Genomic DNA, 144,179 nt, shown 5'->3' on the forward strand with positions numbered 1-144,179 from the left:
CATAAAATATATGGATATATTAAATGGAAATATACAGAAAATGCATATTATATAATATATACTAATAGACTTGTATACTATACATAATAAATGTATGTATATAGACATATATATATATTCTTCTGTGGCTTATATCTAATGAAATGCTTTCAAGTTTCATCCATGTTGATATATGAAGCATATTTTGTTCCTTTTATTACTGAGTGATACTTCATTTTATGCATATGTCATGTTTGTTTATTCTGCTGATGGATGCTAGGTTGGTTTCTAACTTTTGGCTATTCTGAATAACTTCTCTATGAATATTTATGCATTAAGAAATGCTTGAGTCCTGTTCTCAGTTTCCTTGGGTACATATCTAGCAGTGGAATTGCTGGGTCAAATGGTAGTTATGTAATTGAAATTTTGTGCACTGTTAACCTATTTTTTATGGCCACTGTACCAACTTATATTTCTACCAGACATTTTTGAAGGACTGCCACTTATCCCCAGCAACAAGTATTATTTTCTTCATTGTAAAAATGAGAGCTATGCTAATTATTATAGACCTTTAACTCATATCTCTTTTGACTTCCATTTGTGGTGATTAATGGTGTTGGGAATCTTTTCCTAGGTGCCTGGGTATCTGTGTGTCTTTCTCTGGGAAATGTCATTCCTGTCTTTATGCTAATATTTTTTGGTATATTTTAGTGCACAAATCTATGTCCTTCATTAAATTTAAATTTATTCATATATATTTTGTTCTTTCTGATGATATGGTAAATGATTTTCCACAATTCCTTCTTTTCATTGATGCTCTATGGGATCATTAAATGACTTTTGTGTGTTTGTTTTGTGTCCTGCACATTTGTCTAATTATCTCATGAGGGGTGTGTGTGTGTGTGTGTGTGTGTGTGTGTGTGTGTGTGTGTGTGTGTGTGATTTTTTTTATTTTCTAAAAATAATATATCATCTGCTAATAGAGCTTATTTCCTGTCCATTTAGATTCTCTTTTCTTTTCTTTTCCTCCTCTTCCTCTCCCTCCTCCTCCTCCTCTCCTCTTTCTCCTCCTGTTTGCTCAAATGCTCTCTTAAAATTTCTCATAGTATGTTAAATAGAGAGAAAAGTGGTAGAATCCTATATTGTTCCTGCCGGGAAAAGCTCTCAGACTTTCACCTTTGCAAATGATGTTAACTACAGAAAACGACCCAGACATCTTACCAGCAGTGCTTTAGAACCCAGAAGAAGCCTTGTTCACAGCGGGCCTTACCTCTGTAGCCCCAGCACAGCTGCCTTGGCCTGGCTATGGCTATGTACCAGCAGAATGCCCTGTGGCTGGTATTGCAAGTACTGGCTTCCTGGTGACCACCAGGCTGTTGTAGAATGTGGGAATGTTTCTGATCTTTCTAGAACAGGCTTTCCAAGGCTCATCTCTTCCAAGAAAGAAAATAAGAGAGTAACTAAAGAGCTGCTCATGTCACATTACATACTGTGGTTAGCTACTCTATGCAATCTCAGGACTATCTGTTTCAAATATTTTATCTATGGACATTGTTGCATCTAAATCATTTGATGATCCATGGACAGCATTCCTCAAAATATTGATTCCATATTTAGCCCGGAGGGAATCTGGGGACAGTAGCTTTGCTTCTTCTGGATTTACTGGACCCATAATTTGTCTCCAATCTGAAACAGCATTCCACTTGGTCAGAACCATGATCCAAGATGGGCCCCTGAAAATGACAATGAGTCGTGGTCATTAAAAACAGCAGGTACAGATTGTATGCAAGGTGATATGCAAAATGCCTCTGCTCCATCTGGGGAACTCTGCTTCATTCTTTGCCTGATCAGTGTCATTGTGTGGGGGTTTGTTCATTTCCCCCTCTTCCCTCAGGTTTTTGTGCTGGATGAATGCTGGAGTTTAATTTCAGGGACTATTTGTCCATGGAGCGTTACTTTTGCTCTTTTGAAACTGCAGAAGCTTGATCATGGTCTCAGGATTTGTGGCTTTATGGTGACCTTTCAGCTTCTGGCCCCCCTGGGGGTGTTGTTGGCACTACCAGAAAGGCATCTTCATCAACCCCCTCCCCCGCAAGGTAATGACAACCAGTCACTGGCCAGGGTGAGGGGACTGAAGCCTGGCTATCTCAGCCTCACAGAATAGTGGGGCCATTGTCAGGCTCTCACTGAAGCCCGACTTCATGCTCTTCTTCAGACAGTGCCCATCATCGTTTGCCTCAACTCCGCTTCCCAGGGATTGGACCCACCATAAACATGAACGTGACGACAGCTTCTGAGCCATCATGCTGTGGCCACGCACAGCCTTCAGGGTTCTGCCCATTACTTGGGTAGAAATACTACTTCCATACCAGTGAACTTTGTTTTGAACTCTAAAAATATTGCATTTGCTGTTTTGTTTCATCAGTGTGTGAGTACTATGTCCAAAACTTCCAACTTCCAATTTCATAGATAGTCACATAACTCTTATGTAAATGGAGCCAGACATAGACTTCCTGGGGGGTTGTGAATCCAACCAAGGACTAGCTTTGTGCCTGTGGATGAATTCTCACTCTGTGCCTTTGTTCCTTCATAGTCAAAGTGGAAATTCGAATCTATTTCATATAGTTTTTGTGAAGCCAAATGAGAAAAAGTGTAAATAAGTAGATGGCAAACAGCATGGGATTAAGTTAACATGTCATCAAGCTAGCTTTCTGATGCAATGCCTGTAGAAGATGTGATTGCCTGGAGCTCAGCCAAAATGTGGAAGAAGGAAGCCCTAAAACAACTATTTGGTATTATCATATTTGTGTAACTACACACATCTATTATGTTTACATTCAGAGTAAGACAAGGTTTCTATACATGTCAAAGAAAAAGAGACATGAGGGAAGATGGCTAGAATTTACTGAGTCCTTTTTATATAGTATGCACTGTTCCAAGCACTCTCTGCTGTGACTTAGCACTTAGAACAACCTGTAGGAGAGGCTATTCTTCTTCCTAGTTTATAGAACAAGGAGCTCAAGCATTGACTCTGTAATGGCAATGCAGGCATTTAAACCCAGATAGCTCTACCTGGGTAGAAAAAAGGACAAGAAGAAAGGACAAGAGAGAGCAGAGTGAAGGAAGAGGCTAAAGGGAAAGATGAGAGGGGAGGAGAGAGAGAATCCGGGAGGGACAGAGGGAGCATGGGAGGGAAGGAGGAAGGAAAGGACAGAGGAACAAAACAGAAAAAGAAGGAAAGGATGATAAAGACAGAAAGGAAGTAGGGAAAATAAACCTCAGATGCTAATAGAATGTCTTCTCATGAATGAGATCAGATGGAAAGTTTTCAACTATTTTCCATATTTCTCAGTTTCCAAAGTGAATATTCACTAGTTTTACATTAGACAAGTACATATAAAAAACTTACTCAGCAAATATTGCCACCACGTCCTTATAAAAGTCTTTTCCTGTGATTGTGAAATAAATTTTGTCTGTGTCCTCTTTACTTAGGATCAGCTCTTTCATCATAGTCAGATCAAATCCCGAATCCTTAATGATTTTCAAGATCTCCTCTAGGAACACAAAGATTCAGTCATCTTCCAGATCTTTCTGCTTATTTTTCAGATTCAAGTCAATCAAAATAATGGGCAAATAATATTTACTTGTATAGTATAGCTTATGGCAAACTCAGTTGGACTTTACAATCACCAAATTGATACTTAGAGCTATAGGATGTTAATAAAGTGGGCTATCAAAGAGTAGACAATGAAGATCTTCTAGTACACTAAAAATGAAGCCACATTTTCACTTCTGTGTTCCAAATGCCCAAGAATTTCTTAAAAGATTTGTACTGGAGAGTCAGGGTGAAGATTCAAGGCCCTGCTGAGGGAAAGCAGATCTTATCAAAACATTTCCAGCAGGTTAGACTATGAAGACTACATTCTGGAGACAAAGGTAAATGAACTGGGACTGAGACCCTTCTAGTAAAAAGGAAAGAAGAGTGGGAAAGGAGGTGATGGGAAGGGAGGGAGAGAGGGAAGTGAGAGAGGGAAGGAGGGAGGGAGAAAAAGAGGGGGAAGTTTGATAAGACAAAAAAAATGTTAACACTGAACTCTAACATGAATGAAACAATTGGAACCTAAAAACACCATGAATCAAAATTTCAAACTCAAAAGTATAGCACTAAGTAGATGTACAGTAAAAGTTGACTCTACTCAAAGAAGAAATTAAAACAAAAGCAAATCATCTAAGCTCAATAAAAAGGTGTCTCATGGATGTTACAACTTAAAACACCATATAACAATGGAGAACAAGAATGAAATTAACAGCAATAAGGAAAGGGAATAAAGAGAAATCCTAATGTAGAAAGCAATAGCTATAAAGCTCAGGTAAATATAAGCATATATATTTTTCTGTGTGTGTATGTGAATGTATTTATCATTTAATTTTACCTATTTAAATTTTTACTTCATTGTGTCAAAAAGAATAGCATATATTGAAATATAAATTATTTTAGTACAGAGAATCTCTTACTTTTTCTGAAGTACTTATAGGAGAAAAGCAAAACAATGGATCAGAACTGACATTTAAAGTTATAAGCCTGTTATGGAAACGACTGTTATATCATTGTTGTAATTACTTTCAACATGCCATGTGAAACCGTAGCTTCTATTGTTGATGATCCTCTTGTATCCCCTTCCTGTGGTTGTACCCGCACTATCACTGCATCTTATCTGAGTACATTGGAAACTGCATATACTGGTATTAGAACTAGGGAAGTGAAAGGGAAGATCAAAATTGAGAGACAAAGGATAAAAAGACAAACGACTACAAAAGCAATACTTGCAAAACCATTTGGTGTAAACCAACTGAACAACTCATGGGGGGAGAGGGAAAAGGGGAGAGGAGAGGGGGGAGTAAGGGGGGAGGTAACAAACAGTACAAGAAATGTACCCAAGGCCTAACATATGAACTGTAACCTCTCTGTACATCACTTTGACAATAAATAAGAAAAAAATAAAGTTATAAGCCAAGAAATCCATACTGGAATAAAAAGAAAACAGCAATCTAGACACTGAAAGGATTACTATGTTCCTGAAAGCAAAAAAGAAGAAGGATCAGTTCTCACTTAGTAATTGCTAACTATTTAGAAATACTTTAGTAAAGCTACGAAACTCGGGAGATTGCAAAAATTTACCCACATCTTATGGAATTGAACTCATACGAAGCTCATGCTTTACTATTATGCTACAATCCAATATCAATTTTTGTTACAAGAGAGAGAAAAAAGAGAGGAGAGGCAGGAAGAGGGAGACAGAGATAGAACACAAGTAAATACTCAATGCAAATATACCAACATAAACTATCAGATCTAAATGATATATATTTTTCCAATTATTATTTTTGAAAAGTTACACTGAATTTTGGAGGATAGTGTAGGATTTGCTTTTACTGTAATGTGTTTACCTCTTTGTTCACGTGATACGTGAGGCTTAATGACTGCTAGTGTGCTCGTGAGAGGAAAGAAATGCTCTATTTCTTCTTCAGCAGTCTCGATGGAATTGCTTCCATATAACTGATTGATGGGCAATTCTTCTGTTGCAAACTGTGCACACAAACTTTAAAAAAGAAATCAATTTTTAAAAACCTATTATCACACAACAGGGTAACCCATTTGGGGTGGCCGCACATCTACTTATATCTTTGGATGTGCTTTTCTTCAGCATGTCCTGTTGTCTTTCTAGTTTCAGAGGCTCATTACATGCTCCCCTTTGCTTTATTTCACTTGCCCTCACTACTCAGCCATGGGCTGTTTCTACACTTTTAATGTGGACATGACTTCCTTCACACATCCCTGGGAGCTAGAGGTTCCTCTCTGGATGATGCCATAACCATCACAGTTCCTTTACAGTGAAGACTTCTCCAATATCCCCTCCATTGGGCATTGATTGTGATGATGCCTGGGGAAGGAGAGTATAGGAGTGGGAGGTAGGGGTGAGGGCTGAGGGGGAGGAGCAGCTGTATTTCTCTTTAGGCAAGAGACCATATTTTAAGTCAATCAGTGCAGAGTGAATATCTAGCTAAGTGCCAGAGAAAGAAGGCTCACATCTGCAATCCTAGCTGTTAAGGAGATTGGATCTGAGGATCTCAGTTTGAAGCCAGCCCAAGCATGGAAGTCTGTGAGGCTCTTATCTCCAGCTAGCCACCAAAAAACCAGAGGTGGAACTGTAGCTCAAGCAGTAGCGCATTAATTAGCCTTGAGCAAAAAAACCTAATAGAAAGTGCCTCGGCTATGAGTTGAAGGCCCAGACTGGCAGGAAAGAAAGGAAGGAAGGGAGGGAAAGGGAAGGACCGAGGGAGAGAGAAGGAATGGAAAGAAGGTAAGAAGGAATGAAGGAAGGAAGTTAGTTTTTTTTTCTAAAGTAAGCTGTTAGCACTGGGTAAGATTAAGTAAATGAAAAGGAGAAAGCAGATAAAAATAATTGTGAAGAACTTGTGGAAATTTTACTGCAATAGTGGGTTGGAGAGGAAGCGATCTCTGAGTGCCCTTGGCTAAAGCAGATGAACTTGCCCTGGGAAGCAACTCAACTCTTGGAACTAGATGCCTCAGTAGGCGTTGTACTGATAATAATTCTACTCTCTGGCACTTACACATTTTATTAAAAAATTTTGACTGTATTCTCCACCCCCCTCACCATCATTCATCTACTCCTCTCCCCTAACCCCTCATCCCCTTGCAAGTACCCATTTTCTGGTGCTGATTTTGTTGGGCTTTGATTTAGTCTTCTAAAGAATTACACTATTTTATCTCTCCATAGTCTAAGATACTTCAATTAATTCATTTGTAACCACTTACATACCATACAATGTGTTTACTTATAGATTTATAGGTACATTCTATCTACCACAAATGAGGGAAAACATACATCTCATTAAAAAAAAAAGTTCTATGGCACTCTGCTCATACATTTGAAGAACATCAACCCATGTTATCCTTTACAAGAGTTGTCTGGCACAGGAACAAAGAAGAAAGTGAATAGGGGTGAATAGGAGATAAATTGTTCCATGGAGAACAAGTGTAATTCAAGCATATCCTACTAACCAAAAGAAAGCGCTGCAGGTTTTAACGTAAGTGGTGCTGTGAATGCACTATTATTCATTGTGTTGATATGAAGATCAAGTTTGCTGTGGCTTGTGAAGGATCTTCATTCTTGTATTCTGCAAGAAGGGCCTTGTCCCCCACCTTGAATTGAGTCCTATTTTGAAGTCGGCATAAAATAGTTCAAGCAAACTGCAACTTTGCATGCTTCCTTTAGTGACATGTCAAGTATGGAGAGGTTAGAAAAAATTCCCATCCTTCAGATGTTGCAGAGCCCAAAAGTTAAGATAAATATATTGAGAGACTATGCTCTCTATACCACATACTATGCCTCCTATGAAATTCATGTCAAACTTTAGTTGACTTCTAAGATTAATCACTAAATCAACTCAGTAAATGTTATCATAGAATTCTAGAGTACATCTTCAGCTAGTCAGAATCTCAAACCTTTTATGATAAACTACAAGACCGGCAGCTGTGATTGAGGAAGAGTTGGGCCTTGATCTGACAGATAGGAATATAAAACTTGGTGGACCCATCACACGACAGATAACATGTATCTTACCATGGTCCTTCTTCCCATAATGCCCTGGATTCCCACTCAAACACATCTTCTATTCATAATGCCTTGGGTTACTGCTCAACCAGTAAAAAGAGTGGGGCTGGTACACACATAGCCACCACACCATCAGCACAAAATACACTGGTGGTGATATGGGAGCCCCTGGTAATAATGGCCCTCTGAGGGAACTCCATTGGGCTCTAAGCTCTAGGATTCCTCTTTACAGAGTCTATATTCTACTTCTGCTTTCATCTAAAGTTGCTCTGTCTGCTTAAACATTCCTACCTTTAAGTCTTTAAATGGCAGAAGAACAAACCGGAACCCCTAGATGTCATCACAATCAAAGAGCCTTTCTCAAAAGCACTTCTCCTAAATAGTGAGGAGGATGAATATTTTTCACAAGAGGAGGCCCGCTGGCTGGGCCTTCACTTTCTAGTATTCAGACAGACATTAAGCATCTTGCAACCTTTCTCTGCTAAACCATGGGCATTTCAAGCTACTGTCATAAGCATTTTACTTAGAAAAAGCAGGTTTCCCAAGAAGCTCCTTTGTAGTACAGATATGTTTCCTGTGCCTCACACCTACACACAAATTAAAAGTTCATCCCAGAACTAAAGCTAGGAACCCATGGTGTGGATCCTACCTCTCTAGCACATATTCACTGACTGTATCAAGAGATTTTGGTCCCAGTAGCTGTTTCCAGTATTCCAATCCATTTTCTCTCAATAAAACAAGGGCAAGAGAAGGACCACTGTTAGAAAAGGAAAACAAAAAGTTAACAAAAGTAAAACTCAATAGCTAATGACATATAGATAACACAAAGTCATATTGTTAAAGTGACTACAATCATTAAAAAAAATCCATGAGGGGGTCTGCAATTAATTTGCATCACTATCCTTTCAAGAATGTGTAAAAGGGGCTGGGGATATAGCCTAGTGGCAAGAGTGCCTGCCTCGGATACACGAGGCCCTAGGTTCGATTCCCCAGCACCACATATACAGAAAACGGCCAGAAGCGGCGCTGTGGCTCAAGTGGCAGAGTGCTAGCCTTGAGCGGGAAGAAGCCAGGGACAGTGCTCAGGCCCTGAGTCCAAGGCCCAGGACTGGCCAAAAAAAAAAAAAAAAAAGAATGTGTAAAAGGTTGGGAGCAGAGAAGGAATGGCTCAAAGTGTAGTCCCTATGTTCCCACTGCTTTATGTGCCCTTACTGGATTTCTTCCTCAGCTCCCATTTTAGTTACTTCTCCAGAACCTGAACAATTTCTAGATCCCATCTGTGTCCCAGGACTAACTAGGGAACTAGAAGAAAGCCAAACTGAATACTAAAAGTCAAGTCAGGCCAACCAAAGAGTAGTCAGTTCTCTGCTTGGACTTGGTGATGTCTTACATATACTCTGTATTTCTGGTGTTCATTTCAACTAGACAATTACAACATTTCCTGAGACTTCTGCATTACTTCAGTGATATTCCAGGAAGACTAAAGAAGACATGCTATATGCAAAGACTCAGGAGGAAGGCAGAACTGACAAAGAAGCAGACTTTAAGAACCAACTTCAGAGCCAGGCAACAATGGCTCATGCCTGTAATTCTAGCTACTCAAGATGCTGAGATCTGAGGATCAGGGTTTGAAAAGTCCCTGTGAGACATTTATCTCCACTCAAAAACCAGAAATGGCAGAAGTGGCTCTGTGGCTCAAAGTGGTAGAGCACTACCCTTGACCAAAAAAAGCTAAGGGACAGGCCCTGAGCTCAAGCCCCACAACTGACGATAAAAAAGAACCTACTTCACAGTCTGCTAACTTGAATAAAAATTAGATTTGGGCTAGGTGATGGTGTTTCATGTCTGTCCTAGCTGCTCCATAGGCTGAGATCTGAGGTTCCCAGTAAGAAATCAGCCTTGGTAGTAAAGACCATGATACTCTTATCTCCAATGAGCCACCAAAAATGCTGGAAGTAGAGCTGTGGCTCAAGTAGTAGAACAGTAGCCTTGAGCACAAAAGCTCAAGAACATTACCTAGGATCTGATTTCAAGCCCTGCACCAGCAAAAAGAAAAAAAAAAACAGTAGGTTTCAATGTGTTAAAAAAATAACAAAAATCAGCCAGGCACTGGTGGCCCATGCCTGTAATCCTAGCTACTTAGGGGGCTGAGAACTGAGGATCGTAGTTCAAGCCTTCCCATGCAGGAAAGTCTATGAGACTCTTTTCTCCAATTAACCACCAGAAAACCAGAAATGACACTGTGGCTCAAAGATGTAAAGTTGTAGCCTTGAGTAAAAGAGCTCAGGAACAGGGCTCAGGCCCTGAGTTCAAGCCCCAGACCAACAGAAACAAACAACCAAAAATCATAGAGCCTTCAAACCTGAATCCCATTTTACCTGGTCATATATGGTATAAGTTTTTCATAGTAGTCTTCACTTTCATATTCTTTGCACAGTGTTTTTGCTTCTTCTTCTGATAAGACTAGTTGTCTTTGCATCAATATTTTAAATCCTTCCTTCTTAATTATACTCAACACATCATCTACATAAAAACAGTTACCACATAGTTTCAGGTTACTGGCTATATAGACTATACATAGGCATCAAAAGGACATCAAGTAAGTTTAATTTTCATATGAAATTTGCAAAAATAGTTTTCTAGGTTTTCAGGTTAATGACAGTTCTACAGATATCAAATTGTAATGTAGCTTCCAATTTTTCATGACATAGAAATCATGTACCCACAGATACAGATGTATCTCAGGAAATGTTTTATTTTGAGGTACAGGCACATTGTGTATATGTGGGGGGGGATGGGGAGACAGTGTGCATGTGCTTATGCATGCACATGTGGATAGAAACCTACATATTTATCCAATTAAGGTACCAAAGCCTTTATAAATTATTTTAGTATTCAACAACCCTCATATTATTTGAGGAGAAACAAGTAGGCTGTATATTCAAAATTATTTCTCAGTCTCCTCTCTGTCCACTTTCTACTATGGAAGCCTAGAAAATAGCACACTTGAGCCAGGTGCTGGTGGCTCACACCTATGATCCTAGCTACTTTGGAGACTGAGATCTGAGGATCTCAGTTCAAAGCAGCCCAGGCGGGAAAGTCAGGGAGACTTTCATCTCCAATTAACCACCAGAAAAACTGGAAGTGGTGATGTGGCTCAAAGTGGTAGAGTGCTAGCCTTGAGCAAAAGAGTTCAGGGATAGCACCCAGCCCCTGAGTTCAAGATCCATGATTGACAAAAAAAAAAAAAGTAAAAATGAAAGGGAAGGGGTCTGTATGTCCTTATGGATAGTAGACCAATGTGATCCAGACAAGGTCAAGGTCAATAACATGTAAACAATCTGTTGGGATGCTTCTGAGAGAGACATCCAGGTGAACCTTCTGCTCTATACTACCTTCTGCCTGTGAATATGAAGGACAAGATGGTAGGGACTGTGAAGGTCACCTTACATCAAAGAAGGATGGATATTCACTCAGAGCCCAGACAGCATTCTGCCTGATTGACACTTCCTTTCTCATCATCTAATTCACAGGGTGCACGCTCAGGAATGAGCAATCTATCCATTCTGCCAGTAAGTCTAGTTTCATTAGCAACATGCAATTTACCTTCCTTGAATATTTCTCCTAAGTGTTGATTGCATGACACAGCTCCCCATCCCTTAACCAAGAATTTCTCATTCCCCAAATCTAAGTAGATCCAAGGTTACAAAAGCCTCATCTGTATAGCCATAGAACTCCTCAACACAGTTTGACAGGTCAGAGAATTTCACAGATAAATATCAACTGTGTTTCTGAATACCAGGGAAAACTGAAAAAAATTCCTCATATTTGCTTAAGGCATTCTCCCTGCTACATGAATGTGGATGAGGGTAAAAATAAGTAGCATTAAGTGCAGCTCAGTGGTGGGGCATTTGCCTAGCAGCTAGGAGGCATGGGGTTGCATTTCCAGCATTGACAATGAACAAACAACAAGGAGAAACCCAAAAACCAGTTTTTAAAGGGACAAACACTTTAATCTTGTGGAATTTACAAATTCATAAATAGTCAAATACCTTGTATAATTTACACTAATAATTACAGTTGCCCTAATTACAGCTTCTGACCTCTGTATATAATCATTCTGTAATGGTAAGGAAGAAATGTAACAAATTCACGAGTTAGAAAATGCTTGGTAAATCTATGTGACATATTTTTGCCTATAATGTCTTTTTGTTATAACTGATAAATTAGTAACTTGATATCAAAATTAGATCCTGTAAGCCTGATAGCCCCTTCTGCCATAGCTTTAGCATGCTCCCTTCCTAAGCAACAATAGGACCATGTAATAAGGGCGGCAAACATGTAGCCCCCCCACCCCCACTTCCCAGAGACGACATTCCTTTAGTACATTTTATGGCCATTTAAGACAACAAGATCCCCTTACAAGTGACCTCCAGGGTCAGGGAAGCGTCAGGACCCCCTTGACAGCAGCCATCAATCATAGCCCGACATGGTGAAGCCCCTGGTCTGCACGTCCACACCGAGGTCCCTCCAAAACCTCCTAGGTTATATAGGTCACCCCAGACAATAAATGATACATACATCTTATCTTCTCATTTCTCCTGGTGAGAAGTGGCCTTGCCAGCCCCCTTTGCTAGCAATAAACCTTTCCATTGTCCTTCTATATCTGATGTCTGCGTGGTTTCTGGCAATGGCTAATATATTTTAACAAATCCCCAAAGTATGTAATTTTATGGTTAATTTCCTACCTTTTCTATATTGGAGAAGATCAGGCCGCAGTAATGCCAATGTTCTTTGTAACTTGATGTTTTGCATTGCTTTAAAATTGGGGAAGAAGGTGTCCAAGAACTTAGTGACATTACTTGGAGTATCCTCAACCTCACAAAACTGAGATATACGCTGTCGTTCCAGATATTCTTGCAGACTGTTGAAATCCAAACACAGAACTTGAGGAAGGTGGTCATAATTTAAAGCTTCATATCCATGGCAATACAGTAACTGATTATGGTCAGAAATTGCATGGAGTTTAGTGTTTAGATGAATAAAAGGCCGCATCACAAAATGGTAAATAATATCAAATGCAAGAACAGAATGTTGAATCCACCTTCCTGTGGTTCACTGCACAAATGAACTACCTCACACCATCTGTGCCAGAGTCATGAGAGGGTAAGCAAAGCTAAAGATAAAATGTTATGTTTTAAAGAACCTTTTCCTTTTTTCTGTGAGGAGATTTCAGATACTTTTTTATTCCTTTCTATGTTGTCTTCAAAGCAAAGATTATTTAGAAGTATCATATTTTCAAATGGCCATTTAGAATATAAAGTTTTATTGGATTACTAGCAGCAAAAATATACCTGAATTCAAAATATTTTGTTAAGTTTTCTTTATAAACTGAGAACATTTTTTTGAGATAAATAAGGTTGTTACATATTTACTTTGCATATTTTACAGATGACCTGTTAAACATGGAATATGAACTTTTCTGTTATTGGTCTACTAACAGATATTTTCATTGAATTATACTACGTTTTCTAAGAATTTTTTTCTAATGAACTTGGCTGTGAGGTTAGTTGAGTCATTGCGTGCGTGTGTGCGTGTGTGTGTGTGTGTGTGTGTGTGTGTGTGTGTTGATCCTGGGGGCTTGAATTTAGGGCCTGAGCTCTGTCTCTGAGCTTTTTTTTCCTCAAGGCTAGTACTCTATTACCTGAGCTCCACTTCTGGCTTGTTGGTGGTTAATTGTAGTTAAGAATCTCATATAGACTTTCCTACCCTCATGATTTCGATCTGAGACCCTCAGATCTCAGCCTCCTGAGTAGTTAGGATTATAAGAATGGGCCATCAGTACCTCTGCATGGTGTCAGTTTTGATCACTGCTGGTGAAACACCACACCAGTAATATACCCCCTACTCTTCTTTGAGGCAAATGTATCATAACCCCTCCAGTTTGGGTTGGATCATTATCCTCTTAACCTATACTCATCTATGGATGAGTATATCCATGAGTATATCTATGAGTATAGACTCATAGATGCATGCTACCAAAGCAAGCTTTTTTTTTGAGATGGGGGCATACTAACAATTTTTTTTCAGCCTGGCTCTGAGCTGTGATCCTCCCAATTTCTGCCTCCCATGTAGCTGGGATTGCAAGCATGAGGCACGTGTGCAACCTCTTGTAATGTTTTTCAGGTATAAAGGATGTGGAAGGAGGATGTAAGGAGGTAGATAGGAGGCTCGGTTGGGAGGGATAATGCACAGTTCCAACCTATGCCTTAAGACCAAAGCCATGAGACTGAATGGCTGTGTCTCATGTTCAGAAGGGCAAGCAGAAAAATCTCTTCCTTTCTAATGTTCTTGTAGGCAACCACAGCTTTTCTGAATCCACAACTTTAGATGGAACTGGAAGAAACACTTGGGATGTCAACAGGGATATTTGTGCTTAGGTTGTGAGATGTGTATAGGCCTTGCACTTCATTACCTCCTTCCACATTGTAAATGATACAGGAATTCCTGGTTGTAGCTACCTGTCTCGTTTCTTCTTTATCATTCTAGATGTGGGCTGAGATTCACTCTCATTCTGAGAATCAGATGATTCTTTAGCCTCCATCATAGTTTGAGATGAAATCTCCCCAAAGGAATCCTGATCTTCTGTTCCCATAGAAATAACTAGCATATAGCTGAGGCCAGTGGTCATAAGGGACAAAAACTCTTCAAAGTCAGGCTGCAAAATAAAAGAACGAACTGCTCACATCAGGCTATAAGTGAACTGCAATTTCAGCTACAGTGACAGACGTGTGAGATCTCTGTCTGCCTATAACTGGGCCAAGGGGTGTTATCCTTATTCACTGTCCTGATTTACACAGAGCTTGGGGGTCACAGCTCGAAGGCACTGGGCCTCCAAGCAGGCTATCATTTCTTTTCCTCACATTAGGAGGTATACCTCTGCAAGGAATGTTAGCAAACAACTTTCTGAGCTCCAGCCAGCATCTATGAATATCTAGAAGCGAAATGTACTTCAAAGCCCAGTTCAGTGCTCAGTTCAGATGTTTTGTCAGTCACAGAAAGTTGACAAAGGTAATACTTTGGGCTGGAGACTGTCACCTGTTTTTTCTCAGTTCACAGCTGGTGCTCTGCAATGGGTCCAAGTGTTTGTCTGCTACATGTGGAAGCTGGAGTCAGAAAGTATAGCTTGAGGAAGCTAGCCAGTTCTATCTGTAAATTGCTGTCCAGTAGGACTTTCTGTTGTGAGAAACATCTCCCAAGGCTCTGCAACCCCATCCTCACAGGTGGCTACTGAACACTTGGAATGTCACCAGAGTGGTGGAGAGTCTGAATATTTAACATTATTGGATGTCAGCTTTCATAAACCAACCTGGGAGCAAAGACTTCAGTAAAGAATGGGTTGAAGCATTCCTGGGGCATTGAGCAGAGAGCCAGGGCACAAAAGGATACGAAATGACTGACTCTTCACTTGGCAGATCACAAGAGATCACCAAAACACAGTCCCAAACATTCTGTTTTGTCTGTGTGTCCCTATTTCTAATGGAGATCTCCCCAGAGCTGCCATCTTCTCAACACTACAATATGGACAGGTTCTGGAGCACCCGAGACTTGTTTGCCTGGCCGTACTCCTTTGCTTTGCTGTCCTATAGATTGCAGGCTCCTAAGAATCCCTGGGTATATTTCCATACACAGTAGCTCATTTCAAAGTCCTCTCACCTCCTCTGCCATTTGACCAAAGAAAGTCTTTACTTCTTCTTCAGTGAATATCTTTTTCTCCTCTGCTTCTATGTCATATCCTGCATTGGCAATCTTCAATTATAGAGTCAAGGTGGATATAGATGTGATGTGAGATCGCATGGAACATAAGCAAAGTATGATTATGGACAGGCATTAATAAGTCACCCAGGTTTACATGCACATCATGAAAAGATCCCATCAAATCCATGGGGAACCTAGGCATAATGGTACACACCTATAATCCAGGCTATTTGGGAGGCAGAGGTAGGAGTACTGTTGTGTATATATTCATCATTCTTAGAATAATTCCTTTGAATAGAATTTCATCCAATTTGACATCATGACAATCAGTTGCTGTGAAATTATTAACTTTTGTAGGAGTCATGTTGTCTTGCTCTTTCCTAATGGTGTGCATATGTGCACATGTGTATGTGTGTGTGTTTGTGTGTGTGTTTGCACTGCCATTTGCACATCCTGGACCAAGTCTTTGGGTGAAAATCTTAATCTCCTATATTCTTTCTGTTGAAGAATTTGCCAAGGTTTTGGGAAGAACTAGGTTGCAGCAAGGTTGAAGGGCAGTTTCTCCAGTCCAGACTGAGGTTGAAGATGAGAACACTCAACTCACATGCTCAAGACACTGGGCCTGATCTCCAGCACTGAGAAAGAGGAAAAGGAACTAGAGTAGCAGTTCCACAACTGAAAGACAAAGCAGCCATGGAAATAATAATAGCAGACCCCCAGTAAAAGCAATTACTACCACAATTCCAATAAGAGTAGATGAAAAAGGAAGTAAGATAATATTCCATGAACTAAGAAGATATTAGTTGTTATGAATAGAAATGAAATTAATTAGAAAATAATACTAAAGAATAATACTAAGCAAAGGAAGGAAAATAGGAGAAGGGGGGATAAGTAGGTATAAAGCAGGGTGAGAAAAAGGTAATAGAGATGCTCCAGCTAAAGCTAAAATAAGAAAGTAATCTGATATCCAATAACAAAACCAAGATAAAGAATTTTAAAAGGATGAAAGATGATAAATAAGAAGTGAAAACACAAGGCTCTCAGTTCAATTGCCAGTACTGCCAAGAAAATAGGAAGGAAGGAAGGAAGGAAGGAAGGAAGGAAGGAAGGAAGGAAGGAAGGAAGGAAGGGGCAGGCAGGCAAAAGATAATCATTTGTAGTCACATACATATAGGTACAGGAAGTAAAACAAGTTGATATGAGCTTATAATAAGAACACATTTCTAATTATTAAACAGAAAGAACATATGTTACAATCCAATGTACAGAATAAAATTTTTAGAACTTAAATAGGATGATGGTTGAGCAGAGTTATTTAATAAGAGTGGATAGAGAGGTCAGTAGGTTGGGGATTTGTAACAACACAGAATGCTCAGAGCCTTTAGAGGTACCTAGTGTATCACTGCATTTGTTTTATTTTTTCTAAACAATAAACTTGACTCCCAAATACAGTAGTTATTGTTATTTCTCAACTAACTTAAACTATTGTAAGTAAATGTGACTTACTTTTGTCTTAATTTGTAGACCTTTTCTGCTATTCACAGCATCAGGTTTGATCACAGCAATATTATACTTTTCCCCTAGGGCAAAAAAAAAATAGAATTTCACTGTCTTGGCTTAAAATCATGATAATTAGAGGTGTGGCATTTAGAAATGTCCATTTTCTAATGTCTGGTAATATTTGATCACTGACAGCTTTGGGTCTTCTATGGTATTTCTGCTCCCAATACTTCTACTTAAAAACAAAGCATACTTCTTATATATACCAGAGGGGAAGCAGTCACCAAATTTTTAAGAAGGAAGTAAAGTAGTATATAGATCAGTGTGTGTGATTTGGACACAATTCACATGTATTCCAAGTGACATTCACAGTTCATGTAGATCAGAATGACCAGGGGGAGAAACTTCAACCACATACTCGACAAGATTCAACAAAGTTACCATCTGTGAATTCATCTCCATCCTTAAGACACACTTCATGCCAGTTAGCTCTCTGAGTGTGGTGATTTGTCTCTGATGTCTTTGAGAATGAACACACATCCACAGACACACAAACAGAGACACAAGAATAGGCAAAGAGAATCAAGTGAGGGCATAACATTGTGAACTGTCATAAGAGGGGAAATGAATTTCCTATGGATTTGGAAGTGAATGATGGATGAACTGGAAATCTACTGCTCAGGTTAGTTCTAAGAGTCATTAGTTCATAGTTTTTCATAACCTTGGAAAACTCTAGAACCAGAGACCACAGTTATAAGAGGAGGGGAACAAAAAAGTATGACTTTTCAGAGCTGTGACATGCAAGGAATTAAATGATTTATCTGAGTAGTCACTTACAAGGTCACCATAAGGGGTGACCAGCTTTTTGTTGCTACAAGTCATGTAGTAATGAACATCACTCTACAGGAAACCCTAGCCATTGGTATAAAGATACTTACCAATACTGTCATAGTTTAATCCCTCACTATCCTCTTCTAATGTGTCTGACAGTGGAATTTCATTGTACTGTGAAAGAGAAATGCAAATAAAATCTAAATGTGCACGAATATATTAATGAACGATACTGAGAAATTTTGTTTCTAGTAAATAGTCATAGCTCAAAAAATACTAGGCAAAGTAGAAAAGTGTCTTTGATCTATGAAGCCAAAGTATTTCTGGGAAGTAGATATTATTGAAATACCCACTAAGTAATCAAGGGGTGTGCTTTGAATGTATGTTCCCAAAGGACTGTGTAAAATCAAGGTTTTTGCCCAGCCCTGGTGCTACAAAGAGGCCATGATCTTTGGGGAGGTGAAACCAGTTGGGAGGAAGTTAGGTCATTAGGTTGGGAGGGGAGGAGGAGAGGGGCATGCAGAGGGAAGGAGGCTGGAACAGTGATCTCCTCTTCCCCACTCTTTTGTACTTCCTAGTGCACATGAGGTGATGAACTTAGAAGACATTCGCCACTGTATTCTGCTCACCACAGGCCTGAAGCAACATGGCCAACAGCCCGTGGACTGAAACATCTGAAGACAGAACCCCAAATACACCTTTCCTCCAGGTATTTTCTCACAGAGATAAAGAGCTGACTAACAGGAGTAGGAAATATGCTTCAGGAAAGCAACATCCATGCAATTAAGAAAAAAATTAAAAGAGGCGACTATAGATAGCATTGCATTACCTGAGGGCGAACCATTTCACCATCCAATATTTTCCTCTCTTCGTTGATCAAGCTAATGACTTTTCTATTAACGAGTGGTGCATTTGCACCCTGTACTTTTGCAACGATTTTGCCATTCTATAGGAGAGGGAGAGTATGAAAGACTTTGTTTTCAGAATAAATCAAGAATGAACACTTAACCTGGACCATTCACCCTCCTTGTTCCTTACTTTCCACACATCCTTTTTGGCTACTGAAATCAGGATATTAAAGTAAGATGATAATGGTGTGAAAGTCTGTAAACTCAAGACCTTGTTTTTTATTTTAAATATGTCTGTCTTCCTTCAAGTGAAGGTGTGGTGGCATCCCCTGGCACTGTGAGGAGAGTTGTCACCCTACAGGAGAAGTTGTGTGTAATTCCTTATTCATCCCACTTTCAACCTGAGGCCAGTCACCACTGAACTATTTCAGAAGCACAAAATGATAAACAATTGAAAAATGGTCATTTTCTTTATCACACTATCAATGTCAATTTCGGGGGAGTAAGCAGACATAAATAAGATATTGAGTGAGTTGAGGGATTATGGGATGGAAAAAAATAGAATATAAACGTTGAAACTCCTGTAGCAATTTAGTTGTGAGGTTGTAGAAAATGGGGGCACCTGTACACAGCATATTATCATGATATGCAGAAGGAATGGTCATTTTTAAAACTGAAGATCTAATCATATCCAAAAGTCAATGTGAAGGATCCAGTTAAGAAATAATTAAGTGAAACTGAAATTTCTAAATTCTATTTCTCAGGGAAACGACTCTTTCACAAATTGCTGTGAAAGAAAAATGTTAAAAACCTCTTCCTGCTGAAACTTCCTAGAATGAATTTTTTGTCTACTAAGAACCATGACCAATAACAAGGAGCCATTGTGGGGTATTCAAATAAACAATGAACTGTTTGGATACAAGGAAGATAGCACATGTGCTGTAGGTAGGGCAAGGGGAGGGGGTCCAGATGAATGGAGAGAGGAAAGATGGAAAAATGCAGTTCCAATATTAGAGGTATATTGGTGAAAATGGACATAGGTAACTGTAGGGGACAGGTAGGGTTGGGGGAGATAGGGGAGAATGATGAAAGGGGTGACATTGATCAAGGTGCATTGTATCCATAAATTGACCATATACAACTACTTAAAGATGTTTTTTTTTAAAAGAGAGAACATAGTCCTTATTACATTTCTCTTAATACTGAAAGTTGTATTTTCATCTCAGAATATGGCAGAAACTACAGGAAAGTATAAAGAAGAAAAATGATGACAATTCTTTCTCCCAAATATCTAAAATTTCTGGAGCATCTTGAATATACTTGTGGTATCACTTCTGTGTATTTGTAAATACCTAGAGAAAACTGATGTGTTACAAAATAGTGATCACACAGATACTTTCTTATATAGGTATACATGAATGTTTATTACCAATTCTCTCCTGCAAGGCATCTGAGAAATGTCCATAAATATTAATCATACAGATCTCTAGTGAGTTCTTTAAGTGTAAACATAAGCACAATCTTATTTTTCCTTTCTCTTATCATTTCAGGATATGAGAGTCTATGTTCTGCTATCCATTATATTTTCCCATAGCTCAAATTACAAAATAGATTCTTAGAAAACCAGAGATAAGGAAAACAATATTCAGTTGCCATCGTCAGCAAATAGTTCCACAGTACATTCACAATGCCTTCTGCTATTTTACTACAATCCACAATTGACTGGTAACATAAAACAGTGAAGACTTACCAGACTAAAGAGAAAGAGAGGCTCACATTTATCTCTGAATGACTGCAGAGTCACAATGCTGTCCGCTTCTGCCTGCAGGAATTAACATGTCAATCATATGTACAATATGATTAAAAAAAAAGCTATCTTCAAGTACCTTGTTACACTAAGTCAAACAACACAGAGATAGAGGCAATATTCACATTTATGATGTTATTTTCATAATAAGGATCTAATAGCATGTACTGGAAACTCAAGTCTTCCCTTCATTTCTCTTACCTTCCATTACTTACACTGTCCACACCTCTTATGGTACCCAGCCTCCAGCCACACTCACCTATTTTTCTGTTTCTCATTGCCTGGCTCTGCTAGCCCAAGTTTCTTCCTCCCAGAAGCCTATCATTCCTCCTAGGGTAAATGTTCATTTGCTACACACTGCACCTGTCCACGGCTCCCAGGACACTTGCTGTTTCTTTCCATGCAGTGCTAGGGGCATGTCAGCCTGTCTTGTCTGGTGTGTTAGCAGGAGAGCACAGGGTGCAGATGGAGTGTGTTCCACTCCCACCCGCATGTCTTGGTCCTTCCTGGACCTCAGACTCAGCATAAATACCAATGGAGCTCACAAATGCTTCTTGAAAGAATTAGTACCCCAATCTTGAAGCTTTAGATTTTTTTAGTGTTTGGAATTTTCTTAAAATATTTGGACAGCCGGGTGCCAGTGGATCACGCTTGTAATCCTACTCAGGAGGCTGAGTGATCATGGTTTGAAGCCAGCCTGGGCAGAAAAGTCCATGAGACTCATATCTGCAGATAATCACAGAAAAGCCAGAAGTGGCACTGTGGCTAAAGGGGCAGGATGCTAGCCATAAGCCAAAGGAGCTCAAGGCCAGCACCCAGGCCCAGAGTTCAAGCCCCAGGCAGTGGAAAAAAATCTGATGGACTACTTTGATGACAAATAACCACTTATTAAATAGCAGTGCATTCATTTCCATTAACAGCATTGCTGGTGCAGACAGGAGAGCAGGTTAAGGTGCTATGTAAGCATGGGTATAGTTCCAGCTGCTATAACAAACACTCATAGAAACACACATTTCTTTCTCACAGTTTCAGAGGTGGTCAGCGTAAAGGCATGGACAGCTTCTCAGTCAACACCTTCCTGGGTAGGCCCTTGCTTGGTAGAAATATCAAAACTTCCCCTTTGTTTGCTTTTCGTTTTAGTTTTTTGGGGCCAATCTGTAACTTAAAGTCAGGGCCTGAGTGCTCAAATCTAGCACTCTATCACTTGTGTCACAGCACTACTTCTGGGTTTTCCATGGCTAGAGATAAAGGTCTCAGGGACCTTGCTGCCAGGGGTGGCTTTGAACCTCGATTCTCAGATATCAGCTTGCTAAGTAGCTAGGAATACAGGCTTAGGCACTGGTGCCTGGCTAAGCTCCATATTTTATAAGGTATGTAGCTCTTTTCTGATTACCTTCTAGAGGCTCCAGACACCATGTCAGTGAGGATCAGGGTTTTGACCTGTGAAAGTGCAGTTCAACTCTGTCACCTAAGCTCACCATTTCCAAGCAGGGTTTCTCAAGGTTCTGCAGCCCAGGATGGTGAAGGAAAGCCACGCCAGGCTCCCCCATGCCCTGGTCAGCAAGAGGGGTGTGTGCAATCCTTTCTAAGCTAAGCTCTAGAAAATATTCTTTCAAACTAGATTTCCTCATGCTTTCAAAGGAAAAGGAAGAGTGAAAGTAACTAGTCTACAATATCAAAGTGCAAGAGGTAAACACTGCATTGACAAGTGGTGTGAACATTGTCATCATCATGTTTGTACTATAACAAATGAAGCAATAGGGGTTGAATAATGTAGTAAGTGTGATAAGCAATAGATATTTATTTTTTGCACATAGGGTTCATGCTTTTCAATGTTTATATACCCAGTTAATATATTTATGTTGATATATACAGATCATATACACAAGGAGCCTTCCCAATTCATGGGGTCTGGATCCACATATTCAGCCCAATGAAGAGTAGAAAATACTACAGAAAAGTTTACTCCTGTTCTGAACATGTACAGTTTTCTTTGCCATTATTCTTCTAAAAATGCAATGTACCAACTGCTCCCATTGCATCGTTAGGCATTACCAGGAATGTAAAGATGACTCAAATACACAGGCTATTTGAAAACCTTACCCCATTTTGCACTATGAAATGCAGGCTTCAATCCACCCATGACTGCAAGGGACCACTGTAGCTGTTTAATGCTATTCTTTCCAAACATAGAATCTCAGAAAATTTTATGATGATTGTTTTCATCTCAGAGTGGTTTTTATTAGATAATCAACAGTGCAATCAATCTCCTTTTCAGAAAAGATCCCAATTCTTTGACTAACTGCAGAAAAATTAAGACCCAGCAGAGGGCGCTTGCTCGACTGTTGCGCATATTAGGCATCTAGGGGTTTGAAGGGAATTGGTTGGTTGTGAACACACTATCGTTGAAATGTAAACATAACAGAAGACAAACTATTCAGGAAACTGCAAATGTTGTGAGAGTCAACACGTAGTCAGGACTTTGCATAGGACATGTTTACAGATAGCTACAGTGCTAACACTTCCCCACTGAGTGTGCTGTACATACAAACAGAACTAATTCCCATGGAGCTAGCTGAGCAGTGCGACCTGGTCCAGCCTGAGTCAGAGAGAAGCAGGGTTCAAAGACCTGTGTGATCTCATAGCATCTCCATCAGAGGTGCTGGACTGGGCAAACCAGAGCCCAGCAAGCTGTAGCATTTGAGAGAAAGGAATTAAGAGGCAAGGAATGGCATTTGATGCTGTGCTTGCAAAGACCCAGCCACTAAACCCCTGCTGGAACAAATCAAGACACATGTGCATTGCACACAGTTTCATCAGATTAATAATATTAACTGATTTTAGTTAAAGAAGCATACAGCAAACTCTTATTTCTGAAGGTACTTCACTAAGGATAAACAACTTTACTGTGAGTAGCCAACTCTTAAACAGAAAAATAATAAAAGGGAGTTTCTAGGCATCATTAAAACTTGTGATCTTATTTATAACTTTTTATAAATTATATTTAATCAATTGTATAAAGGTGTTTCAATTCAACATGACAATCTGAGCACCCAGAATCTTGTCAGTGTCACTCTTTCATTAGTCTCCCCATTTCTTATGCCGTGATCTATCCCCTCGTTACTTAGCTCCATTTTTACATATGCACATTGAATACTATTCACTCACTCTTCATCTACTTGTTTGCTGCCACCCCCTTGACTTCACCCCATCCCTCAACAGTGCATGCTCCAACTTCCTGGTTTTCATTTTGTTAAGCTCTAAGTTAGTTGCTGAAAGGAGTTACTCCATGAAATCCTCCCCTGAATAGCCCCTACTTCAGTTGCCATGTATATATACATGTATATATGTGTATATGTATATATATGTATATGACCCTGTATGGGTTCACATATTTATTTATAATTTAGATATAACTTCCACACATGAGATGAAACATGTGTCCTTTATGTCTCTGAGCCTGACTTACTTCACTTAAAAGATTTTTTTCCAGGTCCAACACAACTTTAAATTAAGAAAACTAAAGAAGTTGCCTGTAGGAAGGGATGCAGAGTCAAAGACAAGTTGAGGTCAATGAGCAAACTCATTTCAAGACCTGCAGTGGATGAGGCTGTGGAGGGCACCACCCAGGAGAGCTTCCAGTGGTTGATAGTCCTTACACATTAAGGCCTTTAGAGGTAATGAGTGGGGGCAGAGAAGTCACTTATCTGCTTCCGGCTTAGCTGATGTAATTATACTTCTGTCTAATCAAAATATGTGAAATGTATGTATATATATCACATATGGTGAGTGTATATACATATACCACATATATATTTCAAAATTGTGTATATATACCACATACATATATATTTCAAAATTCTCTAATAGCTACATTTACAAAAAAGAAATAGATGAAAATAAGAATACATTTACCTTAACCTGATATGTCCAAATTATTATCACCTAAACATGTAGTCAGTGTAAAAATTATGAATGGCATCTATCACATTCTCTTCCTCATATTAATTCTTTAAATTTAGTGTGTATTTTCGACTTAGAATATATCTTAGTGACCTTTAATCATTTGTAATCAATTAGTACTGGATTTCTAATAAAATGGATCATCAAAAAGTAGATTTACTTCAAGAAAAATGGGTAGAACTGAAGATTGTGTTAAATGAAAGCTTAGACAAATGTCACATGATTTCACTAATGTACAAAAGATAGACCTAAAAAATAATATGAAGAATATGCCATGATGTTTAAGGGAAGTGGAGTCGAGCAGGTGGGAAAAGGAGAAAGGAGAGGGCAGAGTGTAAAATAGTGAATGTTGTACAAGTATGTTATATACACATATATAATGCACATGTACATGAATATATAGATAGATAGATAAATAGATGGATAGATAGATAGATATTTAAAGGTATACTGTTGATTCCAAGACCTCATATGTGGTAAAGCAGTCAAGTATTTAATGCTGCCTTTGGAAGAACAGACATGTTGTTTCAATGAAGAATTAGAGGGTAGGTACAAAACCCTCACCACGACAAAATGCAGGATTTCATCTTCGTTCAGCTCATTTTTCAGTTTCCTGAATAAAGGCTGCATAGCTTTGCAAGGGCCACACCAGGCTTGGTAAACGTCAATCACTGCAAGATTTAAGAAAGGACAGCCAAAGAATACCTGTACCACCATAGCCCCGGGTTGGATCAGGAGCCAGACACAGACTGGAGAGGGGAGGAGCTGGATCCTGCAGGGTTCCATGAGCATCCTAGGACAGATGCCAGGTGGCCAGACCCCAGGAGCCCCACTACCTGTTAAACCTTTGTTCTGCAGCATGTCATCCCATTGGCTCTGACTGTTGATGATCGCCTGCAAAAACCAATGCATTGTCAAAGATGCTCCTGTACCTCTGTGCCAGATAAATCCTTCATCTGTAAAGCTCACCTGGAGCTGGATTTCAGTTCGCTTTTTGCCTGCCATTGATCTACTGTCATGGGAAAGAGGAAGAAAGCTGCAAGACATAAGGAGGAAATTTAAACAGTATCCCCATTACCCACTTCATGGCAAAATGCTTCCAACTGCCCTTCTCCTTCTCCCCACAGTCCCAAAGCCAAGGAAAACAAGGTTGTTGTTGGGTTGGTTTTTAAAGTCTGGTATGTTTTTCTGCTGTGACATTTTTATTCACACACAGATTAACTACAAACATGCACCTTGGCCCCTCTCTATATCTGCCCATGCCAAGGATATTTATTTTTAGAGCACAATCAGAAATAATGTTTTTAAATTCTCTGTCTTAAAGAAAATGGATCATCAGAAAGTAGATTGACTACAGAAAAACGGAGGGAACTGGAGATCATGGAGTGAGAGCCACAGGTGCGCCATCCATGGGGCAGAAGGGGCCCAGCCTGTAGCTGACACTGGGATGGAACAAAGGACTGGCCACAGACCAGCCTACATCCGCCCCAAATCGCGGAATACCCGAGCCTGGAGGAGGCCGAGGTCTTTAAGGGGCTCTGTTCTGAGTTCTGGGGCAGTTGGATGAGGCGCGGGTACCCAGGGAGCTGGGCAGGGCCGAGGTGGATGATGGCCAGGCTCCCGCGGCAGGCGCTTTCTTCCCCGGCTGGACCAGGGGACCAGGGGTGGCATATAGGTCACCAACGTTACCCGCTCGCGAGCTCTGGCCTGCAGGGGTTGTGCCCTGTCTCGAGATTCCCAGCCCAACAAGTGGGTAAACCTGGGCCGTGACTTCTTTAGTCCCGGACACCCTTTGCCTCTTCTACACGCAAGACTTGAAGGCACAGCCTTAACACTGCTCCCTCCCGCGGCTGCCTGCTCTTAACCCTGACAAACAGGGCCCGCATTTCAAGGCAGACTCCCTCCACTCCCTTCTTGGCTTTCAGGCCTTTCTGAGTCATGCTTTACTAGGTTATAAAAATAAAATAAAAGTACACTCCTTAAAGTGGAGCAGAAGGTGCTCTGGGTTCCAGCTCAAGCCTGGCCTTACTACAGACCCACCCTAGTGTCCTTCTTTCTCCTCCCTTCCCCCTGGCTTCCACTTCCTTGTACTCCTCCTCTTACTCCCTATGCACTTCCTTGGATTGCTAGACCTACCCCCCTCTACCCCTCTGGGTGCCTGTCCTGGGGCTTGAACTCTGGGCCTGAGCACTGTCCCTGAGCTTTTTGCTCAAGGCTCTACCACCAGGAGCCACAGCAACTTCCTATTTTCTGGAGATTAATTGGAAATAAGAGTCTCCTGGACTTTACTGCCCCACCTGGCTTTGAACCATGTACTCAGATCTCAGCCTCCTGAGTAGTTAGGATTACAGGTGTGAGCTCTCCTTTTTGTAATTAGTTTGAATTTTAGGCTTCTAATATATTGTACATCTGGCACACAGAGTTCCTGCACATCCTTGGCTCAGCTTCCCTTAAAGTTTCCTAACCCTAACTGCATGGGTAATGATGGAAAATACAGTACTTAGCGATCCTGTAGACCTTACACAAACCTAGAGGGTCTCTATTCAGGACCAGGATCCAGCTGGGAGCCCAGCAGTTGCTTCCTCTTTCTTGCCCAGAGTGTCTTGTTACACTGGAGTTGTGGCTCAAAAGTAAACATACTGTCCAACCTTGAGTGACAAAATTATTTGCAATCTTCCTCATATACTTTTCTGTATTTCACATCTTGTGTGGGATTATATTTAGTTATTCTTACAAAATAAAATTCTTATCTACTTTAAAATCCACTTTCCTGATTTTTTCGGTCGTGGGGCTAGAACTCAGATCTGGGGCATTATCTCTGACATTTCCCCTCAAAGCTAGCACTCTGCCACCTTGAACCACAGCTCCACTTCCCGTCTTAGGGTGGTTTAATTGGGTGTAAGAGTCTCATGGATGTTTACCAGGCCTCAAACTGGCTCCATCCTAAGCACCCAAAAGGCCCCAAATTTGTGTGTGTGTGTGTGTGTGTGTGTGTGTGTGTGTGTGTGTGTGTGTGCGCTAGAATGACATTTAATGTGGCAGATTTCAGTGTAAAATGACTTTGGCTGCATGGAAGCCAGGACCTGTGTCCTGTGCATGATTATAATGTGCCTTACTACTGAGGCGTGTTCCACTCTGTCTGAATCCATGCAGAGCCCACATTGTCTGCAGCAATGCTGGGTCCTCTCCAGGAAAAGTCGGCATGGAGAGTAGTCATATGATCACATCCCACAGATATGAACGTGTTCTGTGCTGCACTGCTTGGCTTTTCTATTCACTGAATGCCACAGCACCTTCTGACTTCCAGTTAAGTAGGACACAATCCAACACACACTATCAAGAAATATCATTCAGACATGTTTACTGGAGTACAAATATTTGAATTTCCCATGACATAAATGGACATAAATTTTCCTCCATTACACATTTCTGAGGAATCAAACCTTAATCTCAGGTAATTAGAAGATGGTGGATCCTCGGCCCTCTGGGACAGAAAAAAAAAAGTGAAACTCTTATAGCAGCAAATAAGCTGAAAATGATCAGTGGGGCATGTGTAAACCCAGCTTAACTGGGAGGCATAAATAGGAGGATCACAGTCCAAGGCAACTCAGGCAAAAATATACCTTTTCAGAAAAAAATAACCTGAAACAGAGGGCTGGAAGTGAGGCTCAAGTTACAGAGTACTTGCCACTGAGCATACTGACAGAGATTAAAACCCTAGGACTACTAACTTAAAAAAGAAGAAGAAATCAGGCACTGGTGGTTCACGCCTGTACTCCTAGCTACTCAGGAGACTGAGATCTGAAGATTGTAATTCTAAGCCAGCACAGGCATAAAAGTTAACTGCAAGTTAATATCATAACAAGATTTTCTCAGAAAGTCATGGATTCTATTTTTAAGAGACCTCAATTCCTAAAATGCTAAAATTCTTAAGAGCTCTGAGAAATTTCTCTCTTCCTATTGTTATGTAATTTTAGTGACATCTAAACCAAGATGCCTCATTTTAACATATTCTTCCTGAAGCCCTTATATGAATTGTTATTTATAAAAGTGGTTCCTAGCATAGTTTATATTTTCTATTATATTTGAATTTGACCCAGAAAAATGCTCAAGCACATCTTATCAAGGCTTCCAGCAGGTGGCAGTGTGCACTGATGTCTTGGGAGTTGAGAAATAGGTCTGGAAATAATCAGTCATCTCTGATCACTTTAGGCCTCCAAGCCTTCCTACCCTACTCTTACAGGTATTCCGCTCAGAACCACTGATGACAGAAACAGCTCTGAGTGTTTATTCCAGAGCTCAGCACTGTTGTTCCTGTTGTTCATTATCTTAAACCTCAGTAACAAAATCTCATAGGGAGGTGAAATATTCATGGAGATCTCAGATTTGTAACTTCATGAGTGATCCTGAGTCCAAATTTTCCCAGGTTTGGTGGCTGATTTGTTTATGGAAGGGCTGTTAATTTTTTAGATAGGATCTTGTGTTTTCCTGAGGGCTGGCTTTGGACAGTGATCCTCCTATCTGTGTCTCCTCAGTAGGTTGGATTACAGATCGCACAACCACATGCAATACAAGAACAGAGGAAGAAAGGAAGTCATGTTGGTATACACTAAATTCTTGTAGTTCTTCACCTGAAATGATAAAACATGACCAAAGTAACGGTATTTTTCAAGACATGGAATATACATAAGGAAAAGAGTGGCCAATGAGATTGAAACCAGATGAGATGGTGGAATTATTCTAGTTTACCTCCTGGGGAGGTGGGAAAATGTCAGGCAGGAAACCGAGGTGGAACCACAAAGGAAATGTGTTTGTGCTGCATATCTGGTAAATACTTAGAGTCTGAGCATATTCCATTTTCACACTCTGACCTGGACTTTTCTGATGCTCTTACATGAAATGGTGCGCCATCTATTCTTTGGACATGAGATCCCCTCAGATCTTGCTGTGTGTAACCACACCTCTTCACCCAGTTCACTCTTTAGGGCTGGACTTCCAATAGCTGTTAATGGTCATTAAGCTGGAGCTTGAGTAGGATGAAAAAGGGAGAACAAATGGAATTGGCTGTGAGAAAGTCTTTGATAAAAAAAATAAGAGAGTAGAAAGGCACTGCTGGCTCACACCTGTTATTAAATGTTTTTATTGTATGGCCATGAGACTTTGCCCAATGTGCTGTTGTTTCCATGTTTCATCTGTTTCTCCTTTCTTCACCCCAGTATGGGTGGATTTTAGCCCCAACCCTTGCAGATGCCTGCAAAGCAAGATATATTCCAGGAGGCAAGTTGGAGAAGTTAGTCCACCATCTGGTGCCTGCCCTGCTCTTTGGAGATGCCTCCTTTATCCCCGTATCTCTGGGGACCTACCAGAATTTTTCGACTCCCCACCAAGTATTGAGCCTACTGTTCAATCGGTATGTGCCAGGTCTGACTCTCAGGCAGGCCCAGGGGCTAGGGCTCTGCATGGGCTGTACCAGTGTGAATCCTCTTGGATCCTAGGACCTGGCATGCTAGGACCAACATCCAAACTGCCTGAGGCTGGAGCAGTGGGATGGGCCCTCAACATGCCTTTTCCACTTTTGGCCTTACACACCAGGGTAGCCAGTACTGTGGGTGGTGCTGGGAGTTGCCCCCTCTCTCATGAAGACCCCCTTTTTGACATTGAGGCCTCACTGACTAAGCCCTCAAGCAAAGCATTTTACAGATTCACAAAGGTGGTTTATGTTCCATCAAGGGGGGGGGGGGTCGGTTCCTGACCTAACTAAACCACACTGGGAAGCCCAATGGGGACACCAAAGAGACCCCACACTCATTGAGCTATGTGGGAGGAAGCTAGTGGGCTCACGGTCTAGTGTGGGGATGCATTTGCAGACACTTGGCCCCACTCAGTGGAAAGAACAGGGAGATTCTTGTCATCCTGAGTTCCATCCAATGCTCAGAGGGACCACCAGGAACTGTAGATGTCACCAGCAGACACAGTGCAAGTGACATGTCGTGGTGTCCCCTAGATACGGCTCTTTTGCTGTCTGTCACGATGAGGGGGCAGGAGCGCAGGAGCAGCTTCAACAGTGAGTGGGCTTGGGAGAAGATGGAGAACATCTGTCTTCAGGGTGGATGCATTGGAGAGCCGGCCTTGGGGAGGCTTGGGCAAAGGCAAATGGCACCCACTTGACTTGAGATTCCTGAATGAGGGCTTGATTCCAGGCAGAAATGTGTCCACACAAGGAGCTAGGTTTGTGATCCTCTGTGCCTGAGGAGGGTGGGAGAAGCCTCTGGCACCGGGACAGCCCAGGCACATTTGCCTGCCCTGGCAAACATCAGGGCTACACAGAAGGGGGAAGCACACCCTGCTTCATCGTGGGCATTCAGTAAGTTTCCTGGGGCTCAGACAGAGACAGTTCACACAAGGCTTAAGGACTTCATGAAGCACACTGGAAGTGCCTCAGTGAGGACGTGCAGGGTTCTGGGGGTACCAAGCAACAGGACCAAGCAACCCAGAGTTGACCTTTTGGCAAGGGCACCCAGGGACACATGGAGGTGGGTGTGGGGCTTTGGTGAAGGGGAGAGTGGTGCTCACACCTGTGATCTAAGTCTACTCTCACCCTCCTGTAGAGATTGCCTGGAACCCAGCCAGGTCAGCAGGCCTGCCCTAGGCTATGGACATGAGCAGGCTCAGGAGCAAAGCTCCCACCCATGTGCTTGAGGGGATCTGAGAGGAGGAGAGGTCCAGCCTGTGACTCTGCTGTTCCCCCCCTCCCACCCTGTACCTAGCGCCTTCTCATTCATCCTGGGTTCCTGGATGAAGGAGTACCCAGAAGATTTTCCTCAAGCACAGGATGCGACTTGCTTGAATCAGCTAGTCAAATACCTGCACCACAATATTCCTGGGTCCCTGGAGGAGCGTCAGGCCCGCCGTCTGCTCACCCAGCTGGAGCACATGCATGCCAAGCAGCCTGAGCTGGAGGGTGAGTATATGGGCTGGACAGGAGACAACCGCTGTGAGATTCTGAGTTCTGTCCACTTGAAGAAAGCTTAAGCGTACCATGGGCCCAGGAGAGAGAGAGAAAGCCAGGGAGTCCAAAGGCCTTGAAGGAAGCTTGGCAAAGCTCCCTGGGGTGGAATAGAGGTACTGGTGCTTGTCAGGGAGTCAGGGGTCTTCTGGTATTAGGAAAGACCGAGGGGAAGGTGGTCCTGGAGTGGATCTTTTCTTGCAGCTGTTCCTACATTCCCAATCTTGCAGACAATGCAAGTACACAAGAAGGGGCACCTGAAGCACTGGATCCAACACCCAGCATGGAAGCAATCCTCTCATCTCAGTCATATCTAGAACTGAGTACAGCCTCAGAACCCCCCTCAGCTCCAGGACATGCTGTGGAGCTCCAGCATGAGCTACTGGGAGATGGATCTTCTGGCTCCCCTGCACCATCTTTGATGAAGCCGTCTGCAGGTCATTCCATGACCCACAGCCTTCCTCCTCCCCCAGCACCAAGTCTGGAGCTTAAACTCCAAGACTCAGCTTCTCTATCTAATTTAGGAGGGGTGAAAGGCAGCTCTGTGCCTGGGTCACCTAGCCCAGTGGCACCAACAACTTCAGTGCCAGGAATACAAGCAGCAGGCCATGCAGAAGGAGAGGCCATGTCAGTGTCCACTCCAGAGTCCCAGCCACCTCGAGGCAAGGCTGAACCAATTGCAACATGTGCTCCAGCACTGGAAGCATGTGCCATTCAGCCAGTGGCTCCCCAGGCCATTGCATCATACAACACAGGGCCAGAGCTAGAGGACCCAGGCAATGGAAGACTGGACTCTGCTCTGGGTCCTTGTGTGGAGCAAGAGGAGTCTTGCCTGCTTGCTGGAGAGGCTGCCTGGCTTCCCCCTCCTGATGAGGAACCAGAACCATCTGCACGGGAGCCTCTACTCGCCACCCCGGATGTGGCACCTGTCCCAACTACACACCAGGACGTGGATGCCACAGATTCAGGAGGTGACTCGGATGCAGCTGATGCCATGGATACACAGCACAACCTGCCAGTGGCTGATGAGACCCATCCTGCTCTGCTCCATGCTGCAGAGCAAGAGCCCGCTCCACCTCCAGCTCGAGAGGCAGACATGCCAGCTGAAATAGAGCCAGCTCCTGGGGAGTTCCTGGACCTGGAGGATTTTCAGATTTCCTCCAGGGAGCTGTCGTGGATTTCCATGAAGGATTTTGAAAATGACCTGACCCGAGCACACGTGCTGGAGTGGCTGCCTGAGCTGAAGGCAGAGCAGTTCTCCCTCATGGCAGTGGTGAGGAGCTAGGCAGGTGTGGGCCTGCAGTCTTTCCTTTCCACCTCTACTGCCCAAACACATCATTTTCCTGCCCAGGAGATTTCTCCTCCATATCCCAGCTTGACGGTTGCCAATCCCAGTCAAGCAATCTCCACATCCACAGGGCCCTTGGGAGCCACAGGGTCCACATGGATCCAAAAGGCTCCAGGATTGATATGGAGGAGCAGGCAGAACCCTAGTCCCATTTTTCTTTCCCCTGGCCTTTGCACCCTTTTCCTGCACTAGGGTCCTGATGACTCTAGACATCTCTTGACACACACACAGGATCAGCCTGAGGTTGGAGCCCAAATGCCAGGGGACTGGAGACAGAAAGGAGGTGCATGGGGAATGTCAAATCAGGCCCTGCCTGGGGCGTGCAGGCCGAGGCACCTGAGGTTGGCAGAAAGAAATCACCTTAATAGAGGGGTGACCTCCTTCCTGTGCCCCCATGCTTTCATTAGGTTCACCCACATGCCAGGGGCTCTCAGTGATCCAAAAGCAAATCCTGGAGATTCCTGAAACCCTAGACACACTCCTCAGCTTCCTGAGCCCCAGTCCCTAGCTCTGACTCCCTGCCCAGCCAGGGTCTTTGGGTGCCTCAGGGAAGACTCTCACTGACCACTCACTTCCTCTGTCCAGGAGCTCTTCAAGAAGCTCAAGCCTTACCACTGCCTGCACTATGTATGAGCAGACCCCAACGATGAGAGACAGGAGCACCTGGCACCCACTGTGCTTGCCATACTGACGCACTGTGACCAGGTGGCCAGCTGTGTCATCACCACCTGTCTGGGGTACCACAGCCCGCAGGCCGCAGAGAGGGCTCAGGTGGTGGAACACTGGATAGAGGTGGCCCTGGTATGCTGCAGCTGGGGCCCAGGCACCCTTCTTCCCTCTCCCACCCACACCATGAGGCTGCTGCTCACTCACAGCCCCCTGCCTGAGACCTGAAGCCCTGCCCATGCTCTGCCCTGGCTTGGGCTCTTTGCAACCCTGCTCGGTCATCTTCCCCAAGCGCCACACCCTTCAGCCCAGTGACAAGGCCCAGCCTTGGGCCAAAGCAGGAGCATGGGAGCTAGCTCCACAGCTCACCTCACACATTCCTCATCCCTAGGAGTGCCACCTGCTGAAGAATGTCTGCTCCCTCTTCGCAGTACTCTCTGCTCTGCAGAGCAGCCCTCTCCAAGGCCTGGAGAGGACGTGGAGAGCTGTGTCCAGGTGGGTGTGCCTTTCTCCTGGGCAAGTGTTGGTTCCTCAGCCTACCAGCCCTCCTCTGGGAGCCCCATGGCAATATCCCATACAGGCACTGCAACTCTGCACAACTCAGACACCTTGGGGCCTGGCCCAGGACTTGCCTGCTAGACTCGGCTTCCTTTTCTGTCACATATGGCACAAAGCCACAGTGGACTTTGTCCTTTGTAGACATTGTAGCCACACCAGTCTGTGCGAGGTTCTGCAAACACAGCCACTCTGGAATTTGGGCGGGGGGGGGGGAGCGAGTGGGTTCCCCCCAAGGCTTTGCTCCAGACCATGGAACCTAAGAGCCCCAGAGGAGCCACACCCAAATCTCCTCTCCCATTTGGATGAAGTCCTTCCTCAAAAAGGAAATCCATTCACACTCCTCCTCTCCCTCCATCTCCCTCCATCTCTCACCTTGTCTCTGCCCATCCTCCAGGGACAGTCTTGAGATCTTCCAGGACCTGAACAAGATGTTCTCCAATGAGACAATTTACAAGATGCTATGAGCCCTGGAATAAGTTTTGTCCAGGGGAATAAGGGTGAGAATTCCCTCCCCAGTGATCTTTTTTCACAAATTCTAGTAGGAATCATGTATGAATTCTGTATGACTCCTAAGAAACCAGAAGCTCTATTCTATGCTTGGGTATGGGGTAGATTGTAAGGGGAGCCAGAGGCCAACCCTGGCAACACAGTGAATGAGTGTAAGAGGAGGCAACCTGGGTGTCTGAAGGTGGAGGAACTGTCAGGATTGGAGATCTCCAGCATCCTGCTGGGATTTCCTATCAACCTTCCTTCTACTGGCTGGCCTATGAAGAGGCTAGCCTCTCTATAACCAGCCAGCCATGCCCTTGCTCTACTTCTATGTGGGATCCACATCCCAGTACAGAGGTCTTACTGGGAACATGGGGTTGGGATGGGGGGTGGGGAGTCCTCGGGACCAGGCAGCTGGAGGGAAATCTTTTTGGGGATCCAAATGTCCACTACCACAGTGTAGACAGGTATTGCCCTATGCTCTGACCTTCCCAAGGAAAGAGTGCTGATGGCCACCAGGAGCCTGAGATAATAGAGACCAGGCTGTGGCTGTCCCAACACATGGCAAGTGGGTACTCTGGAGTGTTGGATGGTGAGAAGATAAGTGTCTTCTAACTGCATGCAAAATCCTGCCAGGGGCCACCATCCAAATACAGGGCCATTTGGAAAAAATTCAGGAGAGGCCAGAGGAAACAGAAGGAACTGGTGAGTGTATATGCCTGATTCCAGAGACTTCCTAGGAGGAGAGGAGGGGACTCCCACAACCCAGCCAATCTGTTGGCCCACTCCCTGAATGCCCCATCACACCTGGCCTCCATCCACATGGCATGTTGCCAGAGTCAACATGTGGAGCTGCAGCCACCCCAGTGGCAGGTGATGGGCTGGGCTACACAGCTTGCACATCTGTCAAGGGCCAACCCAGGAGTGGAGCAGACCCAGAGTGATTCCCACATGCAGGGCTGAGGCCTTTGGTTGGGCTTGAAGGGTGGATCATTGGGGGAATGAGCTTGTGTATCACAAGATCTTCCTGGTGGCTGGCTCCATGGGGATGGGGTAAATGTGGGGAGAACAGGGAGGAGCCTAAGAGGACCCTTCTGATCTTTCTCCAGCTAATGCCTCAGGACTATCCCGAGGGCACGGTCCCTCACCTGAGCACCATCCTCACACACCTGTCCTCACTGCAAAAAGACAAGGACTCCAAGGATGTGAGTGAGCAGGGGGTTCAGGGCTGGGAAATCACATTGGAGAAAGGAGTGTCTTGACCCTCTGACCTCCAGCAAGAGACCCAGTCCTCCCTAGCCCCAGGGTACCAAGCACCATAGCCATCCCACCTACTGATGCCCCAAGCTTCCAGATCCCAGTGTTGCTGATGACTTGGGGACATTTCTCAGTGGGTGGTGAGGGAGGGTGGGAATGTGACACTAGGTCCTCAAGGTGACAAAGCCTGTGGGGTTAGCATGGCCTTGTCACTGGAAGCCTGGGTGAACACAATGTTCAGAGACAGTTGAGCAGTCAAATCCCTGTCCTGAGGCCCCAGTGACTCCCTGCCCTAGACTGAGAGCAACTCTGGTCTAGGTGTGGAGCCATGCTTCCCTCTGCCAGCCTGAATTGGTGGGGCACAAAGTGGCCAGGCTGCCTTCAATGTGGAAGCCCCATTTTCTAAGCACATTGGCTCTTTGATTTTTCAGGGCACTTGGATATCCATGAAACAAAGACGAGAGGTGAGAAGATGAAGCCTTCCGCCACAGGGAGGCAAGCTGTGCAGGCCTCTGAGGTCCTTCCTTGCCTCTGAAGATGGCCACATTTGGTACAGAGGATAGGACATGGGGTCCTGAGGGGGCATCTAGGACAGCTTCCTGGGGGTGGGCACTGCATCCTGGCAGAAAAATGAGGAGAACACTGAGTGTGAGACAGAGAGAGGAGAGTAAGCCCAGGTAAAGACCCCAGGGTAGGCCTGGCCTACCCTGCTCTGGTCTACGCCCATCACTTTCCTGGCCTTTCTCTCAACCAGGAGTTCAAGGTGATGTCACTCATCAAGGAACTGCAGGGCACGTGTCAGGAGCTCCATGTGGTTCCTGAGGTGAACTTTGTGTCATGGTTCACCAATCTGAAACGCCTCAGTGAAACTGAAAGGTGAGCTGCAGCGGGTCCTGGGGGCAGCAAACATGGGGATGTCCAGAACCAACCTTGACAGCCTGTATCCTGAGGCAGCATCGCACTGGGGCCCATGGAAGGCAGGGTGCAGGGGCTCCTGAGTCCCCAGGCTTCCTGGGAGGGATCCCCAGTGTGGAGCCTGCTGTCCTCCTGGCCACTTCCTATCTTAGCTCCAAGCTGTCTATGGAGCTGGAGCCTCCCCTCAGGGCAGGCTTCCTGACCAGGAACCCCAAGTGGAGCCCTCTCAACAATGAGTGTCTGGGCCCACTGGGCGAGGGAATCACAAGGGTCTGCTTGGTGGCATAGCGAACCCGAGAAACTGGCCCCAGCATCCCACCTACTTCCACACAGCCACCTTGTGCTTGGGCTGTGTGTCCTGAGCTCTGCCCAGCTCACTTTCTTCATTGGGGTCACACGGTGGCCCTCAGAGCACTGGGCAGATGGGCTACTTGGAAGGAAGCAGAATAATGAAGGCTACCTCAGGCATGGGGGTGGGAGGGCAGTGGGGTCTGGGACAGCCATGTGTGCTCAGGGAGTCCCTGGAATTAAGACAGCTTCTCCATTCAGGCTCCTACGAGACAGCTCAGCAGAGATGGCAGTTTGAGACAGGTGACCGGCTCAGCAGTGGGACTAGCAGCGCTCCACCCACCGTGCAGCTGGGTTACTCACCCCTTCCTTACTGCCACTGGTATCGGTTGTACCAGTCTGCCCCGAACATCTACAGATCAAAGATTCTTCAAGAATACGATGGAATCTTGCTGCTCCTGAGCCCCCAGCCCTTCAGGAGAGCTGGGCAGGATAGCCTAAGCTGCATCTCTTCACCCAGATGCCTGCATACACCCATTGGTGTGGATTTGAACAGAAGAAAATACCAACTTCCAGTGCATCCTGGGAAACACAGTGTGTGAAGCACAAAGCCTCAAATGTCATGGTTTACCCATGAAGGAGGGTAGGTGGGGAGGGTGATTTAGATTAAAATGTTGAGTTGAAACACACCTAGTTCATTTAAACCATTTCTCTGCGAGAGCAAGGTTTTGTAGGTATCTTTCTTTGCCTTAGTTAATGGTAGAGACTCAAACATATCCCATTCTAAGATGATATCTTCTCAGGCTTTGAGGTTATTTCTTGCAGAGTATTGAAGAACAGACCCCCCACCCCCACCCCATGTCAGGCATGCTGAAGGAGACACACATCCACCTTGCACAGAGCCTGAGCTCAAAGTGCTGCCCTAAGCCTCTGCCCTTCACCTCCTGGGGCTAGGCTTTCAGGTGTTACCATGGACCATCCCACTAGCCCTGAAATCTGAGTGTTGAAAAACCACCTTTGCTCCAGCCACTGGCTTAGCTCCTGGATTCCTCAGGTGCAGGCAGTGAAGCCACCTCAAGTAGCTGCTGAGGCTGGAAATCACCATGTACAAATGCAGGACTCTGGAAACGTGAGGCCGCACCAGAACCAGGCCAGTGCTCCAGGGAGGGAGACACTGCTGAGCTGCAAAAAGTCAAACCCAAATCATAGTTTTCCAACCCAAGTCCATTCCTAAAACACTAAGCACACCGATGAAGAAAAACACAAGGGAACATGCAAATCAGCAGACACAGATCACAGAAAGAACATCAGTCAGATGCCAGCGCCACTCACAGATTCACAAGGTCATATAAATCCTCTTCCCCCATAATGTCATCGAGTTCAAATAATTCTTCAATGGTTTCCCTCCTTGTCCCTTATGCCAGTTATGTGAGGAAGATTTCTTTACTTGCTCCATTAAACAGTTGAGAAAAGCAGCCATGGCAAGAGCAGTTCAACATTCTTTTCACTTTCCAATACCGGAGTTCCTGTGGACAAATTGTTCACGGTGCCAGCGAGATAAGCATGACATGGAAGGGGCTGTGCTGCTACAATCCTCCGTAGAGCAGTAGTTAGGGAACCCAGCAAGACATCAGTAGAGGAGAATGCACTCTGCTAGAACATCTCATCATCTGGGAAGGCAATGCTCTTTCAATATTCAAATGTCAATGAACGGTTAGGGGCTTGTGACTCACATGTGTCATTTTAGTGACTCAGGAGGATGAGATCTTCAACCTCACAAAACAAATAGATGCTGCCGTTCCACATATTCTTGAAATCCAAACATAGAATTTAAGATGACCAAGCTTCACATCCATGGCACTATAGCACCTAATGACAGGGTCACAAATCACATGTAGCTGAACATTTGGAGGAATCCAAGCTGCATTTCTAGAAATGGTAAATTGTGTCAAATGGAAGAATAGAACATTTAATCCAACTTCCTGTGGAATGACTGCACAAATGAATTACCTCACACCATGGGTGCTGGTTGTGATGAGAGAGTAAACAATGTTGAAAAGAAAATGATATTTTTAAAGAAAATTTTTCCGTATGTCTTCAAAGATGATTTAGAAATATGTATCCTCTTTTTAAGTGGATTTTTTTCATTTGTTTACCGTGAGTTTCCAGTTTTATTGGAATATAAGCCGCAAATATGTACCTCAGTTTAAAAAAATTTGTTTTCTTTCTAAACAAAAAATTTACTTGAGACAAAAAATGTTGTGTATTTATATTGCCTCTAATACCGATGAAACATTATCCACTGTCTATGGTTTATGAATTTTCTATTATGTTAATCTCCTAACATATTTTCATTTAGTTTGCCTATGTTCTTATGCACTTAGCCATGAAGTTAGCAGGGTCAGTCTGTGTGTGTGTGTGTGTGTGTGTGTGTGTGTGTGTGTGTGTGTGTGTGTGTGTGTGCAGGAGCTTGAATGATGGGTCTGGAAGCTGTCTCTGAACTTTATGCTCAAGGAGCGTGCTCTACCACTAGAGCCCAAATTCACTTCTGGCTTTTTTGGTGGTCAATTGGAGATAAGAGTCTCTTGGACTTTCCTACCTAGACTGACTTTGAACTGTGATCCTCAGATCTCAGCCTCCTGAATTGCTGGGATTACAGTCATAAGCCACCACTGGCCTGCATCTGAGCTTTCTATCATTGCTGGTGAGACACCACACCTGTAATTTACTCCCTACATTTCTCTAAGGCAAATCTATCGTATCCCCTCCGGTTTTGTCCCAGTTCATGGTGGATCGTGATCCTCTTAACCTGTAGTTATCCATAGAGCTACACATACAGGTGAATGCCACCACACCAAGTTTATTGCTTGAGTTGGGGTCATGCTAACAGCTATTTTTAGACTGGCCCTGAACTTTGACCCTCCAAATTTCCGCCTCCTTGGTAGCTGGGATTGCATTCATGAGCCATGTGCCCAACCTCATCTAATGTATAAAGGCATGAAGGAGGTGGAAAGAGAATGTCACAAGGTGGATAAGAGACTATGTTGGAAGGGATAATGCATGGTTCTTGTCTATGCCTTGGGAACAAGACCATGAGATTGAATGGTGGTATATCGTGTTCAGAATGAGAAAGAAAAAAAACCTCTTCCCTTTCAGATGTCCTTGGGAAACCCTACCTTGTCTGAATACACAACTCTAGGTGAACCAGAAGAAAGACTTGGGGTTTCAACACAGAAACTCTGTGCTTATCTATGAGATGTGTGTGGGCTGGCACTTCATTACCTCCTTCCACATTGTAAATGACACAGCAGTTCCTGGATGGAGCTACCTGTCCTGCTTTTTCCTTATCATTCTAGGTGTGGGCTGAGCTTCACTCTCATTCTGAGAATCAGATCATTCTATTTTTTATTGTAAAGATGAAGTACAGCCAGATTACACTTACATTAGTTAGGGGTTAACTTCAGTTCTTTTCAAGAGTGTCACTCCTTCCCTCATTTTCTCTCAGTGGTTGCCCTCCTGACTCCCCTTGCCCCCAAGTTATATAGTTCCTGTCCATTCTCTACCTTCCATCGTTGTCTGAGATGTCATCTCCTCTGAGAAATCTTAATGTTCTGTTCCCATAAAAACAACTAGAGTATAGCTAAGGCCAGAGGTCATAAAGGACACAAAGTCAGGTTGCAAAATAACAGGACAAACTTCTCACTTCAGGCTTCTGCTATAAGTGAATTCAAATGGCAGCTACAGTGAAAGGCCTGTGAGATCTCTCTCTCCCCATCACTGGGCCAGGGGGTGTTGTCCTTACTGTCCTGCTTTGCACAGAGCTTGAGGGGTCCAGGGTTACAGCTCAAAGGCATTGGGCCTCCAAGCAGGCTATCATTCCTTTTCTTCACATTAGGAGGTTGATATCTGCAAGGAATGCTAGCAAACAACCTTCTGAGCTCCAGCCAGCATCTATGAATATCTGGAAGCGAAATGTACTTCAAAGCCCATGTGCTCAGCTCAGGTGTTTTGTCACAGTCACAGAAGGTTGATGGAGGTAATACTTTGGGCTGAAGTGTGTCACCTGTTTTTCTCAGGAGATCGTAGCTGGTGCTCTGCAATGGGTGGGTCTAAGTGTTTGTCTGCTACATGTGGAAGCTGGTGTCAGAAAGTATAGCTTGAGGAGGCTAGCCAGTTCTATCTGTAAATTGCTGTCCAGTAGGACTTTCTGTTGTGAAAAACATCCCTCAAGGCTCTGCAACCCCATCCTCACAGGTGGCTATTGAACACTTGGAATGCCACTAGAGCAGTGGAGAGTCTGAATATTTAACATTATTGGACTTCAGCAAATTTAGCTTTCAAAAACCAACCTGAGAGAAAAGACTTCAGTAAACAATGGGATGATGCATTCCTGGGTCATTGAGCAGAGAGCCTTTGGTCCAGGGCACAAAAGGATAAGAAATGACTGACTCCTTACTTGCAGAGGACAAGATATCTTCACCAAAACACAGTCCCAAACATTCCATTTTGACTGGGTGTCCCTTTGTCTACTAGAGATCTCCCCAGAGCTGCCATCTTCTCAACACTACAATATGGACAGGTTCTGGAGCACCCGAGACTTGTTTGCCTGGCCGTACTCCTTTGCTTTGCTTTCCTACAGATTGCAGGCTCCTAAGAATCCCTGGGTATATTTCCATGCACAGTAGCTCATTTCAAAGCCATCTCACCTCTGCTGCCATTTGACTGAAGAACATCTTTGGTGAGCAGCCTTTGCTCCTATGACAATTCCTGCATTGGCAATCTTCAATTATAGAGTCAAGACAGATAGAGATATGCTGCAAGATTACATGGAACACAAAGGATGGCTTTGGACAGGCGTGAATAAGTCACAAGGGATATATGCGCATCATGTAGCGACCCCATCATATCCATGGAGAGTTGAGGCGTGCTAGGATACACCTATAAACCATGCTGTTTGAGAGACTTAGCTAGGAGCAGTGTGTTTGTGTTCATCCTACTTAGAATAATTTTTGAATGGAATTTCCTCCAATTTGACATCATGACAGTCAGTTGCTGTGAAATTGTTCACTTTTGTAAGAGTCATGTTGACTTGTTCTTTCCTAATGGTGTGCATATGTGTACCTGTGTGTATGTATCTCTACATTGCCATTATCATGGTGAGGGCCAAGTCTTTGGCTGAAAAGTTTTTACCTCCCTTATTGTTGTTGTTGAAGAGTTTGCTGAGGTTTGGGGGCAGAACTAGGTTGTAGCAAGGCTGAAGGGCACTTTATCCAGACTGAGGTTGTAGATGAGAAGACTCAATTCACATGCTCAGGACACTGGCCCTGATCTCCAACACTGAGAAAGAGGAAAATGAACAAGTGTAGCAGTTCCACAACTAAAAGACAATGCAACCATGGAAATAATAACTGCAGACTTCAGTCAAACCAATTACAACACAATTCCAATCAGAGTAGATGAAAAAAGGAGCTAAGGTAACATTCCATGAACTAAGGAGAGAGCAGTTATTAAGATTAGGAATGAAATTAATTGGAAAAAACAATGCTTGAGAAAAAATACAAGGAAAAGGAGAAAAACAGAAGGGGCAGCAGTACATTGGATAGAAAGGAGGATAAGAAAGAAGAGAAGTAATAGAGAAGATCCAGTTAAAACTAAAAGAAGAAGAGAATAATCTGCTGTACAGTAATAAGAAAACCAAGATAATGGATTTTAGGATGAAAGATGATGAACAAACATCAGTGCGGGTGCAAGGCCCTCAGTTCAATTTCCAGTTCACCAAGACAGAAAGAAAGGAAGGAACAATGAGACAAAGAAAGAAAGTAAAGAAGGAAGGAAGGAAGGAAGGAAGGAAGGAAGGAAGGAAGGAAGGAAGGAAGGAAGGGCAGAGAGACAGGCAGAAAGGAAGGAAGGAAGGAAGGAAGGAAGGAAGGAAGGAAGGAAGGAAGGAAGAAAGAAAGAAAGAAAAAAAGAAAGAAAGAAAGAAAGAAAGACAGGCAGACAAAAAAGGAATGAAGGAAGGAAAGAAGGAAGGAAGAAAGGAAATGGGAGGGAAGAAATGAGGGAGGAAAAAGAAAAGAAAGAAGGAGGAAGGAAGGTATGAAGAACAGAAAGGAGGAGGAGATAGAGATAAAAATGAAAAAATGAAAGAAAAAGGAAAAAAAGTACTTGTTGCTACAAGTCATGCATAATGAACACTGCTGTACAGGAAACCATAGCTATTGCTATACAGATCCTTACCAATATTTTCATAATTTAATCCCCTACCATCCTCTCCTAATGTGTCTGAAAATCAAGTTTCATTTAACTGTGAAAGAGAAATGCAAATAAACTATAAAGGCACAGGAATATACTAGTGAAAGTGTACTTAGAAATTCTTTTTCTAGTCAATACTTGTACCTAAAAAAAAAAAAACCTATCCATGGTAAAGTAGAAAAGTATCTGAAATATGAGGCCAAAATGTTTCTGAGAAGTAGATATTATTCAACCACCCACTTAGTTATCAAGGGGTATGCTTTGAATGGATGTTCCCCAAAGGCCTGTGTAACATCATGATTTGTGCCCAGCCCTGGTGCCAGAAAGAATTTATGAGACTTTTAAGTGGTGATCCCATGGTGGAGGAAGTTATGTCATTAGGTTGGGAGGGAAGGAGGGGGGAGGACATACAGAGGGAAGGAAGCTAGGACAGTGATCTCCTCCTTCCCACTCTTTTACCCTTCCAAGCGTATTTTCAGGTGATGAACTTAGTTTATAAAAGTCACCCACCACCGTGTTCTGCTCACTACAGGCCTAAAGCCACATGGTCAACAGCCCATGGACTGAAACCTCTGTAGACAGAATCCCACATACACCTTTCCTCCAGGTATTTTCTCACAATGATAAAATATGCTTCAGGGAAGTCACATCAATGCAGTCTTATTAAAAATTTACAAAAGGTGACAATAGATGGATAGCATTATTTGACTTGAGGACAAGCCATTTCTCTTTTCACAATTTTTCTCTCTGCAATGAGCAAGCTAATGACTTTCATATGAACTAGGGGTGCATTTACACTCTGCACTTTTGCAATGGTTTTGACATTCTACATGACAGAGGAAACTAGGAAAGACTGTTTGCAGAATAAGTCGAGAATGAACACTTAACCTGGACCATTCACCCTCCCTGCTCCTTCCTTAATTTCCACACATCCTTTTTGGCTTCTGTAATCAGGATATTAAAGTAAGATGATAATGGTGTGAAAGTTTGTAAGCCCAACTCTTTGGATTCTACTTCCAATATGTCTGCTTTCCTTCAAGTGAAGGTGTGGTGGCATCCCCTTGCACCTCCAAGAGAGTCGCCATCCGACAGGAACAGTTAGGTGACCTGCCTTAGTCTTCCCTGCTTTAACTCTGGGGGCACAGTCATCACTGAACTGTATATGAGCAGCACAACATTCTGAACAACTAAAAAAAATGGACATTTTGTTTATCATTGATAACTAGTCACATTATCAATGTCAATATGTGGGGAATAAGCAGACATAAATCAGACTGAATGAGTGGAGAGATTATGGGATTGAAAGAATTTGAATATAAGTATTGAAATTTGTGGAGCAATTTAACTGTGAGTATGTAGAGAATGGCTGGCACCTGTATACAATCATATTACCGTTTTATACAGAAGGAATGGTAGTTTTAAAAACTGAAAATTTTGAAACATATCCAAAGGTTAAAGAGTAGGAATAAGTTAAGAAATAAATAATACTGAAATTTCTGATTTCTTTTGCCCATTGAAAGGAATCTCTCGCAAATTGCTACAAAGGAAAATGGGAAAACACCAAACCAAAGAAAACAATCTATAAAACCTCTTTCTGCTGAAACTTTCTAGAATCAAATCAATTATTTGTCTGCTAAGAATCATGACCAATGGGTTGGGAATATGGCCTAGTGGCAAGAGTGCTTGCCTTGTATACATGAAGCCCTGGGTTCGATTCCCCAGCACCACATATATAGAAAATGGCCAGCAGTGGTGCTGTGGCTCAAGTGGCAGAGTGCTAGCCTTGAGCAAAAAGAAGCTAGGGACAGTGCTCAGGGCCTGAGTCTAAGGTCCAGAACTGGCAAAAAAAAAAAAAAATCATGACCAATAACAAGGAGCAATTGTGGGATATTCAATAACCAAGGAGCTGCTTGAAAATGAGGAAAATGGCACATGTGCTATAGAAGTGAGGTCAAAATGAGGGGTCCAGATGAATGGAGAGAGCAAGGGTGGGAAAATGTAGTTCTAATAGTCAAGGTATAGATGTGAAAATTGACCTAGATAACCATAGGGGACAGGTAAGGTTGAGAGAGATGGTGGAGAAGGCTGAAAGGGGTGACATTGATCTAGATATAATTGCACCCCTATACTGACATTATAAAACTGCTTAGAGATAATAAAGAAAAAAGAGACAAAATACTCCTTATTATAGTTCTCTGAGTATTGAGAGTTGCATTTGCAGCAGAGAATATGGGAGAAAACACAGAAAAGTATACAGAAGAAAAATCATGACACTTCTTTCTCCCAGACATGGAAAACTTCTGTAGCATCTTGGTGGATGTACCGCTGGCATTCTTTTGGTGCATTTGTAAGCACTGAGAGAAAAGTGATGTGTCTTACAAAATAATGATCATACAGTCACTTTCTTGCAAGGATATCACCAAATCTCTCCTGAAAGACACTTGAGAAATGTCCATAAATACTTAACCATACAAATCTCTAGTGAATTCTTTAAATGTAAACAAAGCACAACCTTGTTTTCTTGTTTTTTCGCTTATCATTTCAGTGTATGGGGATCCACCTTCCACAATTGATTATATGTTCCCCTAGTTCAAATTCCAAAATACATTCCAAGAAAACCAGAGATGACACAGTATTCAGTTACCGTCATCAGCAAATAGTCCCACAATACATTCACAATGCCTTCTTCTCTTTGACTACAAACAACAATTGGCTGATAACATCCAAAAATGAAGACTCACCAGAATGCAGAGAAAGAGAAGCTCACATTTACCTCTGAATGGCTGCAGAATCACAATGCTGTCAGCTTCTGCCTGCAGGATTCAACATGTGCATCCTATCTACAATAGGAAGTAAACTGTGCTCCAGGCATTTGTTACACTGTTAAACAACACAGGGATGGAGGCATTATGTACATTATAACAGTATGGTTAGTGAAATGTTCATGTCATGGATCAAATAGCATGTACTGCAAACTCAAGTTTCATTGCCTGGCTCTGCCATTCCTGTTGCAACCCAGCCCAAGTTCCTTCCTCCCAGGAGCCGCTCATTCCTCCTGGGGCAAATGTTCTTTTGTTGAACATTGCACCTATCCACAGCTCCAAGGACACCTGCTGTTTCTTTCCATGCTGTACTAGAGACACATCAGCCTGTCTTGTCTTATAATAACGAGGGGGTGGGGGGTGGGGAGGGGGGAAAGGGCAGAAGTCTAGCCCACGTTGGCATCATTGCCATGCACCAATCAATGTGGAGCGTAAAAAGGGATCGCCCCCAAGTTGAGGGGACCGCCCTCCTCACCCCCAGGCAGCCAGGGTATATAGAAAAGGTCGGGATTCCTGGTGAAGAGGAGGAGGGATGCAGAAAAAGTACGAAGGAGTGCCTCCTGCAGCTGAGCAGTACCCGGATTCCCCTCGGCCTGAGGCCTGAGGCAGAGTGGACAGAGAGCGTATTGGAACAGTGGTGAGACAGAGAGCAGAGCAGAATGGAGACAGAGCCTGAGGCCTGCTGAAGATCAAGGAGCCTAAGGTTTGTGGAGAGGCCTGAGGCCTAAGGCCTGCAGTAGAGGTCTAAGGCCTGTGGGGAGGTGTGAGGCCATAGAATCAAGGCCTGCAGGAAGGAGGAATAGAAAGAAGCTCCCTCCTTTGGAGGAGTGGGGGTTTGAAGGTTAAAGATTGGAGGTCAGGTCTCAGTTATGGGTAACTAGCCCAGGACAAGGCAGTGGACATGGAGGGCTGTTTTGGTTCTGGGTTTTGGTTGTAAATAAAGTTGCTTTGTAAATAAAACCCCTTTCCACCTAAAGTTGTGCCTCCATGGATTATCCTCAATCCCGGATACAACAGTCCCGTGTGTTAGCAGAAGAGCACAGGGTGCAGATGGAGTGTGTTCCACTCCCATCGGCATGTCTCAGTCCTTCCTGGGGCTCAGTCTCAGCATAAATACCAAATGGAGCTCAAAAATGCTTCTTATTAGAGACAGAAGTCGAATCTTGAAGTTTCAGATTTGTTTCATGTTTGGAATTTTCTTAATAATTTGACAGCTGGAGACACTGGTGGATCAATCCTCTAATCCTAGCTTCTCAGGAGGCTGAGATCCGAAGATGACAGTTCTAAGCCAACCTGGGCAGGAAAGTCCATAGACTCTCAAATGAGTCACAGAATGAGCCAGAAGTGGCACCATGGCTCAAGTGGTAGAGTGCTAGGCTTGAGCAAAACAGCTCAGGCACAGTGCCCACTCCCAGAGTTTAACTAAAGATCTACCCCTCCAGCCCCAACAAAATCTGACACACTCCAAGTGGTCCCAGTTTGATGACAAATAACCATTTATTCATCCATATTAACCTTCATCCATATTAACAGCGTTGCTGGTGCAGACAGAAGAACAGATGCTATAACAAATACTCATGGCAACAAAGGTTTCTTTCTCATAGTTTCAGAGGCTGAAGTCAGAGGTAGTCAGAATGGTGGCATGGACAGCTTCTGAGTCAAAACCTGCTGGGGTAGGCCTTGCTTGGAAGAAATACCAAAACTTCCTGTTCTTTTTTTGTGATGTGGGGAGTGTAAATATTTCTGGTGCCATTCATTCCTGGGGCTTAAGCTCAGAGCTTGAGTGCTCAAATGTAGCATTTGATCACTTGCCCCACTGCTCTCCTTCTGGCTTTTGGGTGGTTAATTGGAGATAAAGGTCTCAGAGACCCTGGGATTCTCAGATCTCAGACTGCTAAGTGGCTAGGATTACAGGCTTAGGCACTGGTGCCTGGCTAAGCTCCATATTTTATAAGGTATGTAGCTCTTTTCTGATTACCTTCTAGAGGCTCCAAACACCATGTCAGTGAGGATCAGGGTTTTGACCTGTGAAAGTGCAGTCCAACTCTGTCACCTAAGCTCACCATTTCCAAGCAGGGTTTCTCAAGGTTCTGCAGCCCAGGATGGTGAAGGAAAGCCACGCCAGGCTCCCCCATGCCCTGGTCAGCAAGAGGGGTGTGCACAATCCTTTCTAAGCTAAGCTCTAGAAAATATTCTTTCAAACTAGATTTCTTCATGCTTTCAAAGGAAAAAGAAAAGTGAAAGGAACTAGTCTACAATATCAAAGTGCAAGAGGTAAACACTGCATTGACAAGTGGTGTGAACATTGCCATCACTATAACAAATGAAGCAGTAGGGTTGAATAAAGTAGTAAGTGTGATAAGCAATAGATATTGATTTTTTTGCACATAGGGTTCATGCTTTTCAATGTTTATATACCCAGTTAATATATTCATGTTGATATATACAGATCATATGTACAAGGAGCCTTCCCAATTCATGGGGTCTGGATTCACATATTCAGCCCAATAGTAGAGAAAAGTTTACACCTATTCTGAACATGCACAGTTCTACTTGACATTATTCTCCTAAAAATGCAATGTACCAACTACTCCCACACTACTTGCATTTTCTTAGGCATTACCAGGAATATAGAGATGATTCTCACACACACAGGCTCTTTGTAGACCTTACCTCCTTTTGCACTAGGAAAGTCAGCCTTCAATCCACCCATGACTGCAAGGGACCACTGTACTTATCTCTCTTGTTTTGTGCTATTCTTTCCAAATATGGCTCAGCAGAGCAATTGACAATGATTGTTTTCAACTCAGTGTGGCTTTTACTAGATAATCAATTCCACAGGTTTGAATTGAAATCGCCTTTTCAGAAAGAATCCCAATTCTTTGACTAACTGCAGAAAAATTAAGACCCAGCAGAGGGCGCTTGCTCGACTGTTGCTCATATTAGGCATCTAGGAGTTTGAAGGGAATTGGCTGGTTGTGAACATACTATTTTATTTATTTGTTTGTTTGTTTGTTTGTTTGTTTATTTATTGGCCAGTCCTGGGGCTTGGACTCAGGGCCTGAGCACTGTCCTGGTTTCTTTTTGCTCAAGGCTAGCACTTGCCACTTGAGCCACAGCGCCACTTCTGGCTGTTTTCTATATATGTGGTGCTGGGGAATCGAACCCAGTGCTTCATGTATGTGAGGCAAGCACTCTTGCCACTAGGCCAAATTCCCAGCCCGAACATACTATTTTTTAAATGTAAATACAACAGAAGAAAAACTGTTGAGAGAACTGCAAACATTGTGAGATTCAACATATAGTCAGGACTTTGCATAGGACATGTTTGCAGATAACTACAGTGCTAACACTTCCCCACTGAGTGTGTTGTACATACAAGCAGAACTAATTCCCATGGAGCTAGCTGAGCAGTGCTATCTGGTCCAGCCTGAGTCAGAGAGAAGCAGGGTTCAAATACCAATGTGATCTCATAGCATCTCCATCAGAGGTGCTGGACTGGGCAAACCAGAGCCCAGCAAACCGTAGCATTTAAGAGAAAGGAATTAAGAGGCAAGGAATGAAGTTTGATGCTGTGCTTGAAAAGACCCAGCCACTAAACCCCTGCTGGAACAAATCAAGGCATGTGTGCATTGCACACAGTTTCATCAGATTAATAATATTAACTGATTTTAATTAAAGAAGCATACGGCAAACTCTTATTTAGGATAAATAACTTCACTGTGAGTAGCCAACTCTTAAACAGAAAACTAGTAAGGGGGAGTTTCTAGGCATTGTTAACTTTAAGTGATCTTGTTTATTACCTTATATAAATTATCATTTAGCAATTGTACAAAGGGGTTTCAATTCAACATGACAATTGAGTGTCCTTCGTCTTGGCCAGTGTCACCCTTTCATTATTCCCCCCATCTCTCACAACCCCACCCAGCCCCTCAAGTTACATAGCTCCATTTTCACATATGCACATTGACTATGACTGCATTCACCCTCTCCGCATCTGTCTGCCCCAACCCCCTTGACGTAACCCCTTCCTTTGATAGCACATGCTCCATCATCCTGGTTTTCATTTTGTTAAGCTCTTAAGTTGTTCAAGGGAGTTACCCCATGGAATCCTGTCCTGCATAGTCCCTACCATAGTTGCCATGTTTTTGTATATGTACATGTATATGACCCTGTATAGGTTCACACACACACACACACACACACACACACACACACACACACACAGACATGTTAGATCTAACATCCACAGATGAGAGAAAACATGTGTCTTTTGTCTCTGAGCCTGACTTTGATTAAGATAATTTTTTCCAGGTCCATCACATCTTTAAATTGAGGAAGATCAAGAAGGTGCCTGCAGGAAGGAATGCAGAGTCAAAGACAAGTTGAGGTCAATGAACAAACTCATTTCTAGACCTGCAGTGGGTGGGGCTGTGGAAGGCACCACCCTGGAGAGCTTCCAGTGCTTGATGGTCCTTACACACTAAGGCCTTTAGAGGTAATGAGTATGGGCAGAGAAGTCACATATCTGCTTCAGGCCTACCTGATGTAATTATACCTCTAATAGAAATATGTGATATATCTATATCATATGCCCACAGTTGCATCCCTCCTCCAATCTGAGAAGCTCTCTGGCTTTAAAACATCTTGTCCAGAATGTCTTGTAGTACTGCAGTTGTTACTCAAAATAAAGGAGATAGTGTCCAGACACGAGTGGCAAAATTATTTGCAATCTTTCTCAAATTTTTATGTTTTTCTGTATTTCCTATTTGTTGTGGGATCATATTTAATTATTCTTACAAAAAGAAAACTTTTAAATCCACTTCTCTCAATCTTTTTTTTTGGTTGTGGGACTTGAATTCAGGATCTGGCCACTATGACTGAGTTTATTTAACCACAATTCTTTAGGTGGTTTAATTGGAAAGAAGAGACTCATGGACTTTCACCAGACCTCAAACTGGCTCCATCCGAAGCACCTCAGAACAATTTTAATGTCCCAATTTGTATGATAAGTACAAGTTAATATTGTTACAAAAATTTCTCAGAAGTTCCTAGATTCAATTTTTTTAAAGATTTCCATTTTTATAATGCTGAAATTGTTAAGCACTCTGAGAATTTTCACTTCCTATTGCTATTTAATTTACTCTGATACATCTAAACCCAGATGCTTCATTTTAATATATCCTTCCCGAAGCCCTGGTATAAATTATTTGTGCCTAATTATAGAAGTGGCCCCTGACATTACTTATATTTTCTATTCTTTTTTAATTTGATCCAGAAAATTGCTCAAGCACATCTTATCAAGGCTTCCAGCAGGTGGCAGTGTGCACTGATGTCTTGGGAGTTGAGAAATAGGTCTGGAAATAGTCATCTCTGATCACTTTAGGCCTCCAAGCCTTCCTGCCCTGCTCTTACAGGTATTCCGCTCAGAACCACTGATGACAGAAACAGCTCTGAGTGTTTATTCCAGAGCTCAGCACTGTTGTTCCTGTTGTTCATTATCTTAAACCTCAGTAACAAAATCTCATAGGGAGGTGAAATATTCATGGAGATCTCAGACTTGTAACTTCAAGAGTGATCCTGAGTCCAAATTTTCCCAGGTTTGGTGGTTGGTTTGTTTGATTGTGGAAGGGCTGTTAATTTGTTTTTTAGATAGGATCTTGTGTTTTCCCAAGGGCTGGCCTTGGACAGTGATCCTCCTATCTGTGCCTCCTCAGTAGGTTGGATTACAGATCACACAACCACATGCAATACAAGAACAGAGGAAGAAAGGAGGTCATGTTGGTACATGCTAAATTCTTGTAGTTCTTCACCTGAAATGATAAAATGACATGACCCAAGTAAAAGTGTTTTTCAAGACATTGAATATACATAAGGAAAAGAGGAGAGTGGCCAATGAGATTGAAACCAGATGAGATGGTACAATTGTTCTAGTTAGCTCCTGGGAAGGTGGGACAATGTCAGGAGGGAAACCGAGGTAGAACCAGAAAGGAAGTGTGTTTGTGTTGCATATCTGGTAAATACTCAGAGTCTGAGCATATTCCATTTTTACACTCTGACCTGGACTGTTCTGATGCTCTTGCATGAAATGGAGCACCATCTATTTTTTGCACATGAGATCCCCTCAGATCTTGCTGTGTGTAACCACACCTCTTCACTCAACTCTTTGGGACTGGACTTCCAATAGCTATTAATGTTCATTAAGCTGGAGCTTGAGTAGGGAGAAAAAGGGAGAGCAAAGGTTTTTGATTAAATAAAATAAGAAAGTAGAAAGGCACTGTTGGTTCAAACCTGTAATTCTAGCTCCTTAGTAGCTGAGATCTTAGATTGAGAGTTAGAAGCCTGCCCAAGCAGGAAAGTCCATGGGACTCTTTTTGTTGTTGTTGTTGTTGTTTTTTCTGCCAGTACTGGAGCTGGAAATCAGGGCCTGGACACTCTCCCTGAGCTTCTTTTGCTCAAGGCTAGCACTCTATCCTTGAGCCACAGCACCACTTCCGGCTTTTTCTGTTTATGTGGTACTGAGGAATTGAACCCAGGGCTTCATCCATGCTAGGCAGGCACTCTACCACTAAGCTACATACCCATCCCTCCATGAGACTCTTATCTCCAATTAACCACCAAAAATGCCAGAAGTGGAGCTGTGGCTCAAGTGATCTAGCACTTTCCTTGAGCAAAAATTGCTCAGGGACAATGCCCTGAATTCAAGCATTAGGACAGGAATAAAAAATCAAAAGTAATGATACAAAATCTTTAAGAAGATGAAAGGAGGTCCAGATAGAGGAGATTGAATTCCAGCCAGCATAATTAGAAACACTATAGATGAAACTCTTCTGACCTCCCAAACAGGTGTCTTCCTTGGTGTTTCATTGTCACTATTACAAGACCATCCGCTCATCTCATGTTCAGTGTGTGAGAGCTCTGCTTCAGAGGCCACACTTCCATTGTGCACACATACAATGTCACCAGTCATTTCACGACACACAGTTCATAGAAATACAGCTCCAGCTCACTCTAAAGGCCATAGTCTAGAGTAAGCCATTCCCATCACCTGCCACCAAGACTAGGAGAAAATTAACTAAGCAGTGAATGTGACATCCACAGTCCACAGGCACTGGACAGTCCAATCTAATAAGGGTCTTAATTATAAGACTAAAGAAAGCTTCCTGCCCCTCACCTCACCATTCCATCGTGGAAGGTCTTTAATAGCAGGATCTTTGACCCTACTATATCATGTCTAGCTATCTCGAGGAAATACCAGCTGGAGAAATGCTGTTTAAATTGGACACGGGACCATTCATTTAGTCCCTTCTTAGAACCCAGGAGTGTTTTAGTTTTGCAGAGACCACACACATAGGCAGGTTTGGGGCTATCTGGAGCTGGGTGCCAGAATGGAAGGAGAAATCAGCATTCATGAGTTTGAATGGAAGAGGGCAACATGGTAACCACTGCAGACAGTCCATTCTGTGAACCCACAGGTTTGCAGGCCTGTCAGCAATTATAAGTTGGTTAATAAAAACAAATTTATGACATTCAAAGTTAGCTCATATGTCTACATCACATGCCTTTAAAAGTAGTTGTTCTTTTTCTTGTAACTGAGCAATATGTGTTGACACATAGGTGGGAATCAAATACATTGAAAAGAGGGAGAATTCTAGAATTCTATGTGAAAGTAACACGGATAGTCTGAAGGGATTAAAAGATCCCTAGCAGCTGAGCTCAGGAAGGAGAACTTGCTTTCATTTTCTGATATGATACCTGGGAAACTTGTCGTTCTCTTTGTGGCAGTGAGCTGCTGGTCTAACATAGGAACCATTCCATTCCATCTCACAATGTGAAGGGTCAGCCACCAGGCAGGTTTTCTGTGCCATGTGGTGGGGGCAGAGGCTACTGGTGTTCAGGGTCAGTTGGGTTGGCTGGCTTCCTTCCAGGGTATGGTGTTTCAGCTGGAAGGCTGACCAGGCCTTCCTCCATTCTGCCGGGCACGCATGGGGGCTCTGTCCAGCCACAAAAGCTGACACTTCCCTGGCAGTTCAGGGTTCATGAGATGGATAATGGATGACCCGGTGGAGGTTCAGCCCCCCTGAGGCCTGTGGATTGGAGCAGTCATGGATGAGGGGAGTGCCCGCTTCCTCTTTGGAGAGCAGTGTGGAGAATCAGTGTTCCTTTCAGACTAGCCACTGAGTGTCCCCTGGTGGTTGGAACAGACTGCTTTGGAGGCTGCAGGAGAGGAGCAAAACCAGGCATCCCTGGGTGTTCCTGCTCCCGAAAGTCCCGAATCTGACCTTCATTCAGTTATTGACTTAGCAATAGATTTCTTTTCTAAGAATACTAATTTATTTAATATAAGTTTCAAGGGACATGATAGTCAGAGTTCCAGACCCCAAGCCTCGCCCCACGGGTTTGAGCACCTCATCCCAACAGGTGAAATGAACAGATGAATAATGGTGATGGCCAGGAAAGGTAGTTTATGATGCAGCCTGGCCATACCACGGGGAGAGCCATGTAAGCACTTCAGTCCATGTTCAGGCCACAGACAAGAGCTTTAGGTTTCCACAGATGAAGAACTGAAGCAGGGATATGAGGGTTGAGTAATGATTCTGCAGTTCCCATGACTAGTGAGTTCTGGAAGTCAGAGGTGTGGTCGAGGGGCTCAGCTTCAGTCAGGCTGGACCTGTACACAATGAGAAAGTCATTCATTGTAGCTGGAGTTGGTTTTAACTCTCGTCACAAGATGCTATTGGGCAGTCTTGTCTTTCTGGGATTCAAGATGGCTGCAAGTCTTACTCAGTGCCAAGGCAGATAGAAAAGGGAAGTAGGGTTGCCTTGCTAATGATGCATTCTGTACTCAACCTGTGGGTACCTGCAACATTCATCCTTGGTAGCAAAAACAGCTTCTGCCTGTGTGTGATAATGTCTGCCTTGGTGACCACTCCTCAATCTTGATTGATTTAGGCTGTCAGCCTATTTGCGAAGGATCTGTATTGTAGGTTTCTAGTCCATGAGAAAGAAACAGAGTAGGGGCTTAAAGGGGTATCAGCTGAAAGTTTATAAAACTAGAAACACCATGATAAAACAGAATACCAGAGAGAGTCAAAGCCAGAAATACTTGGTTAAATAAATTACACAGAGAGCCTCTTGTTATATAACTCCTTACGTATGGATGCCTACATTCACATTTGGAGTCAATAGAAGTAGTCATCATTGTTTTGTTCCTACCAAAACATAAGGCCTTTGCCAAAGGGCGAGTTCTCCTGTTAGAGTAACTGAAAGAGCTGTAGTATCAGTAATCCATGGCTAATATTCTTTCTCCATAAAATGTTGTCTTTAGTTGTTTTTGGAAGGATTGAGACAAGAGACTCCCTATTTGTCATGGATTGTTCAGGAATTTTTGTTTGGGGTGTTTTTTGTTGTTGTTTTTTTTTTTTTAAGGCTGGGTCTTAATATGCAGTTCTGGCTGGCCCAGAACTTATCATCTTCCTGTTTTAGCTGTCCTTGGACTGGATTACAAATGTGCACTACTAGGCCCACTCTCTATTTGGATTCTGGTAACTTCCCTCCTAAACAATTCTCATGGAAGACATTACTATAGTTTGGTTTAAATTGTTCTTGTCAACAGGATAAACTAGGTCCCAGCCTCTCTGGTTAGACCACATTTTGAAGGAAAAAGGACAGCTGATAATATTTCTGAATGTAAGAAATTAAGTCTGCCTGGAATCTATTGCTTACCTTAGTTTTTTTTTTTTGTAAGGTCCTCATATCTCAAAATATCATTTAGATTGCTTTGTCCTGAGCAGAACTTTAGTGGACAACAGTTACAAAGTTGTAGAAGAAAAATACAAACAATGGTTACAACTTTTTATTTTTTAAGTCCCAACAAAAGCATTTGTTTAAAGTAAAAAAAATCAGGAAAATAAGCACTTAAAAAAGTCATTTTTTCATGAATTTGAACATAAATGTTCTAGAAAATGAATGAAGCTGCAGATGAGAAAAGACAGAATAATCATGGTAAAAACTGAAGAGGCTAGCAATGGACAAGAATCACTTTTCCATTGTAAACAACATTTTGGAATAATCATTATGATTGACAGCATTATATCAGCACCACAATAAACTCTCCTTATTATCTTCTTAATAATACCTAAATTTTCCAGATGCCAGTGACTCACAATTATAATCATAGTTACTCAGGAGGTTGAGACCTTGAGCATTAAAGTTCAAGGACATCCTGGGCTGAAAAATACATGAGGCTCCATCTACAAAATAACCAACAAATAGTAGGCTGGATATGGGGCCATGGTGGTGAAGTGTCTGTCACACAAATAAGTAAATGTGAGGCTCTGAGTTAAAACCCTGGGTCTGAAATTAACAAAAAGAAAACCAGCACAAATGCAAAATGTGTCAGGGACTATTTTGCATGTTGAAGGTCCAAATCTAATGCACTTTGTATAAATGTGAGCACTTGTTGATCATATTCATCTACACATTTGCCTGTATTAATGTTAAACACTTTCATTACAAAAGTTTTCACAATGTTGAGATAAAGTTTCAGCTCACACCCCTACACATTACTAATCATAGACACAGCAAGTTAAATGTAATAGGATTATCTAGAATAATAGCTGCTTGCTTAACCACAATTATAAAGTACTCTTTGAAACATCAACACAGATACTTAAATTCTGATTCATTTAAGATGATTCAGTTTCTCAAGTAGTCAAAAGCCTGACAGAATCATAGAAAACACAAGAATCATCTGTGATAAAACACAAAAATTTTGGTCACTAAGGATGTTTTTTGATAATTTTCTTCTTTTTCCTGAAAACAAGTTTTATTTCACTTAAATAAGGGTTTAAATACATTACAGAACACTAAAACTGGGAGAAAACCAAAAAACAGTCTGTTACTTCATATGATACTGGGCAGCCTTACTTAAGTTGCAAACTCTACAGCTAGCTACATGACAGATGACTCCAGTCATGTTTGTTCTCTTGTCAAAAGTTTAACTCTTACTAAGCTGGTCTCATATCTTTTTTTTTGGACATCCCTATCAAGGTTATATGTCTGGTCAACCCAGGCCTCCCCTAGTGGCACAGCTGCTGTTGCTTGCTGCCTTACCCCATTTTCTCTGGATTACCATGGGTGGTTCAAAAGAGTGACATTCTTTTAGGGCAGGGGAAGCTGCAGAGGGAGCTTCTGGCTACACATAGCCACCTGTGACCCAGGGGCTCTGGGATTAACTGAAACTTCACATTATTGCTTTGTTGCAGGCTGGACACTGCCAGGTGCCTACTGCTTGACCTCAGTTTAAATGAGGGACTTCAAGACTAGACAGCATAGCTCTTTTCAGTTTATTGCATGAAGGAGTTAACACTAGTCCAAGTTAAAAGTGGACCCCAAATGGTTACATTATACAAGCTGTGAGGTTTTTAAACTTGGGACAAGGGACAGAAGGGAAATTCTACTCATTGCAAGGAAATCCTCACTTAAGCCTCAGTGAACCACAAGCACTTAAAACCCATGAACCTTCAGCTGATCGTTGTTAGCCAGTCCAGTCTCTACCACGAACTGGCATATGTTCTTGTGCTGGTCACCTTGTAGCTGAATTAAGTCTCCATATTCTAGATGCTCAATTACAGTACCATTGCAGGCAAATCTCTTTTTTTTAATTTTTATTATCAAACTGATGTACAGAGAGGTTACAGTTTCATACATTAGGCATTGGATACATTTCTTGTACTGTTACCTCGTCCCTCATTCCCCCCTCCCTCCTCCCCTTTTCCCTTTCCCCCCATGAGGTGTTCAGTTCATTTACACCAAACAGTTTTGCAAGTATTGCTTTTGTAGTTGTTTGTCTTTTTTACCCTGTGTCTCTCAATTTTGGTATTCCCTTTCAATTTCCTAGTTCTAATGCCAGTATAGACCATTTCCAATATTCTCAGATAAGATTACAGAGATAGTGTAGATACAACCACAGGAAGGTGATACAAGAACATCATCAAGAGTAGAAGCTACAGATACACATGGGATGTTGAAAGTAGTTACAACTGTGATATAACAATCGTTTCCATAACATGGAGTTCATTTCACTTAGCATCGTCTTATGTGATCATAAGGGTATAGCTATTGGGCTCTTGTGATCCTCTGCTATGACTTGCCTAAACCTGTGCTAATTATTCCCAATAAGGAAGACCATAGAGTCCATGTTTCTTTGGGTCTGGCTCACTTCACTTACTATAATTTTTTCCAAGTCCTTCCATTTCCTTACAAATGGGGCAATGTCATTTTTTCTGATAGAGGCATAAAATTCCATTGTGTATATGTAAACACCTTCACTAGTTTCTCTTTATCATAAACATCAACTATCCCTTGGACAGTAGTAAGGGTCTTCCTGCTGTTTCTCTGTTTAATTCTTATATGGATATAATCCTCAGTGCCAACGGAAGCAGATTATCACCCTTACTTGCATCAGCAAAGGGGTCGAAAGAGTGGAGGTTCTGGGTAGCAGACATATGATATGATTCCTTTTCCTTGGTGGAAACAGCTTCGGTGGAGGCTCAGTAACTAGAGTGACAATTTTCTTAAGAGAATTTTAATATCATGTTTTTTATCTAGCCACAAACAATTAGATTTTAATTTTATATAAGTGAAATCAGTTTTGAGCTTAGAAAATTCTCTTAATGAATTTTAATTAAAATAAAAATAATTTGTGATTAAAAGTTAATAAACAGCCCATTGAATTATGTAAACTTTTCATAAGCTCACCTTTTAGACATTTTAAGATTTACTTACAGTTATTGAAACTTGTTTGAACCTTCTGAGCTTTGTCTCTATTTTTCCATTCTGGAACACTCATTCACATTAAAGTAAATCTTACCTTATGAAATTTTTTCTCAACCCAATCTGTTTTATTTCCATTTTATTTTCCACAAATGTGCTCCCATACTTTTATTTTTTTCCAGTTCCAGGGGTTGGACAGGGCCTGAGCACTGTCCCTGGCTTCTTTTTGCTCAAAGCTAGCACTCTACCACGTGAGCCACAGTGCCCACTTCTGGACCTTTCTGTGTATGTGGTGCTGAGGAATTGAACCCAGGGCCTCATGCATGCTAGGTGAGCACTCTACCACTAAGCCAAATTCCCAACGCTACTTTTTTTTTAAATTGCAGTGTTGGGGTTTAAACTCAGGACCTTTATCTTGCCAAGCAGGTACTATACCCTCTTGGCCCTCTGCCAAGAGGTGTTGGTATGTTTCAGAGAGGGTTTCACTTTATGCTCCTTCTGGACTGTAGTCCTCCTATTGGTGCTTGCTTTGTCCTGGGATAACAGGTACAGACCATCATGCCCAGTCACTGGCTGAGATGGAATCTGATGAACTTTGAAGCCTGAGCCAGCTTCAAACTTGGATACCTCATTCTTTATCCCCAAGTAGCTAAGATTACATGTGTGAGCTACTATAGACAACTTTCTCATAACTTCTTAAAGCTTTCTCATACTTTTTGGTTCTTTTCTCCATGCCCCTTTATTTTCCTTCTAATTTTCATTTTGAAATGATTTCCACAAAAATTTTTGAATTTAGAAAAACAGTATTTCTTTTCTGAGTAACTTAAAATACTCATAGTATCTTATCAGTCTTTTATGTCCATGAGGATTCAGGAAGGAAGTCACCTCAAACTGTCCACACAACAGCTTACAAAAGCTCATTGTTAATAGACACAAATGCATCATGAAATAAAGCCTCTTTCTAGGCAGTTTTAGGCAGCTTGTTTTTTAATTTTAAAATTTCTTTACTCTTATTATAGAGGTGATGTACAGAGGGGTTATATTTACATGAGTCAGGTGATGAGTACATTTCCTTTTGTACAAAGTCATCTGTTCCCTCATTCTCTCCCAGCCCCTCCCTCCTGTCTCCACCCACAAGTTGTCATCAGTGTCCACTGAGTTCCATTGCTGTATTTTTTCCACCCTTTTCCCTTGAGTTCTGTGCTCTCCCTCCCGCCCTCCCACAGATATACAGGTGAATACACCATTTATAAGGTAGAGAATACAGAATCATCAAAAACTGAAAACTAAAAAAGACAAAATACTTTTTGTTTCCATATCTTGTAGTTCATTTCATAATGTGCGTGTATATATATATATATATATATGTATGTATATATATGAAAAGACCTTAGGCATTGTGCCTTTGTGATTCTCTCCTAAGAGTAACCTCTTTTGGTCTCACTTTGTATGTCTTGAATCCTGTGTAATTTTTCACATCCCAGTGCGTTTCAGATCTAACTTCCACATATCTGAGAGAACATGTGCTGTTTGTCTCTCTTGGCTTACCTCACTTAACATGATTTTTTTCTAGTTCCACCCATTTGCCTGCAAATGACATTTTATATATAGGTATCACATTTGTTTGAACCACTCATCTATTGTGGGGCATCTGGCATGTTTCTATATCCTGGATATTGTGAATAGTAGGCAGCTTGGTTTAGAAACATCTTTTTTAGTCCTGTTTTCAAGCTAGCACTTAAGTGCCTACATTATATGCTACCTGGGAGCATATAATTATATATACTCATATAATTATATAAGAACCTTAGGTGACCAGTTTTCAAAGTATTAGAGATAGAAAACAGAGATCATAGCCCTGTTATAACTTTATGAGTTCAGTCTGAGAATCATCCTAAAGAAATGCATATGCATTGACCAAAGTGCAATATACATAATGTGTTGAAACTCCTTTGTACAACTAGGGTAATATGTTTTCTATTTGGTTTCTTTAAAGTCATCTTTTTGAATTCTTATCTTGGTGGTTAATTATTATAGATGAAGACTATTAGACAATACCTGAAATGCTACATGAAAACTTACATTAACCCACAGTGCCCACTTACAAAGCCCATTCTTCTGTCTCAGTTGTAGATTAATCAGTACACATGAACTGGAATAAGAATAGACCCAGCTAGAATTCTCCCTGAGGGGAGTGGGTACATGTGGCACTTCTTGTTCTTTGACTAATCACAACCTAGATCTCAGAACACTTGTGTTTCTTGACTACTTCTCTTCTTGCTACTTAACCACCACAAAGTTGCAGAATCCAAACTTCCTGGTTAGGCAACTAGAAGGGGTTCAAAACAGTCCAGATGAATCCGAATGCTCTGAACTTCTTCTAAAAACAAAAAGGATCCAAATTTCCTCTCAGATGGATCATGGAAGAAGTCCAAATGAGTTCAAACAAACTCAAACAAGCCAAAAGAGCCCTAGAAAACAAAAGGGAGAGTGAAAACTAAGTGACCAGTCAGGTAGAATTTATTGAGGGTCAGACTTCAGGGCCTGTAGAGACCAATGTTAATTTTTCTACCTCATCAAGGGATAGTAAAAAATAAATCAATGATGTACACTTGTAGTCCCAGCTACACAAAGGCAGATTTAGAATTGTCAGAGTTCAATGTTAGTCCCAAACAAAAAGTGAGCACTTATCTGAAAAATAAACCAAAGCAAAAAGGTCTAAGGCTTAAGTGGTAGAGTATCTGAGCATGATGAGGCCCTGAATAAGAAGGAAGAGAATGATGAGAAGATGAGGAGTGAAGAGGAAAGGTGGAAAAGGAGAAAAAAGAGGAGGAGAAAGGTAAGGAAGAAAAGGAGGAGAGACAGAGGAGGAGGAAGAGTGAGAAGATAAGCAGGAAGAAGAGGAGGAAAGGAGAACAAGGAGGAGAAGAGAAAGAGGAGGAGAGGAGTTTGGGAAAAAGAAAGAAATGGACAATATGGTCAAAGCCTGTAGTTCTAAGGATTGACCATATTCTATTACATTTATTCCTTAAGAACAGGGGTCATAATCAATCCTATACCTTATTTCTTGGTAGAAAACAATTTTTATTAAGTACAAGTTAACAATTTGAGAATTTGAAAACTTTGGAAATCACAGCAGTACAGAAACAATTTTGTTCCAATGTGAGGAAATAGTGGAAAAGATGTGTGACATAGGAAGGGTCAGTGGATAATTCCTTGCATGAAACACGGCATATCCAGGCAACAGTCATCAGAATGTGACAGATTTTATTGTAAAGTACTAACTTCAAACTTTCTGTCCCTGAATATTACTCAATAAAGTAGACCTGGAATGCATGGTGAGTTATAAAACAGATAACTATTACTAAGAGAAAGAAGAAACTCTTGATCTGGGCTCTAAACTAGTGGTGGGCCTACATGTTCAGCCAATGGGCCTTCATCAACCGCAGGGGGATGGCCACCGGCATGAGGAAGAGGACCAGTACAGTTGCCATGATGACAGCAATAATGGGGTAGTTCAGGATGACCATTTCCAGGTAGTGAAGATCTCTGTGAAACTCAAAGCACTGCTATTTCTTTGAGTAACTTGGGTCTGTGCCATATTGTAATATATATATATGGGGGGGGTGCAAAAGAATGAGTCCAGCAGTGATCCAAATAGCCATGCTTAGCACCATTGCATGGTACTTTTGAAACTGTTGCCTCTGGAGTTTCTTAAAATAGATGAGTAGCCAGAGAGTAACAATGGCCATGTAGAAAATAAAGGTGAAGTACATACGGCCTTAGAGGACGGCACTCATTGCCCAGCAGGGAAAGGATCCAGGCTCCCAGATGTCAGGGAGGTTGTAGCTGAGGCAGAATGGAGAGCTGGCCAGAAGGTTGGAGTGCAACACCCAATATTAAAGACCACGCTGGAAATCACCAACCGGCTATTTCCTCTGGACATCATGGGTAATATCACAATGGTGACAGCAGTGCTGGCCAGAAAGAAGCATGCTACAATAGGCATCACAATGGTCGAAGTCCATGTTTGAGACATTGGCTGAGGTGGTTATATTGCTCCACTCCGTGGTTTGCCATGAAGAGCTTAGTAGGTCATAGTCAAAAGTTTATGTCATTGCTGCCTGGGCAGGGGGGAGGGGGGCACGGTGCCTGTAATTATTAAACATGAATTCAATTTTTAAAAATGTTTATGTTATTATGGTTGGATGTATTGGAATGCTACCATCACTAAGCATTCAACCTAGTTAAGGTTGCAGATAACTGTTTATGTACTCAAAACCACATACCAGCTGGGTGCCTGTGGCTCATGCCTATAATCTTAGCTACTGAGGAGGCTGAGATATGAAGATCATGGTTCAATGCCAGCCCAGGCAAGAAAATCTATGAAACTGTTATCTCAAATTAACCACCAGAAAACCAGAAGTAGCACTGTGGCTCAAAATGGTAGGACACTAGCCTTGAGTGAAAGAGTTCACAGACAGCATCCAGACAGTTTTATAATAGAAAAAATATATAAATGTTATGATTCTTAAGGATAGCCTACAAGAAGTCAATTATTTTTTACTTCTTCTTCCTTTTTGTAAGTATGGACTGACACATAGCTACATTACTACATATCAATAATTATTTAAGTATCTCTGACTATTAAAAAATGTTGAGACATTTACTCTAATAGTATGTTTCACAGGCAGAAAAATAGCTCACACTTCTTTCTCGGGCAATTCTGTATTATTTCCTCCCTTTTCTGCTGCTCATCTGGGCAGAGCCAAAGTTCAATCATTTTTATCTAAGAGAGAAGTTACTTCATATTGTAAATCTAAATAGCTTCGAATTTCTGTGCTACTGTGGAAATTTCTTTCTACTCTACGAAAAAAAATTATATAGAATCTTGCATAACTACTACCCATGATAACAATTTGCTGAAAGTTAAAAACATAATTATAATTTGAATGGCAATCTAATTTTTAGGTTAAAGTATGCATGTTAATAAATGATATATATACCTCTAAGATATACGGTATTTTGAAGCTTTTATGTGATACAATAATTCTACATGACTTTAGAACAACAAATAGGGCACTGATATAGTTTTAAAGTTTGGGCTCTCCCCAACGCTAAACAGATAAAATTTCAGTCTGAAATTATTGTGAAACAATGAAAACTCAAATCAGTTGAAATGAGGACATGTCCAAAAACAGACTCAAAGTATATGGAAACAGACAGACAGCTAGCGTTTGCTGTTTAATAGTGAGACAGATATTTAAAGTTCTCTTTTTGGATATAAAATAATGGAATGAAGAGATTCTACTTTGCAAGATTTTCCTGGCCCCAGGTGGCTTGTGCCTATAATCCTAGCATCTCAGGAGGCTGAGATCTGAGGATTATAGTTCAAAGCCAGCCCAGGTGGAAAGTTTGTGTGAATCTTATCTCCAAAAAGCTAGAAGTGGAGGTATGGCTCAAGTAGCAGAGCTCCAGCCTTGAGTGCAAAAGTTTAGAGACAGCAACCAAGCCCTGAGTTCAACCCCCAAGACCAGCTCACGCACACATGCGCGTGTGTGTGCACGCACACACACATATGCACACACACGCACGCATACACAACTTTCATGAGATGCTAGTTTACATCTATAAAGAACCTAACATACTTTCATGCATACCACATCATCCAAGTGTGGATGCCATTTCTCCATCTTTAATGAGTAGAAAGATATTCCCTAATCACAGCACAGAAGGTTGCATGGTTTCAGTCACATCTCACTCTCAGAATTATCCTCCAAATACTGAGCTTCAGGAGAGAAGTTCACAGCACAGAGAGAAGAGAATTGCTTTCTTTTTTCCTCAGTACCTTATGTTGATGACCATAGTAGCATCACTTCTAACATTATCCTTCAAAAGTCTATACCTGAAGGTCTTTCTTTGCTCATGAAAACCAAATATTGAAATTTCTAGATACATACTCTGCCCAGAAAAAGAAAAAAAAAAACAGTATTACAAAGGACTTCCTTGTTCTTTATCGTTTTGGATGTTCTTTGGCAGGAAGTCCCAAGGTTGGATGTCATTTGTTGATTGACTCCAGAGCTGTCTCTTAGAACCAAGACTACTCAGCACTGCAGTGGAGCGAACCCATAGCTCAGGGATAAAGGAGAAGAAATAGCTTTCAAGCTTTACACTAAATGCTTACCAAATTAATTGGCCAAAATAAAGGGCCCAGATAAACCATCTGTACCACAAATAGATGTTTATCTCATGTGGTAAAACAGATTCACAGTTGTTGCGCTAAGTCACAGTTTTCATTCCAGTGAAGTTCTTATTTGCAGAAGCTTTTCCTTCATGCAATAAAATACTTTTATGGATGGCCCAAAATGTTTTATATTCAGAATGAGAATGATACGAGGAAGTATTTTTGTTACGACTTTCATAGTCTGCATTTACATTTTGCATTTGTGATTTCCTTTCTCTCCTGGGTGCCTGCCATTTTGGAGAGGTGGTTGCTTTGAAGCTTGAGCCTCTGGTGCGTATTTTTCTCAATCTTCTTTCATGTTCTTCTTCTTGTTCTATGTTACTTACTCTCCTAACCTCATACTCACCTTGCAGTGTCCTAGGGCTTTGGAAAATAATTTTAAGAACATATTAGGCTTATTACAACATGAGAGACCAACACCCTTTAACACTTGCAATCAAACCCAGCCCAGAATCATAGTATTGTTCAGCTATGAAAATTAAAAAATATTTAGACTTTATCACCTGTAATGCTAGTGCATTATAGTTTCCATTTAAGTATCAAGCGATAAAATTCTCATTTGCCTTGGAAAAGAATAGGTATTACCTTACCTGGACCATCTGCCACAATGCTTATGGACACAACGATGCAGAGAACAGAATTGAAATTGTGGGAGCCAAATGCTAAACTGTTTCAAGAAAGGCTCCCAATGAAAGATAAAATTCTAACTCCTATTATGAACTCACCTTCATACCATCTCAACTCAGCTGGAAAATTTTGCCTGGAAACAAATTTTCAACTCATTTAAACATCTCTCCTTAAATCAAATTAATTCCAAAACACAAAATCTGGATTATAGGCCCAGATTTTTTATAGGTTTTTTTTGTTTTTTTTTTCCAGAGCTGAGGCCAGAACTCGGGGCCTTGCACTCACCAGGCAGGCGCTCTTCTGCTGAGCTAAATCCCAGCCCCCCAGATTTTTTTTTTTATCAGTCATGGGGTTTGAACTCTGGGCCTGGGCACTGTCCTTGAACTGAAGAGTTGACAGTGTTCTACCACATTGAGCTACACTGCCACTTACAATTTTCTGGTGGTTAATTGGACATAAGAGTCTCACAGACTTTCCTGCATGGGCTGGCTTTGAACTGCGATCCTCAGATCTCAGCCTCAAGAGTAGCTAGGATTATAGGCATGAGCTACCAGTGCACGGCATAGGCCCAGATTTGGACATACTATCTGCCATTCCCCCCCCCCCCCATAAAATATGCTCCTGGGATTTGAAGGATAAAGTATGTTTCCATAGAAACCATGCTATATTTAGGGGTTGCTTGTCTGATGGAGGACAGAGTGGGAGAGAAGTATGACCAAGGGTAAAATAAAAATAAAAAACACAGAGGTGCATGCATATTAATTGTCCCTAATGATGACTAAAGGCTACCTGCTTACAGGTGTGTAAGTGGCTTCTGCACACTAGCTATAAGAGTGATAAGTATTCCATCCTTTTTCTAACTACAGAAAGATTTAAGCTTCCTCTCCCAGCAGGAGTACCAGTTCTCTAAATCAGATCTTTCATGTAAGTAATTTACTCTGGGCAAAATTCAAGCTTTCGATTGAACAAATGAAGCCAACACAATTCAGAGTTCAGGACAGTCACAAGACCCTGAAGAAGAATGAGAAGCCATAATCCCTGTTCAGAATTTTATTCCCACCTTACCATGGTGCACACATCATGAAAACTTAGAGGGTGCCCCCTGGCGCATGCATGGGAAGTCTATGGCCTAACTTTCCACTTCTCTGTAATCTTATCTTTGGAGTAGAATTAAACCTCTTTTATTTTTTATCATTTATGGGCCTTGAACTCTAAGCCTGGGCTCTGGGCCTGAGTGCTTCAGCTGAAAGCTAGTGCTCTACCACTTGAGCCACAGTGGCACTTCTGGTTTTCTGGTGGTTAATTGGAGGTAAGAGTCTCATGAACTTTCCTGCCAGGCTGGCTTTGAACTTCGATCTCAGCCTCCTGAGTAACTAGGATTACAGGTGTGAGGCACCAGCACATGGCAGAAGTAAACTTTTAAAACAGAAGTTTTATTTTTGTTGTTGTTGAGGAAGAATGGTCCTGGGGCCTGTCTCTGAGCTTTTGTGTTTAAGCCTAGCACTGTAGCACTTAAGCCTAGCACTCTAACCACACTTCCACATCTGGCCTTTGGGTAGTGAATTGGAGAGAAGAGTCTCACAGACATTTCTGACAAGGCTGGCTTTGAACCATGATCCTCAGGTCTCAACCTCCTAAGTAGCTAGGATTACAGGTGTAAGCCACTGGGTCCTAGCTCAGATGCATTCATTTTACAGGGAAGGAATTGGGCCCTCAGAGGCAGCCTGCCAAGGAACACAGAGGCCCAGTGCTGCACCTCTCAGTCTAGCCTCTTTCTCTGACATTCTCTATGGCAGGCACTACAGGCAGAGACTCCCGATCTTCCGAAAGTTCTTGTTTGTGAGGGGTGGTACTCTGCCTCTTAACCCTTTGGAAGCATCCCAGAGGAGGGAGACATTTAATCAAGAATGAGAAAACATTTTATTCAACATAGGACTTCTCTTATAGTCATCTTTTAAATTTCAAATATCTCAATGTAGTGTATGAAAATCAGCTCTTGTGCTGATTTTCTTATAGGAAGGGCAGTTTACCCCTTTGCAATTTACTGGATAATGTGGTTTAGCCTCATACTCCCCTCTTCATTCTTGGCCTATATGGAAGACCATTATCGTTTCCTCAGAGCACACAGAGGATCCGATGGCTTTACTAACGCATGATCTGTGCTAGAACAAAGACAGAGATGCAGCTCAGATCCATAGATTAGAGACAACTGCTCTCTGAAATGATAATTATCTTCAGATCTTGACATCCAGAGGGAGTTCAGTCAAGATATGCTTCACAATGTTATCAGATTCATGTGACAAGGAAGACTTGGTGAAAATCCACAGGAAGAGAGTCATTCTGACTATAATAACAGCCAGACTTGCACTAGGATTACAAATATGTGTCTTATCATAGTGCTTTTTTTTATAAAAAAAAAAAATCAACTTTCCAACCAAGCTTGATGGCACATACATACAATCCCAGCACATACGAGGCTAAAGCAGTTGGTTCATAAGTTCAAGATCAACTTGGAAATATATATGAAAGCTCAAAACATAAGAAAAATAACCTTCTAGAGCAATATTATTCTGACCTGACTGTGCTCACAGGCCACATTGGATTTTGGTAAGGTACAAACCCCAGCTCAGCTATTAGGTCATTGGACCTGAGGTCTGGCATTTCTAACTCCCAAGCTGATGCAGTGTCTCAGTGCGACAAGACTGGGCCCTCCACTCATGTGGCAGCCATTTGCCATAGGTAACAATTTTGGTTTATTGAAATTCAACTGATGTTCATAATTCACTTCTTCAGTCACATTAGCTACATTTCCAGTTCTCTATCACAGACACTTCTGGTGAATAGATTTACTAAAGAAAACACAATGTCAGTGGGTGCAGTGACTCGGGCCTGTGAGCCTAGCTACTTAGCAGTTTGAAGATGGGAGAACCATAGTTCCAGACCAGTCTGGGCAGAAAAGTCTACAAGATCCCCTCTGAACCCAGAAAACAGTGCAGTGGCAAACTCCCATCATTCCCAACAGATTGGGAGGATCAAAGTTCCAGGTCATATCAGGTCAGGCAGAGCAGTTCGAGAGACTCCATCTTGACAGAAGGAAGCTGGGTATACTGGTATGTAGTTGTCATCCTAACAAGGGTTGGAAAGCTGAAATAGGTGAATTGCAGTCCAGGTTACATGTCTTGGTAGGAAATGAGGCCCTGTTTCAAAAATAAACAGAAAACAGCAAGGGTAGAGCTGTGATACAGCAGTAGAACATGTGCTGAGCAAGTATAAGGCCCTGAGTTTAAATCCTAATCCTGCTTTTAAAAAAAAGAAAGAAAACTCTTAATTTATAAAATAATTCCTAACTTCTGTAGATCTCACCTCTTTTGTAGCACTGGGTTAATAGAGAATAGTAAGTGAGGTATGGACAAGTACACTTGTTCAAAAAGAATGGTTAATGAACCCTGAGATGAAGGGGTCTCCAGCAGGGCATAGCCAAGGCACCACAAAGTTGTTGAGAGGACAAATGTTCAAAGATGTGAAATGTGTTCACAGACCATATGGTAAAGAGCTGGGCAAAGAGGGCAGGAGTTGACAGAATACACGCTCCAACAAGGAACTGTGAAGATGGATGCTCTCTGCTTATTCAGATGATAGATTTCAGCCATACCTGTGCTGGGCCAGGCTGAATGCTGGCTGCGAGAATGACACAAGTGTGGATCGCTCAGGTCACAATGGGCCCTTGCCATGACCTAGTTTGTACTCAGACAGCTCAAGGGATCCATGAAATGCCATTCATTAGCCATCGTGGATTTCAGAATCTGCAGTCCTAAGAAACTGAAGATCTTAAGCTTTCAAAGAAACCTTACATTTCCCTCTGGCTAAGTAGAAAAAAATAATTACTTTGTCTTTATAACCCCAAGGACTGAGAGACTTTGGCTCTTTTGCAGGCTCCAGTGAGGGTGAAGAGCCATTTCACTAATCACCTTTTTTTTCCCCACTCAAAAATCTCACCAAACCCTTAAAAAATAAACCCCATTTTCAAGGAGAGGACAAGCCCTAAGGGATTTTTGCCTATGAAAGTCTGATTTCCTTATTCGGAATGTGAAAGGCAGTTTTAATTAACTGTGCAGGTCAGCCTTCTTTCAAGGAAATAGCACTTCTTAAAATTATACTAATTGCCTTATTATTAGTGAACACAAAGAGAACTCAGTGAAGTGCAAGGGTGATTACACTTTTCCTCCATGTGCCACAAAAGTCCACTCAAAAAGAATAGTGTACATTGCAGGCTGAGTAGATGAGGTTTCATTTCCCCAGGGCAGTGTGGGTCTTTGGCAGGCTCAGAATATTGCCTTCTAGATGGCTCCAAACCGCTAGCCCGTTATGACCCTGGGTTACAGAGTGGTAAGGAATGGCTGACAGGGAACTCCAGTGAGAACATGGAACAACTGAATCTGAGCTGGGTGAGTTCGAATAAGCTACAAGATCTTTGAGTACTTCTAAAAAATAGGAAGCATATGATTTTCCCCTGTCATACAAGGAATTAAAAAAATCCATTAATAGTTGCACAAAGGAGTTTCAGTTCAACATGTCAGTTTATGAGTATCTTGATCCATGTCACCCTTTCAGCATTTCCCCCCATCTCTCCCAACCCTAAACTTCCCCTCCATTTACCTAGTTACATTCTCTCATATATACATTGAATGTTATGACTGTATTTGCCCTACAGAAGATTTATTTTGGAGACTAAATGCAATAATACTATGTAAATGGTGGTTATGTTGTATTGTTTAAGAAAACATGACAATAAAAAGTAGTTTGTAAATGTCCTGCTATAAACATCATTTCCCCACTCAGTAGTTTCCATTTGTAGTTGATTAATTCCAGAGCTTCAAATTTGGAGAGCTGACTCTATTCAACCCCAGCCGTGCAGCATTCATTTATCTAATAAAGCTAGCAACGCTTTCAATAGGCGTGCTTCCACACTCCTGTCTTACTGTAAACACCAAAGCAATGTTTCCTAACTATTCACAACTAAAATCAGCACCAAACCTTAATACATCCCTTATATAATCACCCAGCCCAGCCTTGAAGACCATTTCCCAGACTTTCTTCAGATTCCATCAAGAGCTGGCTATGCTTGGTAACCAGTTTTGTAGCTGGATTTTGGAGTTATCATTTGATTCAATAAATTCCCACAGTAACCCCCAGAAAGGTAGATGTTTGGAGATACCATTGCAGCCCAGAGGAATTGGAGGTTCTGGGAAATTCAGAAACATGCCTACATTTCATTTACTAATACAGGCTGATCAAGGATACAAACCGAAGTCTTATCAGTTAAAATAAGAATTCATTTCTTCACCTATTTGGTCTTTCAACATATATTTATTGAATGCAATACAACCCTAGCTTATAATAAGAAACACAGTTTAAAAATATATACCTTCCTTCAACAACTCTAAATTGTAGTTAAACTGTTAAAAAAAAAGGAATAAATGAAAGTGTGTGGGTGATGCTAACATTTGATGAAATATAGTCTTCTAAAAGGTAGACAATGCGGATTTACAACTTGAAGCAGTAAGTGTCTCTCTGCTGAGATGCTGTTGGAGCATATGTGGTGATCTAGAAGAACCAGGGATATATTCTCAGTCGCAGGAACAGTATATGCAAAGTTTCAGAGGCCAACAAAATCTGCAACAACCACAACACAATTGAAAAGGAAAGACATGAGTGTGAGGGAAGCAGGGGCCTAGCATTTTAAGCTGGATGAAAAGATACTGGGAAATTTGGGGTAGATTCAACAAAATTGAATCTATACCTTTAAAGAAGGCTCGTGTGTGTGTGTGTGTGTGTGTGTGTGTGTGTGTGTGTGTGTGTGTGTGTGTATAAAACTGATAGTGGTGTAATAGAAGTTGAAAAAGACCAAGAACAGCTGTTCTGAGCCCTCGACAGTGGCAATATATGGATCAGAGAAGTGGTCAGATAAGTGTCATGTTCGAAGGTAGGGTCATCAGTGTAGGGCCACAGAACACATAGGAGTGTGAAGGAGAGAGGATGTCTAGGGTCATGTTGCCTTTAGATCCAGGTCTGTCCTCTCTTTGCCCTGCTGCAGAACTGGAACATCTCCCTGATCAAGAGGCCAGGTGCAAGACTGTGCTTGTCCTGGGCTCTGCTTCCAATCACAGGTATATCCATCCTCCTGGGCTGTGGGGGCAATAGCTCCAACACCTTAGAAGGTGGGTCTCAAGGACCCCACTCCTTAAGGACCCCAGTCCTTTGGGACACCTACTCCTAAGGGACACCATACCTTAGTTACCCCACTCCTTAAGGACACCATACCTTAGGAACTCCACTCTTTAGGGGTCCCTACTCCTTAAGGACCCCCACCCTTTAGGATCTCTACTCCTTAGCAATTTCCCCACATGGATTGTCTTTGGGGACAGGCTTTGTAAATTTTTTCTTTCATCCTGAGAGTAAGGTTTGAATTTTGAACCTGGTGGGTGGTGGACCTGCGGGTCCGGGGGGCTCCATAATCCAAATGTATTTCCTTGGCATATTCTCTGCCTCAAATTTGAAGACATGTGAGCTTGTGTGTGTACCTACTGGTACTGGTGCTTTAACCCAGGGCCTCGTGCTCTTGGTCAGCTTTCTTGCTCAAGGCTGGTGATCTACCACGTGTGCTACAGCTCCACTTCCAAATTTTTGCTGGTTAATTGTGCATAACCATCTCTTGGATTTGTCTGTCTGGGCTAGCTTTGAAACAGGATCCTTAGACCTTAGCCTCCTGAGGAGCTAGGATTATAGGTATGAGCCACTAGATCCCCACTGTGTATTTGGGTTTTTTTTTATCTTAACTGTACAAAATGAAGATTTATTGTGTTATTTCTATACATTCATGTGGAGTACTTGGAGCACATTCATCTCTCTACTGCTTGCTTCTGTTTCCAGCCACACATCATCCCTGTGTTCTTTAGCTCTCTTTACCTCTTAGCTGCTAATTCCTAATTATCCAATCTGCTTTTATAGCTAATGACTCATTATGTTATGGTTTCTCTGTTCAAATTACCATGTGGTTTCTGTCTCCTTATTGGACCTTGATGGATACAAAGAGCATTGAGAATAATTTCTAGGTATTTGGTCTGATCAAATGGGTGAGAACTAGTACCATTTGCTGAGATGAGGAAGGTTAGTCACTTAAGGGAGGAAATCAAGTGTTCTGCTCTGGTTAAGTTAAATTGCTTATGATTATAAGTGGAGCTTTTAAGTTGTCAGGTCTGTGTTCATGGCTGGATTCTAGGAGAGAGGATAAAGCAAGAGATATACATTGTAAAGTTCAGCTTATAGGTGACATTTATATTTTTATTCTTAAGAGGTTATACAAGGGAGTTTCGATTCAACATGTCATTTTATGAGGACAGTGCATGTTGATCAATCTCATCTTTTTCATCATTCATTATCCATGACATTCAAAGTCACAGGACTGCCTGAAATCTTTTGGGGGAAGGCTGTAGAGAGAGGCAGAAGCACCCAGAATACCGAGTCCTGTAACATCCCAATATTTAGAGACTGAGGAGTAAAGAATGAGTGATAAAAAATGAAATGGAATAACTCAAGAGATAGGAAAATAAATCTAACAGGAAGCATTCCAACACCTAAATGAAGTTGTTTCAATAAGAAGAGATTACTGAACCATATCATCCTTTTCTTGGGGAGTTAGACGAAGACTCATTATTAACTATTGCACTCATAAAGTAAGGCAGTTAATGACTCTGGCAAGATGGTAGCAGGCATATCCTGGAAACTGTGGGACTGAGCAAAGGCAAAGAGAGGGTGAGGAACTGCAAACAGAGAATATAAACAATGCTTTTCAAAACTATTTCTTAATATGAACCACAGAGGGAAGTGAAGCCAGAAGCTGGCATTGACTGGAGACATGGGAGCAAATGTGTGTGAGCTGCAGTCTTGTTTCATTAGTTCAATGTCTTTTCCGCAAACATGGGTGCTCCCAGGACAGAAAACAGTGTGGTAGGAGTTTAAAGCTGTGGTTTCAGGGGCAAAGCCCTACATAGAGGAGAGTTTATTCACTTCTCAGATGTTTACCACCACTAACTTAAATCTCAAATTTAAAAAAAGGTTCACAAACATAGACATATCTTTATGAAGATTGTGCCATTTGGAATATTGTTGCCATAGCAACAGCAGACACACAATTTCATATTTCTGTGATACACAAAGATGAGCCAAAGGGGACCTGAGGCCAAAGACTGGAATTTGACTGATATTGTCAAGAAAATTATCTCCATATGGAGAGAACCACAACTAACATCTTGTAAATCATGTAAACATAGTCTTATAATTAGGGTTTTTGATATTCCCATTGGGTTATAATATTATACAAGTAAATTATTAAATTATATTTTGCAATGTAACAGTGAATATATTTCACTTCAGGGAAGACCTTCTGCCTTGTCATTGCATTGTCTCATTGTCTCCATCTCCTTTCATTTGAGACCAATAGATTATCTAGAAGTTATCTACAATAGGTTATCTACAAGCACAGAGCTTCACGCAGAGTTAGTCTGGGCACACATAGCTGACCATAAGCACAGAGGCTTTAGTAATCACTAAGTCTGAATCTGTGAGCCTGGGAGAGTTTTCTAGAATCCTGGTAGCCTTTCTCCTGCCTCTAGGCTAGTGATACCAGAAATGACCTTGACAAGTAGTAGTAGAGAGGACATCACCAACTCAGTGAATAGGGACAGTTAAGGCCTGGTTGGTCTCTTATCACCGAGAAATATGTGAATAGGAGCAAAAGACAATGTGGGACCAAATCCACAGGAACTATTCTAATGGTAAAGAAAGCATATTGGGAAAAGAAGATTTTCTGAATGAGACGGGGAAAAACTGTGAACAAAATCAGCCAATTCTGAACCATTCATAAAATTAAAAGTACATGTTTCCTATAAAGATGTGAATTTATAGGTCCATGGGTTGTAATAAAAATAAAGACAATGAAAGAGAAGTTTTCTACAATGGTAGAAAATTTTAGGACATAATGCTATAGAACTAAACATAAAGATAACATTTAAATTCAAAGAAAAATGTTCAAGATGGCTCAAAGAGAAAGAGCATACAGAAAAATTCCAGGTGAAATTACCAAGGAACTATTAACTTATTTAATATCACAGAAGTGATGGGCACAGGCATGTGTCCAAACAGCTGGAGTCTGGAAAAGGCCACCTTCCTCCTGCAAGAAACACAGAAGAAACTTTCTCCCAGACTCTGTGGGAAGAAGGGAATCCTATCCCAAAGGGATTTACAAGCAACTTGCTTCCTAAAGCAATGACAGGGTCTCAAAGTAAAGGAGTGTTGTTGTCCTCCAGGGGGACGTCATGATGCTGAAGAAGCCTTGGTTGCAGGTGATCACCCACAGTATCCAGGGAGAAATGTCCCCAAACCCCTTTTGTTTACAAGGAGCACACACAGCCGTCTACTTGCTCCCAGAGTTTACAGCCATGATATGCTCAACCGAAGCTCAATAGGTATTCATCTCCCCACACCCGGAGTTCCTCATCTCCCAGCCTTTATGCTGTGAAAGGAAATACTTAACAGCTTCCTAATTGTTCGATCTCTTAGCAGTAAGCATTTCCCTTGCTTAGCTTTAACAGCATTTGTTCTTTGTCTTTACTGTTCAACTCCTAGGATGCATTCAGATGTGAAGTCTTTTTTTTCAGTTTATTGTCAAAGTGAAGTACAGAGGGGTTACAGCTTCATATGTAAGGCAGTGAGTGCGTTTCTTGTTCAACTTGTTGCCTCCTCCCTCATCTTCCCCCTGCTTCCCCCCTTCCCCTTCTCATCTCTCCCCATGAGTTGTACAGTTGGTTTACACCAAATGGTTTTGTAAGTGTTGCTTTTGGAATCGTTTGTCTTTTTATCCTTTTTCTCTCTATTTTGATATTCCCTTTCCCTTCCCTAGTTCTAATACATGTATATACAGTATCTAGGGTGCTCAGATGAGATACAGTGATAGTGGGGGTACAACTACAGGAAGGGAATATGAGCAAAACAACAAGAAAAGAAAGAAAAAAAAAGGTATGGTTTCACATGGCATGTTGAAAATAATTACAACAATGATATAACACTTGTTTCCATAACTTGGAGTTCATTTCACGTAGCATCATCTTATGTGTTCATAAGGGTATAGATATTGGGTTCTTGTGATCCTCTGCTGTGACTAGCCTAAACATGTGCTAATTATTCCCTATGAGAGAAACCACAGAGTCATGTTTCTTTGGGTCTGGCTCACTTCACTTAGTATAATTTTTTCCAAGTCTTTCCATTTCTTATGAATGGGGCAATGTCACTCTTTCTGATAGAGGCATAGAATTCCATTGTGTATATGTACCACATTTTCCTGATCCACTTGTCTACTGAGGGGCATCTGGGTTGGTTCCATATTTTAGCAATGACAAATTGAGCTGCAATGAACATTGTTGTGCTGGTGACTTTAGTGTGGTCTTGCACACGTTAGTGAAGTCTTACAGGTAAAATTGCATTCTTTTCACATCTCCCAATTCCTTTTCTTTTGTGAACTTTAAATTTCTCTATCTGCTTAGTGCTTGGAGGCCCATGTTCCCATTGAATCTTTTGGATCTCCTAAATGTAAAACATCTTAACCGTGACAAACACACCTAGCAAAACGGATGCCTCAGTCAGTTTTCTACCACTGCTCAGCTCAATAATATAGTCATTGCTGTGCACATATGCACGGCTGTTACTGAAATTCTGCAAGGCAATGGAGCAATTGAAGAACATGACTGTCAAATGGACTGTTGAATTGAGCATCAGTTGAGAGCTGGCCTGCAGCTCTGGATCCTCATGAACTAGAGACTCTGTGGATCTGACAGGAGGAAAGACATAAAGACAGCTGCAGAAAGCATATGGGGATTTGGGCATCTATTCTTAAAGTGTGTGTGTGTGTGTGTGTGTGTGTGTGTGTGTGTGTCTTTTCTGGTCCTGGGGCTTGACCTCAGGTCTTAGGCACTGTCTCTGAGCTTTATTTGCTCAAGGCTAGAAGGCTTCCACTTAAGCCATATCTCAAGACTTTTTTTGGTGCTTCACTGGAGATAAGAGCCTCACAGACTTTCCTGCCCAGGGTGGCTTTGAAATGTGATCTTCAGATCTCGTTTTCCTGAGCAGGCAGGATTACAGGTGGGAGCCCCTGGAGCCTGGCTTTATTCTTGACATTTAAGATGCTATCTTCCTGAGAACAAAAAAAAGAGAGAGAGAAAGAGAGAGAGGGAGATGGAGAAGGAAGAAGACTTTCGGGGGGGGGGGGACAAGAAAGATCTGTTGATACAGTTGTTCTTCTATTCACACTATGAATCACTTGAGGTTTTCCTGAAGCATTAAGTGGAAAAGCTCCTTGGGAACCTTCAAGTTAATGAAACTCTGAGGGTTCTGGAGTATTACACAGGTAGGAGGAAAAGAAAACAAATGAACAAACAAAAGTTAACCTAGATATTTACAGAAGTTCTGAAAATAATCATTTAATACAGTTCAATGTGGCATATGCTATGTTATGAATCAAATTACAACATATTACTCAGACTTTGGTAAGAAAACACATGTGATTCAATATTTTTAAAGGCTTCTTTTTTTATTACTTTCAAGTACATTTATTCATCCGTTCTTCAAATATCCAGAAAACTTCTAAATGTAGGGTAATCTCATAGTCTAAAACAATGGTTATTCCAAGTACTCCTAAAAGGTTCATTTTCTTTTCTTTCTTTAAATACTGTGCCTTTCATTTACTTAAGAACACATAGTTGAACTGGGCACTGGTGGCTCACACCTGTAATCTTAACGCGCCAGGAGGCTGACATCTGAGGATCATAGTTCAAAGCCAGCTGGGGCAGGAAAGTCGGTGAGGCTCTTATCCTCAGTTAACCACCAAAAAACTATAAGTGGAGCTGTGGCTCAAGTGGTAGAGTGCTAGCCTTGAGAAGAAAAGCTCAGGGATGACACCCAGGCCCTGAGTTTGAGCCCTAAGACCAGCATCAAAACAAAAGCAAACAAACAAAAAGCTACATAACTTTAAGAGTGGACTGGACTCTAAAGATTTTAGTGTAACTTCGTGTACCCTTCTCTCCCCCCGCCCCCCAAAAAACCCTCTAAATCAACTGTGGCCAAATATGACCAGAAATTAAACACATAGATGCACACACACACACACACACACACACACACACACACGTGCATACACAGAAAAACTAGGGGAAAGGGATCATCTCTCTTGGGAATTCATCTGACTGTCAATAGCCCACTGGTCCAGAATGTTCTGCAGATGGTTTTACCACTATTTAGTTGTGTTCAGCAAACTTAGGATTTTTGGAGAAACGGAACAGTTGGTGGTATTGAGCAATTATCTCCCCACATCCTTGAACTCAATCTTCCTAAACATAAATTGAGAAAGCCTTGTACAAGTCCTGACTTCTCTTTGGGTTGATCTGGATAAGGTAAGATAATCTATAAAAGTTTTGTTCTATTCTTTCCATTGTCTGTGTTTTGCAGGGGTGTGAATGGTCTGGACTTTCTTATCTGGTGAGCCTAGCATGATTTTGTCTTTGGAGCTAGCTTCTGACTGGGATTGACCTAGCAAGGTAAAGTAAAAGTAACTACATAGCTCAATCCAATCCAAAGCCTCCCCCGCCCCCTCCCCCGCCCCACAAAAAGATCATGATTTAAACCCAAAACTTAAGAAAGTGCTAGTGAATGGCTAGCACCTGTTGGACCATGTTGCCTGGACAAGCCATCCAATCATTGCAACTTCCAGGGTCTCTTCATGAGCATCCTTCAGAGACCACAAGGACCAAGAATGAGCAGGGACTAGTGATCTGATATTTCATAATCCTTTAGTTCTGCTGTATCGAGCATGGTTTTGATCTGGCCTTCTTCCTGCCCCTGCCTATAAAGACATGAAAACTCTGGTCTCAGCTAACGGCACAGGAGGCAATTCCACAGGTCAATGATCTTCTGTTTAAACCACCGGCTCCCTCCTAACACAAAGAGCAGCAGGTCACAGCAGCTGACTGCTGTCACGCTCAAGAAGATTTCATTGTAAGAGGCAAAGCTGTGGTTACAGCCCTTGGAGTGGCCAACCACATACAGGTAATAGATCCTGAAGATCTGGTAAGGCAGGAAACAAACCAGGATGATAGCTATGAAAACTAAGCTTTTCAGTTGAGCCCAGAACTCCTGGTGAGACAGTAAAGAGTGGCGGAGCCTTCTCACCATGGAAAAGGTGAGGAAGACTTGGAATCCCAGGAGAAGGGCCACTGTGGCGATGACAAACACGATGATCATATAGTTGACAATCTGCACGTAGTCATGGGTAAGTTCCTTATGGAATCTGAAGCAGTGGTGTTCATCATACTCTTCTTGATTCCCGTACTGAGAAACAACCACTGGGACCACGATCACTATGACCAAGATCCACAGGGCTGTGCTGGCGGCCACAGCATGCAGCTTGCGGTAAAATTCCACCTTGTCCTTGCCCTTGAAGAAGGTGAGATACCTGATGACCAGGATGACCACGTAAAAGAGGAAGGTGAGGTACATATGCACATGCAACATGGCACTCACGAATTTGCAGAAGGGCAGCCCGAATGCCCAGGTGCCCTGGATCAGGTAGGCCAGGCGGAAGGGCACGGTCAGCAAGAAGACCCCGTGAACCACCACCAGGTTAACCACAGCCGTGGTGGTCACTGAGCGGGAATTCATCTTCACCAGCCAGAACAAGATAGAGATGATGCCCGCCAGGCCCCCAAGGAGCACGACTGAGTAGAGTGTGCTGAGATGGGGCGTCAGGAGAGGATCACAGGAGGAATTCCCAGAAGTGTTGTGGTCAGCCATCTTCCAGATGTCACCTGAAAGACAGAAGGCAGGAGTGTACCCCCACAAGACCCCAGAGCCTTGTGCAGGGCTCCTGTGGGGTGCTGAAAAGCGTGTGATTTTTCTGTGGTCACAACACAAACTTTATGTGCCTTAAGAATAAAGATGTGTTTGTCCACCGGAGACCTAAAATGGAGTAAGCCAACATGACACAGTAGTCTATGGTATACTGCTAAAGCACAACCCCGCAGTCTGGTGACTTTATAAGGAAAAGCAGTTAATTTTGGCTCACAGTTCTGTAGTCCAAGGTGCAAGGGCCACCTTGGTGATGAATTGCTTGTGGATGGGGTAACAGGAATGTGCAGAGGTCCTATGGCACTATTGTCTCTGTGTATCCTCTGCTCTTTCAATAGAAGCCTCTGTGATTGGGTCACAGGGATGCCACCTTAATGACATCAGTTAATCCTAATTACTTCTGGAAGATCCCACCTAGAAGTACCATCATTGGTATCGAATATTTCATTATGGTAATTGTATTTCAGTTGAGGACTACACTTGGGTGTAGTTTTATATCAAACCATCACAGCTGTTGACTCTTTTTTTTCAACCTGTCCTGGGGCTGGAACTTGGAGCCTGAGATATTTTTGCTCAAGAATAGTACTCTACCACTTGAGCCACAGCTCCACTTCTGGCTTTTGGTCATTAATTGGATACAAAAGTCTCACTGGTTTTCCTGCCCAGGTTGGTTTTGAACTGCAATCCTCAGATCTCAGCCTCCTGAGTAGCTAGGATTACAGGTGTGAGCCACCAGTGCCAGGGTAACCCTTAATCTTGAATAGAAATGCAAATGTCCATCTTCACCTTTGAGTTGGCCCCCAGGTAAAGCAACAGGCATGGTTCTTCAGGATGATTGCAGACCATGCAGGCATGAATGCTAGCAAGAGCAACACCAAGGGGAAGATGATGTATGAGGAGATACAGGAATGGATGAAGTGATCAAAACATTTTAAGGCATGATTCTAATTCTCTAATTCTCCTAGCTTTGCAACCACATCCAATTCTTCATCATTTAGAAACCAATTAGCCTGAGAAAAACTCAGTAAGTCAAGGCAGTAGCAAGCAAAATAAAGGTTCAGTTCACTTCTTCATCATGGCTTCACTGTCATCCAGCAAGGCTTTGGTTACGTTCTCCTCACTGGAAAGGTGACATGGCTCCCACGTTCCCACACTCTGCCTCTAGATGTCTGGCAATTCCATAAGAAAGCAAGGGTAATTTTTCCTCTAAAATACTCAGTCCCTTCCAATTCACATCCCACATTCGAACTTAGGATTTAAGTCACCAAATCCTTTAAATGTTACTAAACAAGTCATGTCATATTTAAATCCTTTCAGTGGCTTCTCACTTCTTTTAAGATGATGAATACTCTTACATGTCTAGAATGTTCTGTGTTACAGTGGCAATCATCTTAAACCTAGATCCCAGGAATTATCCATGTCCAGGTGCAGTGGGTCACCTGTAATACAGGGTAGTCTGGTTGAGAGGATGTCAGTTTGAGGCCAGTCCAGAAAAGAAGTTAACAGGACCCCATCTCAGTTAATAAACCATGTTGTGCATAACCGCAATTGCAACTATGGGGGAGGTTGTAAGCAGAAGATATGAGGCTGACTCCAGGAAAAAAATATCATATATGCATTATAAATATAATATATGTATACATATATATATATGAGACCCCATTTGAAAAGTTACTAAAGAAAAAGGACTGGAGAGGCTAGGAATATGGCCTACTGGCAAGAGTTCTTGCCTCATATACATGAAGCCCTGGGTTCGATTCCTCAGCACCACATATATAGAAAAGGCCAAAAGTGGTGCTGTGGCTCAAGCAGCAGAGTGCTAGCCTTGAGCAAAATGAAGCCAGGGAGAGTGCTCAGGCCTTGAGTCCAAGCCCCAGGACTAGCCAAAAAACAAACGAACAAAACAAAAAAAAACAAAAAAAAAAAAAAAGAAAGAAAAAGGACTGGAGGCATGACTTCAGTGACAGATACAAGTTCAAGGCCTTCAGATCAACCTCTAATACTATTACAAAAAAAAAAAGGAAAAAGAAAAGTCTGCCTTGAGTTTCTCTTTCAGAACTGTAAGATTAAGTAATTACCTGGGTAAATGAGTACTGATTATTGGTGTCTTCCCACCTGTCCTTCACATTATAAATTCCACAAGGAAAAGAATTGTGAACATTTTTAGTACTTTCTCTTCTTGTACCTATAACACCCATAGCAGGAGGCAATCGGAAGTGATCCTTAAATATTAAGTGGAGGGAAAACTAAATATTTATCTAAGACCACAGTGTGCCACTTTAACTCTTCCTTTTGCTGCTGTTTGCAATAATTCTGTAGTAAATAAAGGCCTCTCTGAGACTATTTTTTTCACATAAAATATAATCTCCATGAACCTCATGTGAGACAAAACGGATTATGACACAAAGGGTTAAAATAACATATAATGTGATAATTTTAACCATCCTACAAGGTAAAAAAAATAAACCCCAATTTGAAGAGAAAACCCTTTCCAGGAATATTAAATTCTCTCTTTTTTTTAGGTTGTAAAATTTCTGCAACCTTCTGGTTTTATAAGAGGAGCAGGAAGTTGACTTGACTGCAACAGAAGCAAATAACACTCAGGAGTTAATTATAAGACCTTTCTATGGTTCACCAGCACCCCCAGTTCATGGACCAGGAATGGAAATATGTCTTATGATGACCTCACAGATTAGTTCCTGGACCTGAGTCTTCTTCCTGCCCCAGAGCAAGAAGAAGCATTCTCAAAAGATTGTGCTCGATTCTCAGACACATGGTTTCTCTCTTCTGCCCCATTTATCTCAGTGAAAACAATCTGGTGCTATGCTGTGCTAGGTGGACTATTCTGTCCTGATCTGCACATTATTCCCACTTCTCACACCCATTGGGCCAGGCTTCCACTTGCCCAGGGAGTACAGAGACATGACAGACCACAAAATTCCTTTGGCTTTCTGTCCACAAAACACTTGCTCTTATGTTGCTGTTCTCTTAAAAAACCACTTCATCCTATGCAGTGAGCCGCTTCCTTGCCAGAGGCCTCTCTAGCTTGCTTTTGAAAGCCAAGCAATTAGCAAAAGAGGGAAAAAGGAGGAAGACAATGAAGCAATAAAAGTTTTTGAGATCACAAGTACTATGAAAGACTAGATGGGGATTAGAGCCCAATTTCTTCCAAGGGAGAAAATGAGCAATGTGTGTATGTAGGAAAGATTTCTCCTGTGGGACACAACTAGAGGGAATGATGGGTCTTTTTAGCCAGTTAACCTGAAAATTGTTCCTTCTCTCCTCTCTACCTCAGAGACACAAGAAATTATCTTGTGTGTACCCATGACTAGCGTGTAGCTACTGCACATGACCAATACTAGGCCCAGAGTTGGGCAGTAATCCCTCCTGTGTTGGTACAAAGGGCAGAAGACCACATTCACAACAATATCTTGAGGCCAGAAAAGGTGATGGTATAGAAGCTTCCTTTGTTGCACTCTGAATAAGAAACATCAGGGTAGCAAAGAAGAGACTATATTCTAAAGAGAGAAAGGTAAAACATCAAAAAAAAAACAAACAATAGCCACGTTATGGAATCAGCCTAGGTAACCATCAACCAAAGAGTGACTAAAAAAAGGGTAGCATGCAAACATGATGGAATATTATTCCCCCAGAAAAAAAATTATCTTGTTGACAGGTAAGTGGATAGCACTGGAGATAATCATGTTAGGTGAAATAAGCCAAGTTCAGAAAGACAAATACTTCATGTCTCACCTCATATGTGGAATTTAGGGCTAGAAAACAAACAGGACATGAGTGTGAAAGGGGATTCTTCAGACGCTTTCCTGGGTCCAGATGAGTTGAGTACCCATCAAAAAAGGTAGAAGACTGTAGAGGACTAAGACTTCTGCACAAATAAAAAGTTCAGAGATCAAAACCTTGGAAAGAAATATCCTCAGCGTAAAACATTTCAGCACAACACAAGAATAAATGCTGCTGGGAATGTGGTTTAGTGATAGAGTGCTTGCCTGGCATGCATGAGGTCCTGTGATTCCTTGGTACCACATAAAGTTAAAAGAAAATATTTGTTTTAAAGAATAAATGCTACCCAGAGATCTTTCCAGTGTCTCATTTCAAAAAATATAGCTTGCTAGTGAGAATAGCCAGCCAGATTGGGAAGGCTAAAATGTCTGGGAGAAGCAGTGGGGCATGAAGTGCTGGCAGACAGGCCAAAGACACAAATACATGGCGGAGACCCAGGACTCGGAGCACTGAACACACCCAGGGAGTCACTCACTGTCCTTAAGGACAAGGACAATTGATAACTTTGAACTGTGTTCTGTGCAGAACCTGTCAAGCATGGCCAAATAAACGTGCTCTTATTAAATGAAAGGCTATTTGTTTTCCTAAATGCTAAATGTAGGTGGTATGTGTTTGCACTGTTCAATATTTAGGCTCTGGATTTGAAGTTTTCCCCGAGGTTTGGGGCACAGCTACTTTGAAGAATGAATAAAGAACAAACCCAGAGGGTACCCAGAGTAAAATGTTTGGGACGTACTATTATGATGTAAAGACTTTATATTCAATATTGCTTTAAAAAAGTAACAGATGTGGTAGCTGGTATTTGGTACATGGAGGGGAATATCTGTAATGATTTAATAAACTTAAGAATTTTTTAAAAAATGATACACCAGGAACATGGGAAAGGAAGAGGAGGAGAAAGAAAGAAGAGCAAATCAGAACAAAAATTAAGGAAAAGAAGAAGAGAAAGGAGACAGAAAGGAAATAGAATAAATTAGGCCCTGAGGGTCCCAGCCAGTGATGTTTCTGTCCCTTTCCAGCTTGGAGCTGACTGGGATGTTGGTATGGGCTCGGGTCTTTAATTATGTGCCCAGCTGGTTACCTAATATAATATATACTGTCTGCCAGGCAGGGCAACCCATCCAGGTACAGCCTGTAAGAGAGTATGGGCTGCCGTTTCTGTTTCCATGGAAACAACCCATTGAAATACAGGGAGTCCGAGACTTTAAAAAAAAATAACATTAACAACATTTATTTGTTGGTGCTATTTTAGTTTCTCACACATATCTTGTCATTATATTTTTCTCTTCCCAAAAATATGTTCACCATGTTCAAACACTCTCATGTCTCCTGAGGTTTCCTGGTCAGATTCCACTCCTCAGAGAGCCCTGCTGGTCCACCAAACATCCTCAGTTGTCTTCACAAAAGAATCTGTATAGACTTTCATTCCTCCCTTCCTTGTTTCATTAATTCCACATTGCAGTTATGTGTACTCTTTTTTTGTGTGTGTGCTCCTCCTAGGGCTTGAACTCAGGGCCTGGGGGCTGTCCTTGAGATTTTTTGCTCAAGGTCAGTGCTCTACCTATCAGCCACACCTCTACTCTGGCTGTTTTGCTGGTTCATTGAAGGTAAGAATCACTCAGGTTTGCCTGCCCAGGCTGGCTTCACACCACAATCCTCAGATCTTAGCCACCTGAGTAGCTAGGATTATAGGCATGAGACACCAGTCTTGAGCTTGTGCGTTTGTTCTTCAAATTTCTTTCAGCACTATGGTATTTGTCTTCAGTGAGTTGTTAACTAGATGAGTAAAGTGATGGTGGAAAATGTATTGAATTGTGAAACCTTTCTTTAGCAGACCCATAACTGGTAGACCATTAACTGATGTCAGGATTTCAGAGATAACTGACAAACCCTGAGTCAGCTGTCCCCAAGGAGCATGGCTACCTTTCTAGCTGCCTATGGACCACCAAGTCCTGGGCAAGAGGCCCTTCTTGACCTCTTGGATTGACCAGAAAAGGCCAGTGTGAAGCCTCACCCCAAACTCCAATTTTCCTGTATAATCTCTCATTTCCCTACTTGGTTTCTTCTGGTGAGAAGAAGGAAGTCTGAGTAACTATCACGCTATTAATCCTTTTCAGTCTGGCTCCCATTTACATTTCAAGGCATAGCTCCTCTCTCTCCAGATCCTAGCTTCACCTACCCTCCTAGGCCCCAGAGTCACTATTCCTGGAAGGTTCTTTCATGCTGCCAGGTTGTAACTCCTCTCTGTACAGCTAGACACCAGACAGAAACTCACAGCACATCTTAAATGATTTCATTGCTCTTCTTAAAATGTCTCTTTAGCCTGTGATAGTTTATGGAAGGTAGATACACTTCTTAGCCCCATATGCAAAATGAGGGCCCACTAGTTTGTGCTGTCAGCTTGTCCCTGTTGACTGAACTCCTGTTCTCCTGTCCTGCCTGCATATCGCTCCTTATTCTGCCATTACCACAACAGTCCCACAGGCAGTAGCTTTGCACAAGCTGGGGGCAATGTTTTTGGGTCTTGACAGGGCTACTCTCAGTGACTGGCTTGGTTGGGTGTCATTGCCCAGGACTTCATGACTAAGACAATGTTAGCAATGACAGGTGGAAATGACTTCTGTGGCAGCTTCAAAAAGAATCTGCAACAGACCCAATTACAAAGTATAGCCTACAAAATAAGAGTCATACAAAGTTAAGAATCCTACACAGCTTGCAAACTCCTACAAAGCAATGTGAAGCCATTCACACCCTCACAAGTATGTAGACCTCACGTGCCAAGGCCTTAGTCCATGTATAAAAAAGATGCAGCCACAATCTTAGGGATTTCTAAAATCACTTAGTAAACAAACAATTCATCTTAAGGGTTTCTTGTGTGGTAAAGAATCTTAAATAAATAAGGTACATTCTTCTGTTTACATCACCTGTTTGGTTAGAGAGAAAGAAATGGATATATTATTTATAGGCACTCCAATGAGTAGGGGAAAATACTTCAAGAACTCAAGAAGGGCAATAGTTATTTTAAGATGTAGTCAAGAGGACAGGTATGAAAATGGAGTAACAGGTGCTTGTTTTTCAGGTTTGTAATGGGTAGTGGATCTTGAAGGATGTATTCAAATTCTGGCTAGAGAGAGGAGGGAGATAATGCACTCCAGGTACCGGGCTCTGAGAAAGGGCTTGAATGCACATGCATGAAGTTACTAACAGTCTGTAGGATCAAGAAGATGAATGAGGAGAGCACAGGTGACAATGTGCAAGCAAGACTTACCTACAGCTACACTGTGTGGGGACCAGCTAAGGATTTTTGATCCTAGAAATTATGAGTGATGAAGAGAATTTTAGACTAGCAAATAACATTTAACTGTTTCACTTCACAAGCTAATTTTTGCAGTAGAATGAAGAGCAGGAAGAAGTCAGACTACAGTAGAGCTATCATGAGTTAGTTGGTTACTATGTTGTTCAGGTTTAAGAAGTAGTGTCAGGGTTGGTGTAAAGTCGGTGACTGCCTGGGAGAACATACTCCAACTAAACAAAAATAATTGAAGATGGTGGGGAAAGGAAGGGTTGTACTTCAGGCATCCCACCAGCAATAATGCCATCTTCATATCAGATGCAAGCCTAAAAAGATAAGAACTCTTCCTTGATTGGTTTAGGAAACCTAATGCCATGTTAGATTAGAACTAACAGACTAGAGTTTGCTTAATATACATTATTTATAATTCATTTCTTCTACCTGTAAAAAAGAAAATGAAACAACTCTATATTATTGAGGGAGGGAGAGAAAGAGAGAGGGAAACTAACCTGAGGAGTTTTTTGTCAGTTTGGGGGCTTGAACTCAGGGCCTGCATACTATCCCTGAGCTCTTTTGCTCAAAGCTAGTGCTTTACCACATTGAGCTACACCTCCACTTTGGGTGTTTGAGTGGTTAATTAGAGATGAGTCTCATGGAGACTATTCTGCCCAGACTGGCTTTGATTGATGATCCTCAGGTCCCAGCCTCCTGAGTAGCTAGGATTACAGGTGTGAGCCACTGGCTTCTGGCTAACCTGAGTTTTGATCATGAGGAAGGCTGCAAGGGAACCTGGTGGTAGAGTATGTGCTTAGCATGCATAAGTCCTTGGGTTTAATCCCTAGCACCTCAAGCCTGGAAAAGAATCAAGACAGTGAGCCAATGGAGTTGGGGACTGACTGCCTTCTCGTGGGCAGAGCAAGGAAGTATATACCTCATGGTTTCTCTACCTAGGCAGCTCGGTGGGCACAATGGCAGCATTCAAGGGCTCTAGGTGGCCAGGCCCTGCCCCTGCTTATTTCCTTTTGCTCCTTATCCATCTTGGATTCACTTCCTCCTGCTGCATCCTCAATAAATGGCCCCATTGGGTTCAGCTTCCTGATAATGCAAGATGAAGAAACAGCCCTGTGTGTCATGTCTTAACAGCACTCATCTTGGTCCCCTTTCTTTCCTTGTCCTTGCCCATACCCACTCCTGTCTCTATTGTGGCTGCAGAGTTTAAGAAACTCCTGGGGCTGGGGATATAGCCTAGTGGCAAGAGTGCCTGCCTCGGATACACGAGGCCCTAGGTTCGATTCCCCAGCACCACATATACAGAAAACGGCCAGAAGCGGCGCTGTGGCTCAAGTGGCAGAGTGCTAGCCTTGAGCGGGAAGAAGCCAGGGACAGTGCTCAGGCCCTGAGTCCAAGGCCCAGGACTGGCCAAAAAAAAAAAAAAAAAAAGAAACTCCTGTCCCATGGATCACAAGACAAATGTCATGAGATCTCAGTGTTGAGGGAAACATAAAAACCACAGCAACCAATAAACATGTTCCACAGTGAAGACCCTGGGGCCCGCACAGGGCCTTCATAAACGAGCACATGAAGTCACGGCTAATGTTCAGGTCCTGAGTTCCCTTCCAGAACAATGTTATGGCACATTGCTGCCACAAGCAGACTCCAGAGGCCCAGAGAGATGGAGGGCAGCCCCCCCGTGTGGTGAGGCCTGCTGTAAGCCCACAAGGAGGCCCTCATCTCTACAACACGGCTGGGAAGCTGGATGGCTGCTCAAGCACCATTACAAGTGACCGAACAGGGTTTCTGAGGAGAGGTTGATGGCAGACAAATGGCTTCCTTGCCTTTGAGATATCCTTCCAACCAATTCCATTTTATTGTGTTTGTTGAAAAGAACTAGGCGCAGCCAATTTAATCACTCACACTGGGAAAGTCAAGCAGCAATTTAGCCAAATATGCATTGAGAAAATACTGAGGGAATGACAGCTCCCATATTAAACACCCTCTCAGAGTGATCTGAAAACAAAAACCAAAAGGAAAAGGGGGGCTGTCTAAAAATACCAGGAAACAGGTGAAAAACAGTAATAACAAAAAAAATCAGCTCTATAAAAATCCATCTGTGAGAATGCTTTGCCTGAGTAGCACATAGAATGATCCCCACACTCCTAGAGTCAGGGTTGCACTCTCTGACGATCATTTTTCTCTGTTCTGTACAGTGTAAAAAACGTTGGACAGCTTGAAGCAAGTAAGCTTCAATGATCAAAGCATTCTGTTTGAGCCAAAGAGTGGTGGTGCAGTTTGAGTTATAATTTCTCCTATTGCTTTAGGAGTTATGCCTGTGGGGACATGCACCTCTGGTCACCTGCAAGGGCAGTGGACCCTGCTTCATACAGGCGAGGCTCAGGAGGTTGAAAGTTCTAAGCTTTTCTGTTTGTTTGTTCAGGATGAGAGCCACACAGATCCATCACACTTGTCAGGCTCTCATTCCACCACCTGATTCTTCATAAGGAGCCAACCAGCTGTGAAAATGTTTCAATAGCTTGTGTCATTCTGGAGATAGGGAATCTGAATCTGAGGTGAATTCTGATCCTGGAAATCTTGCTTCCAAGAGTCTCTCCTGGTCCAGGGATTATACTTTTTTCTCAAGACGGAAGTCCATGGGATAGGGTGGAATTCCTGAGCTCCTCAGCCTGCCTGCCTATTGCCACATCATTTGGCCTACTGAATCCCCAGCCCCCAAACACAAGGTGTTAAGTAAACATACATAGTTTTTAGGGAGGAGGACTTCAGGCAGGCAAAATCTGGTACAATCGTTCTCCCTTCTCTGTGGTTTGTCTGTCCAGTTTCAGCCAAAAGTATTAAATGCAAATTTCCAAAAATACCCCCCATCAATCGCAGATTATTTAGCACCCTGCTTCTTCTCTCCTAGTGTCTGGTGTGTCCACATTATATGCCTCCACCCTTTGTTACTGAGTAGCCATCTGGATTTTCTGATTTTGTTGGTGTCACTCACAGTGATGGAATTGTAGCAGTCTTAACTTGACTAAATAGTGTCCCCAAAGCACAAGCATCATGATACTAGCAATTCAAAAAGCCAAAGAGATGCTGCAGGGTACAGCGCTTCCTCTAAGTGAAAAGGTGAACATACTCAACTTAGATTAGAAAAACACCTTTTGCTAAGGTCAAGGTTTCTACCATCTAAGACACAAAAGTGTCTTCTGTGCATGCAATCCTGAAAAAGGCAAAAGAAATAAGCTAATGTTGCTCTCAGACTTTGGACTGCAGAAGGGAGGGCCCTACTAAGTGCCTAACTGAGGTAGGAAAGGCATGAGGTTGTGGTGTGTAGGGTTAGCTTCAGTTTCAGCCCTCCAGGAGGGACCTTGGTATAACACTGCATTCAGAATTACTAGTAGCTTCCTCATCTTCAAGTTTTTTTTAATGGTCCGGAGAACACCGAAACATAACAACCCAGGCACAAGAAATCACTGGAGAAGGCTGTTTGCATGTGGTTATTCTCTCAAGTATTTCCTCTGACACATCCACAGTGGCATTCCCTTTTTTCTCCCACTGCCATCATTCACCTGCCCTTCTGCTCACCCTTAGCTCAATTTCCTCCTGTAACTAGCAGGATTTTTTACTTTTGGTCAGTGATTTTTGTCCTTTAATCTTATTACCATAAAAAAGCAACTACATTAAAGAAACCCAAGAAAATGAATATTTTTTACTCCTTAGCATATTTCCTTTTTTTTTTTTTTTTTTTTTTTTTGCCAGTCCTGGGCCTTGGACTCAGGGCCTGAGCACTGTCCCTGGCTTCTTTTTGCTCAAGGCTAGCACTCTGCCACTTGAGTCACAGCGCCACTTCTGGCCATTTTCTGTATATGTGGTGCTGGGTAATCAAACCCAGGGCTTCATGTATACGAGGCAAGTGCTCTTGCCACTAGGCCATATCCCCAGCCACTCCTTAGCATATTTCTTGCTGGTATCTTTTTATGCATCTATGTTACTTAGATAATTAGATTCACATTATTTATCAATTTCCAACCCATACATGCATTAACAATGTATCAAACTATTAATGTGCCTATAATATGTACATATGTACATACATACATATGTATGTATATTTATTAGTTAGTTATTCTGGCAGTACTGTGATTAGAACTCAGGATGTTTCTCTGCTTGCTCGATTGGTTGGTGCTTTACCACTTAATCCCTGCCTTCAGGTCTGTTTTGTGCTGGAAATTTTGGAGATGGAGTCTCACCAACTTTTCGGTCCAGACTGGCCTTGAATTGTAATTCTTTATATCTCAACCTCCTTAATAACTAGGATTTACAGTACTTGGCTTGTTTCTGGTTTTTTTTAATGACTATATAGCATCTTATTACGTAGATATCTCCAAAAAAGTTGCTAATCAACTTTTTAGTGGTTATGTTTCTATGTTATAAATAACTATGATAGACATTTTTGTGAATTAAGAAATTTACATATGTTGGGCAATTTCCAGAATGTAATATCCAAATACATAGTGATCATAAAACACACAAATATTTATGGCTAGGTTTATAGTAAGAAATTTACAGTGTTAAGCCAGAAAGATTATTTCTGCTCTCTAAGCTAAGCTATTCCTAGTAAAGAGATATAAGATTTAATCCAGATGATTTCATTCAACCAGCAATCTTTACTCACAGCTTTTGTGGAAATGCTGAGTCTTTCCCTGAGGGAAAGATGGGATTTCATTTGCAAAATTATCTAGCACCTCTTTTGGAAACACCACAAGTCCACGGAGGCTACTAGAACAGCAACACCTTCCTTAAACACCAGCTACTGAGTAAGTAGACAGAAACCGCTGTTGATGTCTATGATTATTCCTTCTTGAGTTTCCTTAATAATGGCTGTCTATTGAGGTACCGTTGGTTGGTAACTCCCATTCTGGGTCCTCAATACCTTCCTCCAATCCTGGCACTGGGATGAATATTTCATGTCCAGTACTTACAATCCTTCCAGGCAGTGTTGACCATGAGTATTTTTGTTCCAGATGTTACAGGAAGAAACTGAGGTTCAGAGAAGTCTAGCCACAATGCCAACTGTGGGCTTGGACCCTGGGATGTGTCACAGGCTCACAGCACCATAGTCATTGGTTCTCTGCCTCATTCCTGCCCTCCTGCACTGGGCTTACCAATGCCCTCTTTATATCTCCATGGCCAGTTATGAGGATATTTAAAGGCAATTACCTTGAACACTAGCAGGAGACTTGGAGAAGTAATTAAAAAAAGGACCATTCCATATTCTCTAAAGCCAATAGCTGTTGGAAAAGGAATTCATCAGACTGCCATGTAAGAGAAAAAAAGTAAAACTGCATTCACAGTTTAATCACCAAAATTTAATTTGTCCTAGAGAGAATCATGAGCCCTTTTTTCATTTCATTTCACCTTTTTTTGTGTGTTGAAGTCCTTACCTCACTCTGACTGAGATGGCAGATTCAGCTGAGAGGTGGCCAGGGTTAGATCTAGTCACCGGCCCAGCCACAGGCGGCAGAGGCTCAGGAGAGCCACAGCTAACCATGGACGAGCACAGGGCTGCCAGGTACACATGCCTCCCGAGCTGCGCCAGCTCTAGTGACCAAAGGTGACCTTCTTCTGCAAGTACCAGGGTCCTGACTTTCCTGTTCCTGTCTTCTTCTTGGATCTTGGTTTACCTCCTGGCTCTTCCTGTGTCTTGAGCCCCCTGAATCCTCTCACACCCCACTCCCCTCACCTCACACTCCTTTCTCTAACATCATGGCTCCAGTATTTGGGTGTTCCTTATTCATCAATGACCTCCTCAGACCAGCTGTCCCCCAAATACTGGCTCCAGCTGACCCTGATGCTGTCTGGAAATTTGCTTGGCTATTTCTGTTGGACCCTAGGCTGGTCTTGCTTTTCTACACCTTTGCCTTAAATGGACTAGGAACCCTACCGTCGAGCTCTGCATTGTGCTCACCTTCCCTATTCTCTGGCCTCCAAAAGGTTATCACTTGGGGCTGGGAATATGGCCCAGTGGCAAGAGTGCTTGCCTCATATACATGAGGCCCTGGGTTCAATTCCTCAGCACCACATATACAGAAAATGGCCAGAAGTGGCGCTGTGGCTCAGGTGGCAGAGTGCTAGCCTTGAGCAAAAAAGAAGCCAGGGACAGTGCTCAGGCCCTGAGTCCACGGCCTAGGACTGGCCAAAAAACAAAAAAACAAAACAAAAGGTTATCACTTGCACCATACTACAGAGGTGAGAGTAATTTCCTACAAGACTCTTGGGAAAGGAGAGTGATTGTGTCACTAATTTCTTCAGTTTCCCACCTGATTCTCAGCCCTGTTTTTCTTTTCTTTCTGGTTTTTCTACCCAGCTGTTTCTGAGCTGTGCTTTCTAAACATGCCTAAAGTGACCTCTCAGATTAGAGAATTTAGTCCCTTTTTAAAACAGGAAGTCACAACTTTTAGATGTGTGTTACAAATGCTGTGTCAATACTTTTGGATAAAGGCACCAAGATGTTAGGAACAACTTGGTCTTCCATACAAGAAAGCAAAGACCTGTTTTTTCATCATTAAACACAAAGTGAGATCCATGTTGCAAATTATAATTGGTTAGAAGATTATATTACTGTAATATCAATGGGGCAGGGGGGAGGAAACAAGAGGCACAGATCACCAAACATGGCAGTTTTGTATATAGCAAACTCATCAGCAAGTTGATTGTCAGGTAAAATGGCTAATCCTGAGATTGTATGACTTGACAGAGGCCTGGGCTTTACAGTCTTGTCTTGTCCTATCTCCTCACTCATGTCAACATCCTGTAATAGTGCTGGTTACCAAGTAATCAGAGGCATGTGTTTTTGAGCCCTTACTCTGATTGTGAAACATCAGAACCCCTTAGATCTAGGTGAATATTTTTAAGAACTTATCAATGATTCTCTGTATCCCAAACTGCAGGAAATGCCTCATGTACAAACAGTAATGTTTACTGTTCCTGTTTCTTAGATATTTACAGAAAATAGTTTGAGTTTAAAATGTGGCTAAAAGCTCAGTTACTGAGGTTGGGAATGTGGCTTAGTGGTAGAGTCCTTGCCTAGCATGCATGAGGCCCTAGGTTCAAGTCTTCATCACCACATAAACAGAAAAGGCTGGAAGTGGCACTGTGGGGCAAGAGGTAGGGTGCTAGCCTTGAGCAAAAAGAAGCTAGGGACAGTGCTCAGGCCCTGAATCCAAGCCCCAGGACTGGCAATAAATAAATAAATAAATAAATAAATAAATAAATAAATAAATAAATAAATCTCAGCTACTTTTTGTTCTCTTCAGAACAAAAAAGATACAAGTGTTCAAACAGGACTGAAATTCTTAAGAGGAAATCCTATCAGTTGAAGACAATATGTTTTGCAGTGTATTGCTTTCCTGAGCAAACAGGGTTAGCCCACCAACGAATACAGATGTTACCACTTTCATCCTGCAAGAAATCATACACACTTCCTAACCCCTAATGTGCAGGTGTTTGAACTCTCAGGGCCACATGCTTGCTCAGCTAGTTTGAATGGCTGGTGTTCTACCACTTGAAATGCCTTCAGCTTAACTCTCTGCTGATCATTTCAAAGATGGCGGTCTCACTGACTTTTCTGTTTAGGCAGGCTCTGCATCATGATCATCTATGTCTCAGCCTCCAGAGTAGCTAGGATTGTAGGTACAAGTCCTTGCCAGCCAGAAAGAAATCATACTTCTGTCTACCCTCTCCTAATTGTTTAATTATCCATGTGGGAACAAATGTTTCTGAATAAAACTATGAAGTGGGATAATTTTTCTAGTTAGAAAACTGTATTTGCTACTAAATCCCTGAGCATTACTTATTCTTCTAATCTTTATGTTCATTCTGTTCTCTAAAATGACTTGGTTTCCCCCCTCTCCCCCTCTGCCCACCGTGTCTCAGTTTATCTCAGCAACTTATCACATATGGTCCAAAACCTTTCTTGACTAGTTTTCCACTAGTTTTCAATGCCATTTCACTTCCTCAAGAATGAGCCATTATTTCTTCCTGCTCATTCTACCCTGCTGCCTACTAGTTAGTCATTCTACTTTCCTATCCCACCATCTCAAGTTCTGTTTATAGCTGTTAAATTACTTCTCTCTCTGCAATAAAATGTAGACACCCAGGGAAAAGACTGTGTCCAATTTGTTCCATCTCCTTCACATTCCTTAAGAAAATTGCTAGCTATCTGGTTCATTAGAATGAATCATGTTGACATGTGCTCTATTTTGTTTGCCTCCATTGTTGTCTCTATTTTGTTTGTTGACTCCATTTTTACCTTCCTCAATACCTGTTTTCATTTTCAGATCCATAGCACTGGGAAGATGTTGGCTCCATGTCTCAGCTCCACTGTTGAGCTCTGAACTTGAGCTGAACTAAACAGAGAAGTTTATCCACCCACATAACATACCCTTAACCACTGGCTCATGATGGACAGGTGGTTTAACATGGTCAATTTAGAATGAATTTTAAGACTCTTTCTGGAAATATGGGCAAATGCAAACTCTCCTGTTTTAAGGAGTGGAAGCGGGATATTGGAGATCCAGCACTGCTGCAATAGGTCACTGGTCAGAGGTCAATATGTTCAACTAATACTCTTTGATGCCTAATGTATCTTGGCGTCAGACATTTAACAAATACCAGATATAAGAACTGTGAATTAATATGAAGGAAGGAAAACAGAAGGGGGAAAATCCCCTACTAACTTTTAACCTGATCAATGTCTGGTAACAACCAAAACAACAACAAACAAGATAAATTATAATTCTACTCTGTTGGCATCTGTCACATGGGACTAGTCATAAAATGAATTAGAGCACCCAGCATAGGGAAGCAGCTACTAACTCCATAAATGCTGCCTTCCTTTTCTTCTAGATTTACAAATCTATGGATTTTTTAAAATAAAAAAACAAGTGTTCTTATATAGTTTGAAGACTTCAGAATAAACACATCCCAAGGTTTATGAGAGTAAAACTAACCCAAAGGGGACTCACTGGCTGCTCTGAAATGCCTGGAATGGGAGGCACAGGAGAATGGAAGCCATTGCAAAGAGCTAACGGCTGGCATCCTGTTGCTACACAGCAGAGCAGCAGAGCCTGGCATAACAGACCTCGCCACATCACATGGAAGCTTGAAACAACACCAAGAGAAGCTTTTCATTTCTTACTTATTAAAAATAAAATAAGTTTTTGGAACATGAGGATGCTGAATGAAGCCTGCCTTTTCTTCCTTCAAGGTTTCTTAGATACATGTAAGTTAGCTCAACTACTTTTAGGATTATTCTTTAACTTAAATTGTTCAGGAAGTGGTTAACAAGGAACTAGTTACCAGCTGTGCCAAGATACTCAAAATTCCTGTTATAAATAAAGCGAACATTCTAAAATCTAGTAGAAAACAGGGCCTCCTTATAAGACCCCTCAGCTATATGTTTTAACATTGTCAAATGTGAAGCATGCCTACTTGTTTACTATTTCTAAATTCTTCTAGAACCTTCCAGAAAAACTCAGTCCTTTCGAATCCAAGTTAACAAACTGGCTTCATTAGCAAATTTACAGATGATCATACTGTCAATGATCATGATTAAAGATAATCATTTAAGTGATAGAGTAGAAAAAATATTCTGAGCCTGCATTGCAGGCTGGCCATTTAATAGCTGAGTAAACCTCTGAACTTCCAAGTGTTACTTCCTTCAGCATCACAGAAAGGAATGTGTCTCAGCAATCCCACAGGGCCTCAGGACAGTGAAGAGTGTTCCCACTGACACTTGCCACCAAAAGATGTGGCATCAAGTCTGCCTTGCACTGTGTTTCAGAGAAGCATCTAGAAACTGAAAGCACACCTGTCAAGGTGAGGACTGGTGAACATTGCAGTCCCTATCCCCGCCTTAATAGTTCTTATTCTGGTGCCATCAGCAAGTTTGTCTTAAACAACTCACGTGATCTCTTTGAACAAAGTTTATATAACATAAAATTCTATTACTGTATTAATTGCAGAATTGTTATATTCATTGAGGAGACAACAAAGAGAAAGGTATAAGGGATCTAACTTAGAGCCTTGTGGGTATCAGGAGATTCTTAATGACCAGCTAAAATTTCACAGCACACTCACAGAGAAAAACAAGGTTTCAGCCCCCTGATTATATTAATGCTGGGTACTTGGTAGAGTGAAATGAGGCTCTTCTGCAGACACTTGAAGACTGTGCATATTAAACAGAGAAACCAAGTCTTAGAATATTAGTGGGCTAATAAGGCTTAATTCAGGTAAGTGTAGCATTGGAGCTATGTGGACCAAAGAAAAATCATTTGCTCAAATTTTTGCTTATGCTTGTATCCGCAACCCCACTTTAACTACCATGTGTGACTTTGCAGTTCTTCTCACTGCAAAAGCAGAATGAATTTCTGGCTGTGTTTGTGCAGGTGACTAGCTTTGGCCCATGGACAGAAGTGGAAGTGACAAGATGCCAGATCCAAACTTAGACCTTCAGAGTTGGTATTTGTACAGACTCTGAGTGTCTAGCAGGAGCTAGCCCTTGTCCTCAGGAAGGAGGAGGAGGAGGAAGGACAAGAAGGAAAGAAGAGGAGAAGGAAAAAGAGAAAGAGGGGGAGGACAATGACGATGAAGACAAGGACAACAACTACCTGTGGAGTGTGACTAATTCATTCAGGAGAGCCCACCTCAATCAGCAGACCCCAGCCACCAGAGCAGAGCCACCTCTCACAGCCAGACCAATAGCCAATCCTCAACTGTTTCAAGATCCATGCAGATAGCTACTTCTATACTCCTGAGTCTTGGAATAAGTATCACATAGCACTTTTTTTGTCAGTAACTGTTTTGTGTTTTAAATTCTTTTTCTGATCTGCTTGCATATATTACTGGAAGAGCAACCTTTCTGCCATCTTTCAGCTATCAGGTTTGCTTTTGCAGGAAAGGGGGAGGAGGAGGCGGAGGAGGAGGAGGAGGAGGAGGAGGAGGGGGGGGGGGGGAGGGGAAGGGGAAGGGGAGGAGGAGGAGGAGGAGGAGGAGGAGGAGGAGGAGGAGGAGGAGGAGGAGGAAGAGGAGGAAGACGAGGAAGAGGAGGAAGAGGAGGAAGAAGGGGAAGAAGGGGAAGAAGGAGGAGGAGGAGGAGGAGGAGGAGGAAGGGGAGGAGGAGGAGGAGGAGGAGGAGGAGGAGGAGTCTTTGATCACTGTTCTCAAAAAGATCACAGGCAGGAACCTGGGAAAACCTCATTTTCTTGTATTTCAAGAAAGTGAGATACAAGAAAATATAAGATACAGCCAGGAAGTGAGAGTGTGCCTCAAGTGGTAGAACACCAGCCTTGAACAAAAGAGCCAAGTCAGATTGAGAAGCCATGAACTCAAGCCCCAGTACCAACACAAAAGCCAGCCAGTGTCTTAATCCCCAGTGATGTCCCTGGCTGTTCCTTGCCTTGGGACTGACTTTACTCCAGGACATATTTTTGTCTCCCAAGACCTACATGCCCATTTGATTTTACCATCAATCAGAGAACAGGTGAGAGATTAGGAAAACAGATCTCCAGCAAGTGTTATAGCGCTTCTAAATACTTTAAAGTTACCAAAGTGAAGTCTTAGATGGAGATTCTCAGATCGTTGTAAAATGAAGGCTCTGTCCTGACTTGGGAGCTTATGCCAGTCTCTTTCAGCCATATAGAGAAGACTTAGTATTTTAAGCCTATAGCATGTTTGGCTATATTCAAACCTTGAAGCCATCATTCCATCAAATTATTGTAGTCTTTTGTCTGAAGTTAAAATTTGCTTCCGAGTCAAGCAACAATGGCTCACACCTGTAATCCCAGCTACTAAGGAGGCTGAGACCTGAGACTCATGGTTCAAAGCCAGCCCAGGCAGGAAAGTCTGAGACTTTCATCTCCAATTAACTACCAAAAACCTGAAAGTGGAGCTATGGCTTGAATGGTAGAGTGCTAGCCTTGAGCAAAAAAGCTCAGGAACATCACCTAGGGCCTGAGTTCAAGCCCCAACCCAGGACTGCTACACACACACACAAATGCATTCTTGACATATCTACTTTGTCAAATCACTCCTTGGCCAAAAATGTTTAAAGAAATCCTTTAGAATTATTCAGGGCCAAGAGACAGAGAAAACAGAAAAGCTGTGTATTTCACAGAAAAATGGCCCCCAACTAGGATATTCATGAAGCATCCACGTGGTAGCTGAAACACAATGCAGTTGAAATCAGTGCAGGAGAGAAGTATTTTTTAAAGATTTGACTTTTAAGAAAATAATCAAGGAATCAATGTGTGATGGCCAGCGGATTGGGGGACTGGGGGGGCGGGGGGGGGGGCGGAGAATGCACGAAGACTCCTGAAATAGATTCATAGAGGCTTCCGCAACTTCTCCATACTTGCCACAGTCTCCCACAAAGTACCTGATCTAGACCCTACAGCTTCTTGTCCCTGTATCTGCTTTCCTCTTGCTCAAAATGAATCCATACGTGCTTTGCAAGACTAGAGCCATAGAAGCTCAGCATGTCTGATGATGAGGCAAGAGGGATGAGTTCCACTCAGCACTGGCTGAGTGGCAGCCTTAAGCAGCCTGCCAAACCTGTTAAACCAGGCCCTGTGTTGCAAGGCCCAGCAATCTTAGAATCTGAGAACAACTGTGAGCCAGTCACATTGACATGGGTGCACCTCCACACAAAGTGGTCAACTAACTCAGATGCCTGCAGCAGGCACCTGGAACTGCACTATTTAGTTATTTCACTCTGTCTCTTTCCTTGTTTTGTTTCTTCTCTTTAATTCCCAAGAGCGACAGAATGTAAAGGAAGGGCTTGGAGGTCAGACCATGAGGTGAGGCCTCTCCTATTGTAAAGAATCTAGAATGCCATTCATTCCAGGACACAAATTCTGAGAGGATGCTTAATGCAGATATGAGGGCCAACAGGCATTCAGTGACTATTTAATACAATAAAATACTCAAAGTGGAAGAAAGGCAAGTTGACACAAGAGAGACATATGAAAGTCCCTGCTATTCTCTGTGTTCTTGAATTCAGCACTGAAGTACACCTTTCTGTTCAGTATTCACCTTGACGCATCTAAAGTTACTTGCGATTATCTCATCTTTCCTCTCAGAGAGAAATATCTAGGAAGACTGCTCACTGAAGGTCTCTTCTTAATCTGTGTAATCCATGAGCTGTGTTGACAAGGGAAAGTGACAGACATCAGTGGTCACCAAATAAATGGAAATTGGGGCTGGGACTATGGCCTAGTGGCAAGAGTGCTTGCCTCGTATACATGAGGCCCTGGGTTCGATTCCCCAGCACCACATATACAGAAAATGGCCAGAAGTGGCGCTGTGGCTCAAGTGGCAAAGTGCTAGCCTTGAGCAAGAAGAAGCCAGGGACAGTGCTCAGGCCCTGAGTCCAAGCCCCAGGACTGGCCAAAAAAAAAAAAATAAAAATTAAAAATAAATGAAAATTAAAAGTGATGATATCTTTCTCATCTACAAAACCAATGAATTAAAATATGATGAAAATCCTCAGTGTTTGCAAAGAGGATATAACACTGTTCATGGGAGTTGAAATGAGGACCCAATTTCTACAAATCAATTTGGCAGTGTCTTCATTGCATGTTCTTTTGGATAGAAATGCCCTTTCTAAGTATTATGAAAGACCAACTCAGATGCACCTCAGTAGACGAATGGATCAGGAAAATGTGGTACATATACACAATGGAATTTTATGCCTGTATCAGAAAAAATGACATTGCCCCATTCGTAAGGAAATGGAAGGACTTGGAAAAAATTATACTAAGTGAAGTGAGCCAGACCCAAAGAAACATGGACTCTATGGCCTCCCTCATAGGGAATAATTAGCACAGCTTTAGGCTAGTCACAGCAGAGGATCACAAGAACCCAATAGCTATGCCCTTATGAATGCATAAGATGATGCTAAGTGAAATGAACTCCATGTTATGGACACGACTGTTATATCATTATTGTAATTTTCAACATACCATGTGAAACCGTTCACATGGATCATCTATTGTTGATGATCCTCTTGTATCCTCTTCCTGTGGTTGTACCCGCACTATCACTATCTTATCTGAGTACATTGGAAACTATATACACTGGTATTAGAACTAGGGATGTGAAAGGGAATATCAAAATCGAGAGACAAAGGATAAAAAGACAAATGACTACAAAAACAATACTTGCAAAACCATTTGGTATAAACCAACTGAATGAGGGAGGAAGTAGCAAACAGTACAAGAAATGTACCCAAGGCCTAACATATCAAACTGTAACCTCTCTGTACATCACTTTGACAATAAATAAGAAAATAAAATAAAATAAAAAAGAAAGACCAAGCCAGATGCTGCCCATGGCTTATGACTGTAATCCTAGCTAGTCAGGAGGCTGAGATATGAGGAGTGTATTTCAAAGCCAGCCCGGGCAGGAAAGTCCATGATACTCTTAAATATCCAATTAACTACCAAAAAGCCAATGTAGAGCTGTGGTTCAAGTGGTAGAGTTCCTTGAGCAAGAGAGCTCAAGGACAGAGACCAGGCACTGGATTTAAGCCCCAGGATCAGACAAAAAAAGAGAGTAAGACCAGTAATAGAACCAATGTGCACTATATGCAAAGAGATTTGTAATAAAAAAGGCAAATTATGCTGTATTCACACAATCTACTAATTGTTTATTCTTATCATGAGTGTTAAATAAAATACAAAGACCTCATGATAAATCTAGCTCTAGTAATGTGTAGACACTCGGCTCACCACGAAATAATCTGAGTGCACACATTTACTCAAAGTAAACACACCAAAAATTGGTGCATGGTTTCCTTGGGCCATTGAATCATGATTTTTATTACCTTCTGTAGGTTCTTTTTATGTGTTCTAAACTTTCTGCTGTAATAAGAATACTGTTCTCAAAAATCATAAAACTTTTTATATTATTAGGGTTTTTTTTTACATTTTTTCCCACTTTACAAATTTGTCTTTCATTTCTTAATTGATGATAATGGCTTTGGTGACCAAAACAAGACAATAGTTTCAGGTACACACTGTGGGTCTGTATATAGTTTTTCTTGAATCTGTTAAATTTATAATTTAATAACTTCATCTCAGGGTCATTTAGAAGATAAAGGAGGAAGATCTATGAAAGACCCTTCACCAGGTTCTTAAACATTGAGAAACCATGGCTAATATGCCTTGTAACCTATGGAATGTTATAAAGATCACCTAGTATTACTTTGAATGGGTTTTTTTTTTAACAAAGCATTTGAGATTTTATATTTTGTTGCTGCCCCCCTGCCATTTCTGGCCTCTCTGGCATAATTAAACTGGTGATTGTGAAAGAAAGAAGGTTTGGGGTTACTATTCTGCTGATTCTCCCTGCCCTCCAACTAGTATCCTGAAGCAATCTACCTTTCCCTGGGAGCAATTCAGCACTTGCATGCATGCTTAGTGTGCTATTAGCATCACTCCCAGGCACAAAGTAGTTTCTCATTTTTCCACGTGTTCCAAGGTCAGCTTTAGTTTTTGCTAATCCCTGAGAATAGCATCTCACATTGCCGCCACCTTGCTAGTACCTCCATTAAACCATAGAGGAGGAAATGGTTCTTCTAAGTACAAAATAAAATTCAAGAACAACAACTCTCTATTTAATTAGAATGCAGGCTGTTCTGGGTCAGCTTTTTCTCCAAGGAATTTGTCAGGAGACAGGTTCGAAAAAACGCCAACAGCGTCAGAGCCTGGATTGAAGCTCAGTTCAATGACTAAATTAGTTTTTCCCTGTGTTCAACCATTCATCCTCATTAAGCTTCAGCCCAGATGCTTAAAAAATGTAATCCTTAAATCTGTTGGGCTGCCCCTGTGACAATTCAAATAAGCAATTTCTACCAATGCAACTTAGAGGTCATATATTAACTTCAAGGCCATCCACACTCTAATATTCTCTTCAATTTGAGGAATTCTTTCAGAATCTGCAAACTTCCAATGCTACAAAAGTCATTCTGTGGAAGTGGTGCTGTGGCTCAAGTGGTAGAGCACTAGCCTTGAGCTGAAGAGCTCAGGGACAGCACCAAGGCCCAGAGTTCAAGCACCACTACCAACAAAAACAAAATAAAACAAAAGTCACTCTGTTTCCAGAGGTTGTCTATGACACCGGTAGTAAGGAAACATTTATCTTTCACACAACAACCTCACTGCAGTCAGTGTTGGTTTTGGAAATTTATAATACGAATGTCTGACCTTTCCAAATGGGGTTTCCTCATCCACTGAATTCTCTTCATGGTTGGTTGGCTGGTTGTAAGTCTTGAACTCAGGGCCTGGGTGCTATCCCTGAGCTTTTGTGCTCAAGGCTAGCACCTCTACCACTTTGAGCCACTTTGGAGAACTGGAGATAAGAGTCTCATTGACTTTCCTGCCTGTGCTGCTTTGAACCATGATCCTCAGTTCCCAGCCTCCTGAGTAGCTAGGATTATAGATGTGAGCCACCAGTACCCAGCTAGCTAATACTCTGATCTTCTCACTTTGCTCTCAACCTTCTTTGCTTTCTTGTATTCCACCTTTCCTTCTTTCTTTCTTTCTTTCTTTCTTTCTTTCTTTCTTTCTTTCTTTCTTTCTTTCTTTCTTTTCTTTTCTTTCTTTCTTTCTTTCCTTCTTCCTTCCTTCCTTCCTCTGTTTCTTTCTTTCCTTCATTCCTTCTTTCTCCTCCCTTCCTTCCTTCCTTCCTTCTTTCCTTCCTTCCTTCCTTCCTTCCTTCCTTCCTTCTTTCCTTCCTTCTTTCCTTCCTTCCTTCCTTCCTTCCTTCCTTCCTTCCTTCCTTCCTTCCTTCCTTCCTTCCTTCCTTCCTTCCTTCCTTCCTTCCTTCCTCCTTCCTCCTTCCTTCCTCGCTCTCTTCTTTCTTTCTTTCTTTTTCTTTTTTTCTTTCTGCTGGTCCTGGGGATTGAGCTTTGGCTCTGGAATCTTGCATTTGCCCTTTAGGTGCTGGTCAAGTCATGTAACATTTTCTCTGTCATTTAGTTGAGATGATTATGTTGTTATCTGGTTCATAGAATTGTTGCATCACACATTTTACGTGTATGTAGGTAATCTATCTAAAGCATACTAGAGGAGCTGGCAGAGAGATTGTACTCAATGAACTGACAAATATTTATAGTTGATGAGTGATAAAGGGATGTGATTTCTAGTCCCTTCCTCCTGTCACCAGGCTGTTTGGACAACTTAGCTTGCTAATGACCTTCATAGGTTTAATGCCCAAACAAAAGGCATAAAAATATTACATCTGGGAAAACTCAGAATGCAGTGAGATGCTTGTCAATTGATACAGACATTAACTGAAATGAAACTAGTTATTTGGCCTCTGTGTATCTAAGTAAATGTGTGCAAATCCTATTTTTTTTTTTTTGGCAAGTCCTGGGCTTGGACTCAGGACCTGAGCACTGTCCCTGGCTTCTTTTTGCTCAAGGATAGCACTCTACCACTTGAGCCACAGAGCCACTTCTGGCTGTTTTCTATATATGTGGTGCTGGGGAATCAAACCCAGGGCTTCATGTATATGAGGCACTCTTGCCACTAGGCCATATTCCCAGCCCAAATCCTAATTCTTAATATCAAATTTTGGAATACTTAGAATCGTCTTGGCAAGCAATAAGCATTCAGTCAATGACAGGAAAAGTTCTGGAAGGTTCGTGTGTAGCTGGCTATGGTGATTTTTTTTGTGGGCCCAGCCTCTGTGTTCACCCCTTCCAGGAGCGAAGTCCCACACAGGTGACCACAGTCTGCCTGGCTCCACCACCAGGAAGGAGGTAAAGGCAAGAGGAGGAGACATGGTTAGGGGGACACAGGGAGGAAAGAGGAAGAGGAAGATGCAGTGGGATTCAGAAGGAAGTAAAGAGAATGCGGGTGGGTGAGTGGTGGCTCTAAGAAATCAGAGACAGATGGACAGCTACCCACATGAGAAGGGGCCCCTCTTACTTCCTCTGGTCCTCACTTGGCCTTCTTACAAGGGTCTATAGTTAGCCATTGTGCTTTATGTAAAAAGGAGAATTAGATAATGATTCAAATATCATTTTTTAAGTAAACATATTTTTATTTCTTTTGAGGGAGATGTTGGGGATTGACTCCAGGGCCTTTTGCATTTTAGTTAAGCACTCTTCTTCTATCCCAGTACATTTTTCCTTAACATTCATAGGTGAGAAATAAATAAATAGAAATCTCAATGAGAAAAAAATAGGTTTATAAAGCATAAAAAAAGGAAGACAGGGTGGTAAGTGAATACTTAAAAGCAGAGGCTTCCTTGAAGTTATTTTTCAGTTGTACAAAGATCTTCCATATGAGAAGGCCAGGTTAGACTCAGTCACATGAAGCCATGACTTAAAAAGAAAACAGAGAGAGAAGCCTTGAAAAAATAAGTCTACTCCAGAGGTAGACATAATTGCTTGCCTTTGTTTTAGTTATGGATGGGAGAGAAACACATTCTTTCCAAACAACTATCTACAAACCAGCTCCCTTGCAGTTTACTAAACCTTCATTGTCCAACTATAAACCCTGGTTTCCATACACAGTAGAAGGTAATGTATAAATTATAAGACTAGAAAGTTAATTCAACCTGAAAAATATCGGTGTGCTATAGCCAACTGCAAATCATAGAAACACACATGTTCTGGTCCCCCATACTAACTATATTTGTTTCCACTGTTGAAAGGCTGAGAACTCTTTTAGATAGAAAGCAAAGACATAGCTGTGTGGCCAGAGGGGTTCAGACCCAGCATCTCCCTAACATGCTAACCCCCATCCTTCCACCCTCGAGCCACATGCCAGACATCTGACACGGTGGTGGCAGATGAGCTGGTTTTTGATTGGAGAGAGGAACCTATGGAGAGTAATGTCTTAATCTCTACATTCTTCTATTCCTCTTGTTATCATTCACTAAGTCCAACTCAGAAAAAGACACATTAACATCTGAATTACCAGGCAACACCCAAACATGTTACAGAAAGTTTCAGGTAGCTAAGTTGATCACAGTTCTTGTATCTGGTTAAAAAAAAAAAAAAAAGGCAAGATGAGAACATAGTGAAGGTGATTGGAAAGTTTATAAGAAAGGAAATAAGACACAGAAAGAGAGCACGTGGCACAGACAAGTCACAGGAAGACAGCACTTCAGCCCATCTCAGCCTTCTTGAGCTGTTTTCTAGGTTACAGAACTTGGCCTTGAGTTAAATAGGATGCATTGGGGTGTTTGAAGATGATTTTCTGATTGATAGGTCTCCTTTATAATTCCTGTGAGGTCATGCTGACAAAGATTTGGTGTTCCATCCTTACTTGTTCATTCTTTTGCAGTTCCCCACCCCCATTTCATTGCCAAGCTGGTTTTGGTTTATCAACGTATCCTGCCCTCTGCAAGTGATATAGGCCACGTTTCCCTGATTGCTTCACCTTTAACTCATTCCACTATTAATGTCTGTAAAACTTATAAGGTGAAAAAATGCACTCTGCATTAAAGTGCATCCTGATCATCTAATCTTTCTTCAATGATTCAGAAAGCAAGCCGAGGCCTTCTTGAACCCCCAGATCATTCATCAGCTTCGTAATTCTTGTTTGGAACAGCAGAAAGGAGGTAGAGCTTAGCTCATGATATGTGAATGACAGAGGCCAAGTTGTTCAACCTCTCAGAGCTTTGGCTTCACCTTATTATCCTTTAGAGAATACTGGCAGGAAGAGGTCAAGTATGGGGCCTGATTTATTGAAGCCCAGAAGGGACCATTAGGTAAGCACTTTGGCTTCTTGAGCTCTGGCTGGCTCAGTGCAGCATGGAGAAGTAAATGGTATAAGGTACCATCTGATTTCCTGTCATGCTGGGAAATAAGCAGTTTATTGAAAATAAATAAAGACCATTGAACAAATGAGAACCTGTAAAATTAATATTTATACACAATATTATTCATTTTAGAATTTGTGCATTTTTAATTATTCAAAGCATTATATATATTTAAATCCATGGCAATTTGGGATTTTTGCTTACTTAAAACTTATATCAACAATTTGCAAAGTATAGCCCAAGGGCCAAATCCCAACTGACATCTAATGTTATAAAGTTTCATTGCAAAAAGCTACATCCACTTGTTTACGTAAGATCTCCTGGTGCTTCCTCGCTACAGCAGCAATGTAGTTGTGACTATGATCATGGGCCCCCAAAGCCAAACCTGTCTTCTGTCTGACTCTACAGACACAGGCATCAGTTCTTGATGCTTTTATGGTTGCAAGTAAAACAAAAGGAAAAGCATTTAGGATGCAAAGACTGTCTCTCTGAATGCCTTTGAGAAAAAAATCTCCATTTCTTCTCATAGTATGTGCAAACTAGGAGCCACTGTTCATTTAAACTTTAGGTATTAGCACTTAATATACAAGAGTGTAACTATGGTAAGGGAAAGGACCATCCATCCATCCCTGACCTTCATAATCCTCCCAAGGATATCAGAGTTTATCTCAGACCACTGTATCTTAATCCATGAAAAGACCTCCATAATGTTGGGGATTCATGCTGCCCTTCCCCCAACCCTGGGGCAGTGTGGGAGGGAGCCCCTCCCACCTTCCGGCCCCAACCGGAAGAGAAGCAAGAAGTCCCCTCCTCTCAGCTCGGGCCGCGTGTCTAATGGCGGAGGCCTGGCCCTTGGGGGATTGTGGTCCCCACCCACAGAGGAAGTTTCATGACACCACCTGATGGACAGCCCAGCTCAGCTAACCAGTTAGTCACCCCAAGTCCCTCCCCTTCCGCCTTTGTCACCATAATAAATTCTTCTGCCCGCCCTCTGGATGGGTGAGACTCATGGACCATCGAATATGTCTCCCAGATGCCTCTCTCTCTCTGCTGCCATTCCTGACACGTGAGGGGATGGGGAAGGGAGGCTTCGGCAACCTTTCCTCAATTTAGCATAATCCATGAGAATACGCTTTGTTCCTTCTGCCGGCAGGAGGATTAAAGCCGAGTATTCTTTCATAGCTTGGGATGAGGCATTTCCCCTGGGAGATAGGGGGAAAAGGGTGTCCAGAGCCCCCCAACACCATAACAAGTGGTTCAGGTGACTTTGATTCAAACTTATCTTGAGACTTGAGACTGCCTTCATATACATCACCACCCACTTCCTCATTGGTTCTCAAAGTTTTTTCTATACATCCAGACTCAGCTTTCTCCTTCTGATTGTTTCACTGTGGATGATTTTCTTCCTTCTAAAGGGTCTGTATTGGGTAACTTATGAGTATAGTGACTGGGGAGAGGCAGGAGTTGGAGCCCAAATTGACTCTCCTGATCTCCAGGACTGGCTAAGTCAGGGGCCTTGAGTCTTGATCCCTTCACTTGCATGTGAAGGAAAGAAGCTCTTAATCTAGGCTTACTTAGATAATCAAACTCTCCCTCAATGGAGTTCTTCTAGAGAAGCATCCTTTTGTAGTTTTAATTTGTAGTACTGGGGTTTGAACTTAAAGCCTTGTTCTTGATAGGCAGATACTCTGCCACTTGAGTGATACCTCTGGTTCTTTTTTGCACTATATATAAAAGCTTCATCTATGTGGGTATATAGCTTAATGGTATTAAGACCTAAACTTGACAAATGAGTTATAAAACTAACCACTTAGTCATTTGGTTCATGATGTTCATGCCATATCCTTCACAATTATGCCAACCAAGATTATGCAACCAGCATTAGCATGACAAAGATAATCTAAACATTCTGTTGTTTGTGTCAGTGTCTTTATTATGGGAAGATTTGAACTGATCTCATTCTGCTTTATTCTTAAGAAAATTTTTGATACTAATCTTGCAATTTGTCATCATTAAATCATCTAGGGATAAAAATGAGGAAGCCTATGCCTATTATATTCCTTATAATATGTAAAGCATTTAACAGCACATAATTTTCATAATGATACCTTATTTATGTGTTTGTTTTACATGTGTTTAGTCTTCTGGGGTTCCTCAGTTATAAATCTCTTTAAAGAACTCTCTCTCTCTCTCTCTCTCTCTCTCTCTCTAGCTGCCTACCTATATATTATCTTCAACTTAAAGAATGAAATAGATAACAGCTCCCTCCCCCTTTTTAACTACTAAATATGACTTTTTCCAGAAATCTCAATTAAGACATCATAAATATTTTGGTGTCAAATTTCTTCATGGAAGTAGATCTGAAATATGAAAATAGAACAGTTCTTCTTGGTAGATATGTTCATAGTTATATATATATATGGAAATAGAGATGGGGAAGGATGAAAGAGAGGGAGAAGGAGGAGGAGGAAGGGAGAAAGAAAAAAGGGAATGGAGAGGGAAGGAGACAGAGGGAAAGAGAAAGGAAGGGAAAGAGAAAGGGAGAGGAAGAGGGAAGAAGGAAGGAGAAAGAGGAAGAAGAAGTCAGAAGACAGAAAAAAAAGGGAAAGAGGGAGGGAAGGAGAAGGAAAGATAATTAAATGAATATAATCTTTTTTTTCATGTCATGTCTGAATCTCTACACTAAACTACTGCATGAAGACTATACCCAGCAGCTCTACCCTCTCCTCTGCAAGAAGATTACAGTGGAATGATAAGATCTGTTTTCAAATCATCTTTGATGTAAGGCAGTGTAGATTGGGCATGTGAGTACCCCTGTAGTGTGTGGCTTGCCGAGAGGTGAGACTTATTCCTCTGCTCTCATCAGTGGTCTTTGTCCTGGGTCCCCTGGCAATGAGCCCTACAGAGAAAGATGAGGCAGCTGCATTCCACGCATCCATCAGGACATTCTAAAGGAAAGGATGTGTGGTGTGTGTTGGAGAGATTGTGGGTATTCCAAGAAATTGGAGCATAACAGGAGACAATGCTTCTTCCATAAGACTCAACGAATAGAAGCAAAAAAAAAAAAAGGCTTTATATGAAAGAACAAATATGACATGAGCTCATTTATACAAAGGCCCCCAATATGGCCAGGATTATAGAGACTGAATGTGGAAGCAAGCTGATCTAGGGCTCAGGAAGGAGAGAACATGAGTGAGTTAAGCAAGGAAGAGAAAGGACTTCTGCCCAGAGATGCTAAAGAGGTGCTAACAGCATGACCTCTGGAGGTTAGGGCTCAAGTTTAAATGAAAATTCCAGGGAAGGAGTGCTGGTGCAATTTGTCATTGCTAAAATATGGAAGCAACCCAGATGCCCCCTAGCAGATGAGTGGATCAAGAAAATGTGGTACATACACACAATGGAATTCTAGGCTTCTATCAGAAAGAATGACATCGCCCCATTCATAAGGAAATGGGGAGACTTGGAAAAAATCATACTAAGTAAAGTGAGCGAGACCCAAAGAAACATAGACTCTATGGTTTCCCTCATTGGGAATAATTAGTACATGTCTAGGATAATCCTAGCAGAACACAATAGCTCAATAGCTATGTACATATGAATACATAAGATAGTGCTAAGTGAAATGAACTCCAAGTTATGGAAACAAGTGGTTTATCATTGTTGTTGTTGTTAATTTCAACATAACATGTGAGATTATGCCTTTTTTTCTTTTGTCTTTCTTTCCCATGGTTTTAACCCCTGTTGTCACTGTAATTGATTTTGGTACTCTGGATATTGCATATACATATATTGGAACTAGGGAAGGGAAAGGGAATACCAAAATCGAGAGACCAAGGATAAAAAGACCAACCAATGCAACACTAATATTTACAAACTATATGGTATAAACCAACTGTACAACTCATGGGGAAAGAGGGAAAAAGGGAGGGGAGAAGGTGGGGGGAAAATGAGGGAGGAGATAACAAGTTGGATAAGAAATGTACTCACTGCTTTAGGTATGAAACTGTAACCCTTCTGTACATCACTTTGATAGTAAAGAAATGAATATTAAAAAAAAAAACCAACACTGAGATTCTACCTCACCCCAGTAAGAGTGTCCATTATCAGGAAAACTAACAATAACAAAGCTGGAGGAGATGTGGCCAAAAGGGAACCCTACTACATTGTTGGTGAGAATGTAAACTTGTTCAGCCACTCTGGAAAGCGGTATGGAGATTTCTCAGAAGGCTAAACATAGAGCTCCCCTGTGACCCAGCAGCCCCACTTTTGGGCATCTACCCAAAAGATTACAAACAAGAACACACTAAAGCCACCAGCACAACAATGTTCATCGCAGTGCAATTTATCATTGCTAAAATATGGAACCAACCCAATTGCCCCTCAGTAGACAAATGGATCAGGAAAATGTGGTACATATACACAATGGAATTTTATGCCTCTATCAGAAAGAATTACATTGCCCCATTTGTAAGGAAATGGAAGGACTTGGAAAAAATTATACTAAGTGAAGTGAGCCAGACCCAAAGAAACATGAACTCTATGGTCTCCCTCATAGGGCCTAATTAGCACAGGTTTAGGCTAGTCACAGCAGAGGATCACAAGAACCCAATAGCTATGCCCTTATGAATGCATAAGATGATGCTAAGTGAAATGAACTCTATGTTATGGAAACGACTGTTATATCATTGTTGTAATTACTTTCAACATACCATGTGAAAGTGTTCACATGGATCATCTATTGTTGATGATCCTCTTGTATCCCCTTCCTGTGGTTGTACCCGTACTATCACTGTATCTTATCTGAGTACATTGGAAATTGTATATACTGGTATTAGAACTAGGAAAGTGAAAAGGAATATCAAAATCGAGAGACAAAGGATAAAAAGACAAATGACTACAAAAGCAATACTTGCAAAACCATTTGGTGCAAACCAACTGAACAACTAACTCATGGAGGGAGAGGGAAAGGGGCGGGAGGGAGAATGAGGGAAGAGGTAACAAACAGTACAAGAAATGTACCCAAGGTCTAACGTATGAAACTGTAACCTCTCTGTACATCACTTTGACAATAAATAAGAATATATATATATGAATATACATACCAGTAATTAACAAAGAAAGAAAAAAAAAAAAAAAAAGAAGTGCTGGTGCCTCCAGAATTTCTCAGACCCAGTTGTATATTTCCCTCTATTATACTGCAATGGATTTTGTTTTGCTTTGTTGTTGTTTTTGATGCTGATCCTAGGGCTTGAACTCAGGGCTGGGGGGCTTCTCCTAAGCTCTTTTACTCAAGGTTAATGCACTATCACTTAAGCCACAGCCCCACTTCCAATTTTTTTTATGGTAAATTGGAAATAAAGGTATCACAGACTTTCCTGTGTGGGCTGGCTTTGAACCACAATTCTCAGATCTCAGCCTCCAGAGTAGCTAGGATTTCAGGCATGGTCCACTGGTGCCAGCTCTGCAGTTGTCTTCAAGCCTTTAGTACTGCTCAGGAGTCAACAACTACAGCTTATAGATTGGCCAGTTGTAAGTTAGAGTTTCATCTCATCACAGCCAGTGGTTTGGGGAGTTTTCACACTATAGCCATCCTGCCAACTAGCTCCAGCTGTTAATGTGTGGCTTACAAAACTGAAGTATTTACCATATGTCCCTCTTAGACATTCGCTCATCCCACCAAATAAAAGTAGCTGTCACAAGTTTAAGTCGGTTGTACTGAAAGTGAAACATAAGGGGCTCTGCTGAGCATTTGGAGTAAAGCTTAGTGGAGAGTAAGGGTTTGACTGGCAGGAGATAGAGGTTAAGGCAACATCAGAATGACAGGACAGTGGTACCCATGTTGGACCTGTAGAAGATGCAGGTCTTGCCCAAGAAGTCCTTAAAATCTTTAGAAAGCAGCTTATGTTACCTGGCATCATCTTCATGTGACTCTGTATGATGAATACTATTCAGTTTATGTATAGGAGGTACTGTCAATGAAAGTATATTGACTTTTGGACACCAAGTAAGAACACTTCTTAAAGAAGAATGAACTCAGAATGACTGACCAGGTGCAAGGCAGTGGTTGTAAGCCACAGATCAATGCTGCTTTAGCAACATCCATCCTCTCATGCATCAATCCATCAGCACCACTCCATCTCACACAGCCAGCTTGCTTCAAGTGCAGCCCCAGCTCTCACAGAGATCTGCTCACAGCACTCCATTGCTTTTCACACAGTGTTTGAACTCAGCTACCCCCGCCCCCCCTCAGCTCATCTCCATGTACTGACAGAGAGATGTGCTTAGGCTCTCAACAAAACTTCGGGCCAAAGTCCTTGGCACAATGCTTTTGTTTTGTTGTCCCCTTCAACAACTTTCTTGCATTATTGGTGATATCCACGTAGGTAGGTATTTCAACAACAATCCCAGATATTGGTGGGCTTTCTGTCAATGTTGTAAAGGTTTAAAATCTTGTAATTTTTGGCCGGTGATGCTGCTGCTGCAGGATGGCAGGCGGAGCACCTGAGTAATAGCTCTTCAAGTCAACAATTAAAAATGGCCTCTAACTGGCTGGGAATATGGCCTAGTGGCAAGAGTGTTTGCCTCATATACATGAGGCCCTGGGTTCGATTCCCCAACACCACATATATAGAAAATGGCCAGAAGTGGCGCTGTGGCTCAAGTGGAAGAGTGCTAGCCTTGGGCAAAAAGAAGCCAGGGACAGTGCTCAGGCCCTGAGTCCAAGCCCCAGGACTGGCAAAAAAAATGGCCTCTAACAAGACTACGTTGCAAAAAATGGGAAAGAAACAGAATGGAAAGAGTAAAAAAGTTGAAGGAGCCTGAAGAATTTGCTGTAGAAAAAGTAGTGGACCGACGTGTAGTGAATGGGAAGGTAGAATATTTCCTGAAGTGGAAGGGATTTACAGATGTTGATAATACTTGGGAACCTGAAGAAAATTTAGACTGTCCAGAATTAATTGAAGCATTTTTTAATTCTCAAAAAGCTGGTAAAGGATGGTACAAAAAGAAAATCTTTATCGGACAGTGAATCTGATGATAGCAAATCAAAGAAGAAAAGAGATGCTGCTGACAAACCAAGGGGGTTTGCTAGGGGTCTGGATCCTGAACGAATAATTGTTGCCACAGACAGCAGTGGAGAATTGATTTTTCTTATGAAATGGAAAGATTCAGATGAAGCTGACTTGGTGCTGGCAAAAGAGGCAAATATGAAGTGTCCTCAGATTGTGATTGCTTTCTATGAAGAGAGACTAACTTGGCATTCTTGTCCAGAAGATGAGGCTTAATAATTGTTTGCATTGCTTTTTATATGTATTTATACATATATATACATATATATATATATATATAAAATCCAAGTCTTGGTTTTTGAATTAATGGTGTGAAACAATAACTACATTCTAATGAAAATCAAGTATGACATGTTGGTTTTGAAAGTAGTATTGGGGAAGTTGAGGTTTTTCTTTTTTCCTCAATAGCACTGGTTACTTTGAACAAATATAATAAAGGCTTTCTGTAGTTGCTTACTTTATCTGAAAAGAATGTTTAATACCATGGTATATTTCCTCTGCATTCAGAAACAGATTGTGGCTTTTTTAATATTAGGCAATTTTGAGGGGGTCATTACTTAATCAGAACAACTTGTCTTTAACTGCTATGTTAAAGGACCATCCTGAATTTTCTTTTTTGTGTTTGTGTGTGTGTAAACAAAATACTTACATAGGTAGTTTTTTGTTTTGGAGATTTTGCTTGTTTAGAGGTGTTGGGCATCAGACCCACAGCCTTGCATATGTAGGTAAATGATGTATCACTTATTTACATCCCTGGCCCTTGTTTTAGGTTTTTGTTGATTTTTGAGACAGGGTCTTCTAGGCAGCTCAGGTTCACCTTGAACTTCCTAGGTAGCCAGGGGGGCTGGGGATATGGCCTAGTGGCAAGAGTGCTTGCCTCGTATACATGAGGCCCTGGGTTCAATTCCCCAGCACCACATATACAGAAAACGGCCAGAAGCGGCGCTGTGGCTCAAGTGGCAGAGTGCTAGCCTCGAGCAAAAAAAAAAAAAAAAAAAGAAGCCAGGGACAGTGCTCAGGCCCTGAGTCCAAGCCCCAGGACTGGCAAAAAAAAAAAAAAAAAATCTTCCTAGGTAGCCAGGCTAGCTAGCCTCAAACTTTAGGTCCTCCTGCCTCTGCATAGACTTCTTGAAAGGAAAAAATTTAAGCTAATAACAATTTCTCTCACCCAGATGAGAAAAGACAAATCTTGATTTCCTTTCGCTAAAATTTTCTGTAGTGAGCATTCCTTTACAGAATATTGGGTCATGGGCTATTTAACACTCAGCTCATGGAAATGTAAAATCAGCTGGTTAGAGATGTGACTATTTAGGACCTGTTGGCCTAAATTAATGAACAGAATTTTATAATTATTGACCTGCATGCTTTTTCTTTACCCCAACTCATTCCTTACATGTAGGCTCAATTGTTTTCAGTATTGGGTTACTGGTTCCACAAAAGCCAGAGAAACAACTTTGTAGTAATCAGAATGTTACCCAACTGTATATCGTTTACTTTATTGTAAATAATGGTGAACAGTAGTCAATAAATAGTTTTATATTCCTTTTAAAAAATCTTGTAATTTTAATGTTCTTCTAGAAATGGATTATTGTAGCTATTACAGATGAAATTTCTTTTAAAAGGAAAACAAAATTATTCCCAGAAAGTGAGGGATTGTGTGTCATAAATCACTGCCCTGCTCCATGGAGCCCTGGGATGCCTTTTACATTACTGATCACCAGAGGATGGAGCGCATTCTGAATGCCAGGAGCCTAGAGGCACCCTCATTCTGTTTGATCTGACTTTTGGATTACCTACTGGCTATGCATAATGCTTTACTCAAGAGATCCAAACCCTGAGCAGGAAAGTCTCAGATGCCAACAGCAATGAACAATACCTCACTCTCCACTTACCTCCTCTCAGAGCAGGTTTTGAAGCACCTTTGTCAACCTACTAGTCTCTGCAGTGTAGGCAACATGTCAGCATTGTTACTCTTGTTTAGCAAATGACTTAACTCCCAGGAACTGCAATCTTTTAGTTAACCAAGTATTTTGAAATCACAGTTACAGTCAAATGAAAAGAGAAGCAAACTTTGGGTTTAGAAGCTACTATTAGGAGTCCCAAGCCTTGAGTATTTATAGCACAGCATCTCAATACCGATACCTTTATCATTCTGTTCAGAAATTCATATAGATGTTCACGGATACTGGCTATTTGTCCTGCACCACAGTGAGAAAAGCACAGTTTTTACTTTGAAGTAAATCAGATGCTTATGAAAGAGACTTGTTAGATTACATGTAGTTAAGGTGGTCATGAATCCCATTGACACCCAAAAGTAAGAGAGGTCAATGTGGTCCAGTAACTAATTTGGCATTGAATATAATTTACAAAAAATGTTTTAAGAATATTGGAACTATAATGAATCTTTTCTCACACTCATCTAAAGAATACATCTAATTTGCAAATATTCTAATTTAAAAAAATATTTTAATATGGATGGGATTGAGGAAGATAGGGAAGAATGATGGAAGTGGTGATATTGATCAAGATGCATTGTATTTATGAACTGATTTGTCGAATTGAAACCCTTTTGAGAAATTACTTAAAATCATTTTAAAAGTATTTTTAAGCTGAGAGATGGTATCTCATATCAGTAATCTTAGCTATTTATGAGGGTGAAACCTGAAGTATTGTGGCTTGAAGCCAGACAGATTAAAATCTGCAAGACTTCATCTCCAATTAACCTCCATAGTGCTAGACTGGATGTATGGCTCAACTGATAGAGCCCTGGGATTGGGCAATAAAACTGAGTGAGAGCCTGGGACCTGGAGTTTAAGGCTGGTACTAGCACAAAAAACAAAAGATTTTTTTGACACACTATTTTAGTCACCACAGGCTACATTTCTTATGGCTCTAGCACAATGGGTTATACAAAATAGGTAACAATATACCCTTCATAGGTTCCTTGCATTTTAGATTTGGAAAGCACTGTTAGAAATGACCCAGTCCTGTGGTTCTTCACATAAACTGAAATTTGGAACATTGGGAACCTGATGAAATCTGTGTTGTTGTTTTTTCAGTGGAAAAAAAATCCCATGTATTTACATACAACCAAATTTTTGGATACAAATTATAGGATTGGTGGACCACTCAAAAGGTATCTGTGAATTCCTCTATCATCCCCTGGGCTCAAGCTGGAAACCTCTGATCTAGTCTGTTTTCTTATAATTCCTGTGAATCCTTATCTAGAACAGGGTTTGGAAAGCCCCTAAACCAAATCTGGCTCATATTTCATTTTTACAATCTGTGACAAGGCCTTTTTTAGTTTTTAAATTGTTGTATTTTAATGGCTGTGTGTGTGTGTGTGTGTGTGTGTGTGTGTGTGTGTGTGTGTGTTATCCTTAATTTTACCTCTTGGCCTGAAATCCTGAAATATTTACTACTTAGCTCTTTATAGGAAAAGTTTGCCAGAATTCTCACCTAGAATGTTTAAATAATATTTCCCAAAGCAATCATCTGATTGCTAGAGAACAGAGAATTCAAATGCATATCATCGGATTTCCCATCCATTTATCCTCTCATTATTCCTATTGATTAAAGTCATACCTTAAAGAAGCCAGTTAAAACCTTAAATTCGGGTTATGTTTTACTGACTTATTTTCTTTACCTCTTCATTCTATTTCATTTCACATATTTGAACCACTCTGCTTCCTATGTAGAAAATAATAATAAAGGACTTTACTTATAAAATAAAATCATTTCAATCGAAACTATGAGCAGATATTATTCATAATTGTTACTTTTGTGATTTATTTATTCTTAGAGTCTTCTTGCCATGCAGTACTTTAAAAGTGTAACAAGAATGACAATACTTGGGTGACCTAACTCAGTGGTAGACTGTTTGCTTAGTACTTATATGACCCTGGGTGTAGCCACCAGCATGGCAAAAACGGTAATAAAAAGTAAAAATTATTATATATTAACCATTATTTCACACAGCATTTTGTATATATTTGTTTAGACAATCCTAAGTATCTGATTGCTATCATGATTAATTCTTTGAATAGACTAGGAATACTCAGATGACTTCAAACTACATCTGACAATATTGCTGGTAACAAACACAAAAGATTTTGATAACCAAAAAAGAAACACATCATTTAAAAGACAAGCATCTAATCAATTGTGTATAAACACAATACCAGATCTTCTATGATGTTTTTTATAAACTGGGGAAGGAGGGGTAAACAGATTTCCCTAGCCAAGACAGATTGTTGTCTATATCTAATTCTAAATACAGACCAGGCTTTACTTCCTGTGCAGTGTGTCCCCCACACAAAGAATAGAATAGAATAGAAATATTCTTCTAATAAGATGATTTTGGTCTATAACAAGCACAGATGATGCTTCTGAATCAGAACTAGACAGACAAGCTCAAGTGGCCTTTGTTCAGCATCACAGCGTCCTCACCTCCAGACCTGTGGGCTTACCTTGAGGGGTGTGCACTTCAGGGTGAGGTGCAGAGATGAGCTACAAGTCCAACGTCCCCCGAGGGACACCTCTGTACCGTCTAGGCTGCCGTAGCCCTGCCATGCTCCCATATGATCAAGGCCCTGCTCAGCTCACCAAACAAAAAGAAACTAACATTCTCTAAGTTCCTCTGTGTGTCAACAGTTCACAAAACCACAACACCATTTCAAGCATGCCAACACTGAAAAGCTAAGCTCTTAAAGATGAGCACTCAAGCTGTAAAACTGACAGGAAAGACAGACTGTCAGGTTTTATATTTTCTAGGAGCTCAGCAATTTTAGTTTTACATGAGCTAAATGTTGTAGAGAATAGAGGAAAAAATGATACCTCTCTGTATATCAGTTTGATAATAAAAATTTGAAAAAAAATAAAATCACTAAATAGAACCATAAAAAAAGATAATGATATTCACACAAGATTCTAATAGGATATGAGAAAATATATCAACATATAAGTGATATTCCCAAAATTACTGTATATTACATTGGTGACTTATGACTCTACCTCTCATTATCTTAGTGATTCTTTCTTTCTTTTTTTTTTTTTTTTTTTTTTTGGCCAGTCCTGGGCCTTGGACTCAGGGCCTGAGCACTGTCCATGGCGTCTTTTTGCTCAAGGCTAGCACTCTGCCACTTGAGCCACGGTGCCACTTCTGGCCATTTTCTATATATGTGGTGCTGGGGAATCGAATCTAGGTCTTCATGTATATGATGCAAACACTCTTGCCACTAGGCGATATTCCCAGCCCCAAGTATTTCTTATATTAACTTTTATCTGGCTATCTATATATAACTAAGTTATGACCCTATGATCATCTCATTTAATTAGCATTAGAGCAAGAGCAATGAAGTCAGGCACTGGTGGCTCACGCCTATAATCCTAGCTACTTGGGAAGCTGAGATCTGAGGACTGTGGTTTGAAGCCAGCCTTGGCAAGAAAGTCTGTGAGACTCTTATCTCCAATTAACCAGCAAAAAACTGGAAGTGGCATTGTGGCTTAAAGTGGTAGAGTGCTAGCATTGAGCAAAAAAAGTTCAGGGATGTCACCCTGGCCCTGAGTTCAAGTCCCCTGATTAGCAAAACCAACCAAACAACAATAGTTACAAAAAAAAAAGATGAAAAGGGGAGGGAATTATCCATAACTTCTTTTTACAATCAACATAATCTCAAAAATGTGTATATAGCTGGGCACTGGTGGCTTATCCCTGTAATCCTAGCTACTCAGAAGTCTGAAATCTGAGGATTGCAATTTAAAGCTGGCCCAGGCAGGAAAATCCATGAGACTCTTATCTCCAATTAACCACACACATACAAAACAAATAATAACAACTGCTAGAGATGATGTGGCCCAAAGGGAACTCTACTAGATTGTTGGTGGGAATATAGACTTGTTCAACCACTCTGGAAAGCAGTGTGGAGGTTCCTCAGGAGGCTAAACATAGAGCTCCCCTATGACCCAGCAGCCCCACTTTTGGGCATCTATTCAAAAGATTACAAACAAGACCAAACTAAAGCCACCAGCACAGCTATGTTTATCTGTTTATCGCAGCACAATTTGTCATAGCTAAAATATGGAACCAACCTAGATGCCCTTCAGTAGACAAATGAATCAGGAAAATGTGGTACATATGCACAATGGAATGCCTCTATTAGAAAGAATGACACTGCCCCATTCGTAAGGAAATGGAGGGACTTGGAAAAAATCATGCTAAGTGAAGATGCAAAGAAACATGGACACTATGGTTTCCCTCATAGGGAATAATTAGTACATGCTTAGATTAGTCATAGCAGTAGGTCACAATAGCCCAATAGCTATACCCGTATGAACACATAAGATGATGCTAAGTGAAATGAACTCCATGTTTTCAACATGCCATGTGGAACAGTACCCTTTTTTTTTTTCCTCTTGTATTCCCTTCCCGTGGTTTTACCCCTGCTATCACTGTATCTGATCTTAGTACCCTGGGTACTGTATATACATGTATTTGAACTAGGGAAGGAAAAGGGAATACCAAAATCGAGAGATAAAAGATAAAAAGACAAACCATTCCAAATCAATACCTATAAAACCATTTGGTGTAAACTACTTTACAACCCATGGGGGGGAGGAGGCAGAAGGGAAGGGGGAGGAAGGATGCAGGGGGAAAATGAGGGAGGAGGTAACAAGTTGGATAAGAAATATACTTACTGCATTACATATGAAACTGTAACCACTCTGTACTTCACTTTGACAAGAAAGAAAGAAAGTAAAAAGCTGGAAGTGAAGCTATGGCTCAAGTAGTACAGAGCTAGCAAGAAAAGTAAGTTCCTTAAAACAGTTTAACCTGTCATCTATTTTATTTCCATACCAAAAGTTTTATCATTAGCTTGTAAGTGACATAATAATATTGTCTAGAAACTTATGAGGTACAAATTTGAATTAACTAAACATCAATACTTTAGACATAAAGCCTCATTTTAAAATTCTACCTAAAAATTCTGTACCTCAAAAAAAGCCATAGGCATCACATTGGTACTGACTTAGATTTCTCTTGGCTTTAGCTGCCCTAGTTAGATTTATAATTTTGGTAATTTCTGATGATTTTTTTTTTAGTCTCCTTTACAATGCATTCACATTCTGGGTCGACATTCTATAGTTCCTTTTTAGTCAGTGTTCACAATGCTCAACCCAAATGCCATGTTGTAAGAGCTTCTGAGGGAGGGACTTCACATCAGGAAAGTACTGAATTTCAGAAACTAGGCCCTCATTCTTTCCGATGGGCTTCAAAATAACTCATGCCACAGGGATTCTTGCAGGCAAACCCTCCTGCTAAGAACAGATAAAAAAAAATTGAACCCCTGAAAAAGAAAAATCTATTGGCTTGAAGGTTTTAGAAGGAAATCGCATCCCAAGAGAAGGGAAATACAAGAGATGAATTTGGCTTTCAGTTCGTAGTTTCTATTCATGAAATTGTTGATTCACAACCACACTGCAAGATGGAGAAACGGACCAGACAAAAGGGGTTAGGACACTCTGAAGTGACAGGTGCCTGGTCTAAGGGGGCAGTGTGACAGTCCTGCGATAACCAAGGATCCAATATCTGTTATATGACCATTTCAAGTGCCAGCCTAGCAAGCAGGAGGCCCTGACTTCAGGGCCCACCAAAAGAAATAAAGAAATAACCATCTCAAGTTTCAAACCCTAATATTGCAGAGGGTGGGGGGAGGAGCAGAGAGAGACAGAGAAAGAGACGGGGGGGAGGGGTTGGGGGGTGGCTGGGAATATGGCCTAGTGGCAAGAGCGCTTGCCTCCTACACATGACGCTCTTGGTTCAATTCCCCAGCACCACATATATGGAAAACGGCCAGAAAGGGTGCTGTGGCTCAGGTGGCAGAGTGCTAGCCTTGAGCGGGAAGAAGCCAGGGAGGGTGCTCAAGCCCTGAGTCCAAGACCCAGAACTGGCCAAAAAAAAAAAAAAAAGAGAGAGAGAGACAGAGAGAGATAGGAACAGAGAGAGAGAAAATGAAGGAGCAAACTAGGGAGTGAGGGCAAATATTTATAGGGCATAAAACTGGAGAAGGATTCTTATCAAATATGAAAAAGAAATAATATAGTAAAATTAGGATGTACAAAATATATGAATAGGCAATTTGTTGTTAGAACAGGATTTGTTAAAGAAACCCATGAAATGCTGCCTGCCTGAATTAGTCATTTAGTAAATGACCATCAAAATTGTCTAGGACTAGCACTCAATACATATACCGAAGGGTCCAAATTCAAAAGGCCTACCAGCCTGGAGCTGGTGGCTCATGCCTGTAATCCAAGATGCTCAAGAGCCTGAGATCTGAGGATGGACAATTGAAGCCAGCTTGGGCATGAAAGTCCATGAGACTTTTATATCCAATTAACCACCAGGAAACCAGAAGCAGTGCTGTGTCTCAAAGTAGTAGAACTCTAGCCTTGAGCAAAAAAAGCTCAGGGATAGCACCAGGCCCTGAGTTCAAGCCCCACAACTGACAAAAATAAAAAAAGGCACACAATGTCCAATATTAGAGAAGATAAAGAAAGTGCAAATTGGGGCTGGGGATATAGCCTAGTGGCAAGAGTGCCTGCCTCGGATACACGAGGCCCTAGGTTCGATTCCCCAGCACCACATATACAGAAAACGGCCAGAAGCGGCGCTGTGGCTCAAGTGGCAGAGTGCTAGCCTTGAGCAAAAAGAAGCCAGGGACAGTGCTCAGGCCCTGAGTCCAAGCCCCAGGACTGGCAAAAAAAAAAAAAAAAGTGCAAATTGCTTAATATAGCTACACAGCATGATCCAGCTTCTCTCATCTTAGATAGGTAACCAACCAAAAATGGACACATATATATGTGTGTATTTAGACACTGAACGTTACAAACATGTCTGTAACTGAATATATTAATCCACTGTAACAACATCATAGTTGTAGGTCATGGAGTTTCTCTGCATGAGCAAAATTGAGATAAGACTCATAGGAAAACACATAGGAATTTCCCATGGAGAAAGGGAAGTGGCACATTGAAAATTCAGTGCAATAAGTGATTTAACACATTTTTTTTTTGTTACAGCCTGTAAATAGTGATTTAGCTCATGTTCTCCAGTCTCCCTTTAGATTTTGGACTGATTGTCTTCCTTTTCCAAATTACTTGTATGGCACTGTTCATTCTCCTGGGTGATGCTAAAATATCGCTTCCCTCATTTTGAAAAATGTCTGGCCAGTGTTTTCTTCTCTACTGAAATGGAGCCAGAACAATTAGCACCAGGCCCTATATTTAGATCTCATCTGGAACAAATTTGCATATAGCATTTGTGAGCTTCCGGCTCTCACCTATGAAATCAGTGTGCAGAGTAAACTCTGGGAGAACTCCTACAGATCTTCACAATCATCTTGGTCACATAAAAGGAATGATTTCCAATATTGGGGCCTCCTATAAAATTGAGAGAGGTGCCATTGTACACTGTGCATTTAAAGAATAGGAGAAAAAGCTGTGAAGTAGAAAATCTTGGTGTTGGAAATGGAAGCTTTTCCTTGAAGTAGAAACAGCCTTAAAGGAATCATTGGGTTCTACTTCCTCATCCACTGACAGCTCTAGCATTTAAACTTTTTCCTATTGCTGGGTATGGCGGCACATGCCTGTAACGCCAGCACTTGGGATGAGGAGGCAGGAGGACTGACAATTTTGAGGCCACTTTGAGCTACACAACAAGACCCTGAGTCCCACAAACAAAACAAAAAGTTACTCATTAGTTACAAGTTAAAATTCGTTCTTTTGTCACCTACTTCCACATTTGGTTTCTGCTTAACAGCACCAGAGAAAAAAATTAATCTCTTCACAGTACAGCCCTGTGTAGCCCAGGTGACAATGGCCTTAGCCAGCCACGAGTCTTCTCCATTGCTGGAGCTGTAATCTTTTATTAACAATATGCTGTGGTTTTGAGTTCCTCCACCATCCTAACCAGCTGGCTTCTCATATCCTTCTGTTTACTCAAGTTCCTCCTTCTTGAAATTCATTCAGAGCTGCAACCTGTGCAATAACTGAGGAAATGAAGTCTTGGCTCTTGCTCTGTGGGGCTTTCTTTAAGAACTACTTAACAGCCCATCTTCTGATATCCACATTTTAGCTCTACAAGGCCCTTGAATTGATTTTCACAAAATTTCTTAGTACTTTTTAGATCATGACTCTGACCATTGTATTTTTATTCAGTGCAAAAATTTGTCCAAAAAACTATAACTCTGTCTCCATCTTCCAAAGGCATCCAGTTGGGCACCAGTCTGTTTGTGAGTGTTCATTTCAGGGAGCTGTTCTCCAAAAGTCATTCCTAATGTCAACAGGGCCTGCAGGGACCTCACCAAATGCCTGGCTGAAACCCACATGAGCTGTACCTGATGAATAAAGCCCATCTTCTGTCTAGTCACCTGCCCAAGATATCTCCATTGCTAGGAGTAGGCTTTGCATTTGTACCAGTACACAGAGATTTGGAAGTTCATCCACACGCAAAACTCTCCACACCCAGTAACTGGGTGTGCTTAGAAAGACTATAAATTTTGAGCCTTGAGATAATTGAGACAGTAAGATAATCTTTGATGTCTCTATCATTTATATCATATAAACATATGTACAATAGATAATATATTGAGTTGATATATAGAATAGAGATGATATGTGGAATACATAAAATGGAAATAATATATAGAATATAGAGAGAGATAATATATGATATATGTAAGAGCAAATACATATAACAGTGAGAATATAGAGAATATCTGTAATATTTAAGTAAAATTATATATTACAATATATAACATATAATGTAAAGTTTATATACATATGTTATGTAATACTATATGATAACCTATTTTAGGTACTGGGTTCCAGAATAAAATTCTTCCAAAGATGAATTGAATGCTATGGCACTGATTGTGACACTTAGCGATATGGACCCTGAGTTGCCTGTTAGATTCTGCCCATGAGTTAGATTCTGCTCTGGGCCAAATTCTATGTTCGAGCACTCTTCCAAGCAGAGTCTATGCTAAATTCCCCCACCTCTGAACACCAGTTTTTGCTCTTGCACACTCTATCATTCCATCTTTAACAAATGTATTTACCATAATAAGCATGTGTGTGGGCTGGGAAAGTAGCTTAGTAATACGATGCTCACCTAACATGCACGAGGTTTTGGGTTCCATTCCCAGAACTGGATTTCCCATTTATGCTATATTTATAGTCCAACAGAAAAGAAGGGGGGGTTATAAAATTCAGGACTGTGATTTATCATTCCACACCCCAGAAGTAATCAATTTGAGACTGATTTGCCAATACTTAGCACTGGAGCACCAAATACACTATGTGTTTAATGAATGGGTAGCTAGACAGATGCTATGTGAGAGGTAGACTTTAAGAATTGCATATTTTCCCACAAAAAAATTATGGGTAGGAATGATTAGTGTTGTTTTACAGATGGGAAAAGAAACTGGAAATATTATGGAAATTTACTGAAGACATTAACAAAGTGATATTGTAACTTAGTATTATGATTGTCAGATTTGTATTGACAATATTTACAACCATAATACCTAGCATTTATCGTATACTTTAAGTATTTTATCATAATGTCTTATAAAGTCCCATTATATGCATTCACTAGTGACACATTCAAATGCATCCTTTAAGTGTGTGACAATCTCACTGACAGATACTCAAAATTATCATTTCACTAATTTATACTTCTCTCTCCTGGGCCAGCTGACAAAATGAGCAAACAAAGAAAACTTCTGTTTTCCTGGAAACAAGATTAATCACACACAATCTCTTATATCTCTACTACTTCTCCATTACCCGAAAGAGAACTCTTTCTGGGAACCTTAAATTGTGCCGTGAGCTCATTTCAAACCTTCCTGACACAAGTCAGGCATGGCAACTGGGGGTTCCTGTTCTCTGATTAGGAAAGAAGTAAAAGACAGCAGAGAGTTTTATTTCTCTTCTTAGAAACTAAGATAAATGAGAACAGCATCCACGGATTTAACTATGCAGAAAGAAGTCTAAGAATAAGTAGCTGACTGGCTGGGTTTGATACATCAGATCTAAAGCTGATTTTTTTTTTATCATTTTTAATGTCGTTGCTGCACAACTCGCTGTTTTACCACAGCCCTGACTCAAGAATTCTTCCAATGAAAGACAATTCTCATTCTGAATTCTTTCAGTTATATGTTTTGTTTCATTTCTTTTCAAGGGGAAACAGATGGGTTATACTCAAGTTTGAACCCAAGGCCTCACTCTTGATAAACAGGTGATCTGCCCATTGAACCACTCCTTGAACCCCTTTTTGCACTGGTGATTTTCAAGGTAAGCTTCTTGCTTTATGCCCAGGCAAGCCTGGGTTGTGATTCTCCTGTTTGTACTCCTTTCTGTCACTGGGATGACAGGCATGTGCTACCACACCCAACCATTGGCTTAGATGTGATCTCTTGACCATGACCTCTGGTCTTTCCCATGGTGGCTTAAGCCACCTTGCATAGATATTTCCAGTTTAAGTCCAAAATAAGCCCTAATTTCAATCAATACACAGTACTACTGGCAACTGAAGGAGAAAGAGGGCAGAGTGAGCATCCTCTGGAGGCAACTTGAGTTCAGGTTTGGCCCACACCAGGCAGGGCCCTCATCAGACTTAAAGTGTGCAGACTGCCATTGACAACTTCCACTGGGCCTGAAATGTCTTCAGGAAAAAGCAGGAACATAACATTGCTCTTATCTTCACAAAAGGACTGTGAAAGGAGGTGTGCATCACACATAGCAGGTGGCTATGTCGTGTCAAGCAGCTAATGGGTGCTAATTTCCCTAATTTCTTTAGAATTATCTTTCCAGGAGATAGGCAAGGCATTTTCTGGAGAGCTGCTTGTTCTGTTGTCCCTGAGGTGAACTTTCATTATATTATAAAAGTGATATGGGCTGGGGATATGGCCTAGTGGCAAGAGTGCTTGCCTCGTATACATGAGGCCCTGGGTTCAATTCCCCAGCACCACATATACAGAAAACGGCCAGAAGTGGCTCTGTGGCTCAAGTGGCAGAGTGCTAGCCTTGAGCAAAAAGAAGCCAGGGACAGTGCTCAGGCCCTGAGTTCAAGCCCCAGGACTGGCCAAAAAAATAAAGTGATATGACATGTAGGTAAATAATATTTGTTTCCAGAAACTTCTCTGAAGGGGCATGCCAAGAACATTCAAATGCCTTTATCATGGATGCTGTTCATTATGTCAACCTTTGCTGTCTCAATTCATGGACAATGGCCTACTACCTATAAACAAAAATGTCTAACCAATTGTAGGACTTATGTCATCTCTACTGGAAAACTGAAATACACCACGAGACATGTATGGTATGCAGGTGACAATTCTACATTTCTATGTTTGGTTTGATTTATTTTTTTTTCTCTCACCATTTTTTTGTGGGGAACTGAGAACTTCAGGGAGTCATCTGAGGAGAATTGAATTAAGGTCGTTCATTGTGACTGCACTTTTCTGACTGCGTACTTTGAGCCTGTTGAACTTCTAGGATATGGTAGACATGGTAGATGGACCTGCAACTTATATAATCCAAACTTTCTATGTCCTCTACCTTTGGTCTGCCTTTTCACACACATAATACTTTCTAGAAATTTATTTTACTTGCAGTAAGTTTGAGAAGTCAATTTGGGAAATATTGTTTTCCTAAATGCCTTGGTGGTAGAGAAATTAATAGTACCATAACCTTTAATAGTATAAAGCAATCCATATTTAACTTTGAACTAATAACTTTGAAGTGACTATGTCCTTCTAGGCTCAAGACTTCAGACAGAAAACACCAATTCTACCTTGTATCAAAAGCCCAGCCAGCGGGAATGAAATAGATTTTCTTTTTAATGAGTAAGATAAATTCAGAACTTTTAGGATTTTTTTTTTCTTAACCAGCTTTCAGAGCCAAATGAATTGAATTTCATTCCTTGCCTCTTTGCATCTTTAATTGTGCTTGGATTTTAACTTGCAAGATAATCTAATTTTTGGACTGAATTTTCTCTCCTGTGATATTGTAATGGAAGATAGTTATATTCCAAATCAGAGTTCTAAATGTATCGTTTGATCTCAATTCAGGAAGCCTTTATCTAACAATGTCTAACAATGTTATATTGTCTGGAGGATACTCCAGCAAGCATAATGATGGGTTTTGAGAGTTGACTGGGTGTGGGTTCAATTTATTTACTTTTTTCTGATGCTTTTCAAAGCCTTGTTAAAAGATATTATAGAGAGGTCTGGAAAGATCCTCAGACCAGCAATGGTGGCTGTCAGAGGAGCAGCCTCTTAGAGGTGGAAGCAGTACTGTGCCGGTGGACCCTCATCTCCCCTGCGTGACAATGAGAAGCAGCACAAAACACACTGAGTGAAGAGAAGGAACAGCAGAGAAATATTAGACAGTGTCTAGCGATGAGTTTTCATCTCAGTCCTACCCACAGAGGTGAGAATAATTGTTTTGGTAGTGAGCAATAGCAGGTGGCCGACATTTCCATTTAGGGTGGAGCTAACAAGTTCATCTAAAGCCCCAGACATGGAAAACATGGTTCTGTCCTTCTACCAGCACCGTGGATGGACATCTGTGATCTGGAATCCTTCCTGCTGATTTTGTCCATTGGCCATGAAATCGGAGCACCCATTTGGCCCACACACAGTCTCCTATCCGCTTTCGCTTAATGATCATTTTTCTTCTCTCTCCTGTAACCTTTTGTCTGTATAAATCCAGTCATGGGGAGCTAATAAAGAGAGATGAGAGCAGTTACCTTTCCCCGCTATTTCAATATCTTACATGTTAGACAGTTTCTTGTTCCTTTCAGTCTACATCTTAAACACTTATTATTTCTTGTTTCATTTCTTACCAGTATTCATATTTTATTTGTCCCTGAAAATGCACAGTAGGTCTATACGAAATCATTTCCTACCATGAGCCATTATCAACAGGAAGCTATTTCTAAGATTCTTGAACAGAACTCCTGCACTTCTATTTCCTGTGATTTCATAAATCTGTGTTGGGTTGAAAACACAGGAAAAAAGAAAAATGAGAGACAAGGAGCAAGAGAAATGGAGGGAGAGGGGCTACAGGGAGGAGATGGGAGGGAGAGGGACAATAGGGAGGGATAGGAAGGAAGGAGGAGAAGGGAAGGAAGAAAAGGAGTAAGAAACAGGAGAAAGTGGGAGGGAAGGAATCTTTGCTGCTCCAGAGAAGATGTTGAGAGAGCAAATTAGGAGTTTTCATTGGAACTTAATAAGAACTCCTTTGCCTTGTCTGTGTCTATGGTACAATTTGACAATCATATTCTTCGATGTTAGCCATTAGTGACCTGTCAAAATAAAAATCACTCTTGCTGTACATAGAGGAAATTTCTCATAGGATTAAAAAATTGTTGAATAGTCTTTGAGGATCTTTTGGATGTAATAATAATAATAATAATAATTTTTTAAACGCTCAAGGAAAGATGAGGTTACCCAATAGAGAGGACTCTCAGTTCACAACTCAGGCTCTGAAATGTGTTCTGACTGTATTCTAGTCCAGTATTTTCTGACTCCAAGTCCACATTCCAGTAGGCTGGTGAAAACACTTAGCATGAACCTCTCCAGAGAGCTTGTCTGTGCCTTAATGACTCTTGCTAAGGTCTCAATGCCGCCCAGGGCAAGCAGGGCAAGAGGAAGCAGGCCTACCACTGCTATCCACCAATGCCTACACCAGAGTGGACTTAATAAAAAATATCCCAATTTCCATCACTGGATCCTGATGAGAAACAGCACTGTCAACAGCACTCCCACAACCCTATCTGCTCACAAGCAAGGACTGATGTGTTCCTCTTGTTCCTTGCCTCCTCCGCCCTCACTAGCCATCAGGACAGCACAGGAGTCCTGCTGTAACAACCATGAGCTTCTCTTTCTTTTACTCTCTCCAAGTCTGGGAAAAGCCTACATATGAGGCATCTGTCTCTGAGTTTTCCATTTAGACCAGTACCCTTCCTAAGGATATATAGACAAACAAACAATCAGACAAACACATTGTTTTCTTATTGTGTAACGAACTTGTTTGGTGGTTTTGTGTCAGTACCGACTGTGACTTAAACCTGGACATTTTTTGCTCAGGACTGGTGTTCTACCACTTGAGTCAGGTCTTTGCTTCCATAGAAGAACTTTGGAACAGGAATGTATCAATGTGAAGAAAGAAAAACAAAATGAAAACCAGTCTCCAGTTACCCCAACCATAAGAAAAACCCATGCTTCTCTTATCCTCGATGCAACTCATCCAATAGCTATGCTGCTAATTGCAGCTTCTTATGCTAGTATGGACAGTATTTTATTTTAGCCATTATCACCTTTATTTTAGGAGATCATAAACCACATCATCTCCTTGGACCAGCATCATCGTGAGTTCTCCTTAATTAGAATAAACCTTTGCATTCTTCCAGATAACTCAAGAAGAAATGTACTTGGCAAAATTTGTTTATGGCACAGTATTTTTGTAGTAAGAACAGTGATAGAATGGCATCTACTTGCTACTTTGGAAAGTTACTTGAAAAAAGGATTACTTGCTACAAATAGAAGTAACAAAATTATTCCAAATATGTTTTAAAACCTTATTTGTTTAAAAGAAGTTAGCAATAACAGATATTTAAGCCATTTTTCCAAATATGTTATAGATTAAATCTTCAAGATAGATACAATTCTTAATGAGGAACGGGGTAACAAGTATGACAAGAAATGTACTCACTACCTTACATATGTAACTGTAACCCCTCTGTACATCACCTTGAAAAGAAAATTAAATTAAAAAAATTAACACTAATAGTAAAAATAATGATAGATACAATTCTATTTATTCATCCAAATATTAAAATAGTTGCAATCATTTTCTCAGTTGAAATTTCATTGTCACCACTCCCAAATGTCCTAGTTGATATTACATCCTTAATTTTTACATTACATGAATTTTATGCATTATTTATTTTATACTTATTTATTTAGATGAAACTGGGTTTTAGACACAGGGCCTTTTACTTGATTGCTCTACCACTTGACCCATGCATACAGACCTGCTTTGGGCTGCCTATTTTGGAGATAGAGGCTAATGACATTTTTGTCTAGGCTGGTATACAACCATAGTCTTCCAGATAGATTCCAGCTTCCTGAGTAGCTAGGATTGCAGGTATGAGCCACTGGTCCCCACCCCTTCACCCTGGTTTTTTGTTGTTGTTTTTGTGCTTTTGGGGTTTTTTTTAGTGCACGTCCTGGGGCTTAAACTCAGGGCCACGATGGTCATCTCAATTTCTGGCAGCAAGGATACTTATTTTATGTGTGTGCCTTTACTGGGGCTTGAGCTCAGGGCCTGGGCACTGTCCCTTAGCTTTTTCCCCTAAGGCTGGTGATCTACCACTTGAAGCACAGCTCCACTTCTATATTTTTAGTGCTCAATGGGAGAGTCTTGGGGACTTTCCAGCCCAGGCTGGCTTTGAATTGCCATCCTTGCATCTCAGCCTCTTAGATGGCTAGGACTTGAGGACTTAAGCCAAGGCTTAACAGACACCTTTAGTAATAATAATTACAGCAGCGAGAAAGACTGGGAGAGGGAGAGAAGGAAGGGTGACACTGTTCAAAAAGAAATGTATTCATTACCTGTCTATGTAACTGTAATCCCTCTATATATCACCTTAAATTATATATGTGTACATATATATATATATATGAAATGCCAAAACTTTTTAAGTGTTGCTATTTCCTATTTTTATCATTTACGGTCTAGTCTGGGTGCAATGCTCCTGTCCATCTTCCCAGCTCCTTGTGCAGGTTGAAGCCAGCCTGGGAAAAATAGTGCATGAGAGCCCAAGTCAAGCGGAGAAGATGACAAGGGAAGGCATGCCTGCCATCCCAGATGAGACAGGAAGTGAGAAATAGGAGGATGGAGGCTCTGACTCATGCCTAGAACAGGAACAAAAATCCCTTTCTCAACCATGACCTGTGGGGCACGCCCGCCCAGACCCCTTGCATCATTAGGAGGCAGTTCTAGCTGGCCCCGCCTCTTTTCCCAGCCTCGGACTACGTGTGAGCCAAGACGGCCACTGGTGGTGAACCCAGAAGCGGTCCTCATAGATGTAGGCCGCCCCTTAGGGAGGTCCCTCGGAGCTCTACCCTGAGGGACATCCCAGGCATCAAATCACAGCCCCTACATAGGTGCACACACCCCTCCCCTTCCACCGCCCTCCCACCCATGTAAAAGAACAGCTTACTGCCGCCATTAAACGAGTCTTCGCACTGACTGGCTCCCGGACTGTCTGTGTGTCCCCCGACTAAAGGGGGGCTGGGGTGGCAGTTCTTTGGCCCTTTCCTCTTCTTGGCCCATCCCAGTGGGGCATGTTTTCCCGTCTCTCCTGCAGGACAGGAGAGGGTGGAAGGCTAAAAACCCCCAACAATGACCAGCACAGAAAAGACTGCAGGTCTGACTCAGTGGAGGAGGATGGTCAGCCTAGTAAGCGTGAGCGCCTGAGTTCAAAACTCCATCCAGGGGCTGGGGATATGGCCTAGTGGCAAGAGTGCCTGCCTCGTATACATGAGGCCCCGGGTTCAATTCCCCAGCACCACATATACAGAAAAACGGCCAGAAGTGGCGCTGTGGCTCAAGTGGCAGAGTGCTAGCCTTGAGCAAAAAGAAGCCAGGGACAATGCTCAGGCCCTGAGTTCAAGCCCCAGGACTGGCCAAAAAAAAAAAAAAACTCCATCCAAACAAAAACTTGTAACATCACTGAATGTGGTTTTATTACTGCTTTAATACTGGTACCATCTTTGTTATTACCACCACACTATCTCAACTCTGCACACGTTTTCACTCACTTCAGATGGATGTCAGACATATGACATTTAGAACATGTTTCTAGCGCATTGTATTAGACTTTTAGGAAGACATATGTCTTGCTACCTAAACTGTTCCTATTAGGAAATGAAGGGGAAAACATGAAAATTTCACACTTCATTTATAGGAGAAAGAATATTTGTTATAATTCCAGTACCAAAATTGAAAAAGGAGAGAAGCATTATCACAGCTTCTTAGTGTAATATCACACACACCAACTAACCAATCAAAAACTCATTAAACTAAGGATTTTAAGTGTGATGGTCTTAAATCTCCAATAAACCACCAAAGAACTGTGGTTCAAGTGATATGAGGTTAGTCTTGAGAAAAAAAAGCTTAGGAACAGTACCCAGGTCCTGAGTTCAAGCCCCAGGATTGGCATACAGGATTGGCATACACACACACACGCACACACACACACACACACACAGATACAAGGCTAGTACCACAGGTAGTCACAATATTCATAAATTACTAGACTAAGGAAAAAAACATATTCTAGATAAATCCTAAAAGGAAAAATAATCAAGCTTTCAGTGAAAATACTCAGGAAGCAAGGAATTAAAAAAAAACAAATGTTCTTAACTTAAAAACAGAATTGGCTTTTAGAGAGTTACAGTGATTAAATATTGGGAAAATTATTACCAAAGTTGTAACTATTGTTTTGTTGCTAGGCAATGAAATAGAAAAAAATGAATTTTAGAAAAGAAATAAAGGTATAAAGATTGAAAAAGAATTTTTAAGTTATTATTTTCACACAACATGAATGAATGGATGTATAGAGACAAACCTAAGAAAATTCATTAAAAGTTATTAAAAGCAATGGTTCTAGATGCTATAGAATTATAACTTCCTCATACACAAGAGAAAAAGCCCTCTTTGAAAGTAGAATTTTAAAAATCCCCATTCAAAACTAAAATAAAACTTTAAGGTGTCCAGAAACAAACACACCTAGAAATACAAAGACTTGAATGAAGACCTATTCAAAGTTATTAAAAAGTAACTTTTCAAATAGAGGAAAACCTGACTGTGATCCTTCGTGAAAAGAGCTAATTCTGTAAAGATGTTAATCCTCACCCAGTAATGCTGTAAATTCAAAGCAATTCAAATCAAACCCTGAGCATTTTCTTCCATTGGAACTTGACAAGTGAAATAATTTTTTTTTCATTTCAGAGAAAAGTGAAAAATACCCAAGGCAACGTTTTAAAAATTTATTTAGGGCTTGGAATGTGGCTTAGTGGTAAAGTGCTTACCTAGCATGCATGAAACCCTGGAATCAATTCCTCAGTACCACATACACAGAAAAGGCCAGAAGTGGCACTGTGGCTCAAGTAGTACAATGCTAGCATGGAGCAAAAGAAGCTCAGGGACAGTGCCCAAGCCCTGAGTTCAAGGCTTGTAGCTCAGGGACGGTGCCCAGGCCCTGAGTTCAAGGCTTGAACTCTTTGTGCTAGTGCTCTACCACTTGAGCCACAGTGCCACTCCTGGCTTTTTCTGAGTAGTTTATTGGAGATAAGATCCTCACAGACCTTGTTGCCCAGGCTGGCTTTGAATAAAGCCATGATCTTTAGATCTCAGCCTCCTAAGTAGTTAGGATTACAGGTGTGAACCACTGGCTTCCAGATCAAGACAACTTTTTTAAGCACATAGATCAAACATTCTATTGAGCTATCAAACCACTCTGGATTAGTGAATGAATACATGTATCACTGAATTCAAATATAAAGATTCAAATAGCATACCCTAGGATATGTGGGAAGTTGGTGGGCACAATGGTAGCATGTGCTGAGGTGGTCCCCCAGCAGAGTGAGTGCAACCCCACAAACAGGGAAAACGGCCAACACAGAATCAGATACCGAGGGCCACAGAATGAGATGATAAGATGTAGAAAGCTTGACCTTGTTCAGAAACTTCCGCCTAATTCTTCAGCAGCCACTCCAAAGCTCTGGTGTCCCTAGAGGCTTGAGAAACTATGCCAGTAAAGCGTAAAGATCGCCCAAGATTATCGCCCTGTAGGGGATTTGTTTTAAATCCCCAACAGATGTATTAGAACCTATGGGAGACAGATTGCCAAGTTATTTCTCATCTCCCTGGGTTGTCAATTTGCCCCACAGTTCAATCTTTTCAACATCACTCTGGGAGGATGTATACAGAGCTCAACCACTTCCTGTTTCTCTGTGTGTGTGCTGAATCGTGCCACTAGTTCATAGATGACTGCACTGCTATGAATTGTGGGAAGGATCATTTTTCCTTTTAATTACCCACCTAATAAGGAGAGGGCTTAAGCTAGCATTGCCTGTTTTAACTCAGCATGCATCTACAAAAGTCTTCATCAGAGATACTTGAGGCCACCCTGGAGTTGACGTGCTAGGTGAAGTAACTAGTGAGTTGGTGCCCAGAATACATTGCAAAGACTGATTCTTGGTGGCCCAACTGCCAGGGGGGTCACAATCCACTAAAGTTAGCATTGTACCCAAGATCAAAAGCATTACACAAAGCCAAAGAACACATCAAAATCACCTTAATGGTTTGGAGAAATTGTGCTTGCTTACCTCACCAAAAGGATGTGCACATCTGCCTGCATGTTTGGAAGATGACCCATGTGGAAAAATAAGCAGAGGAGTGTCAACAGCACATGGTCTGATGGCTTTCAAACACATCCTCACACTGAGTTTTTTTGTATTCCTTACATAAAACTGGATTCTTAATTCTCCCCTAATTTAGGAGTTTGACTAGGTTGTTTTGAGATATGGTATGGAGGAGAAAAATAAATCTAGAAATGAGATGTTATTGGGGACTTCAAAGAAAAATCATCTAATTAATTGATAAATAAATCATCTGATTAATCTGCTGAAGTGATATCAGATGATTTTTATCAGGAACATCTGATTAAATGATCCCCTATGCACATCTAGTGGCAGAGAATTGTCAGAGGTCTTCTAACTCACAAGCTTTCTCAGCGGACTTCTTATAGTTTTTAGTGATAAACTTCTGCCTGTATGTGCATACCCACTGTCATTGCAAATGTTTGGGTCAACAGACCTCATAACAATAGAAAGAAAGGGGAAAAAACCCTCTATCATCCCTATTTCTTTTTTTTTTTTCAAATTTTTATTATCAAACTGATGTACAGAGCAGTTACAGTTTCATACGTTAGGCATTGGATACATTGCTTGTACTGTTTGTAACCTTGTCCCTTGTCCCTCATACCCTCCTATCTCCTCCCCCTTTCCCTTCCCACCCCCCCCCCAGGTGTTCAGTTCACTTACACCAAACAGTTTTGCAAGTATTGCTTTTGTAGTTGTTTGTCTTTTTTTACCCTGTGTCTCTCAAATTTGGTATTCCCTTTCAATTTCCTGCATCCAATACCAGTATACACAGTTTCCGATATACTCAGATAAGATTACAGAGATAGTGTAGGTACAACCACAGGAAGGTGATACAAGAACATCATCAATAATAGAAGCTACATATACACATGGGACGTTGAAAGTAGTTACAACTGTGGTATAACAATTGTTTCCATAACATGGAGTTCATTTCACTTAGGATCATCTTATGTGTTCATAAGGGTATAGCTATTGGGCCTTGTGATGCTCAGCTATGACTTGCCTAAACATGTACTAATTATTTCCAATAAGGGAGACCATAGAGTCCATGTTTCTTTGGGTCTGGCTCACTTCACTTAGTATAACTTTTTCCAAGTCCTTCCATTTCCTTACAAATGGGACAATGTCATTCTTTCTGATAGAGGCATAAAATTCCATTGTGTATATGTACCACATTTTCCTGATCCATTCGTCTACTGAGGGGCATCTGGGTTGGTTCCAGATTCTCGCTATGACAAATTGTGCTGCGATGAACATTGTTGCGCTGATGGCATTACTGTGATTTTGTTTGTGGTCTTTTGGGTAGATACCCAAAAGTGGGGCTGCTGGGTTAGAGGGGAGCTCTATATTTAGCCTTCTGAGGAATCTCCATACTGCTTGCCAGAGTGGCTGAACCAGTTTACATTCCCTCCAACAATGAAGTAGGGTTCCCTTTTGGCCACATCCCCTCCAACAATTGTTATTGTTAGTTTTCTTGATATAGGACATTCTTACTGGGGTGAGATGGAATCTCAATGTTGTTTTGATTTGCATTTCTTTTATGGCCAGTGATGTAGAGCATTTTTGCATATGTCTCTTGGCCATTCTCATTTCCTCATCAGAGAAATCTCTTTGTAAGTCTTTAGCCCACTTGATGAGGGGGCTATTGGTTCTTTGTGGTTTTGTTTTGGAAGAAGGTAATTTTTTTAGTTCTGCATATATTTTAGATATGAGGCCTTTGTCTGTTGAATGTCTGGTAAAGATCTTCTCCCAGTCTGTGGGCTTTCTGTTTATCTTGTGAGCTATGTCCTTTGCCGTGCAGAAGCTCTGCAGTTTGATGCAGTCCCATTTGTCCAACCTTTCTTTGATTTGTAGCCTTTCTGGGTCTTTGTTAAGGAAGTTCCGTCCTGCGCCAAGGAGCCCAAGTGTTTCTCCTACTCCTTCCTTTAGTGTTTTCAGGGTGTCTGTTTTGATTTCGAGGTCTTTAATCCATTTGGAATTGATTTTGGTGCAGGGTGATATATAAGGACCTAGTTTTAGTTTGTTGCATGTGTTGAACCAGTTTTGCCAGCACCACTTGTTAAAGAGGCTATCTTTCTTCCATACTATTGTTTTAGCTCCTTTATCAAAGATTAAGTAGGCGTAGTTCTGTGGGTTCATTTCTGGGTCTTCAATTCTGTTCCATTGGTCTTCAGGCCTGTTGCAGTGCCAATACCAAGCTGTTTTTATTACTATAGCTTTATAATACAGCTTGAAGTTGGGTATTGTAATTCCTCCAGCACTGTTCATTCTGCTTAGGAGTGTTTTTGCTATTCTAGGTCTTTTATTGCTCCATATGAATTTCTGGATTGCTTCATCTATTTCATTAAAAAATGGTGTTGGGATATTAATGGGTATTGCATTGAATTTGTAGATAGCCTTTGGCAATATTGCCATTTTGATTATATTAATCCTCCCAATCCAGGAGCATGGGAGGTTTTTCCATTTCCTTAGTTCTGACTTAATTTCGTTTTTCAAGGTTTTAAAGTTCTCCTCAAAGAGGTCTTTCACTTCTTTGGTTAAGGTTATTCCTAGGTATTTTATGTTTTGGGGGGCTATTGCAAAAGGAGTTGCTTTCCTAATTTCAGCCTTGGACCTCGGGTCGTTAGCATAGAGAAAGGCCATTGATTTTTGAAGGTTTATTTTATATCCTGCAACTTTGCCAAAGTTTTGGATCAGCTCTAGTAGCTTGGGGGTAGAGTCTATGGTATTCTTTAGGTATAGGATCATGTCATCTGCGAAGAGAGAAAGTTTAACTTCATCTTTTCCTATTTGGATCCCCTTTATATTTTCTTCTTGCCTAATTGCTCTGGCTAGGAATTCTAGTACTATGTTGAAGAGCAGGGGAGAGAGTGGACATCCCTGCCTTGTTCCTGATTTTAAAGGGAATGGCTTTAGTTTTTCCCCATTTAGAGTTATACTTGCTGTTGGTTTGTCATAAACTGCCTTGATTATATTCAGGAATGTTCCCTGGAATCCCAGTTTTTCCAGGGCTTTTAACATAAATGGGTGCTGGATTTTATCGAACGCTTTTTCCGCATCCAGAGATAAAACCATGTGGTTCTTTACCTTGCTCCCGTTGAGGTGGTGGATTACATTAATTGACTTGCATATATTGAACCAACTTTGCATCCCTGGGATGAATCCAGTTTGATCATGGTGTATGATTTTTTTGATGACCTGTTGAAGTCGATTGGCCAGAATTTTGTTGAGAATTTTTGTGTCTATGTTCATCAGGGAGATCGGTCTGTAGTCCTCTTTCCATGATGAGTCTCTGCCTGGTTTTGGGATAAGGGTTATACTGGCTTCATAGAATGAGTCTGGTAGTGAACGTTCTCTTTCAATTTCATTGAAGAGTTTGAGAAATATTGGTGTGAGTTCTGTTTTGAAGGCCTTGTAGAATTCTGCAGTGAATCCGTCTGGACCTGGGCTTTTCTTGGATGGGAGATCATTTATTGCCATTTCTATTTCAATACTGGATATGGGTCTGTTTAGAAGGTTTAAATCTTCATGGTTGAGTTTGGGGATATGAATTTTTTCTAGGAAATCATCCATTTCTTCCAAGTTCTTGAATTTGTTGGCATAAAGGTTTGCAAAATAGTCCCTTATTATTTTCTGAATTTCAGTTATTTCTGTGGTGATGTTACCTGTTTCATCTCTTATCTTGTTTATTTGAGTGTGCTGCCTTCGTTTTTTGGTCAGGTTTGCCAGGGGTCTGTCTAGCTTGTTGATTTTTTCAAAGAACCAACTCTTTGTTTTGTTGATTCTTTTGATGGTTTTTTTCGTCTCTAATTGATTTAATTCTGATTTGATTTTAATCATTTGCTTTCGTCTATTGACTTGGGGTTTGGCTTGCTATTCTCTCTCCAGAAAATTAAGGTGCTTCCTTAAATTATTGAGTTGCTGTTTCTCCAGTTTGTTGGTGTATGCGCTCAGAGATATAAATTTTCCTCTGAGTACTGCCTTTGCTGTGTCCCAAAGGAGCTGGTACTTTGTGTCCTCAACTTGGTTGAAGTCCATAAACATTTGAATTTCCATTTTAATTTCTTCAATGACCCACTGATGGTTCAGCAGTGTGTTGTTTAGTCTCCATGAATTGTAGGATTTTCTGTGGTGGCTGTTTGAGTTGAGCTCTAATTTTATTCCATTGTGGTCTGAGAGAATGCAGGGAATGGTTTTGATATTTCTGAATTTGTACAGATTTTCTTTGTGCCCTAAGATGTGATCTATTTTGGAGAATGTTCCATGTGCTGCCGAAAAAAAATGTGTATTCTGTTGTTGCTGGGTGGAATATTCTGTAGATGTCGATTAAGTCTAGTTGGTCTATGCAATTGTTTAGTTCTATGGTTTCTTTGTTCAGTTTTTGGCGTATTGATCTGTCCAGAGGTGATAGTGGAGTGTTAAAGTCCCCAACTATCAATGTGTTTGGGTCTATGAGTGTTTTTAGAGTCAGTAGTGTTTGTTTGATGAAGTTGGGTGCTCCTGCATTTGGTGTGTAGATATTTAGAATGGTTATATCTTCCTGTAGGAGAGACCCCTTTACTAGTATGTAGTAACCTTCTTTGTCTCTTCTTACCTTTTTTAATTTGAAGTCAATTTTTTCTGATACTAGGATTGCAACTCCAGCCTGCTTATGGGGGCCATTTGCTTGATAGATTTGTTTCCAGCCTTTCACTTTTAGAAGATGTTTACTTTTGCTGGATAGATGTGTCTCTTGGAGGCAGCAGAAAGATGGATCTTGATTTTTGATCCAACTTATGAGCCTATGTCATTTGATTGGAGAATTAAGTCCATTAATGTTGAGAGTTAGGATTGAGAGATGATCGTTTGTTCCTTTCATTATCACTATCTTGTTTAAAGCTGTGTCTTCCCATTTCTTGATCTGATGTTTACTATTTAGGGTTCATTTCTCTGTCTGTATTGGGATCTTGATTATTTTCCCTGTATAGTACATCTTTGAGGACTTTCTGTAAAGCTGGTTTGGTGGAGATATATTGTTTCAGTTTTTCCTTACTGTGGAAGACTTTTATTTGACCTTCGGCTATGAATGAGAGTTTGGCTGGGTACAGAATTCTTGGTTGGTATTTATTTTTATTTAGTGTTTGGTATACTTCATTCCAGGCTCTCCTTGCTTTCATGGTCTCTGCTGAGAAGTCTGGGGTAATTGTGATTGCTTTTCCTTTATATGTAATTGTTTTCTTCTCCCTAACAGCTTTAAGGATTCTTTCCTTGTACTCTACTGAACCAGTTTTGATCACAATGTGTCGGTGGGATGTCCTATTCTGGTCTGGTTGGTTTGGGGTTCTAACTGCTTCTTGTATCTGTATAGGCCTTTCCTTCTGGATATTTGGGAAGTTCTCAGCTAATATTCTGTTAAATAGATTGCCTATCCCATTAACCTCTTTCTCCAAGTTTTCCTCAATACCTATTATCCTTAAATTGGGCTTCCTGATCGTGTCTTGAATCTCCTGTAGCGATCTGTTTTGTTGATTGGACTGGATTTGTATTGATTTTTTATCTTTCTCCATAGAATCTAAGGAATCTTCAGCTCCTGAGATTCGATCCTCTGCTTCAGTTAGTCGGGACTGTAGGCTAGCTACTTGATTTCAAATCTCTTTTCCTTCTGATTGGTCTTTCCTGATGATTTCCATGTCATTTCTTAGGTCTTGTATGGACTTCTTTACTTCATTAACTTCATTACTTTGGTTTTGATTGTTGTCTCTCAAATCTTTAAGCTGGGTAGCTATCTTTTCATTTGACTCTTGAGGTTCATTTATCTTTCTATTTGTGGATGCCATGAAATTCTCCATTAATTTTTGCTTTGCCTCCTCATGCTCTAGAATAATTGACTGAAGAGATTCAAACTTTTCATTTATCATGTTTATCAGTAGACTTTGTAGAGCATTTTGGGGGTTCTCTTCTGTCTTTGATTGCCTGCTCTGCTTCCTGCTTGTTTTGAGTGGGGGATGAGACTTCATTGTTTGCCATCTTTCTTGTGTTCCTTTTGCCCATTTGGTTTGGGAATGCCAGTCTACCAGCACCTGTGAGCACCGTTTAAGACCCAAAGCAGCCCTTACCAAGCACTGTTGTGTAAATCTTACAACTTCACAATTATATACAGGTACCTTTTATATCTGTCTATAAAATTAGATTTGGTGTTCCTAAAGAATACAATTCAATATAACAACCGATCCTGGGCCCTGTATTCAGTAATTACTTATTTACTGTTACAACCCTATACACAATTCTTGTTTTTATATTAAGTTCTTTTAGGACTGGCTTTCTCTATGAACCCCTTTGATTCACTCGGATTAAGCTGGGATACCCTCTATCCAATAACCAGGAGTCAATGGAACCTGGAGGTCTAGGCAGTAAGTCAGAAGGGTAAGTTGGAGGTAGTAAAGAGAATAGAGTAAAATGTATTGGCGGGGGGTGATTTTAGTTTAGTTTCAGTGACGTGGAAATGTGGAGAAGAGTAGAATCAGTAGAAAGAACAAGGTTAAAATGATAGACAATGGAGAGTTAGCAGAAAAGAGTGGAGGTACTGGAAGACAGATGCACAAAACAGAGAAAATTATTTAAAAAGAAAAAAAAAGAAAAAGAAAAAAAACAGAAAAGGAACAATCCAAACAAACAAACAAACAAAACTTGATAAAACAAACCGGTAAAATGGAAAACAAACAAACAAACAAACAAAAAACCAACGACGTTTCAGAAGTGAAAAAATTAAAAAGAAAAAAAAATTTTTTTTAAGTTTAAAAAATGTTTGAAAAAAAAATGGAGTTCTCCTTGTTTGGGTAGTCTTTCCCCAGTCTCTTGTTTCCTTGCAATGGTCTGCAGTCTATTTTCCTGATTGGCTGGTTTGACTTGATTTCAGTTTGCAAGAGGTGGATCTGTTCTGACCCTTCTCCCCTGTTGGTGCCATCCTGGGTCTTTGTGGTTCGCACAGCTTGCAGGCAGGCCTTGGGCATCCTCTGTAGATGGGGACTTGAGCAGTCTCGGGAACTGTGGCTCCTCTGTCTGCTGTGGGGCTGCTGCCTTTGATGCCTGGCTTTGAATAGGGTGTGGACTCAGCAGGGCGGGGCACCTCTGGGCTGTTTTACCCGGCTGAGAGTTGCTTGCCTGGGGGAGGCAGTCTCCTTGGAGGAGGTGGCTATGGAATGCAGCTCCATTTTGGGCTGTGAATTGGGCTTCCTCCGTGACGGGACCGTTTAGCTTTCCCCAGGCCCGCTTTAGTTCCAATCTGGTCTGACCCTATGCCAGTGGCAAAGATGGTGCTTTGCTCTGGTGGTAGGGGAAGGGCTGCCTTCCAGAAGCTGCTCTGTGGGCACGAGTGAGAATATCTTTCATGGGGTACTCACGTTTTCTCTGCAATTTCAGGTCGTCCGTGCTCAGCAGCCGTCTGGAGGATTTCTCCCTGGTCTACGCTGTGTGCTTTAGCTGCGCGGAGTGCAGGTTGCTCTGCCGGGCGCTGTGCTGGGTGCTGTGCCTGCGCCAGCACTAGCGCGGCGGCAGGACACTGCCCGGAGCTCAAATCTGTGTTTTCAGATGAGCAAAGTTGGTTTTTCCTTCCTGGCCAGAATCCCTGTACTGTTAGAACTCACTCTGGCTGTCTTTCTAGGAGTAAAAGTTTCTATGGGGTGAGAAAACTGCAATGTTGGAGGGAGCTCAGCTAGGGCTCTGCTGCTCCTCCGCCGTCTTCCCAGAAGTATCTATCATCCCTATTTCTAACACTGTTCACAAAGTTTGTTGCCAGGACATAGAAAACTACCCCACCAATGAGGAAGAAAAGTACTGGCTGAATTTCAGAACTCTTGGGGCTAAATAGGGACAGTAGTAGTCCCCAGACATCCATGACCCAAACATCTTTTGCTATGGTTGTTACCTTTATATAACATACCAAAGCCTCAAAAGGCACTTTGTGACCATGTATTCATTTCATGGGTATCAATATCAAATCATCAAGAAAGAGCCTATATTTTCTCCCATTTCTAGAGGTCAGAAGTCGTGTCCCATTCTGCTGGAAGGACCAACATGCTCTTGTGGTTCTCAAGGAGAATCCTCTTTATCTCTTCCAATTTCAGGGACAATCCAGGTATCCATGGCTTGTGGACATAGCCTGACTCTCCTCCACTGTCATCAGATGACCCCTGACCCCTGTGACTCTTCTCCTTCAGTCTGTTATAGTGACACCATAGCAGAATGGCCTCACCTCAAGACTCTTACCTGTATTACATCTGCAGAGCTTATTTCCAATAAGCTTACATTTGGTGGTTCTGGGCGAAAATGGCTTTTTTGGCAGCCACACTGGACCTATCACAACAGACATAAATATGGATCCACGACCACACTGCACTATCACTACAAGCAAACTCCTTTGTTCCTCCCTTAGGGGCCACAGATGTCTTCACTAAAAAGAGAGCATTCCTTCAGAGAGCTACTCCAGCCCCTCCCAAACCCATGCAGCCACAGTGTGTCTTGGACATGATGGGAAGCCAGAAACTTTGAGATGACTCCTGTGAACACTTAAAGAAGAGAGAAAACGCACTCAAACATGTAGCCCTCACGATCTCATTTCCACAGCCCTGGAGAATTCCCTGAACTCTCAAAAGGGAAGCATCCTCAAGGGTTCATCAGAGTGCAGATTTGTAATGATCAAAGACTTGAGGGAGAGGGCTGGGAATGTGACTTAGTGGTAGAGTGCTTGCCCCGCATGCATGAAGCCCTGGGTTTGATTCCTCAGTACCACATACACAGGAAAAGCTGGAAGTGGCAGTGTGGCTCAAGTGGTAGAGTGCTATCCTTGAGCAAAAGAAGCTCAGGGACAGTGCCCAGGCTCTGAGTTCAGGCACCAGGACTGGCAATAATAATAATAATAATAATAATAAACTTGAGTGGGAAAGGGGGTCCTTGACACCTCCAGGAACCTGCTGAGTGTGAGGAAGTTTTCTCTCATCCCTAGTGAGTTGTCATGCAGCCCAGTCTCTCTTCCAGTCCCTGGAAGATGGTTGTGAGGAAGGAGGCACAAAAGCTGTGCTTTAAGAGAAAATGAAGACCACACCTGCTGAGGAAGTGCCGTCACCACTCCCCTAAGAGGAACGATATTGAAAATATACAAT

The 144,179-nt window shown here is 41.5% G+C and overlaps 4 protein-coding genes, 1 long non-coding RNA gene and 3 pseudogenes across 6 annotated transcripts; 4 read left to right on the forward strand and 4 right to left on the reverse strand.

Annotated features, from left to right (window-relative positions):
- Nucleotides 1–1,483: 1,483 nt before the first annotated feature.
- On the reverse strand, nucleotides 1,484–25,328 carry Nme8 (NME/NM23 family member 8). The gene is made up of 15 exons (XM_048337115.1): nucleotides 25,293–25,328; nucleotides 25,160–25,217; nucleotides 24,888–24,994; nucleotides 20,304–20,375; nucleotides 18,535–18,651; nucleotides 17,813–17,879; nucleotides 16,881–16,954; nucleotides 15,333–15,425; nucleotides 14,138–14,334; nucleotides 12,365–12,540; nucleotides 9,995–10,139; nucleotides 8,266–8,373; nucleotides 5,428–5,579; nucleotides 3,389–3,533; nucleotides 1,484–1,712 (listed from the first exon to the last, which is right to left on the reverse strand). Exons 1-15 carry the CDS (start codon nucleotides 25,326–25,328, stop codon nucleotides 1,484–1,486), a joined length of 1,776 nt encoding a protein of 591 aa, XP_048193072.1.
- Nucleotides 25,329–28,969: 3,641 nt separating this feature from the next.
- LOC125344726 (ral guanine nucleotide dissociation stimulator-like) lies at nucleotides 28,970–31,355 on the forward strand. Its single transcript, XM_048337116.1, has 4 exons — nucleotides 28,970–28,984; nucleotides 29,540–29,733; nucleotides 30,328–30,387; nucleotides 31,091–31,355. The coding sequence occupies exons 1-4, from the start codon at nucleotides 28,970–28,972 to the stop codon at nucleotides 31,353–31,355; spliced, it is 534 nt and encodes a 177-aa protein (XP_048193073.1).
- Nucleotides 31,356–32,394: 1,039 nt separating this feature from the next.
- Nucleotides 32,395–33,392, forward strand: LOC125346702 (ral guanine nucleotide dissociation stimulator-like). Its single transcript, XM_048339458.1, has 2 exons — nucleotides 32,395–32,602; nucleotides 33,263–33,392. Exons 1-2 carry the CDS (start codon nucleotides 32,426–32,428, stop codon nucleotides 33,308–33,310), a joined length of 225 nt encoding a protein of 74 aa, XP_048195415.1. The 5' UTR covers nucleotides 32,395–32,425; the 3' UTR covers nucleotides 33,311–33,392.
- A 2,686-nt stretch (nucleotides 33,393–36,078) lies between these two features.
- On the forward strand, nucleotides 36,079–36,790 carry LOC125346703. The gene is made up of 3 exons (XR_007210009.1): nucleotides 36,079–36,111; nucleotides 36,402–36,523; nucleotides 36,715–36,790. It is a non-coding gene; the product is annotated as an uncharacterized LOC125346703 (long non-coding RNA).
- A 20,642-nt stretch (nucleotides 36,791–57,432) lies between these two features.
- On the reverse strand, nucleotides 57,433–58,433 carry LOC125346701 (annotated as a pseudogene).
- A 3,469-nt stretch (nucleotides 58,434–61,902) lies between these two features.
- On the reverse strand, nucleotides 61,903–62,744 carry LOC125346696 (annotated as a pseudogene).
- Nucleotides 62,745–78,455: 15,711 nt separating this feature from the next.
- On the reverse strand, nucleotides 78,456–99,818 carry Gpr141 (G protein-coupled receptor 141). Of its 2 annotated transcripts, none has more exons than XM_048339450.1 (2): nucleotides 99,711–99,818; nucleotides 78,456–79,482 (listed from the first exon to the last, which is right to left on the reverse strand). In XM_048339450.1, the coding sequence occupies exons 1-2, from the start codon at nucleotides 99,718–99,720 to the stop codon at nucleotides 78,551–78,553; spliced, it is 942 nt and encodes a 313-aa protein (XP_048195407.1). In that variant the 5' UTR covers nucleotides 99,721–99,818; the 3' UTR covers nucleotides 78,456–78,550. The 2 variants fall into 2 exon arrangements, with proteins under 2 accessions (XP_048195407.1, XP_048195406.1); XM_048339449.1 differs by lacking the exon at nucleotides 99,711–99,818 and adding an exon at nucleotides 80,309–81,121.
- A 13,380-nt stretch (nucleotides 99,819–113,198) lies between these two features.
- On the forward strand, nucleotides 113,199–113,982 carry LOC125346699 (annotated as a pseudogene).
- The last annotated feature ends 30,197 nt before the right edge of the window (nucleotides 113,983–144,179 follow it).

The sequence above is a fragment of the Perognathus longimembris genome, chromosome 2 (genome assembly GCF_023159225.1).
Source record: "Perognathus longimembris pacificus isolate PPM17 chromosome 2, ASM2315922v1, whole genome shotgun sequence".
NCBI classification, from domain to species: Eukaryota; Metazoa; Chordata; class Mammalia; order Rodentia; family Heteromyidae; genus Perognathus; species Perognathus longimembris.

What these genes read in the sequence shown, in the direction of transcription:
- LOC125346702 (XM_048339458.1), top strand. Translation starts at nt 32,426, where the DNA reads ATGCCAGCTGAAATAGAGCCAGCTCCTGGGGAGTTCCTGGACCTGGAG. An exon ending in AGTTCTCCCTCATGGCAGTG is followed by an intron (nt 32,603 to 33,262) that starts GTGAGGAGCTAG and finishes TCCTCTGTCCAG; the next exon opens with GAGCTCTTCAAGAAGCTCAA.
- LOC125344726 (XM_048337116.1), top strand. An exon ending in TTGAGCCTACTGTTCAATCG is followed by an intron (nt 29,734 to 30,327) that starts GTATGTGCCAGG and finishes GGTGTCCCCTAG; the next exon opens with ATACGGCTCTTTTGCTGTCT. An exon ending in GCGCAGGAGCAGCTTCAACA is followed by an intron (nt 30,388 to 31,090) that starts GTGAGTGGGCTT and finishes CCCTGTACCTAG; the next exon opens with CGCCTTCTCATTCATCCTGG.
- Gpr141 (XM_048339449.1), bottom strand. Translation starts at nt 80,342, where the DNA reads ATGCCTGTTGCTTTACCTGGGGGCCAACTCAAAG. An exon ending in ACCTGGGGGCCAACTCAAAG is followed by an intron (nt 79,483 to 80,308) that starts GTGAAGATGGAC and finishes TCTGTCTTTCAG; the next exon opens with GTGACATCTGGAAGATGGCT.
- Nme8 (XM_048337115.1), bottom strand. Translation starts at nt 25,328, where the DNA reads ATGGCAGGCAAAAAGCGAACTGAAATCCAGCTCCAG. An exon ending in ATAAAGAAGAAACGAGACAG is followed by an intron (nt 12,541 to 14,137) that starts GTAGCTACAACC and finishes GGATTTCAACAG; the next exon opens with TCTGCAAGAATATCTGGAAC. An exon ending in AGTGAATATGTGCTAGAGAG is followed by an intron (nt 5,580 to 8,265) that starts GTAGGATCCACA and finishes TCTTTTTTAAAG; the next exon opens with TTTGTGTGCACAGTTTGCAA.